The 132,287-nt window shown below is 36.6% G+C and overlaps 10 protein-coding genes across 25 annotated transcripts; 6 read left to right on the plus strand and 4 right to left on the minus strand.

The window, feature by feature from the left end:
• Window positions 1-7,284: 7,284 nt before the first annotated feature.
• On the plus strand, window positions 7,285-18,966 carry LOC110804320 (uncharacterized). Its single transcript, XM_022009892.2, has 3 exons — window positions 7,285-7,509; window positions 11,080-11,313; window positions 18,423-18,966. Exons 2-3 carry the CDS (start codon window positions 11,131-11,133, stop codon window positions 18,690-18,692), a joined length of 453 nt encoding a protein of 150 aa, XP_021865584.1. The 5' UTR covers window positions 7,285-7,509; window positions 11,080-11,130; the 3' UTR covers window positions 18,693-18,966.
• Window positions 18,967-20,627: 1,661 nt separating this feature from the next.
• On the plus strand, window positions 20,628-29,301 carry LOC110804327 (uncharacterized). 2 transcript variants are annotated; one of them, XM_022009902.2, is made up of 7 exons: window positions 20,628-21,036; window positions 22,698-23,606; window positions 24,086-24,171; window positions 24,902-25,042; window positions 25,197-26,458; window positions 27,538-27,721; window positions 28,307-29,301. In XM_022009902.2, the coding sequence occupies exons 1-5, from the start codon at window positions 20,704-20,706 to the stop codon at window positions 25,339-25,341; spliced, it is 1,614 nt and encodes a 537-aa protein (XP_021865594.1). In that variant the 5' UTR covers window positions 20,628-20,703; the 3' UTR covers window positions 25,342-26,458; window positions 27,538-27,721; window positions 28,307-29,301. The 2 variants fall into 2 exon arrangements, with proteins under 2 accessions (XP_021865594.1, XP_056696885.1); XM_056840907.1 differs by having other exon boundaries at window positions 20,897-21,036; window positions 22,466-23,606.
• LOC110804328 (protein CONSERVED IN THE GREEN LINEAGE AND DIATOMS 27, chloroplastic) lies at window positions 25,870-28,607 on the minus strand. Its single transcript, XM_022009903.2, has 7 exons — window positions 28,362-28,607; window positions 27,556-27,708; window positions 27,010-27,087; window positions 26,762-26,857; window positions 26,626-26,661; window positions 26,271-26,452; window positions 25,870-26,173 (listed from the first exon to the last, which is right to left on the minus strand). The coding sequence occupies exons 1-7, from the start codon at window positions 28,590-28,592 to the stop codon at window positions 26,014-26,016; spliced, it is 936 nt and encodes a 311-aa protein (XP_021865595.1). The 5' UTR covers window positions 28,593-28,607; the 3' UTR covers window positions 25,870-26,013.
• Window positions 29,302-29,904: 603 nt separating the features above from the next.
• Window positions 29,905-48,381, minus strand: LOC110804325 (protein DETOXIFICATION 18). Of its 6 annotated transcripts, XM_056840908.1 has the most exons (8): window positions 34,947-35,431; window positions 32,905-33,449; window positions 32,718-32,804; window positions 32,148-32,204; window positions 31,997-32,049; window positions 31,266-31,451; window positions 30,897-31,015; window positions 29,905-30,327 (listed from the first exon to the last, which is right to left on the minus strand). In XM_056840908.1, the coding sequence occupies exons 1-8, from the start codon at window positions 35,163-35,165 to the stop codon at window positions 30,199-30,201; spliced, it is 1,395 nt and encodes a 464-aa protein (XP_056696886.1). In that variant the 5' UTR covers window positions 35,166-35,431; the 3' UTR covers window positions 29,905-30,198. The 6 variants fall into 6 exon arrangements, 1 of the variants encoding a protein (XP_056696886.1); XR_008931231.1 differs by adding an exon at window positions 48,201-48,381 and having other exon boundaries at window positions 30,897-32,543; window positions 34,947-35,200; XR_002537699.2 differs by lacking the exon at window positions 31,997-32,049 and having other exon boundaries at window positions 30,897-31,391; window positions 32,148-32,543; window positions 34,947-35,430.
• A 10,469-nt stretch (window positions 48,382-58,850) lies between these two features.
• Window positions 58,851-64,685, plus strand: LOC110804316 (probable prolyl 4-hydroxylase 9). The gene is made up of 8 exons (XM_022009888.2): window positions 58,851-59,333; window positions 59,441-59,566; window positions 61,187-61,344; window positions 61,614-61,716; window positions 62,617-62,712; window positions 63,057-63,122; window positions 63,225-63,341; window positions 64,457-64,685. Exons 1-8 carry the CDS (start codon window positions 59,214-59,216, stop codon window positions 64,541-64,543), a joined length of 873 nt encoding a protein of 290 aa, XP_021865580.1. The 5' UTR covers window positions 58,851-59,213; the 3' UTR covers window positions 64,544-64,685.
• Window positions 64,619-71,702, minus strand: LOC110804315 (uncharacterized). The gene is made up of 9 exons (XM_022009887.2): window positions 71,290-71,702; window positions 71,043-71,187; window positions 69,245-69,413; window positions 68,728-68,986; window positions 67,177-67,265; window positions 66,804-66,986; window positions 66,623-66,708; window positions 66,326-66,410; window positions 64,619-65,201 (listed from the first exon to the last, which is right to left on the minus strand). Exons 1-9 carry the CDS (start codon window positions 71,495-71,497, stop codon window positions 65,067-65,069), a joined length of 1,359 nt encoding a protein of 452 aa, XP_021865579.2. The 5' UTR covers window positions 71,498-71,702; the 3' UTR covers window positions 64,619-65,066.
• A 4,402-nt stretch (window positions 71,703-76,104) lies between these two features.
• LOC110804307 (histone chaperone ASF1-like) lies at window positions 76,105-76,677 on the minus strand. The gene has a single exon (XM_022009880.1). The coding sequence runs from the start codon at window positions 76,675-76,677 to the stop codon at window positions 76,105-76,107; it is 573 nt and encodes a 190-aa protein (XP_021865572.1).
• Window positions 76,678-79,893: 3,216 nt separating this feature from the next.
• On the plus strand, window positions 79,894-83,550 carry LOC110804318 (uncharacterized). 10 transcript variants are annotated; one of them, XR_002537688.2, is made up of 9 exons: window positions 79,902-80,131; window positions 80,222-80,282; window positions 80,410-80,467; window positions 80,995-81,402; window positions 81,511-81,610; window positions 81,776-81,847; window positions 82,879-82,952; window positions 83,040-83,135; window positions 83,219-83,550. XR_002537688.2 is itself a non-coding variant. In XM_022009890.2 (6 exons), the coding sequence occupies exons 1-3, from the start codon at window positions 80,465-80,467 to the stop codon at window positions 81,607-81,609; spliced, it is 510 nt and encodes a 169-aa protein (XP_021865582.2). In that variant the 5' UTR covers window positions 79,894-80,464; the 3' UTR covers window position 81,610; window positions 81,776-81,847; window positions 83,040-83,135; window positions 83,219-83,550. The 10 variants fall into 10 exon arrangements, 1 of the variants encoding a protein (XP_021865582.2); XR_008931235.1 differs by having other exon boundaries at window positions 79,901-80,131; window positions 80,222-80,467; XR_008931236.1 differs by having other exon boundaries at window positions 79,903-80,282; window positions 80,401-80,467.
• A 30,183-nt stretch (window positions 83,551-113,733) lies between these two features.
• Window positions 113,734-116,298, plus strand: LOC110804323 (uncharacterized protein At2g23090). The gene is made up of 3 exons (XM_022009895.2): window positions 113,734-113,919; window positions 114,174-114,214; window positions 115,985-116,298. Exons 1-3 carry the CDS (start codon window positions 113,847-113,849, stop codon window positions 116,102-116,104), a joined length of 234 nt encoding a protein of 77 aa, XP_021865587.1. The 5' UTR covers window positions 113,734-113,846; the 3' UTR covers window positions 116,105-116,298.
• Window positions 116,299-121,225: 4,927 nt separating this feature from the next.
• LOC110804309 (cytosolic sulfotransferase 13-like) lies at window positions 121,226-123,480 on the plus strand. The gene is given in 3 exon segments (XM_022009881.2): window positions 121,226-121,712; window positions 122,757-122,927; window positions 122,929-123,480. Coding segments are annotated over 3 exon segments (1,140 nt in total). The 5' UTR covers window positions 121,226-121,233; the 3' UTR covers window positions 123,419-123,480.
• The last annotated feature ends 8,807 nt before the right edge of the window (window positions 123,481-132,287 follow it).

Consider the following 132,287-nt stretch of genomic DNA (forward strand, 5'->3'; position numbering starts at 1 on the left):
TTGATTAATGACGGGATTTCCTGTCGCGAATCCGTCATTAATGGAAAATCTCATTGTTAACTCGTCGTAAAAAACATTTGCGACGGTTGTTACCGTCTTTGTTTGGTTGTTATCCCCGTCGCAAAAAACTTTTGCGACGGAATTTTTGACCCGTTATAACTAGTTTGTCATTAAAGATGCAAATTCTTGTAATGCTAGTAGACTATACGAAGTAGAACTAGATTTTTGGTTAAGAGGTGGAAATATTTCCCCTAGGTTAAATTAATGATGAAAGTAGTTATGATTTATGAATAGATGGAGTATATAACTAATAATTCTCTACCTCCCTCAGAAGAACAATAAAAACCATGCTTCCACCACAACAACAACAACAACAACAACAAGAGTGTGATTATAAGTTGTGGGGTGAGCTAAAATCACAATCTAATATTAAATACTTAATTTCTTTATCTTATAACACCTGAACTTATCAAAATTTATTTGAACTTATTGAATTTGTCTGACCTGAAATGACATGATTGAAAATTATTAGGTCTAATTAGACATGGTTTCAAGAGAGTAAACTTAAAAAGCTACTCATTAGACGTGAATAAATTATACGAAAATGATAAAGGTCGCAACATGCGACCTTTAAGCCATGTCACAATAATGACATGGCATGTTTATGTGTCATGATTTAAATTGGAAATTAAAATATTTAACTTATATAACCTATTATACATGTTTCAAAAAAAGGTAGAAAAATCTTAATATTCTAATTTGTTTCCTTCTTTATATCGATTACCTTATTTACATATTTTCATAGTAAAAATATTGCATTCATAGTAAAAATATTCTGATGACGCATAGCCTATGTGGCGCCTATATGTACCAATTAAACTGCGACACGTAAGATTGCGACAATTAAATATTATCGCAACTTGCGACCTTTATCATCACCCTAAATTATAAATATCACAGGTACCGTGCTCCGTAATCCGTAGCGGCGTAGTATGAATATGCGTCAATTAATTGGATGGGAGATATTTGTTTGCGTTACAACAACATACGTAGTTAGGTCGACAAAGGATGAAACAATACATTACACATGATGTTGAGCTTTCGGTTGTCACTACTCATTAGTACTACTAAGATCATTAGAATCACTAATAATCTTCATTCTGGTTTGAACACAAAAACAAACCAAACAAAAACAATAATTATACTCCTATATGGGTGGTGATGTTTATTCGCAATTATGCAAAAAGTTGAAATCTCTTTGTCCATGAGTTTAAGTTCACGGGGAAAGTGGCATTTTACTATTTGTCTACCTAATCTCTATTACTCCCTATTTTATTTTATTTTATTTTATTATGGTGCAAATGAGTTCTGATTGATTTCTATTTACTTACGAAGTACTACCTCCGTTCCTTAAAATTATTTATATTTACTATTTGCACAAATTTTAATGCAATATTTAACTATTAATATATCCAATTTCGTATGTGAAAACATTATAAAAAGTTGTTATTCTGGAAATACGTATGTACTGAGACTTATCTAACAAGATTTTATACGATAACGTTTTCATGTATATAATAATGACAATTTACGGTCAAATTTTGCATACTTTGAACAAATATTTTAAGGCGGATTTTTTTTCAGGAAATGAGGTAGTATAAAAGCTAACTGTTGGGATTTTTGAGATCTACCCTAAATATTTAAAATGTCATTACTCTTTGTATAATCTTTTAAAATAGTTTTCATACTTATTTTTAAAATTTTGAAAGTGGATCATGTGCATTGTACAAGTATGCATTACTTTTATTGTTTCATTTACCAAATGCTAGTACTAAGTTCTCCCGTACTTTATGTCATAAGATTCATATTGACTATCCTAATCTACGTGTATTTGTCCTGTAGAAAAAACATATTGGAGGAAAGAAATTAGGAAAATTATATCAACACCAATATAAATACTTATAATCTTATTTCTCATTAGTATATAGGGTATTGCATTTCCTATCAAAAAAAAAAAAAAAAAATAGGGTATTGCATTTTCATTTACAAAATTTAATTAGAGGAACTTTGTATATTATGTTAATAGATGTACTCATCTACCAATATAAGATCAATACACTCATAATAACATAATGTCCAAGTGTCAAATAGCAACAAAATTCAGTAGCAAACAAAACTTGACTCATTTGATAAAACTTTGTTCTAGCCTAGATGTTTAAAGTATAGAGTTCTAATCTTACCAAGTTTCTGTGTGGTGCTTCTACTCACAAGAGTCTAACATGGTTCAAAAATTCTTGAGGGCTAAGATTTGATAAGAGTACATACTTCTCTTTAGGTTTAAGTCCCTTCAAAGTTGGAATTTGGTGAGAATTTAGTCAAGTATCATCCATGTGAACAAATTGAGTAATTCTGTCGAAGTTGGAATACAATATTATACACGAAATGCGTGTGAACATTTTTAGAACTCTATTTTTATTCCACATACCATAAATGTTTCAACACCGGCCTCTAAATATATTTTTTTAACAATCTACTATAGTATTTTTAGTATTTAAAAAGAAAAATCATAGATGATTGGATGACATGTGTCACCCCCATGGGCCCCATCTTTGATCTTTCACCAATACTTTTGTTTGTTTTTTTTTTAATTTTTTTTTTTTTACTATTTGTTATACGAATTATTTTACAACTTCAATCACATCTTCTACAATTTCACTTCGTTTTTCTCTTCAACACTCAATATTAATTCACCATTTAATTTATTTTTTTAACTTTTAATTATATATAAATCATATATTCCCACCAAAATCACAAGGGCTCAATAAAATTAGTAGTTTAAGTGACAACTAAACAACCACTATATAATTGTCCGTTTTTTGAACGGAAACGGAAGCTAGTTTAAATCTTAATAACAGTAGTATACATTTTTTATATGGATCTCAAACTTCATAAGAATTCTTTTAAACGGATTATAATAGAGATGAATATCATTCATATGTTTATAAGCTGGTTTGAGTTAAAATAGTGAAAAAGGTTTAGAGTAGAAAAAAAAATTAAACTATCACGAGAAGTAGTTTAGAAAGAGTTGAGAAAAATGAGAGGTCCAAAAATCAAGACGCGGTATTTCATAACTACAAATCCAAAAATTGATGTCTAGCTATCGCCGTACCCTTCCAATTCTGTATTCTTAGTTTAATTAGCACTCAGTAGTAGTAGACCTGGTTTCCCTTGTAGGTTAGGTGGGGCAAACAAGGTCAACACCATAACAAAATTACTCCGTAATACGTTAATCAACACAAGTCGGTGAAACTGGCAGGGAACTCACCTTGTGACTTGGGTGTTACAAGGTTGAGTCCATCAGCTACGTAATGTTTGAGAGTGGCTCTAGCGTAGGCGTAGGCTGACTAACCTAAAATAAGTTCATAAAAATACCACAAGACTACAGGTTACATGTATACACACTTTGCAGCTCTGTGGATTCAGAAGCTTGTTTGGGTCATTTTTAATTATTTTTTTTACATATTTTAACTTATTCCATGCAAAATAAATTCATAAAGTAAGTTGCGTAGTAATGAAACTAAATTCATACATACATGAATATAATTTATGTTATTGTGAAAATAAGTTCAGACAATTTCAAATATATAAGTTCACATAAAATAAGTTGAACCATACAAACCCGAAAAACTTGGCAATATTTATGCTAGTTTACGTACGCATATTGTTTTAGTGCCTGGAAAAACCATTTACCAAGCATAATATTTTACTAATTATCTAAACAAAAGCAATAAAAATATCATTTACCAAACAAGGCAATTATAATCTTGAAGTTCCAGAAATTGAAAGACATAGTAATTGCTTAATTGGTTACAACGGTAAAGAGAGGGTGGTTGGGGATTCCAAATTAAACTTTACAAATTGCAAGTTCACTCCAAAAAAATAACAAAAACAATTACATGTTCACTCTATTTATGGAAGGTTTTGAATCTTAGTTGAGGAGTTGAGAATGTTCTTAATCCATATGTGTAATTGTGTGGAGTATGACTGAATAACAATATGAAGAGCATTAATTTATCATGTACTTCATATATGAGTGTATGACAAACATGAATACCATTTGTTACGGGTATGAAATAATGGGCTTCGATTTGAATGTCATTTCGTTAGTGTGGAAGATATTGCTTGATTGATTATGTGGAGTCCAAACATCCTGCACAATGACAAAGTTATTAGCCTCGAGGGTGTTTCCGAGGAAAGCTCCTCCGATGCCTAATTAAGCACTTGGTTAGGATCTAGAGAGAGTTCTCTAGAATATTATAAATGTTAAGACAATAAATGGACGTGCCTTTATATATGCGCTTTGGCGGCATATATATAGTGTTTGTGTAACAAATGCAGCTAGGGCATTTATTACTAATGGGTCATGGCCGATTGAATAGGACATGTGGCCTTTGATGGGTGTTGGCTTTATATTGTGTTTAGCCTAGTGGGCTTTTGGGCAGCAGGCCCAATTGGTAGCCAATTGGGTACCCAAACAACATGCCCCCCAGATCCGTTTCATTTAAGGTTAAATGAAAGGGTATCCATATGCATCTTTGACGATTTTTGAAGTCCAAAAGTCGCGCCGCTTATTTCAGAATGCCTTTTCGAATTTGTGCATTTATGACAAGTGTCATTGTTGCTTCAACTTCCGCAGATTATATGGTGTAGAGATGGGGTGGAAGTTAGACGATTTTTAGGTTGATTTCCTATAAATACCCAGCCCAATTATTTCTTTAAAGCTTTATTTCACATCGCTTTCTTGAAATTCTCTCAAGCTCAAGTGAATTTTCTCTTCGAATTTCTTAGATCTTCGGTTTCTTGTTGAGAATTTTCTTCGGGAACTTGCATCATTCGGCTCGTCGGCGAATTCCACTTCTGAAAAAGGTGATTTTTATTCTTGTTTTCCTGTATTTTTCTCTTCTCCTCTATCGTCTGAACCCTAGATCTAGGATTTTCGGCCATGGCTAGAGATAGAGGCAAGAAAAGTTTGTTGTTGAAACTTTTAGTGAAAGTGATGAGGATGAGGTTCCTTTGGAGAGACCAAGGAAAGTCTCTCGAGATCGTGGTGCTTCTGTAGATAGATCTGAGGGTAGTGCTCGCACTGAGTCGGGCCAACAGGCAGGTGTCACAGGTCGCTTACCTATTCGCTCTTACTATCCTCGTTTTTTCGAGGAGGCAGATCCCAATGGGAGCTCGCGCCGTGCCTGCACGATATTTCTGGTAATGTCGGCCCGTCGGGCAAAGCTGTTGATGGGTCTTGGTTGGTAGACGCGGACACTGACCGGTATCATCGGTTGGACGAGAATCTGTATGGCATTCAGTACTTCCAAGGGTACTGGTGCGAGCTTCCACTTCAAGAGAATGCGAGGGTGACTCACCCTCGAGGGGTTTTATCGTTGTGTATACTCATCACTTCGTCTATGGACTCTGGTTTTCGCTGGATCCATTTTTATCTAGCGTGCTGGTGGAGTACAACATATCGCTGGCTCAGTTGACGCCTAAATCGATGCGTCATATCATCGATTTTCGCTGGGTGTGTGATTATTTGAATTTCCCGGTCCCTTTGGGAATTTTCAAGAGTTGCATGAGCTTCAGATGAATAAAAATGCTGGGCTCGGATGGTGGAACATCGTCAACAAGAGGGCTAGAAAAGGTGAACCCTCTTACACGACAATATATCCTTACCTCTCCTCTGATAAGGAGTGGAAGGGGCAGTAACTTCTTGTTCATGTTTCGACCCATCCGAAGCATCCTTACTTCTATCGGCCACCGAAGTGGTTTGTCACTATTGATAAGGGGATGTCAAGGATCGGATCTCCCAATCGCAACAAAACTGATTATACCGACCTTCTCAAGTGGTTCCGAGCAAGAACTGCAGGCCTTAGGCATTCCGAGCCGGAGTTCTGGCTCCAGAACATGTACTATATTTGTCAGGAGGTCATCCTTGCTGTTGACAGTCTCAGCAGGATTTATGACAAGGGTGAGATTTTCTTATGCTGAGATCGTGCTTCAGCCGAGGTGTTTGCCTCCTTTTCATTTTTCCTCGGATCTAACTTCTTTCGTCTCTTTTTCTGTGCAGAGACTGGGAAAACGACTATTGACGTCGAGGTGTTTGGCTACAAGGTCAAGACTAACGAGATTTTTTTTGTCGTACGCCGAATTATTTCTTTTGCAGCAGGAATCCGAAGTTAGAGCAGCACAAGCTTTCCAAGGACTCACTCGCTCGGATAGATGATGTGCGTGCTGACCCTTGAGATTTTGCTAACCCGGATGAGGCACTTCCTCTAAACTTCAATCCTCGCGAACTTGTGACAACGTCGGATCCAATAAGTAATCCTTTCGTAGATCCGAGCATAAACTTTCTCTTGTGTGTTTGAGTTGGAGACTAGAGTTCTGACTCTGTCTTTCCTTCAGGGTCCTGCGGTTTCTACTGTCCCACGCGATATTCTGTCTGCTTCGTCTCCTGCTATTTTGAATACCTCTGTCCCCGAGGTTCAGTTAATAGAGTTTTTTTCCCTTTCTTGCCTTGGTTCTTCTTTTTGAAGTTCTTTTCTTCCTCTGATTTTTTATATTGACATTGTCTTTTCTTTCCCCATTAGAAGGAAAAAAGGAAGAGAAAGAGGAAGTCTCCTGAGAAGAAGGGGTCCTCCTCGGAAGGAGAATCAAAGGAGGAAAACTTCGACGCCGAAGGAGAAGGTAAAACCCATTCTTGCGGTTTTAAACTTTATGAGGCAGAGGCCTGTTCTTTGTGAAGCTCGTGTTCAACATGTAGTTGTTGAGCATCCTGAGCTTGCCGAGACTGGTGAGCGTTACTTGGAGCAACAAATGAATCTGCAGATGCCTACATTTGGCCTCAGGCTAAAAGCGATAAGTTCGATGATGAAACAAAACATCCACTTGGCAAACGTATTCCTGATCAAGCAACGAACGTTCTAAGACTTACTGAAAAACCATGTTTCTATTTATAGTAACCAATGTTATTAGAATCGCGAACCGGATCGTAGGATCGATCCTACGATCCAGATTTTACAAAATGATCCGAGTCGTAGCTGAATCGTATATGCGTTAGGATCGTTAGTGGAATCGTTCGGGATCGTTTAAAAAAATCGGTAGGATCGTATAGAATCGCGATCTTACCAACGATTCTATACGATCCAGCTTTTAACCTTTGAAATGAAGCCCAAATTTGAGCAAAGCGTGTTTGAAGCCCAATAGAAAGCCAAAACCTGTTTGAAGCCCAATACAGAGCAAAAAAAAATACTACGCGATCTTTCTCTGTCACTGTACGATGCCCTAGAATCGTTTTCTCCACTTCTCCCCTCTTCTTTGCTCGAATTGAAGCTAACCATAGTCGTATGCAAAGATCAAATTGAAGCTCGAATCAAAGCATCCCCTCTCTTCTGTAAATGAATCAAAGTTCTCCTTTTTTTTAGGAACGAGTCCAACCAAATTTTCGACTAATACAAGGTAAATTTTTGCTTCTTGTTCTTCACCTCTTCAATTTGAGCAATTCAGATATTCTGTTAAAACTTTCGCAACATTCATTTGATTAATTGATTTGATTTTCGAAATTTTAATTTGATTTATGTATTATCGAAAATTTTAATTTATAAATGTCCCGCCCAAATCAATTTCATCGAACTTAATGTTGTTAACTAACTTGATTTGATGCGATTCATTCCTGATCAATTTGCGCGTAAGTGAGTTAGTGTGTGACTGTGAGTGAGTTAGACTGTGACTGTGACTGAGTTAGTGAGTGAGTAGTCTGCAATTTCAGTCAAGTCTTTTATTGCAATTACATGTTAGTTTAGTTATTGTAGTCTGTAGACTTGTGGTGCTGGCGTACTGCTCCCAATTCCCATATTATATGACCATGTTTTAGTTGGTTAGTTTAGTTATTGTGATTTGTGGTGCTCCTGTTTTAGTTGGAAAAAAGCTACAAATCCCATAATTGATCTTGTTTGGAATGTTTCATCTTCTAAAATTACGAAAACCAACTCTCATTGTTCATTCAAATGAAGACGAGAAGCTTGCCTTCCATTTTCCAACTTTTTTTTTTATTACAGTAGGTTGATTACAGGTACTAAAATATGGCAAGTTCTACCAGGAAAAGGAAAAATGCACCGGGAACTAAGTTAATTAATGAAAGTTGTAATGTCAATGTCACGGGAACGGGAACATCGGGGGCATTAAGAGATTTGCTGATGACAGAAATTTCGGCTATGATAAAAGTTTATTTGTGCTGTTGGTTATTTAGATTAATTAATAAAAGTTGTAATGCTTTAAAAAAATACTTTTCTTGTATTATTTGGAATTATAAAAATATAAACTTTAAAATGAACACTCGTAGAATTGCGTTAACCATGTATCACACTAATATCGATTTTTTTAATATTGCTTATCTCCATATAAATATTTTAAATCACAATTAAAATAATAAAATCTCCCTATAAATATTTTAAATCACAATTAGAATGCTAAAATCGATGGAGCAAGCTTAATGGACATTCGTATTTCTCCACCATGGATAAGTATTGGCTCGATGAGTGATGAACATTTGTTGAGATAAAATTGTATTCTCCTTGGTGATGCGGTGGATTTGGTTTTGATTTTAGCCAATATAATTTATTTCTTCATATAAGCAACCCACAAAGTGCAATGTCCAACTTTTCTTTCGTGGAACAAAGCATATATAATGGAGGTAGGGTACGTGCAATCTCTTCACCTTATTTTAAATGAACTTATCTAAACTTATTGGGCTTGGACTTGATTAAACTTACTATGACCTAATTGAAACTTATTGGATTTGATTAGAACTTATTTCACGAGAGTAAACTTGAGATGGGGCGTGTAACAAAATGTGTACGAGCAACACAATAAATTTTTTGTACGAACAACACAATAAAAATGAGATAGTATCTGATCATAACACATAAATTTTATGGTTCATAATTTTTTTTAATATCAAATTATGTCAATATCCTTAAAAGTTATTCGATATACATATTATAGAGCTTTATGTTTAAATTTTAAAGTTGTTACGTAGGTGAAACATTTTACGCGTAAGATGCATTTGTAGTGGGGTAATGAGACAAGTAACAAAATGGGTACAAGTAACACAATAAAAAAATGAGATAGTATAGGATGTTAGTTGATTTTTATACCTAATGTGAGATTATGGGAGACGGAGGTAAAGGAGAATTAAAAAATCTACCTATTTTTTTTTTTTTTTCTAAATTAATTTAACTTCGCACCTATAGTTAAAATTCTTATACCGTGCATCACACGGGTGTTCAAAGTGCAATACATCTATAAAAAATTAACCTTTGGGAGATATCCACTAGCCATGCTATAAGTTTGCAACACAAGTATATGAGCCTACCCGCCTATCAAGGCTTACTTCATTGAGCCTTGAATCTGGAATCTTGCAAAATCATTAGTTAAAGATCCGAGTATAATTAATTTTAGCTATGAGCTACAAGACATATCTTTATATGCTTAATGAATTTATTCTGATGATAATACGTACAGATCAAGAATCCGTATAAATCTATACTAACTGTCAATATGACCTGTTATTAATGGGGTTAGCTGCAAAATAGGTTGGACACTTGATAGGCCTAAAAATGAATTTCAGTCTGCTTCATCTTTCCCATTCAACTAAAGGACTTTAATATGCTCGTTAGACCAAATGCATTTGAACTTGTCAAATTAATACTGGACTGTGCTCAATTGCAATCCTGAACTGCTGGGCATCAAAATTCTTCAAATTGTGTCTCCTGTGTGTTAACTTAAGCTAATTGAAGCATTGGACCCAGATAACAAAGTTTCTATCACATTTTTGTTCTTGAGCTGCTGGATTTCTCTCTTTAGTATAACTTAATTTATCAATGGTGTATTGTTGTTAGTATAAAGTATGTGTAATTTTAGTACAGAAGTATATATTGTATGTATACTACCAAAATGTATACTTCGTATATAAAAATCCGTGCATCGGGCTTAAAACTAGTCCATTATAGATATATAGATGAATGACATGTTCCGAAGAAGAAAATAAATTTCCATAAAAAAAGAAGAAAATAAATAAAAAAGGAACATTAAACAATAGACACAAAAAGAAGAAAATAAAGAAACAAAATAGGCAGGAGAAATGTTACTGGGAAGGATTTGAACTCGCGACCAGGACCACACACTCGCATAGAAGACGCCGAAGCTCTAAAACCCCAAATGAAATTTCTGTCTCCTCATACCCACGACCACGCCGAAGCTACTTTTCATCTCCTCCCTCTTCTTTAAACCCTCCAGCAAAACCACCACCATTTCTGGTTGTATCACCACCTCCAGTCAGCAGCGCCTCTGCCATCGTGGATTTTCAATTCGGGGGATTTCCAAGTTCCAACTACCTCTCCTTCTCTGCCGCTTCTATTCTCGTTGTCGAAGACAGTGTATACTATCTCTTATACATTTTCTTTGCTTTTTTGTTTTTTTTTAATCGATTTTTGTGGATTTTCTATTGATTTTATTTGTATTTTTATAGATTAAAAATGGGTTTAGTCGCATGTGGGGATGATGGATTTTGCCTGATATGATGTCTCTGGCGATGAAATTGTTGTTAAATAATATTCTGTTGAGTATTTTGTTGGCCTTGTTCTGGTGGTGTTTTATGTTTAATTTGTCTGTACCCAGTTCATAACTGTAGTTGAAAATCATGTTATCCTTTCTTCAATTTGCTTTTGATTTGTTTTTTTTCAAAGAGGAAGTAGAGTAGAAAAGAGAAATAATTTAAGGGCATCAGGCAATTTATGAGTTTGATTGAATACAGATGTATCATTTTTTTTTTTAATTTGAATTCTTGAGTATGAGGAAATGTAGGCTGGTGGTGGTTTTGTTAATGAGAAGATAATTTGAATTCTTGAGTATGAGGAAATGATTCTATCACCTGATGCCTTAGACTTTGATAATTAACAAACTCCTCAATACTCAATACCATTTGTTTTGACCGCAATTGATTTGGATTTTTATTTTATACTTGTGCAGATTGCAAGCATTTCAGTAGTGACTGAGGATAATTACATCAAGTAATTAAAGATGCCACTCTATGACTGTGTGCTATTACTGAAACCCCACGTGAAGCAGGAATCCTTGATGGACTTGGTTGCTAGGGTGGGGAAACACGTTTATGCTCGAAATGGTGTGCTGACGGAGATAAAGTCTTTTGGAACTGTTCATCTGGGTTATGGTATTAAGAAGCTTGATGGAAGATACTTTCAGGTAATGACGTGGACTGTCTGTTTTATTTCTATTTGTATTTCAGTCTGAAACTCTTGACTATAATTTTACGTATCAGTTTGTCAAGTGATCACATTGCCTTATGCTTTTAATCATGTTTATATTATTTATCTGTTGCTAGAATAACTGCTTACTTGTCAGCTTTCAGCTTTCAGATCACTGATTTATTCATTTTATTGTTTACTTGTTGCCGTTTTGGGGCCTGGGGCTAATATATGAATTAGTTTGGGACAGTTGCTTTTCTCTTTTGAGTAGAAAATTTCTGTCATTACTCATTGAACTGAAGGCAAAATTTTCAGGAGTGAATGTCTACATGGAAGCCATTATGGCAAGAAACATTCATGCTGTTGTCCAGTTCTTGTTGGACTATAGGATTGACCCAGAATCATTTATATGGTTAGAATATCAAGGAAGCTTAAACCTGAAGGTGAAACTGTGAAAGTATCTTTCATGAATATTGCCTTAACTTTGCATACTATTCTGTGAGCTAACTTCTCACATGAAAGGTTAAGTATATAACGGCTATATGAGGATTCTTTGACTATATTAAAGGAGGGTATTTGTTAAAGAAAGAGAATAGGAGAAGCGATTAGAATCAAACTGGGAAGGTTAATTAAAAGAGGGGTGCACTTCACAACCTTATTGTTCTCCACTGAGTTCAGATCTCCAGGAGAAAAAGGAAACAAGATTGTCACTTTGCTACTGCATAGTGACATTGTTTCTTTAATCAAAGGAAGACAAGATGTGCATTCTTGTTAGGAAAAATTCTAGGCACTTAATTTGTATTTTGTTTAACCGCTTCTATCGCTTGTTTTTTAATCATCATGAACATTTTTTTCCTCGTTTTTGAAGTTTTTCGGGGGGAGGGGAAGTGATGTGGGTAGTGGAAGTTATTCCACAGAATATTGCCATTTTAGGAATATTCCTCATGAGTTAGATCAAGTGTATTTGGATAGCTTTTCAATAATCTGGGTTTATTACCTTGAAAGATACTGAAGACAAAACCATATGCTTAGCTGATTAATTTGATATTTTGTGTTGCCATTTTTCCTATAGCTTTTTAAAAAGTGCCTTAATTTACAGCTTTCCCTGTTTGACTTTGTTGGGAAGGTCTCTTTTATTCTTTTGGTTCTTGTGCTTGAATTTAAGGATAAGGAGATTGTGAACTTGTAGGCACTCGGCAGTTGTAGGTTTCAAGTTAAGGATAAGGAAATTGTTTTTCCTCCCTTTTGAGGTAGTAAGGGGGCGTTTGGTAGGGGGTCTTCATCAAAGGGAAAGGGAATCAACTAGTATGATTCCCTTTGTTGTTGTTTGTTAAGCATGTTTTGTCATTCCCTTTACCCTTTTTTCTGATTCACTTACCCCATAAATCCTCTACATTGAAACCCCACCCCCCCCCCCCCAGGTATTTCGATTCCCATTCCTTCCTCACCACCAAAATCGTTGACCACCATTGACCAACATTATAACACAACCACCACCATCTGAACCACCTTCACCGGCGACCCATCCACCTTACCCCACCCACTCACCTTCTCCCTCGCCGCACCGCCGCCTCTCCATCCACCTCACACCCACCCGATACTACCATGAAACCACCACGCAACCACCCCTCACCACGACGAAACCTCCACACAACCACCCCTCACCACCACGAAACCTCCACACAATCACCCCTCACCACCACGAAACCTCCACACAACCACCCCTCACCACCACGAAGGTTATCTGCATTTGACCCCTCCTTCACTCGTCCTACGTGGAAATGTGGGAGCCTCATTTGAGACACTGGGTAGTGATCATGGTTAAGGATTTAGGGTATATGTGTATACTGGACCTGAATGGGAAGACCTTTTGCAGTTTGTTTTCTTTGTCTCTAGAATTTACATAGGAACGTCGTTTGTTGTTGGTAGTTCATATACTTCCTTCACGAGCCATGAGTTACTGGTACTTTGGTAGGAATTGACTATTTGGTACGACAGTTCTTGATTGACAGATGAAGTTTCGGACAATACTGTGCTTGAATCCTACTTCCTCCGTTCTTATTTACATCTAAAGAATTTTTACGTCTTAAGAGACACTTAAATAAGAATCAAACTCTAAGCAATGAATATGTGACAAAGGTTTATTTTTAAACTTTCAAAGACTCAATTATAATATTTAGTACTAGTGATGAACAGATGTAATTGTTTAATTTTGTGGATAGGATGAATAGATCTCAAGTCTCGCAAGTTTAAGGATCTCTTTCTATTTGCAACCATTAACATCTACACAAGTCACAACAGGTGGTGATAAAGCTTAATTCAAGATTTCAAGCCAAAAGCTCTCAATTACATTATTCTAATCACATCTGTAGCTATTAATAGCCCTTAGGCTTATTTATAAGACCCTAAAATCTCCCGCTAGCTTTCTCATTAGGTAACATATTTATGCTAGATTCTTGCCCAAAAAAAAGCCAGAAAATTAATTATAGATCTTCTAAAAGCCAGTCAATGCATTCTATAGTTCTCGTATTTCAGATGTGACGAAGTTCACATAATGTTACCATATCTTCTCTCTTTCTTCAGCATCTCCATTAGCAAACACATTAATGTGATTCTTGATGCATAGCCAGCAATGTATAACATGCAAGTAACTGACAATTTGACTAAAGAAGAGAGAAATCTAGCAGCTCAAGAACAAACAAATGTGATAGAAACTTTGTTATCCAGGTTCAATGCTTCAATTAGCTTAATTTAACACACATGAGACACAGTTTGAAGAATTTTGATGCCCAGCAGTTCAGGATTGCAATTATGCACAGTCCAGTATTATTTTGACAAGTTCAAATGCATTTGGTCTAACGAGCATATGAAAGTCCTTTAGTTGAATGGGAAAGATGAAGCGGACTGAAATTCATTTTTAGGCCTATCAAGTGCTCAACCTACTTTGCAGCTAACCCCATTAATGACAGGTCATATTGACAGTTAGTATAGATTTATATGGATTCTTGATATGTACGTATTATCATCAGAATAAGTTCATTAAGCATATAAAGAAGTGTCTTGTAGCTCATAGATAAAATTAATTATGCTCAGATCTTTAATTAATGATTTTGCAAGATTCAAGGTTCAAGGCTCAATGAAGTAAGGCTTGATAGGCGGGTAGGTGTAATGAACTAAATAGTAAAGGTTATAATGGGTAGTGCAAGTAGTATTAGTGCTAGAAGACAAATTAGGTGGTTAGAGTGGAGAGACTATAAATAAGGGAACACTAGGTTTAGAAGGCAGGTTGAGAAATTGGTAAAGTTTAGGCTTTGGAGAGTGGTGACCTCAAGTCACTAAACCTAGAGATTGGTGGCCTCAAGTCACTACTTTTTATATCCCATTTTGTGTTCATCATCTTTCTAGCAAATTAATATAATTTCTAGTTTTCTACCAGTAATTTCTGCTTAAATTAGCCAGTTCATCTCATTTGGTATCAGAGCGGTACAGTTCTGGGCTGGATAACTGATCAGATTTTCGGAGGGAAAAAAAAAAAAAAACAAAAAAACAAAAAAAAAAAAAAAAACAAAAACAAAAAGAAGATGGAAGTTGCTGGAAAACAGTCAGCACAGTTGATGCGAAGGTGGATTCGAGATGAGTTTGCCTTCATCATACTCAAAAGAAACCAAGGGATTTCAGATTGTAAGGAGGAGGAGCGCATCCGGCAAGAGCTTCAAATTCATGTGTTTGGTGGAAGGGGTTCAGATGTCTGGATTATTCAAATGGAGGATTTTTCGATTTTTTTCAGTTGAATGAAGATGACAAGTTAAAGGCTGCCATTATTGGACTCGATGATGAAGCGTTGCGGTGGTTCGAAGGTGAACACAAGTTCCTGCCTTTCGATGGTTGGCAAGAACTGAAGGACCATGTATTGCGACGTTTTGGGTCATCACCACCACCATCGGCACAAAATTTCAAAGACCAAATGGAGGAGGTAAACAAGAGAAGTATGCAGAACCTTCAAAAAGAAATTTCCAGAATACTTGATGAAGCTTTTGTTCCAATTGAATTGGGGTTTAAGCAACTTCGAGAAACACTTAGAGAGGAAGTGAAACATGCGGCGGCGGTAGATCCGGAGGTGGTAGAAGCGAAAGAGACCGATCGTGAGGATTTAAAGAAAAATAAAGGAGAAAATGTGGTGAATGTGGTGGCTGACACCGGCAGAGATAAAGAATTAAGAGGGATAACTGGTGGCGCGTCCGTTGCTTTAATAGGTGAGCGAAGAAGAGGGTCGTTTGAGAGAGGAGGTGCTGGTGGCAGTGGGTCTGGTGGTGGGCCAGGCCTAGTCATGGGCGATATTGTTGATGCTACAACTAGTGGTTACAACAGGGACGGTCGAGGAGGTGTTGGTGGCGGAAAATCTGGTAGGAGGGCCGGTGACTTTGCAAGTGGGTTTACTGGTGGTGGTCGGGATGGTCTCCCTGGAAAATCTGGTGGAGAATCTGACGGACTTGTGAACGGTAGAGCTTCTGTTTTGCAAGCGGTGGATCTTGGGCGAGCAGATCCGGTGGTGGACCCAGATTTTTTTTTGGCAAGAATGACGACAATGATAAATGTTTACTCACCGGTGAGAATTCCGGTGGAGCACAGCGGCAATAGCGGTGGGACTTGCAAAAACAAATTTCCAGAAAAATTGTGTGGAAGAAACCTTGTTGGATTAATAATTGGCTGGGAGGGGAAGTCACTTGTAGAAGAGGGGGCCAGTAAGGGCAAATTGGTAAATGGACCAAAGTATAACATGACTGACAACACTAGGGAAATCTGGCTGCTAGTGCCACTTGCATCTAAGGGAAGGGAAGAGCTACAGGTTAACCTAATTAATTTTGGTGAAGAAATGAAGCTTAGTGGGCTTAGCCATTTAAAAGCCTTATTTTCTTTTATAGAAGAAAGCCAAACAGAGGGCTTTAGGCCCAATGTCCTTTCCCAAGCTCTGAGCCTCCATTACTCCAACCCTCAATTCACAACCCAAAGCAACTTACCCAACATCAATCCTGCCCAATTTGTGAGACTCGAATTACCCACCACACAACTCAATCATTCACCCAGCCCAATTTACAACAAACCCACCCAACCTTTTATTTGTAAACCAAATCTCTTTTCAGATTTGCCCAACCCAAAAGCTTACAATCAAATATCAAAATCATCTACCCGCATAATCATTCCCACTCTCACCTTAATTTCATCACATGACAGTTTTTTACCTCCCCATGACAACTTGATCAGTTTGCTTGCAACACTCAGCAAGGAAGAGCTTGAACGGCTATGGCAACACTACTATGAAGATAACATTGACCAGCTTTATAGGGGCCGAGAATCGAGTGCCGATTATTATCCACCTTGAGGACAAGGTGGAAGTTTAGGGGGTCGGTATTGTAATGAACTAAATAGTAAAGGTTATAATGGGTAGTGCAAGTAGTATTAGTGCTAGAAGACAAATTAGGTGGTTAGAGTAGAGAGACTATAAATAAGGGAACACTAGGTTTAGAAGGCAGGTTGAGAAATTGGTAAAGTTTAGGCTTTGGAGAGTGGTGACCTCAAGTCACTAAACCTAGAGATTGGTGGCCTCAAGTCACTACTTTTTATATCCCATTTTGTGTTCATCATCTTTCTAGCAAATTAATATAATTTCTAGTTTTCTACCGGTAATTTCTGCTCAAATTAGCCAGTTCATCTCAGTAGGTCATATACTTGTGTTGCAAACTTATAGCATGGCTAGTGGATATCTCCCAAAGGCTAATTTTTTATAAATGTATTGCACTTTGAACATAGCTAGTCTAGGTTTTGTTTGAGCAGTACCCTAGCGAATCCATTCCCCTATCTTCTTAAATTTACGTCTAACTGAGAAACTTAATCAAATTGATCTGTTTGTTAACTAATTTTGTACCATTGCTTTCTTTGGCTATTCAAAACCTTAAAGTGAATCATAATGTTTGAGTTTGTACATATCCTCCATCATAAGGCCAACTAAGGTTAGACTCGTTAAATTGTTAGAGGGCCTATCACTGAAGCTCATTAGGTCAACAAAAGTTTGAGGGCTGTTTCAAACAATGCTTGCTTTGTTTGACATAATTGTAAACCAGGATTGCTACGTTCAGTATCTTGGTAGTTGATATTTGAGTTTAATAAGTAAAATAGTTGTGTTAATTTCATGGAAGAAATGTATGAAGTCAAACTAGGTTGAGGTGAATAACCCGTCGAAGGTTTTAGAAGCTAGTATGGGGGTATGTATGGCTTGGTTAGATGAAGAACAAAGGGAGAGGGGTCAAGATAAGGATATTAGGTTCCTTCATTTTCAGGTTATAGACTTCTTATCTTATCGTCATGGTAGCATAAGTCCATTTGGATACTACAGTTCTTAGACCTTTTGATTTTACTAGGTTGGCCAGTAGTCGGACCTTGCATCCACTAATAGATAGCTGGCCAGTTGTACCTTCTGATTCAACTAGAGATTGGCTTTGTGAAGCTTTTGTGAAGAGAACGAAGGCAATATCTAGGAGACTAGAACTGGTCCTATTAATGATATTAAATGTGTGATAAATAAAAGTTGGGTAAACCATGATGGACATCCCTTGTGACGTGGGAGCAATGTTTGGGATGGGGTGAGGATATGCTAAACTCAGAAACACTCTCTTCCCACTGAGGTTGAAGCCTGGTATATCTTTGGGCGAAATTTTGTTGATGTTCTAGTTCTTTGTTTGGAAGATGGATTAAGTTCAATTAGCTAGGATTTCCCTTTTTCCGTCTTTTTGGTTAAGCTGGTGGATTTTTTTTTAATGTGATTTATTTGTGTGTTGCTCTTCTTTAGCAAGTGATTTGCTTTTCCTAGTTCAAATTATATCAACCCTGCTGTTTCATCAAAATTGAGGTATTTGTCTCTGGTATGTCTCTCCCAACTGTTTTTGACTGTATTTTCATGCGCTAATTTTCTGTCCACGATTGTTATGGAGCTTGGATATGTTTTCTTTGTGAAATCACACGATGTTCAGATTTTTACTAGCTGTGCTATATCAGGGAATATACAAAGACAATGCTTAATAGTTTTGCATGTAAAATTTTGTTTCATTGTAGGGAAAACTAATGCAGATGACCATGATGGCAACACCCAATATAAACAAGGAGCTTCATTACTTGAACAAAGAAGACCGACTATTACGATGGCTCATTGTGAAACATCGAAACACAAGGTTTGGGCTTGACAGCATGGATGATGAATATTTAAGAAGTGAACTAAAGAAATTCGATAAGCGTAGCATATACGGTTCAGATGAGGATAAGGATAAGGATGAAGACAATGATGATGACGAGTATGATGAGGAGGCTGACAAGCAAGATGGTTGAGGATCATTGGTTCCTGTGTGACTTGCTGTTACTGAAGCTCGTTCTTGCGTTTTTTGGCAGAATGCATATGCAACTCTCTACTGATGTTCCTTTGCGTTTCTTGCTTTTTTTGGCAGAATGCATTTGCTTATGTTTTAAACATTTGTACCTTTTTGACATAGAGAGTATGTATAGTGTACTTCACTTGTCCTGTAATAAATCGTATACCTGAATTATCTCCTTTCCTCAAAATTTTAGGATGTTGTGGGTTCTATTAAAAACCCTTTGAACTTAATTGCCGTGAACTGTTGAAACCTTCAATTATGTGAAGCCAGATGACCTGGAAGTAGACCTGGTAAAATTGACCCGATCCGAATGATCCGATTCATTACCCGATTTTGATCCTAAATGACGACCCAAAATCAACTCGAAACCCAAAATATCCGAGTCAAAACCGAAATTCAAATTTACCCGAATCAAAATATAAACAGATTCGAAATTGATTGAACCCGAAATGATCTGACACCCGAATCTACCTGAGCCGAATTAACCTGAATTGATTTTCAACAGAAACTGAAGTACACAAATCGAAAATAACTGTAAAATTTGAATTAATCGAAACCGAGATCCAAGATCAATCTGAACTGAAGAACAAGTCAAATTTATCAATAGTTAAAACTAAATAACACAAGTTTTTTAACTTTTTATTAGACTTGCTTGCAAATGTTAAAAATGTTAAGCTGTTAGCTATGCCATTGTTGCACATATTTTAAATTAGCTTGTTTGGCACATTAGTTTTGTTGAGGCAATTAACTTGAAAATATAGCATACACAATATCTGAAAACGTAAATAAAGGTACAGTAAAAATTAATAATTGATAAGCAGTCAACCATTGTAGCCGTAAATTGTGTATTTCGAAAAGATGACGTGGCATATAACAAGGTATAAGATGATTCTGTCCACCATTAGAGTTGCCAACAAACTATTTTTTTTCTGAAATCTTTTGGCTATAAGATGAATCTGTCCACCATCAGAAATATTACCGTTATTGTGTCCATATATAACAGTTTCATCTATTTTTCTATCTTCAAGGAGTGAAAAACAAGTTTTATTTTTTTAGATGATAAGATATATGTTTAGGTAAAAATTATTTTTTTGACTTTTATAGGTGGTAAAAATTATTTTTTCCCACAATTTAACACACAAATAATTTCAGTTTAAATATTCTAAGTTGAACAAATAATTTCAGTTTAAATATTTTAAGTTGAAATAAACTGAACCTAAAATAATTTCAGTAACTCCTAGTGTTAGTCAGAGAGAACTTCGTCGAATGGCCAAGTTTCGAGATCGTTTGGCAAAAAAATTGTGGGAGAGACAAACTTCTCAATGAACGTTGTCTTTGAGAACATTAATGTATTTCGTATTATCATTTGTTTGATATTGGACTTTAGATTTTTATTTTTACTTTTAAGCGTATATTTTGTTCAAACAGTATGGGATGAAGACCATTTAATTGATGCTATTATTATTATTATTATTATTATTATTATTATTATTATTATTAGTTTGATAATAATTTATTGCTATTATTATCACTGTTAGTATTTATATTGTTAATAAAAATATTGTTGTCTTATATATGTGTATTAATTAATAATAATAAAATAATAAAATGTAACAAAATAAATAAATAAATAAAAATAAAAAATATAATGTCTCGTTGGTATATATTCAAGAGTTGAAACTAGAGTCTAAAAAATGCATAAGTAGATGATAAGAGTACCACTTTTGGAAAAAGTTGAAACAAAAACTAAACAGTTTTAATAAAACAGAAAACCAAAACTGAAAACATAAAATGACACCGAACGGGCCCTTAAAGGCCAAAAAGCCCTCCAAAGTCCGAACCAAAAGGTCTAGACTTTTTTGGGCCAAAATGGGCCTAACTTATAAAATTGACTTAAAAAATAAATCTAACGATAACTGTTCACCGTTTTCTTCCCGCAAAATTTCCATCACCGGAAAACATAAGAAATGGCGTTCTTCACCGCGCAATTCAACCGCTTAAGTTTTCTCTCTCCTCCATTGGAATTGACCCCCAGAGAGAAGGCTAGATATGTCATGCTATTCACTTACCCGAGTCACACGAACCGGTGGCTCGGTATCAACGCTGAGTCGGCTCACACCGAGTTCTCCGGCGCCGAGAACGCATACGAGGTTCTCGGAGTTCCAGAGAATAGCTCGTTTGAGGAGATCAAGGATTCTTTTAGGAAGCTGGCTAAAGAAACGCACCCGGACCTCGTTTCTTCCTCTGATAGCGATGCAGCTGATTCGAAACGTTTCGTTCAAATTCTCGCTGCTTATGAGGTTCGTTCAAGAATTCTCACTCACATGTCAATGTAAAATTGTTCCTGTAAATTTATTTCCAGTTATTCTAACTGAATTGTTTTAAGTATGTTTGATTTTTTGTTAAATTTGATGCCCCGGAATCAATTTCCGATTGTTGTTCTTATAAGAATGCAAAAACGTTTAGTGAATTCAACAATCAAGGATGCACAGATTTAATTTGGTTTGCTACTTCGTTAACAATCCGGTTAGATGAAGTTGTATTGATATCAAGGAATCGAATCCAGGCTCCATGTTTGGTTAGATAAGAAAATGTACTGGTCGATATTGCTGATATTAGGGAATTCAAAAAAGGTACTTACTCTAGGGATTTTTTAAATGATAACTTGGTGATGGAGGTAAATATGATCTTTGTGGACGACCATAAGAGATAATTTATTGGTTCATGTAGCCAACATGGGATAAAGGCTTTGGATTGTTGTTGTTGGTGGTGGTATGGGAGAGAAAGAGGGCAATAGTTGAATGTACTTAAATGTTGAGGGAGAGTTCAAAGTGGTAGCTCCGAAGCGGGCCATTAAAATTCAAGATTACAACATCTATACATGCTAAGTTAAAATAATTCCATGTTTTGTGAAATATAGCCTTTAAATTTGTTTTTGGAGGAATATCAGCGAAGGTCTCTTTAGTGACTCTTCTATCTATTATCGGGCACCCTAAATAACTTCCTAGTTATGTAGAGTGATCCATGTCGAGAATGGTTTTAAATTCTTGAATTTGGTTATTTAATAGCCTTTATATTTGTGATCATATTGTTCAGTCAATCTTTTGGCATCTGTATAACTGTATTGTTTTGTAGTTCATTTGGGGTTCAATTGATATTGGGTGGTTAGTGTGAATATACACCAATTTTATTTCTTAAGATACGGGAAAGAGAAGGTAAAAAAAGTGTTTGAAGGAAGTGACTCAGATTTGATGGAGCTGAGTGCACGTTCATTTAGGATGATGTAAATGCATTCGTTGTATAACGGGTTTGGAGAATGTAAGGTCTTTTCTCTTAGTAGAAATTGAGGTGGGAGGGTTTGCCACAAGCATGACAAAAGGGAAAATAATCAGAAACATAATTAAGAAAAAAGAAGCAATATAGGGATGTATTTTTGCCCCAAGCATTGCCAGAGGTTACTAACTGTTTTGGCTCAAGAAGGTTTTTCCTTCAAGATGTTATGAAAATTTGCAATCTCCAAGCATCATTCAGTTAATTTGTAATTGTTTATTTTTGGAAATTCATAGGTTTTCTATTAAATTTCTTATATTTGTATGAGTGTCTTTTTTTTTTGGGAAAACATGGGTTGATTACTTGATTGTAGCCTCATTTCCTTCTCAATCACATTGCTACCATTTGTGAAGTATCCCCTGCATCCACTACTGCTGTATGACTGCTCTTCCTTAACAGACCACAATTCTTCTTGGGTAAGCCTTACACGTAAAGGTTTGAGCTTTGTCATCACATTTGGTAATTGCTTTAAGAAATACTAGCGCTCGCTACACCGTTTGCCGGCAATGCTGATTATAGTGCGTACGGCGTACCTATAAGGTTCCGTGGTTAAAATTTGGCAGATTCTGATCATTCAACTTGGGATATGTCGCATACGACTACACTGACTAGTATTTGGACGTGGTTGCAGATTCTGTCAGAGCCCACTAAGAGAGCCCTTTATGATCAGTATCTGCTGACCACAAGACACATTGCGCAGAAACATTCAAGAGAAGATTCGAGTTATCACATGTATGCCTCATATGTGACCACTACAAAGCAAATGGAGGTCGTCGAATGGTTAAAGTGGTATAGATATGCTGTGAAAGATATATTATCAGAGAGAAGTTTGCCGGCTGGTACGGGTTATTTTGATGTGCTTCAAAGAGAATTTTATTCAGCTATACATTCAGCATATTTTGGTCCTGAAATTCTATCTTTGGACCTTCTTCCTGACCGTTTTGAAGCTGAGGAGAGGTCTGTATGTGAAACACCTGAGGTGCTACACTTGGTTTCAGGGCGTGATCTTTTTGGAATTGTTCGCATTGCTGATGGTGTTCCTGAATTATCTGATGTTTCTTATAGAAAACTGACTACTTCATGTATTGATCTAGAGTTGTGTCAACCTTCTGAATATTTGGGCTGTCAAACAGATTTTGCCAACAAAGAAGCTACTGACGAATTGTCCCAAATCCATATGAAAGGAATCAAAAGTCATGATTTTGATGCATACAAGAACTTGGAGTTGCATGTGTGTGGGAGGTTAGTTGCTATGGCAACTAGAGTCCCTCCAAAAGACTCTTCTGGTGCAAAAGATTTTTCTTGCGAGGGTGACGAGGACAGTTCCCAAGATAAGATACATGTTTTTCTTAGTCCACACGAGGAACTAGTGCATGTCAACCGTTGTCAGTCGAATCGAAGCACCTTGCATGATTCAGTTTCAAAGGTCCTCTTGGGCACAATAACTGGGCTAGGGACTAATCCTGATGAGAGCTCCTGTTATGTATACAATAGTGGTGGTTTAAAAACTCATGCGATTCTCAAGCACAGGACACCACTGGTTTGTCTTACTATCTTCCCTTGCTTTTTCTTAATTGAGTTCCATTTTTACTTTTGTTTGCATCTATGTCGACTACGCATGTGACTTATATTAGTTATATATGATAGGAACTAAAGAAGATCTCTTTGCACCTGTAACGTGTACGCTTAAATTTAGTGGTTTATGACATGCGTCTCCATATTTTAAGCAGCAATTATTTCTGCTTCATCCCCATACATGTTAGATTGTACTTATTTTTGTTGAAGCTGTAAGTTAGTCATAAACTCATGCTTTCCGAAGTGAAGAGAGAGTATGAATTTTTGACAGAAGTTTTAATTTATGAAGTATAGTTACTTATTTTGAATTCATACCCTAAACTTTGTTACAAGTTTGTCTGCTCTTGATGTCTTCTGCTTACCGGATCCTTATATTGCTGAAGTATTGGTAATCTTGGCGTGCAAAAAGGAGTGAGATTTTATAACTTAAGGTATCTGTTTTAGGTGAAACACATGCACTGGTTTCAGTTGGGGGATGAAGTTTCTATTTGTGAGTGTAGATGCACCAGGGCCCGGTTGCCACCTAGCAAGTAAGTTTCTTCCTCTACAAGAAGGTCATGGATGCAGAAGAATTTGAACTTTGTGGTTGACTTTATTTCTTTAAGTATTTTCCCACTCCATGAACGGGGGTGTCAGTTCTTTATCAGTAACTGTCCCAGGTGTAAAATTTGACTTCATTATATTTACTTAAGTGGTTCTGTTGCGAGCACATAATAACTCCCACTGCATACCAAATATGTAGTCAGAATGGTAGTTCGTTTTAAAACTGGCATCAGGCACATTGTAATCCTTTTCACTTACTGAGAAGTTGGACATCCTGATTAAATTTATTTACAAGGAAATAGAAGACTTGCTAATATTCTAGTCCCCCTCTTTCCAAATACAAAAACAAGTAATGTTAGTTTCAAAATCATTCTGTGTATAAGGAAGCTACGATACTTAAGAAACCGAGAGAGCTAGATCAGATAACCAATTTTTTTTTTAAAAAAGTGTTCTTGTAATAAGTTTTTTTTTGGGAGCAGTGTGCTTGTAACTTGTATTAGCATGACTCTACATGGTGAAGTTTTTGGAGTAGTTACATATTCACATTTGACTCTTTAAAATGCGGGTACTGGTATAAAATTTCATGCTAGAACTATCAATTTATTTATCTTCCATCTCTCCAAGAGTGTAGGCTTCTTGATGACCTATGTAGTGAGCGCTGGTTTACTTTCAGTGATCGTATAGCTGTTGAAATCCTACTTGTCTCTTTCCTTTCAGGTTTTGGCTGTTCGAGCCACGCTGTAGCATGCATGATATTGGTGGTTGGTATGTGGAAACTTATGGCCGGGATAGGCAAAGAAAAAATGTTCCATCACAAAGATATTGGGATGGCTTTAACGCTCATCCAGAATTTGAAGAGTAAGTGAACTTCTGTGATCGTCTAACAACGATTTGATTTTTCAGGAACAGGATATGTAATCCATTTTTTTTGTTAAGTAGGTGTCTTGTACTGAGGCTTTATCTATCTCTATGTTTCACATTTCAATGTACCTTACCCTCCATCTGCCTGCAGGAGACTGCACCCTGCAGTTTATTTGCTTGCTCTTGCTTATAGGACTCTCGATTTAGAAAATGCAAGGCTAACTAAGCGAACTTTCTGGGATATTGCTGAAGGAAAATTATTCAAAATGTTACATTGGTGCAAGAAACTTGTTTAGGAGGTAGTAGCTATTAAGTTACTTGGCTGCAGTCTTTTTTCTCTACATCAAATATGTCCTTGGGTCCTCGTGATGTTCGGTGGCTCTTGAGGGGCTCGCTCATATTAAGTTTTTGGAGGTTGCTCTGTTCATGGCTCTAAGATCTTATCTGAAGATCAACAGTCGTACGACTGCTCCAGTGTTCCTAAATTGAAGAGATGCTTGAATTTAGTTTAGCTCTCCAGGCCCTCTGCTGGTTTCAGTAAGTGCTCCTTGGCAGGTGAGTATTTGCGCTTGTAGGTTTTTTGGTTATATTTTCTGTCTATCATGAATACCAAGCTACATAAAAGGCAGGACTTAGCTTGAATATGAGCAACTGGTTGTTTAAATGCTATCTAAGTGTTTTAAATGAGCAACTGGTCCTGTATGTAGGCGAATCAATCAAAATCAGTAATTATTTTTTAAAATGTCTGCTATCCCTTTAAAGCTGCATTATGCTCAGAGATACTCTTCTGTTCTTCCTTGTGTATTTTAGATACATAAGTCCTGTTTTGGGAGATGCTCTTTCATGCAGATACTTCATTCCACACACCCTTATAATCTGAGATACCGAAACGAAATGTAGTGTACAAATCCTATATAGACATGATCATTTATAATCTAAAATTAACAAAGACAGTGTAGTTCGACACTCTATCTTAGTAGATCCTCCCATTTGCAATATTGCCCACCTGCTAATGCTCGGTAATACCTATCTCTACAGTATACTGGCCTCCCATCAGCTGCCTCTGCGGCAGCTGCTGCCAGGTCGTCATCTTCCTTTACCTCCAGTGGCAAACTCAGCAACTCCTCTCTGTGGGATAAAATTCAAGTAAAAGGTAATTAGATTGACAGGGTGCCTATATAATTATGTTGTAGTCTTATAGAACTTCACGCTATTTTTTTTGTACCTTCTATTAAATTTTGAATTGACATTTGTGGTTGGAGCATTAAGAAATATATCTTTTCTAGTGAAAGTGGCCTGGAAATAATTCTGTACTGGTGCGGCAAAGATGATCAGCAAGACTCCAGATACAAGCAGCGTTCCAGTTCCAACCAGTGTTTGCTTCAACATTTTGATAACTGGTTTCACCTATAGGTATCACACAAATAATTTATTTCCTTGGCATGTTATTTGCTAAAGAGCTGATTTTTTTTTTGGTGTATTTATGCTTTTGGCTAGATGTTTTTGTATATCTCTTGCTCGTTTGCTTATTCATAATGCTGTCTTCAGCATGCAAATTTAGGATGGAACACATTTCTAACCTTGTAGGATCCCAGCAGCCTGTCACGAGCTAGAACCTGAAGTACAAAAAAAGTTTGTCACAAGCATGACTTACAACAAAAGACAGTTCTAGGGAAGTTTTTACAAGCCAAGTTGCAAAAGTGAAAGTTGTCTGACCTCTGGTGGCTTCACCCACATCTGTCCATCATACCATCCACTCTCTTCGTAGGGTATTACTGCTGATAAAAGCCTATCACCTACATAGCTCCATCCCTACAATGTGCCAAGCCCAGCATCAATTTGAAGATATAGGACTATGTACAAGTGCAAGATGAGTTGTGCTGCACTATATATGAATTGAATACATATTTGTTCAGAATGTAGTTATAGACACTAATCAATCCTGTAACATAATGAAGAAATACCAGATAGATCCTCAGGACAATGAGTGACACCAGAAATAGGGTTCCTGTTCCCGAAGCTAATAAAAATCTTAAAGGTTCCTGCAGCAGGGTACGGAGCAAATGAGAAATATCATACTAGCGCAGACGAGGAATTCAAATTGGCAGAAATCATTGTGCAGACTTATGAATTGGAGTTATATATACGCCTTTAGTTTCTTGAGTATGATTTAGACTGTTGCTACCCTTATCTGGGAATTAATGTTCGGATGTTCCAACTTCAAATTGATTTACACTCCTTTGGCAAGAGCACATATTTTGGTGCTCTACTTACAAAGGAAAGTACAGAATGAATATTGGGAGTGTGAAATCACTCCTCAATAATGCTCTATATATGTATCTTCAAGAATCAATAGATGCCAAGAAGCTTGTTTGTGTTGGCAAAAAATTACAGTAATTAAGTTCAAGCAGCATCATCATTTGGTTTTGATACTTGTATTCGTTAATCATGAGCTATTCAACTTTCTTTACTCATTTCTTTTTTTCTCATAGGATTGAGCTAGAGCATACCTTTGAAGGATTAAAGCTAGCAGCTGCAACTGGCATCCCTAGAATTGTAAAGGTTGTTAACCACAGACCTCCGAGCCGCTGGAAAAAGGAAGATGGACTCAACTCTGCCCATGAATACAAGGTTGCTTCCTTCAAAGATGAGTACTCATTGACCTGTATGACAAATGTAAGTTCACATGAGAAAACACAGTTGCATTACCCCTTATAAGTACATTTTGGCATTGCTTGAGCTTCCCACCTTCTCTTATTTATCAGTCAATAGCGTAAAGTGGAGAATTATTCTCAGGCATGACAATTTAATATTATTGGTTAGACCTCTGTTGCCCGGACTCTTCATTTTACCTCAAATACCCGTGTTGGATCCTCAATCCTCGGACAGGGTATGGGCACTTCGACACTTCATTTTGGACCAAAATCATGCAATTTTTTCACAAAGTAGCCGTGTCGGACACTTGGACACATACTCGTGAGTCGTGTCAGACATGGGTATCCGAGTCAGGGTAACATAGGGTTAAACTTACTGAGAACTTAAAAACGCAACTTCAGACTTCCATGGCATATTCCAGAGACCAGAACTGAAAATTGAGCTGTTAGACTTACTGGGATAATGAGTTAAAACATGAATCAATTATGTGTGCCCCTATTTACATTTCTCATACATGCAACATCTGAGTATTCGATTCCAGTGTTGACATCAGATAGTTTTGTTAACAAATTATGTGATAACTAATTAACCCTCTATGTATTTTAGGGATTGACGAGACTGGAAACACTCTCAAAACTACCATGCAAGTGTTCATACATACCGGGCGCTGCTCAAATGGAACCTCGATCTCCAGTCCCGGGTCCCAGCTCTGACTCGGTAACCCACCTTTCGCACCTTCATTTGGTTCCTTTCTTAGAGCTTTGACAGAATTATTTCGTAAGATTCTCCACTCTTTATGATTCTGATGAATTAGCCATGATCCATGTGTAATACCCAATTTAACCTGTCTGCATCCAGCAATTGGATTACAATATACATGGAGCCTCAGCATTCTTAAGAAGGCACAACTTCACAAAACCCGGTTTTGCTTCAATGCTTCATACAATTCTTTATTAAGAAAAACCAAGTTTTGGTATTATTTGGAGGGAAGGAAGAAAAGGAGTCTTTCAAGTTAATTGTTGAGATTAGATATGGAAGATTGGAAGATGCTATAAGCTCAAGACCGTGTATTATTTACGTGGAGGAGAACAATAGTACAATCAATATAAATGAGGTAAAGAAAAAAAAAAGATTTTTTTATGAATAATATGGACCCACAATTTTGCCTGGTCCTTGCAATTTGCAAATTGGAAGTCTATACTCTGCTGTCCTGCCAATTACAGGTAAATTATCCTAATTCTCTTGGGACGTTTGTGGTTTATATTAATATGAAGAGATTAAGAGAGTAAGCGTGCAGCGTGTCAATTGCTTGCTTACACGCTTCTTTTCGCGTCTTTCTCATTTCTTCCACACTCAAGCTTGAGTTGAAACTCTGTAGATGGTGGCTAATGGCCATGGTAGTTTGTAGAAAGTGTGATTTTTGTTTCTACTGTTTGGCCATTTATATGAATCTCCTGTTCTAAACTGAAGCTCTACCGTGTTTGGAGTTCAGATGTCTTTCCGTACTAAACTACTAATATAAGGGTTGAAATACATTAAGCTCGATTTTCCTGTGAATGTACATGTTTGATGGACAATGTATAAATATTACTTCCGTCGTTTCTTTTTGTTGTTTACGTTTTCCTTTTTGGGTGTTTCAAAATGTTCTTTATATTTCCTTTTACATTATCACATAAATGCTTTAATATTCTATCAAAATTTGTGTCAAATGATTATTTTAATCAATTAAATTCACTGGGTCATTTAATCTCTCACACTTTTCTATTGGGACATTAAATTTTTCTTATTTTTCAATATCAGAATTTTGATAAGAGTAAAAACATTTTAAATAAATGTAATTTTCCTTGTTTAAATAAAAAAAAATTGAGGAATCTCAATGCACATTAATGGGCTGTTAATAAATGTGTAAAAAACCAAACGTAAAGAACAATAAGAAACGGAGGGAGTATCTAGTTGGTGAGTGTTTAGTGTTTACTATCCTAGATTGTAGAGTTTGAGTATGACTAGTGTCTCCTATGGTGTTCTTTTTTTATTCGTTTGATATATTTTGCTCATTTTAAGAATTTGAAATGAACAAAACTAATACCCTTGGGTGCATGTAAAAAGTTTCACCCTTCTTGGCACTAACATTTGAATTTAGTTTGAAATTTTTTCGACCAACAGGGTGATGGAAGTATAAATATACATTGTAAAAAAAACAAAAAAAAAAGAAACAAAATCAAATTCGCCCATTTTTCCTCAACTACATGTCCTGCAAACTGAAGTTAAAAGCAATTCAATAGAGTGGAGCAAAATGATTATCCACCTTCAACAATTTTTTTTTTTTAGAAAGATACAACAAAGTTATGGTAGCTTTCTCTCAAGGCTGTACCCTAACTTAACCTTCAACAACTAACCTACCCTTACTGTCAGATGGTTACTAAGTTAAACTATCTTCTTTTTGTTTTTGCAATACGGAGTAACTGATTAGTAGTACACAACGTTCTTTGCTACTCTAATTAGACCGGAATTGAATTTTCGTTGCCATTGGGAGAGAGCTCAAGTGCTTTCCATTTATGCAGTCGGGTAATCAGAAAAAGCGAAGCAGATTGAACGACGAGGCCGCAGATTAAGCCGATCCAAAGACCCTGTACCACAGATTTGTGACAAACAATAAGAAAGGGAGAGGAAACATTAATACGAAGCCTCTTCAGTATGTACAGGAAAATGATAAACAAAAGTATTCCCTTGCGAATGTTAAGAGTAATACTCTTTCCGTATTTGTTTTTTTTTTTTTTTTTGTTAGTCTATTTTGAAATCTTTGCTTATTTGTCCAACATCTATCCTCAGTATACCTTTATAAACATTCAAATAGTCCACTTGTTTACTACCAAGTAAATCTTTTATCCCGTTAAAAAAAAAAGAGTAAATCTTTATCCATATTAAACCCCCTTGATTATTTCTCTCATACTCACGTGTGTTATATTCATGAGAGTGATGGATAACTCAGTTGGTTAGAGTTTCCATCCCGGTTCCAGGTGATTCTGTGATCGATTCTCATCCCCTTCCTTGTGATTCATTCGCACAAAAAAAAACGTGTGTTATATTCATGAGACAATTGTACTTATATTGGATTGTCTTAGATTTCAAAATGAACTAACATTCAAGAACGGATAGAGTAGTTGGAATAAGAAATGTAAAGATGTTTGAAAATTACCTTGGCATACAGATGAAGCTTAAAGGCAACCAAGTATGCAATGGGCATTCCAATGGCATAGAATGTCCCCAAATTTATGTACACAGCTAAGTGCTGCCAACCACATCCCCTGCATACCCCTGTTTCATGCCAAAAATAATAATAATTCAGCACAATAGAATTGGATGGATGAATACTGAATAGCGAAGCAAGTAACGAGGGTGAAAACAACGTTAGAATGTTTTTTTTTTCACGGTGCAAATGAACCACAAAGGCAATATAAATTACAAATGGTGGCTGGGGGATTCGAAATGAGACCTATTGTACATAGATCATCAGTTAAGACTAGGTCAAAAACCTCGTTGGTAAATGACATTAGAATGTGATAACCTGATAGTATGCCTTGAATCGAGTCCAAGAATATTGAACTGCAAAGTAGAGGAGTCATAGAAGCAAATGCTTTGATTATACTGGCATTTCTGCTGAAGAAGCCTGCCCAAATGTTATGTCCCAAACCTAAAGCAAGAAGAACAAGAGTGGATAGAAGAACCGACAACTTTAATGTTACGCCCATTGGCAATGGGTTGGGTTGGGTCGAAATCAGGTCGACCCATTTATAAACGGGTTGAGATTTTCCCAACCCAACCCGACCTGTTTAATTAAACGGGTTGAAATTTTCAACCCAACCCAACCCAATTATAAACGGGTTGACCTGAAGTTGAACCGTTTAATTTTTTTTTTTCACTTTTAAGTGTAAATTGACTTAACTATAGAGTCGCGAGGTGATATTTTTGTGGCATATCTCATAGAAAAAAGTAATACTTAAATATGTATTTGACATGTATCAAAATGTCAAATAATTATTCATTTTTGAAGGAAAAATGAGAAATAAAATATTTTAAATAAAATTCTACAGATTTATATTACATACTTGCTTGAACTTAAACGGGTTAGGCGGGTTGTTTTCGGGTTGAACATTTCAACCTAACCCAACCCATTTAATTAAACGGGTTGGGTTGGGTTGACCCATTTAATTAAACGGGTTGAAAATCTTGACCCAACCCTTTATTATTGGGTTGGGTTCGGGTTGGGTTGGTGGGTTGGGTCAATTTTTGCCAGCTCTAGTTTTGCTTGGTTCGGTTTCCCAGCTCCAAGCTCATTTGAAACTCTTGTACTATATCATGGAAAAGTTAACTCTTAATAGTAATAACTGTAATCAAATAACATTAGAAGCCCCAAAGAAAAAGTTGAGGAAATGAAGAAGAAAGAAACCTTGCTGCAGCACTCAACCCGTAAGTACACATGTAAGCAATTGATTCTGTATTAACACTGGTAAGAGGAAGATGTCAAATTAATATATTAATCAAATTTAACAAAAAAAATCTTGCCATACGTAAAGAAGGTTGTGTGCCGGCCCGACCAGAGGCCCGATCTGACAAGAACAAGGCACGAGCCGACACGGGCACAAAGTCGTGGGCCGAGCCTGGGGCTGCATTTTTTGGGAGAAGCACGATAAGACCCGACACGATAAAGCACAATAAAATTAGGCTTAGGCACACCGGACAGGCCAACATGATACAAATGGACTTGGTGTGTCGGCCCCAAGCCCGACACGAAGTCGTGGGCCGCGCCTGGGACCGATTTTTATTGGTAAAAGCACGATAAGACCTGGCATGACAAAGCACAATAAAGTTAGGCTTAGGCACGATGGCCGGCCCAGCCAGATACAAGCGGGCTTGGTGTGTCGTCCCGAAGTCTGAAGCCCGGCCCAACAGCCATCTTTAGTCATACGGGTACAATTAGGAAAAATAGAAGGGGAGAAAAAAGTATAGGTAATCCTACCAGATTGCAATGAGAGAAGTAGTTGTTTCAGGATTCGGCATGAGGCCAGCCAACAACACCAAGATTTCAAACGCAGAGTACTCAAGACTGAGAGAAAAAAAGAAAGAAATTTCCAAAAAATGAAATGAAACAGAACATCATCAAAGAGTTTAAAAACAAGTCAAAAAATAGAAGAAAACGTACTTACCAAACCATAGCAGCAGAAGGTAATGCCAATTTCAAGTTGGCAAAGACATGACAAAACGCTTCCTTCGATAACCCTTTCCAAGTATGCTCGAATTTCTTAGCGTAATTCACATATATAATCAAAATCATAACTGAAAACCAAAACGTTATAGAGGTAGCCAATGCTGCTCCCTTATAACCAAGGGTTGTGAAATGAACCAGCAAATAGCTAAGGCCACAATGCAAAAGCAACGGAACAAAAGACAACACAACTAAAGGAAAAACAACAGATTGTGTCTGTAGGAACCTTAAGATGTTCTGTAAGATGCCATACGCGAATATTCCTGGTATTAGAAATCTCATGTAGAGTGCTGCTTCTTTGGAAATATCAGGAGTTTGATGGAGTAAGTTTAAGATGGGTTCCGTAAACCACCATAGTACGGATATGATTATGGAGAAAAGGAGTGAGATTATACATGATGCTTGGAGGTAAATCCCTAGGATTTTGTACAAGTTTGCACCAAATCCTTGTCCACATAATGTCTCGAGTGCACCACTTAAGCCGAGCTGTAACCATAAAAGTTGGACAAAAATGAACATGTAAGAAAACAAACTAAAAAAAAAAAAAGGCTAGTTCTAGGGAAAAAAATTACATAGAGGAAACAAGAGAATATTGATGAAGATAGCTTCCTCTTTATGGATGTGTGGGTTGGGATTGTTTTGGCTCTAGAGTCTAGAGGGCTGAGATGTAATATATCTTCTGATGGTGCTTCCTTTGATCATCAATGATGTTTCTTTCCTGGAGCTTTTACATAGTGATACACTGATGCTTCTTATTTCATACATCAGACTTTGTTCTCTTTACCTTATTTTTATTACTTATTAGACAAGACCCGAAAAATCAGACCAGAACTGATCATGCTTGACCAGACCAGAAAAATAAAAATCACTCACAACAAACATTTAGATCAGACCAGACCAAACCAAACCAGATTAGAGTATTAAACCAAACCAGAAACTAGAAAAATCAGACAAGTCCATATCAAAAACTAAAAAAGTTAGACCAGATTAGGTGAAGAGAAAAAGTCCTTAAGATGCCTTTTACAACTTTTTTCCAGCTATATCTTTTGAGTGCATTCATGTGACCGACGAGGTTTCTTCTTTCTTAGATGTTTAGTTGACTAGTATTTGCTCTTTTTCTCAGAAGTTTGGCTACTTTCATCTCTGAATTTACTGCAATGAATTACGGAGTAGTTTCTTTTTCACAAGCAAGTTCAACAAATTATACATTTATGAGTACCGCCTAGTTGGACAAGGAGTATGCATTTCATTTTAGTGTTCATTATTTTGGGTAGGAAGCTTGAACATATCTAGCTAATTAGGTAATCAACATGCAGATATATCTGAAAACAGCAGAAATCCAGAAACATTGAAAAAGATCTTTCTGATTTCATTTGTATCATATTGTACACAACAGGTTCCTAGATAAGAATGTTGGTCAGTTTCCTGTTTTTTAGCCAACCATCTGAAGTAAGAAAACAAAGAGCGATTTCCTTCAATATTGCTTAAAGAACGTTAAATTTCCAAAATACGCTATTTTATACATATTTTCCACCATACCGTTCACGTCAGCATCAAAATCGGTCTAATTTTTTTTATTTTATCAATCGGTACTAAACCGCCAACTGAAATAGTGGTTGACCCAACTAAACCGCAATTTTATTTAGCCGCTTACGTAAAATGAACCGTCGTTTCATTTGGCGGTTCACTTCTTCCACTTCTCCAGACCCAATTCTGTTGAGATATGATGCATTCGAAACAGCCAACTCAAATGGCGGTTTTTCTTTAAAACAAAACCGCCATTTGAGTTGGCGGTTTTGTGTTGAACCGGGAAAAAAAAATTACTTTTCTTTTTTCCATGCTGACGTGAACGGTATGGTGTTAAATATGTTATCAAGTGGCGTATTATGGAAATTTAACGTTCTTTAAGCAATATTGAAAGAAATTGCTCGAAAACAAACTTTAAATAAAAATAAAAATAAAAAAGAGAAATAAAATGCTGACCATGAAAGAAAAACCAGTGACAGTAGCCCAAGAATTGGCAAGAGTAGAGCCAGCCAATTGTAGCTGACCGAGATGACCGGCAAACATAACTGAAACCACCGGAATTAGACTGTAAAACACATTAGTGAGTATCATTGGCAATGAGAATAATATCTGCTTTTTGGCTTCTTTTACATCCATCATCTTCTCCAACATTTTTCTTCCATTTTCTCCTCTCATTGTTAGCTTCTTTCTTCTGCTACACCGCTACCCAACTGTAACCAGGAGTTCAGAACCATTTATGGTTATTGCAATTCACAGCTCAAAAGTAAAAGAATTAAAACAAAACTCACGGTTTACATGAAGCACTTTCAATTGACATGTTATAACTTTTCGAAGAATTCAAACATATCCAAATTAATAGGATATTTTTGTGATAAATATGAAAAAAATCCAAATTAATAATACGAAATCATATTAACCAACAATTAAAAAGTCAAAAGTAAAACCAACACATAATCGGAATTCGCAAAAATGAGTGGAGATGGGAGAATATGTTTTCTTTTTCTTTATAAAAAAAATTACTCCCTCCGAACCTAAATGTTATTCCCGTTTGTCATTTTACGCGGTTATTAAGGAAAAAGAAACATTATAAGATTAACTATTATTAATATAGTTTTATGGGGAATTGTTGCTTTTTGATTCCATTTTCACAAGAAAACAAAATAGTTGAACCAATAGAATTTAAGGAATAAAAATGTCAACTCATTAATCCATTCAAACTTAAACCCACCAATGAGACTACAAGGTTTTTTATTGACAAACCAATAAAATTACAAAGTTAAAATTACAAGGAAGAGATTAAAATGGAAATAAAAGAAATGAGAAGATTATTTTGGGACACTAAAAAAGGAAACGAGAATAACATTTAGATTCGGAGGGAGTATTTGTTATGGGTTAGTTCCTATGTCTAGGCATTAGTAGACTGATTATACATAGATAGCTAGGATGGAAAAAGCTACATGTATAACTGGTGTACAAGATTCTCTTGTACATCATCATTAATTTGTTGACACATCATCAAACCCACTAAAAAATGAGAATGAAAGACAATAAATATGTCATTTCAATCAATAGAAAAGAATGGTGTATATAATACCTTGTACACCAGGTGTACATGTAGTATGATCCAATTAGGATTGCTTGTTCCCCAAACTCCTATGTTAATCGTGTTAGGTTATGATTCATATGACAGTTCATAAATCATGCGGAAAAACCATAAAGCCAGGAAACATATTATTTACACATAATCATTTAGCATAGTTTAGATGCATACTCTTTGTTGCGTGCCTTCCCTAGCTGCGCCCGAACCGAACAAGAACAAGTCTTTAGGACTCCAAGTGTCGTCCCTCCGTAGATAGTCCACAGCACGTCCGGATCCGCCTTAAGATTGACCAACTAGAATCGCCCTTAAGGTTCTAATATTTTCGGTTAGGTAGGCAAGAATATTGGCTGATTTTTCTGCTTAAAAATCTTAGTTTTGAATACTTAAAACTTGTGTATAAATAATGACCCCTAGGCCTTTATTTATAGAGTTATGGAAAAGGAATCGTAATCCTAGTAGGATACGAATTAATTGAAATTAGAATCCTACATGAATTCTATTTAATTAATTTATCCAATTAGGAATAGGAATTTAATCATACACTAACTCTTGTAGATTTAGGAATCACGCATGAGCACAAACTCACACACACACGGCAGCCACAAGGGCTGCCCATGCGCGTGCGAGCAGCAGCCCACGCAGCGCGGCCCACGCATCCGTGGCCTTGGCGCGCGCTGGGCCTGCCTTGCGGTAGGCCTGGGCGCTGCCTTGGCTGGGCTTGTGGCGCGCGTGCTTGCTGGGCGATGGCCCGGCTTCGTGCTGGGCCTTCGTCCGGCAGGCCTCGTCCGATGCTAATTCGTACGATACGCTTCCGATTAAATTTCCAGTTCCGGAATTTATTTCCGATACGAACAATATTTAATATTTCCGATTCCGGAATTAATTTCCGTTTCGAACAAATATTTAATATTTCCGTTTCCGGAATTATTTTCCGATTCCGGTAATATTTCCGATTCTGACAATATTTCCGTTTCCGGCAATATTTCCGATTCTGGTAATATTTCCATTTCCAATAATATTTTCCGATACGTACCATGTTTCCGTTTCCGGCAACATCTACGACTTGGATAATATTCATATTTCCGATACGATCCATATTTCCGTTTCCGGCAATATCATCGTTTCCGGAGTATTCATTTCTTGCCTGTGACGATCTTAGCTCCCACTGAAACCAAGATCCGTCGGTTCCGAATATTCATAGATGGAGTATTTAATGCCATTAAATACTTGATCCGTTTACGTACTATTTGTGTGACCCTACGGGTTCAGTCAAGAGTAAGCTGTGGATTAATATCATTAATTCCACTTGAACTGAAGCGGCCTCTAGCTAGGCATTCAGCTCACTTGATCTCACTGAATTATTAACTTGTTAATTAATACTGAACCGCTTTTATTAGACTTAACATAGAATGCATACTTGGACCAAGGACATTATTTCCTTCAGTCTCCCACTTGTCCTTAGGGACAAGTGTGCATTTCCTAATTCCTTTGTCGCTCGATGCTTGCTCTTGAACATAAGGTAAGAGTTGTCATCCTTATTATGTCCAGAGGTGTTCCTCGGTTTCAGAGTTCAACTGATCAAATAAACAGATAATCATAGCCTATGATTCATCCGAGCACGGCCATGCATTTCACAGTTTCTAGCTCTCCGAGTGGCCTTGTACAACTTTTAAGCATCTCATCCCGATTTATGGGAGGACAATCCCAATCTTGCGATCTTGAGATTAGACTTCGTTTGATAGGTGATTACCTGAGCGTTGCCTTTATAGCCTCCTTTTACGGTGCGACGGTTGGTCAACGTCAAAGCAACCAGTTCTCAAACAAGTAATCTCAAATCACTCAGGTATTGAGGATTTAGTGTCTAATAATTTAATGAAATTTACTTATGACAGACTTTCATCTCTTACAGTAAAGTTTCATAGGTCTTGTCCGATACTAGTCTTCCCAAAGTAAGTATCTATGCAAATGATTATGACATTGCCATGTCCACATAGTTCAAGAAACAGAACTACTAGTCATCTTGCATTCTAATCGTCTAACGTTTTCTATGCGTCCAATTTTACAGAAAACTCCGATTAGGGACCATTTTCAACCTTTGACATTCAAGTTCACTTGATAGACATTTCTTAGTCACAGGACTGGTCCTGACAGTCTATCTTGAATATATCGTCAAGTTGAAGGGACTCATCATTTAATAAACCACAAATTAAATGGAAAAATGAATTCCTTTCATTTATTGTGAATGATTAACCAATAATGTTTTACAAAGATTTAAACTCTAAAACTTTAAAACATTAAACAGAGACATCAAAGCCATTCTCCAATATGCTTGATTCCCATAGCTGCAGTGTGCGAGTTGTGCTTCGCCTGCGGCAGAGGTTTAGTTAATGGATCTGATATGTTGTCATCAGTTCCAATTTTGCTTATCTCGACTTCTTTTCTTTCAACGAACTCTCGTAGAAGGTGAAATCTACGAAGTACATGCTTGACTCTCTGGTGGTGTCTAGGCTCTTTTGCCTGTGCAATAGCTCCGTTATTATCACAATACAGGGCTATTGGTCCTTTAATGGAGGGGACTACACCAAGTTCTCCTATGAACTTCCTTAGCCATATAGCTTCCTTTGCTGCTTCATGTGCAGCAATGTACTCCGCTTCAGTTGTAGAATCCGCAATGGTGCTTTGCTTAGCACTTTTCCAGCTTACTGCTCCTCCGTTGAGGCAGAAGACAAACCCAGACTGTGATCTGAAATCATCTTTGTCGGTTTGGAAACTTGCGTCCGTATAGCCTTTAACAATTAATTCATCATCTCCACCATAGACCAGGAAGTCATCTTTGTGCCTTTTCAGGTACTTCAGAATATTCTTGGCAGCAGTCCAATGCGCCTCTCCTGGGTCTGACTGGTATCTGCTCGTAGCACTGAGTGCGTACGCAACATCCGGGCGTGTACATATCATAGCATACATTATTGAACCAATCAATGATGCATATGGAATCCCATTCATTCGTCTACGCTCATCAAGTGTTTTTGGGCACTGAGTCTTGCTTAGAGTCATTCCATGAGACATGGGTAGGTAGCCTCGCTTGGAGTCCGCCATCTTGAACCTATCAAGCACCTTATTGATATAAGTGCTTTGACTAAGTCCAATCATCTTTTTAGATCTATCTCTGTAAATCTTGATGCCCAATATGTACTGTGCTTCTCCTAGATCCTTCATCGAAAAACATTTCCCAAGCCAAATCTTGACAGAGTTCAACATAGGAATGTCATTTCCGATAAGCAATATGTCGTCGACATATAATACTAGGAAAGCAATTTTGCTCCCACTGACCTTCTTGTATACACAAGATTCGTCCGCGTTCTTGATGAAACCAAAGTCACTGACTGCTTCATCAAAACGTATATTCCAGCTCCTGGATGCCTGCTTCAATCCGTAGATTGACTTCTTTAGCTTGCATACCTTTTTAGCATTCTTTGGATCCTCAAAACCTTCAGGCTGTGTCATAAACATAGTTTCTGTTAAAACGCCGTTTAAGAAAGCAGTTTTGACATCCATCTGCCATATTTCGTAATCGTAATATGCAGCGATTGCTAACATTATTCGAATAGACTTTAGCATTGCAACTGGTGAAAAGGTTTCATCGTAATCCACACCGTGGACTTGCCTGTAACCTTTTGCAACCAATCTAGCTTTGAAAACTTCAAGTTTCCAATCCTTGTCCTTTTTCAGTTTGAAAACCCATTTGCTTCCAATGGCTTGGTAGCCATCTGGCAAATCGACCAAATCCCATACTTGGTTTTCAGACATGGAGTCTAATTCAGATTGCATGGCTTCTTGCCATTGCTTGGAGCTAGGGCTCGTCATAGCTTGCTTGTAAGTCGCAGGTTCATCACTTTCAAGTAATAGAACGTCATAGCTCTCGTTCGTCAAAATACCCAAGTACCTTTCCGGTTGAGATCTATATCTTTGCGATCTACGCGGGGTAACATTTCTAGATTGACCATGATTCTCACCAGATTCTTCTAAAGATCTCTGAGTTTCATCTTGAATGTCATCTTGAGCATTCTCTAGAGTTTGTTGTTCGACTCGAATTTCTTCGAGGTCTACTTTTCTCCCACTTGTCATTTTGGAAATGTGATCCTTCTCCAATAAGACACCATCTCGAGCAACAAACACTTTGTTCTCAGATGTATTGTAGAAGTAATACCCCTTTGTTTCCTTTGGATAGCCCACAAGGATACATTTGTCAGATTTTGGATGAAGTTTGTCTGAAATTAATCGTTTGACGTATACTTCACATCCCCAAATCTTAAGAAAAGACACATTTGGAGGCTTTCCAAACCATAATTCGTATGGAGTCTTTTCGACAGCTTTAGACGGAGCTCTATTTATAGTGAGTGCAGCTGTATTTAGTGCATGTCCCCAAAATTCTAATGGAAGTTCGGCCTGACCCATCATTGACCTGACCATGTCTAGCAAGGTTCTGTTCCTCCTTTCTGACACACCGTTCCATTGTGGTGTTCCAGGAGGAGTCAATTCTGATAGAATTCCACATTCTTTCAGATGGTCATCAAATTCATAGCTCAGATATTCACCGCCTCTATCAGACCGCAGTGCCTTGATCTTCTTGCCTAATTGATTCTCTACTTCACTCTGAAATTCCTTGAATTTGTCAAAGGATTCAGACTTATGCTTCATTAGGTAGACATAACCATACCTACTGAAGTCATCAGTGAAAGTGATAAAGTAGCTGAAACCACCTCTAGCATTTGTACTCATTGGTCCACATACATCTGTATGGATTAAACCCAATAGTTCATTTGCTCTTTCTCCAACTTTAGAGAAAGGTTGCTTTGTCATTTTGCCAAGTAAACATGATTCGCATTTACCATAATCCTCTAAGTCAAATGGTTCTAGAATTCCTTCCCTTTGAAGTCTTTCTAAGCGTTTCAAGTTTATATGGCCTAATCGACAATGCCACAGATAGGTGAGATCTGAATCATTCTTTTTGGCCTTTTTGGTATTTATGTTATATACTTGTTTGTCGTGATCTAATAAATAAAGTCCATTGACTAATCTAGCAGATCCATAAAACATCTCTTTAAAATAAAACGAACAACTATTGTCTTTTATTATAAAGGAAAATCCCTTAGCATCTAAGCAAGAAACTGAAATGATGTTTTTAGTAAGACTTGGAACATGGAAACATTCTTCCAGTTCCAAAACTAGCCCGGAGGGCAACGACAAATAGTAAGTTCCTACAGCTAATGCAGCAATCCGTGCTCCATTTCCCACTCGTAGGTCGACTTCACCCTTGCTTAACTTTCTACTTCTTCTTAGTCCCTGTGGATTGGAACATAAGTGTGAGCCACAACCTGTATCTAATACCCAAGAAGTTGAATTAGCAAGTATACAGTCTATAACGAAAATACCTGAAGATGGAACGACTGTTCCGTTCTTCTGATCTTCCTTTAGCTTCAAGCAGTCTCTCTTCCAATGCCCCTTCTTCTTGCAGTAGAAGCATTCGGATTCAGAAGTGGGTTGACTGACCTTCCTCTTTGCAGATTTGGCGCCAGTTTGCTTAGTTGGGCTGGCCTTGTTGCCACCTTTCTTAGCATTCCTCTTCTTTCCAGATTTCTTGAACTTGCCCCCACGCACCATAAGCACATCCTGCTTATCACTTTTGAGCGTCTTTTCAGCGGTCTTCAGCATACCGTGAAGCTCAGTGAGCGTTTTGTCCAGACTATTCATACTGTAGTTCAGTTTGAACTGATCATACCCGCTATGAAGAGAATGGAGGATGGTGTCTATAGCCATTTCCTGAGAAAATTGCTGATCCAGCCGACTCATATTCTCAATGAGTCCAATCATTTTGAGAACATGTGGACTTACGGGCTCGCCTTTCTTAAGCTTGGTCTCAAGAATTTGCCTATGAGTCTCGAATCTTTCGACTCGAGCCAGATCTTGGAACATGTTCTTCAACTCACTGATGATTGTGAAAGCATCTGAGTTGATGAACGTTTTCTGCAGATCCGCACTCATGGTGGCGAGCATTAGACATTTCACATCCTTGTTGGCATCAATCCAACGATTGAGGGCTGCCTGAGTGACCCCGTCGCCTGGAGCTTCGGGCATCGCCTCATCTAGGACATACTCCTTTTCTTCCTGCATAAGAACTATTTGCAAGTTCCTTTGCCAGTCAAGGAAGTTTTTCCCGTTCAACTTCTCCTTTTCGAGAATTGATCGAATGTTGAATGAATTGTTGTTTGCCATATTAATACTACAATTGAAAAGAATAAACAAATAAATAACCATTCACAGTTTCTCTTAATAAACTTAAATTCTAGCATACATGCATAATTCAATGTTTATTAAGCATTTTATTCAAGTTATGTGTTCCGGCAGGTGTGAATAAAATGATTCCAAGATCCTAAAATCATTGAAGAACTAAGCACAGTTTGTCGACTTAATCCTAGAACATCTTAGGTAAGCAAAAGCCTTTTGCTAATAGTCTAGAAACTATTCTTGGTTGATAGGTACGTCTAAGAACTTATTAGGTAAACCTATCGAATTTGCCACGACATAAAAGGACTCCTTACTTATATCGTTGAGTTTCACCAAAACTAACATGTACTCACAATTATTTGTGTACCTTGCCCCTTTAGGACCAATAAGTAACACCTCGCTGAGCGAAAACTATTACTAGATTGATGTAAAGGATATCCAAGCAAGTGTATATTTTGGCATGGCACCTTTTAACTCAATTTTTAAGTTTGGAACTTAAGGCTCTTACTATGTTGGTTAGATTTTAAGTGAACTAAAATCCTTAATCATGCAACATAATCAAGCTTTTGATCTCATGCATTTTAAGACATATTTAAAACAATAAATAACTTAAAACATGCATAAGATATTTGTGATCTAGTATGGCCCGACTTCATCTTGAAGCTTTGACTTCAAAGTCCGTCTTGAAAATCTCCGTGGGAGGCACCATTTTCTTCAAATAGGATAAGCTATAACTAATTACAACTATTTGATGGTTCGCAGACCATATTTGAATTGAAAAATAACTTTGGTACTTTAGACCAATTACATTCAAATTAATGGTACGCAGACCATATTTTCTATCCTATTTGGGCCATACTAGTCACTTCATAACCTGCAAAACAGTACATATACAATATATACCATTCACCCATTCATTATCATGAATGGCCCACATAGCTGGTTAGTAAAACACATTATGCATCACGTAAACATTTGCAGCAATTAATCAAGGGCACCAATAATCTACCAATTATTCAGTCCTTATTAATTCTAATCAAGTTGTTTTAACCTTAAGGATTTGTAGACCTAATCAAGAGTTTATGACTAAAAAGTGCTCCCACTTAAACCAATAAATTCATATGCTTTACCAATTTTAAACATAAAAATGTATTTCTAGTCCAACCGGAAACATACAAATTTAATTAAAATTTAAAGCTCATATCAATTTATAATTGAATCCAAAAATTTAATTTAATTTCAGTCGTATTTAAATTAATTCATGATTTTAATTTTAGTAAAATAATTAGAATAAATAATATTTATTATAATTATAATATTCAAAATTAAAATCCAAGAAAATAATTCAAATTATTAATTTTAAAATTAATTAAAATTACGTGAACTGAAATTTTCAAATTAAACATTCAAAACGATCTAATCGTAACGCAAACACCCTACGCGTTGCACGCCCATGGGCCGTACGCACACAGCCATTGCTGGCCATGTGCGCGCAGCCCATGCGATCGTCGCATAGCTGCTGCTTCCCTATCGCAAGCCTCCGCACGCATTGGTGCTCGCTGCGCGCGCCAGCGCTCATCGCACGCGAGCTATCGCTCGCAGTGCGCGCGCGCGACATCGCTCGCTGGGCGCGCGAGCCATCGCTCGCTGGGCGCGCGACATCGCTCGCTGGGCGCGCGACATCGCTCGCTGGGCGCGCGACATCGCTCGCTGTGCGCGCGAGCCATCGCTCGCTGGGGCGCGACATCGCTCGCTGGGCGCGCGACATCGCTCACTGTGCGCGCGAGTAATGCTGGGCGCAGCGCTCGTGGCACGCGAGCTTGCGCTCGCTGCGCGCGAGGCTGCGCGCTCTTGTGCGAGGCAGCGCGCGTTGTGGCGCAGCTCGCTTGCTGCCCACACGCGACTGCCTTGGCTCGCCCTTCGCCCATGCCCATTCGTTCATTGCTCGTGGCACACGACACAAGGCAGGGCTGCTGCCTTGTGCTCGTGCACTACGCCCTTGCTCATTGCATTCGTGCCGCACGGGCGACGAGCTCCCTTGCTCGTCGTCGCATGCCCGCATTATACAACACCCCTTAAGGGTAACACGAAGCGTCCATTGCTTCGTGCGTGCAAGTTTTATGAACGAATCGCATAAAAATTTAAAATTTATATTTAAAATTAATGACAAATTAATAAATAATATTAATTTCATAATTTTAGGGCGAAAAATCGAAAATTTATTATCCAATTGATTTCCGATTGTTATGGATTCAAGTCTAGGTCATAAAAATTTAAAATTTATCGTAAATTTACAATTTTTATGGTGGTTTTTAATCATAGGTTTCTAATTAAATTACAATTAATTATGAAAATCAAATTAATTCTAAATTATTCTAATTTTCAACAAATTAATCATAATTACAAATTAGATTGCATAATTAACAAGACTAGGCATTCAAACTTGTTAAACATATGCAGTAGGTCAATCAAAAATTCAAGATTTATCAACAAGAATCGCAAATATTTAATTTAACATCTTAAATTTACGAAATTTTGCATTCGAAAAACTAAAACCTTCGAAAAGTCATAGTTAGGCTTCGAATTTGAGAATTCTGGGTTCGGCAGAAAAAGACTATTTTTGTCAAAATTTTAGAATGCCTTTTACATGCGGAATTGACACAAAAATCACTCGATTTGGATGAGTAACGAAGAAACTGCCGAAAAACTGCGTACGTATAATTAAATAAACGCAATTTGCAATTAATTAACAATTACGAAAATTAATCACCCCTTTTAATTCTTGCAAATTTGTAATATTTAACCATGTTCATGCAATTTAGATTATGAAAATAATAAGGGGCTCGTGATACCACTGTTAGGTTATGATTCATATGACAATTCATAAATCATGCGGAAAAACCATAAAGCCAGGAAACATATTATTTATACATAATCATTTAGCATAGTTTAGATGCATACTCTTTGTTGCGTGCCTTCCCTAGCTGCGCCCGAACCGAACAAGAACAAGTCTTTAGGACTCCAAGTGTCGTCCCTCCGTAGATAGTCCACAGCACGTCCGGATCCGCCTTAAGATTGACCAACTAGAATCGCCCTTAAGGTTCTAATATTTTCGGTTAGGTAGGCAAGAATATTGGCTGATTTTTCTGCTTAAAAATCTTAGTTTTGAATACTTAAAACTTGTGTATAAATAATGACCCCTAGGCCTTTATTTATAGAGTTATGGAAAAGGAATCGTAATCCTAGTAGGATACGAATTAATTGAAATTAGAATCCTACATGAATTCTATTTAATTAATTTATCCAATTAGGAATAGGAATTTAATCATACACTAACTCTTGTAGATTTAGGAATCACGCATGAGCACAAACTCACACACACACGGCAGCCACAAGGGCTGCCCATGCGCGTGCGAGCAGCAGCCCACGCAGCGCGGCCCACGCATCCGTGGCCTTGGCGCGCGCTGGGCCTGCCTTGCGGTAGGCCTGGGCGCTGCCTTGGCTGGGCTTGTGGCGCGCGTGCTTGCTGGGCGATGGCCCGGCTTCGTGCTGGGCCTTCGTCCGGCAGGCCTCGTCCGATGCTAATTCGTACGATACGCTTCCGATTAAATTTCCAGTTCCGGAATTTATTTCCGATACGAACAATATTTAATATTTCCGATTCCGGAATTAATTTCCGTTTCGAACAAATATTTAATATTTCCGTTTCCGGAATTATTTTCCGATTCCGGTAATATTTCCGATTCTGACAATATTTCCGTTTCCGGCAATATTTCCGATTCTGGTAATATTTCCATTTCCAATAATATTTTCCGATACGTACCATGTTTCCGTTTCCGGCAACATCTACGACTTGGATAATATTCATATTTCCGATACGATCCATATTTCCGTTTCCGGCAATATCATCGTTTCCGGAGTATTCATTTCTTGCCTGTGACGATCTTAGCTCCCACTGAAACCAAGATCCGTCGGTTCCGAATATTCATAGATGGAGTATTTAATGCCATTAAATACTTGATCCGTTTACGTACTATTTGTGTGACCCTACGGGTTCAGTCAAGAGTAAGCTGTGGATTAATATCATTAATTCCACTTGAACTGAAGCGGCCTCTAGCTAGGCATTCAGCTCACTTGATCTCACTGAATTATTAACTTGTTAATTAATACTGAACCGCTTTTATTAGACTTAACATAGAATGCATACTTAGACCAAGGACATTATTTCCTTCAAATCGCTTACATTTAGCTTTTGTTATTTCATTCCAAACAAAAAATTGCACTTTATCATTGGTAGCCAAAAAATTAACTTATTATCATTGGTAGCCTCGGGCTTATATTATTATCAATGACGACATTAAATCTAACCATGGTTTACTAATGGTTATGCCATAGATAATTAGATATACTTTATACTGCATTAAAAAATACTTATCGTCAATTATAGGGCAATTATTTTTATCATTATGGTTATGACATTTTCTGCATGTGTCTCAATTAATTGGCAAGTGACATGGTATAGTTGCGTTATGTCAAACGCACACATTATCGTTCATTGCATCCTCATAAAAAAAATGGTGTTATCTATCTTTAAACTCATTACCTCAATACCTCTTACTCTAAAACAATTATAAAATAAAAAAATCGTACTTATAAATGTATAAACTTTAATACCCAAATTTATGTATTTAAATTATAATTTATGGTAACAAAAAATTACTTAATTTGTATTCATTTACTAATTGTATATATCAATTATCTTTTCTAGAAATATATTAAAATTAATAATAGGAAAAAATAATATTGCGCTTTCTTTTAGCTAATCAAAATGTATTTTGGCTTTGTAACGCAATATACAAATGTAACTTAAATTTTTTCTTATAATTCATAAATAAAGTAGTTACAAAAAATAAAAAATTACACAAATAATGCAAAATTATTCAAAAATCTCAATCCGGACGGTGGACATTCAACTTTTGCAAGGTTATAGAATTGATCAGGCGATGAGATGAGGGGATTGATTGGAAATCAACAAACTTAATAAATGCAATTTGGAAACGGACTGAATATAGGTTTATGGTTCATTGATTTTAGAGACATTGATCATTCATTCATAGTAAAACCATAAACCATAAAATAAAAAATAAAAAATGTACATTGTTTTTTACAAACTTAAAAAATGGACAAATGTTTTACAGTACCACCTAACCAAATAAAAGTTTTTTTTTACCACCTAAAATTAAAATAAAAATTATTTTTTACCACCTCGACGAAAACGTTATGCGGTTCCATTTCAACGATTAGTCGATTACATTTTTTATTTCCTTCTTCTACCCACGACTTTCATGTATATTAGCTACTAGTTTCCCTTACTTCCCGCTAATACATTAAGTAAGAGGTGGTAAAGGACAATTTTTATTTTATTTGTAGATGCTAAAAAACAATTTTTATTTTGATAACAAATTATTTTTTAGGCGGTAAAAACAACTTAACCTAAAAAAAATTATATATATATAAAAAAATATATAAAAAAAATAACTGAGTAAGTATTAGATTATACTTCGTAGAAAATACGGAGTATAAAAGAATTACCTTAAATATGTCCTCAAGTCAAGGCTATAGAATTGATCAGCCGATGAGATGAGATGAGGGGATTGAATGGAAATCAACAAACTTAATTAATAAATGCAATTTGGAAACTGATTGAATAATTGCATGTAATTTGTTTTCTGAAATGGGTCATCGGGAGTGCATGCAATTGCAAAAGAGAGTGAATGAATGAAACAGAGTTTCTAGTAAATGGAATATTTGAGTTTAAACCTTACAATATTTACGGAGTCGTAGATTGAGTAGCCGCAGGTGAGGTGGACACCGGAGAGAGCGAGAGGGGTGCGCCGTGCGCGATGAGTGACGGTATTAGGACTCTGTTGGGTACTTGGGTTGTTTATATCGGGCCTCGGGTCATATACGAAGAGGGCCAGAGCCCAGGGGTGTAAAGATTGATGTAAAGGCTTAATTGTGTATTTGTGTGTGCTTTACAGCAAGCAAATGTTACATGCAAAGATTCTTAGACTATCTTAAATACATATTTTCTCCGTTTAAGGAAGTATCGCACCATAGTTGACTTTTACTCCTCTAACTATTACTTCGACTCTTAATATCTCAAATCGTGTACAAGTAAAAGTTAGAAAAAAAAATTAAAAATGTATATCGATACGAATCTGACATGACCCCATATGACTAAAAAATATATATACCGATACGAATTACAAAAAATCGTCAAAGTCGTAGTGTGAATAGTGTAAAAAACAATGGTGCGATATTTTCGGAACGGTGGAATTATATAATTTTAATGCTTTTTAATGCTTCCTAGTTATCTCAACAAGAGGGGATATTCCGGATATATGATCTTGTAAGGTCCTTCCACTTGGCTTTACAAAAATTATAACGCTTTCAGCGACATGCAAATGTACGTGTAGTGCAAAAGGCTCAGATAGTTGTGTGCCGAGCTGGCTCACGTACATCTATACCTAGTCTATACCTAGGAACACCATAGATTATTAGAAGGCATGTGGCATCTCATTATTAGAAGCCATATGACATCTCTCCTTTCATCCATCATTTTGTTTTGTATTTTTTTTCAATTTCTCTTTATTGTTTCTATGATTTACAACTTTTAATGTCGCTTCCTCTCTGTTAAAATGTTAATCTAGAAAAATCTAAATCTAGAATGTACTATACAAATATCTAGTAGTAAAGTGTGTAGAAAAATCTAGATGTGTAATGAAAAATGAAGTATGATGTATCTAGAAATATCTTAGACATGTGATGTTTAATAGACAAGTGTAGAAAAATCTAGAAACTAGTATACACCAACTATAAATAGGTTGTATGTGCCTAAGTTGAGAGGTGGGCAAATCAAGTGAGCTCCACAAATATGAGGGGTAGAAACAAGTGTTCTATCAAAGAGATAAGTGAGAGACATGAGCTCTCGCAAATATTGTTGTACATCAATTTTTATCCATATAATCAATGATAAAAATACAATTTTGTTATATTATTCGGGTCCATCAAAACTTCCGCGTGCGTCCTCAAATTTCTATCATGGTATCAGAGCCGGAAAAGTGATTACGACAAACACTACAAGAAATGGTACTATTAACGACGGGAAATCCCGTCGCGAAAGGCCAATAATCGTTGATTAACGACGGGATTTCCTGTCGCGAACCCGTCATAAAAGGGGGTCGTCGTTAATAGAAATCCCGTCGTAAATTTGTCGTAAACCCGTCGTAAAAGACATTTGCGACGGTTATTCCCGTCATTGTTTGGTTGTTAGCCCCGTCGCAAAAGGCTTTTGCGACGGGATTTTTGACCCGTCGTAATTAGGTTGTCGTTAAAGATACAAATTCTTGTAGTAAAAATTGAAGACCGAAGACCCAAGATATGAAGGGTTACAAGATTTGAAGAAAATATGGGAGAGAAAAGAGGTAAGCTCTAAATCTAAAATTTCTTAAGGAAAATAACAAATATGGGAAAATGAAACTAGAAGAAGAAATTTATGGAGCAAAATGGAGAAAAATAAAGTTGATGATAAAAATGAGAAATGATGGAAAAAGCTGTAGAAGAAAATATATTTTGAAGAGAAATTATTTGAAGGATGCTAATGACAAAGGGCATTAGCAAGTAGGTTGGTGAAAAAAAAAATTCACAAAGAGAATTTTGGAGTTTGCTAATGACATGAGCATTAGCAGTGATGGGTGGTGACATGAGCACCACAACAAAAGAAAAAATTGGAGAAACAAATATTAATGGAGAAAATGTAGAATAAATATTTTGAAGAAAATTTTGAAATTTGCTAATGTAAAGAGCATTAGTGGGTTGATTGGTGACACGAGCACCAATAACAAAATAAAATTTGAGGAAAAATTTTAGGAGATAACTGGTGACATGTGCATCAGTGGGATAGTTGGTAACATGAATACCAACGAAAAGATCATCAAGATTAATAAAAGGTATCAAGCCGAGAAGATGGAGGTTGGTAACACGGGTGCCAACATTAATGAAATTCAAGTGTTTATGTCGATTGGTGGTTGGTGACAAGTGCATCAACGAGATTTTTGAAAGAGAAACATTTTGGAGTACAAGATTTTTCTAGATTAAGGGGGAGTGTTAAAATGTTAATCTAGAAAAATCTAAATCTAGAATGTACTGTACAAATATCTAGTAGTAAAGTGTGTAGAAAAATCTAGATGTGTAATGAAAAATGAAGTATGATGTATCTAGAAATATCTTAGACATGTGATGTTTAATAGACAAGTGTAGAAAAATCTAGAAACTAGTATACACCAACTATAAATAGGTTGTATGTGCCTAAGTTGAGAGGTGGGTTAATCAAGAGAGCTCCACAAATATGAGGGGTAGAAACAAGTGTTCTATCAAAGAGATAAGTGAGAGACATGAGCTCTCGCAAATATTGTTGTACATCAATTTTTATCCATATAATCAATGATGAAAATACAATTTTGTTATATTATTCGGGTCCATCAAAACTTCCGCGTGCGTCCTCAAATTTCTATCAGAAGGCATGTGGCATCTCATTATTAGAAGCCATATGACATCTCTCCTTTCATCCATCATTTTGTTTTGTTTTTTTTTCAATTTCTCTTTATTGTTTCTATGATTTACAACTTTTAATGCCGCTTCCACTCTATTTTCCTTATTCAAAATCAAGTTATTAATAGTCTAATATACTCATTAGTCTCTTCTACTACACCCCTTTAACATCCAATATTTATTCAACATACAATTTTTATATTTTTCCAACCTTCAAATTACACCTCTATTTAATTCATATATTACCAAAAATCAAAAGTACTCACTAATTAAAACTTCAAAAGACATCTGAACAACAACTATACAACCGCCCGTTCTATGAACGGGCTCAAAAGCTAGTTGGGTCTGAACAAGGCTGGCTCACTGGTTTATGATAAGCGAAAAATTTCAAGAATGGTACAGCTTAAGCCACGTGCCCGCCTTCGTATCTAAGCTTAATTTTACAATATTAACGTGTTTTGTTGTGTCGGGCTTTATCGTGCTTTTTTCAAAAAAAAAGTGTGGCACAAGTCCCACCCACGACCCACGACTTCAATGCTTATGTCAGGTCGTGCTTTTTTAGTGCCCGTTCCAGGCCGTACTTGCGTATTGGGTCGTGCCTTGTCTCTCTGTTAGACTCGGCCCATAGCCTTGTTTAAGCCCAACTTCTTATTACTACTTTACTAGCCCCGAAGTTCAAATATGCACAGGCACCATGAATCCTGGCCCTATTGTTAGTTTCGACGTTAAACATGTACGGTTGATTACAATTTGAGTCCAAAAATAAATTAAACACATTAACTCAGCAGTCACCGCCAAAGAAAAAATATGTATAAAAGATTTTTGAACTTCAAATGGTGATGCTCTAAGAGTATGTACATTGGGGCTCTTGGAGTGGCTCTCCAAGTAGCTCTTCAAGTAGCTCTCCAATAAGAACTATATCTTAGCCAACATTGGGGCTCTTGAGTGGTTCTTGAGGGGCTCTTGAGTAGCTCTTCATGGAGAGATACTTCAAGGTAGCTCTTGCCCAAGAGCCCTCTAAAAGTTGATTCTTGTTGAAAAGTGGGGAGTAACTTTGAAAAGTGGATAGTAACTTTGGTTAAAAAGACAAATAATTATGGACCACCAAATGGTAAAAAGATATTGGAGAGCTCACTTTAGGAACCAACCAATGTTTGGTTTAGGATTGAATTATTGAGTATGTCTTGTAGAGAGATAGTGGTAGAGAGAGATAATGGAGAGTCCTCCAAGAACTCTTTTGAAGAGCTGGTTCATGCTAATCAATCAAAAGTTTTGTTCTAGGACTCCCGCCAGATAGCTGCCCCTTTCTTTCTTTCAGAACCCCGTTGACGGAAGAAAAAGGAAAACAGGGCACAGAAAGCTTGCGAAGTAGACAGCTCAGCCCCCTAACCTTTTCTATTAGTAAAGGGGACTCTATCATGATCTTACGAATTGAAAGATCTAAAAATGGAAGAACGAGTTCTTTTGCTGGCCCCTCTCTCTAAAGGGGCGTAAGCACTTCACTCGCTAGGGAATGAAATTGATTCACTTGCTTGAGAATGGAAAACTGGAGCATTTTCTACATCGGTGGATGAAGAATCGCGAACATCCAAATTTCTGGTTAAGCATGATTTACCTTATCCTTATTGTTTATTAGATCGAATCAGATAAATTATATCAGATCAGACCATCAAACCACACCAGAAAAAACAAAACACTCACAGACATGGGCGAAGCCAGACTTGATAGTTGAGAGGGGCCGGAATAATTCCGAATAATTAAAAAAAACTTAATTAGTACTTATTTATACATTTTTTTTACTTCAACAAATTTAAGAAACGAAAGATAGATAGACTTCAACTTTTCAGAGTAAAATATAGAGTAAAATAACTTGTGCAAGTTCTGGAAAAAAAATTGTATTTTAAAGTTGAACTATTTTTTTCTTTTAATTTTGTACATATTTGAAATGAAATACTTCTTTCTTTCCTTAAATATTGCATCATGGTTGACTTTACTCATCTAACACGTTACTTTGACTCTTAATATCTCAAATTGTGTATAAGTAAAAATTATCAGAAATTGATATTTGAAAAATATATATCAATATGAATCTAACGTAACCTCATATAACTACAAATTCTTATGCATGAATCACAAAAATGGTCAAAGTCGTAGTGTGAATAGCGTAAAAAACAAATAATGCGATATTTACGGAGCGGAGGAAGTATCATATTTTGAAATATCAATATTAGATCACTAGTACTAACTTCACTACAAACTACAAGTGGGCTAGTATAATGATTTTCATTTTTAGTACTAGTATACGAGTATGTTTTAGCAAATGGGCTTTGGTAGAGGTGAGCAAAAAGTCAGGGTACCCTAAATAGGAATGGTAGGAACCTGCGGTTCCGATTCCGACTACAAATTTAGGAACCTGTTGCAACAGGTTCCGGTTTTCAATTTTTTGGAACGGGTATCCTGTTGGATACCCTGTACACACTAATTGTAACATGGAGTACCCAACATAAGGAACCGGGCTATATAAAAATGCTTCATATGCTCAAAATATAAAACAATCCAAGTTAATATTTGGAAAATATAAATATAGAATTTCAACTTAAGCCCAAACTATGAAACAATCAAAGCCCAAACCATAAAGTAGATAGTTTCCCAATAAAATATCAATAATTTATTTACATTTTAAAACTACATGATGCCCTGAATCGGAACCTGTTGCAACAGGTTCTGGTTCCGGTTCTCATTTTCAGGACCCTGTTGCAATTGGTTCCGGTTCCCATTTAAAGGAACTTGTTGCAACAAGTTACGGTTCCGATTCCTGAAATTTTAACATGGTACCTTATTCACCCCTAGGCTTTGGGATGTCAAACTTATACTAGAAAAATACTAATTTTAACTTATAGCCTTATATTTTTATAAGAGTAGTTGAGCTTTTGAGGGGGTCCATGGCCTACTTTGATCCCTTCATAGCATTGTCCTTGCTCACAGAAAAACATTCATACCAAACTAGATCGATCAGATCAGACAAGACAAAAAATTAGAAAACTCATTCGAAGTGAACAAGGTCTATCCCTTTAATACTTTTATTCAGTCGCCGGAATGATCAACTAAATTCCCCACTTTAAGTTGCCGTAAGTTGACTAAGAAGAAACTGAAAAATTGAACTTAACTTTGACTTTCCACCATATTAAATTCATGAAAGTCGGCTACACAAAATAATACAATTCATTAAAGTCGGATCATGCTTTCTTAATTTAACTTCGTAAACTAGTACTCCATAGTCCATACTACATACTTACGTAGTGCTGTCGATCTGTCATAGTATCATATTAGTATGTGCGGAGTTGCATATCTTTTTGCATTGGGTGGCCACATCGATCAAACGTTAATTAACTGTAAAGCCCTTAAGCTTTTATTGATTAGATGATAATGACATACTATTGGACATCTTATCAGTTTTTTTAATTATGACATGCAAGAATTTGTTTCTTTTTTGGAGTATTTTATAGGGTTTATTTTTATGTTTCGAGTGAGTTAGAAGTTTTTCCTCTGGCCTAAAGAAAGTACAAAGTAAATGAGTACTCAACGTTAAGTACTAGTATTGATGCTAGGCAATATCTTGACTAGAGATGGCAATGGATCTAGGCCCTATCCGAATCCGATAAAAGGATCTGGATATTCAAAATTTGGACCCCGTGGATTTGGATCCATTTCTGACGGATAGGATCTGAATCCCGTTTTTGATTCAGATCCGGTCCAAATCCTGCCCATGAATCTATTTTAATATAAAAATTTATTTTTGTTAAAAAATATGTATAAACTAATATGAATTTAATTTTTTTCATAATTTTGATGTTTTTTCTTTATTCCGTTAGAATATATTTTGCATCATAGGGTGAATGCATAATTTTATTTTATTTTTTGTAAAAAATAGCATAAAAATATATTTCTTTGAAGTTAAAAAAAATTACATGTGGATCCAGATCTTACCTGCCGATCCGTTGGATCCGACAGATATAGATTTGGATCCAAAATTTTTGGACCCGCGGATCTTGATCTAGCTCTGGATCAAAACGGATCTGGATCCATGCGTGGAATACAGATCTGGATCTGATCCAGATCCTACCCGTTGCTATTCCTAATATTGATCTAATAGAAATGGTTTCATCTTTCAACCAAAAGATTGAGGGTTCAATCTCCACAATAGGACACTTTGATGAAGAATTTCCTTTTCATCCTCCCCTTTTAAAGTGCCTAATTTGCTAACATCGGGTGATTGACTCATACGAGATTTGAATCTGATAGAGCATCTCTATAATACATCGTATGATTCGTATTGATTAAAGTGTTAATGGATGTGTCAACGCGAATCTCCTAATGGAGTAGTCGGTCGAATGTTGTGTTTTGTGAAAAATGAGTCACAGACTCACAGTGAGTGGCCCACATATTGGCAACATTAATTGTCAAATTAAACAAAATTAAACAAAATTAAGAAAATGGTTAAGGAGGCACATACGCTGGTATAAGCCCATGTAAGGTTGCCGGGGATGTGATGGGTGTATAAGACTAGTCTTTAAAGTGAACCAGCAAGATAGAGCATTACACGGCCTAGTCTTTTAAAGGGGCATCCTCTTGTCATGTACCTAGAAAATATAGAGTAATACTATAATAAACTTTTTTCTAACAAGAATTACTCGTAGTTGTTAGCTATAGAAATTAGAACGACTTAGTTGGATATTACGTATATATGAATTGAATTTGTCGCGCCGTAGCCGAACCACTGCTATAAAGACAATTCTGTGCTACCTCCGATGCAGTAGAACACATGCGGTTGATTAATTGGGCAGTTCCAACATTAGATCAAAACCACTATTGACCAAAGAGAATAACCCGACCCACAAACCCACCCCATGCCAGCCAAGTACCAAGGCCCACGGCCTGGCTCGTACGCACGTATTGTGTAAGTGTGTAACCATTAGACCTGGTTATTGGACAGGGTAGTCCAATGGATATAGGGTTAGGGTCAAGTTAATAGGGCTTTTATTGGGCAGGGCTCCTATTGGACAGGGCCTTTATTGGACAGGGTCATTATAGGGTCAAACTTATACTACAATTATTTTGAAAATTAAAATAGTAATGATACAAAAAATTACGTGTATAGTTTCGTATTTACTTGTACTTGCACATGGCTCTTTTGTTTTTCATTTTTCATTGCTCGTTTATTGACCCGGCCACTAATGACCCGCTATTGACCCGCGACCCGTTTTGACCCGCCCATTATCGACCCGCTAAAAATGACCCTTTCAATACCCGACCCTCTTTTGACCCGCACCGACCCTGACCCGCCCCGCCCGATAACCAGGTCTAGTAACCATCCATGTCACTCTCATTCTTTCTTAATCAAATGTTTCCCCAAGTCCCTAAATATACGGAGTAAATAAAAAATGAAGTTGGTGTTTTTCCTACGTGGGACTTTTCACATTCTTATTTTCCCACTCATTTTCTTTTGCGCTTTCACTAGGACTTCCAACAATAGTATAATAACAATGATGTCTTGGCTTAGTGATTAAGATTGAGGGTCTGTGTAAGAAAGACATATCATGTTCGAATCACACCTCCCCCATTAATATATGATATGTCTATTACCATTTAATTTTACGATAGAACTATGTTTAACTTATATATGAGCAGACTCGTCTCCGATAATTTTTACTGAAACAGAAACTGCATAGTTTAGAATAGATGCTCAAAAGTAAATAAAATAAAAAAACAGAGGGGTAAAAGGACTGCCCAGCTCCCACCACTGAATAGCTTCTTGGCTTGTTGCAGGGTGAGATAGTACATTACCACTCCATTATTTAAAAGGTTGATTATACGAGTAATAGCTATTTTAACTTATCCCTTAATTAAAGCAAATTATACCCAAATCATTTGTTTACTAAATTTGCTTTTCTAAAACATGGTCTTCAACACTTTATCAGCTTTATTACAAGATGACATAAATTTTTTTTGGCTAAGTTTTTTCAGGGTGTAGGTCAAGTTAAGCTTTTTTATGACTTGTTAACTATAGATTTAAGGACTACTACTTTTTTTTATGCTATTAATAATTCTATAATCCTGTCAAGCTTAAGAACTAATACTTTTATAATACATTAATACTTCATGAATTTCAACTACATTTGTTGTTCTAAAAACTTTAGATGACTCTACTTTACATGCTTTATAATTATTTTAAACAAGCTTACATTATTTTATACTAGTAAGAAGAAGGGACGTCTACTGAACCAGTACATATCACAGATTTAGCCAGCCCAGCTGCGTAACTTAACGTTCTACTCCTAAGAATTTCACAGTTGATGGGACTTGATCCTGTAATATTCAAGTTATAAGGTGAGTTTTCTACCAACTACACCAACTTACGTGGGTTTAAATAAGGTTACATGTGTGCTTGCTTTGTCAACAAAGAGAAATTGAGATATTCACATTAGTCGACATAGATAAACTTGGCCATGGCCCAGTGTACGTGACAGTGTAGGGACTGAGCCCACTGACTGATTGAGGACTGAGGTTTGGTTGGGATCAAAATAGGCATGGCCAAAAGGGGGTCAAATAATGGTTCGAAATAGACAATTGGATTAGCTAGTTCAAGTCACTATCAATTATTTATACTTCGTGTCTTTTACCCCAGTGAAATTTGACATAGGGAGTAGATGAGTTTATAGATTGTTTTCTTAATAATGAGACTATTATAACAAAAAATTAAGAATGTCCACATTAAAAAATTTAGTTATTTTACGGTCATTTTGTCCAAAAAGAATCGCCAAAAAAAAAGAAAAAAAGAATAAAGTGTCATACTTTTCAACACATAAACTGACTTTATTTCTGATATAGTATAAAACTAATCATTGTGGCTTCAATTACCAGCTTAACCTTTCGGTTGAGTTGGTCCTCTGACATCATCCACCCCTTCTTTTAAAGTGGAATATTTTGCGCTAGGTATGAGGAGGCCTATCACCTATGCTGCATCCACGCTTCAAGCTCAAAAGGGTTTTCGAGTAATTGACCACCAATATCTTTAACTACGTATTATAAAAACTTATAAAATATTAATATTTCGAAGATATAAATTAAGATAAGCCAAGAATATATTATATACTACTCCCTCCGTTTCAAAATGTTTGTTACGTATTCCTTTAATAGTGTTTCAAAATGTTTGTTACATAAAGAATCTTTCTATTTATAAATTTGTTACTATTATTATTTTTTGAGCCAACTTTTATTTCTAATTGGTCCAAATTTTCAACTCAATAAATCTCATGAAACCAAAAGTCACATTATGACAAGTTAGCAATTCATGTGATTTTTAATTATTGGTTCATTTTGATAATAAACAATTTTATTGGTTGTTTCAATGATTAGTGGATTGAGGTATATTTTTTTTAATAAAAGATGAAATCAAATTTGCACTATATTCAAAGAGAGTAATAAAAGTCAGAATTTGGAAAGATGGAATCAGATTTATGATGGAATCTAGAACATTTAAAATTATATAAAAAAAAGAATCTTAATTATACGTTAATAAACGTGCCAAAATCCAAACGTAACAAACATTTTGAAACGGAGGGAGTAACAATTTTTTTCATATACTTGAAATAAAATAGGGTCAAAATAAATCATGTGAATAATGCAAAAAGTCAAACTGTTTCGAGTATTTCGGGACGGAGGGAGTATCATAAGTGCACGAAGCGCTCAAAAACCTATAATAATTTTTATTTTATTTAAAATTAGGGAAAATAAATCCAAATAGTTTTGTAGTGCAAAGGCATCTATTTAGGAAAGAGAGAGACAAAAGTAGTACGGAAAATCTCCTTTTTCCCGGATAGATAGTAATTGACACACCGGCTTTACCTCGTGCTGGTCTTCCGGCACAAGACACTTGTAAACTGTAATAAATGAAATCCATCAATATTCCTAAATCTTCTTCTTAATTTAGATTAATTACTTACATTAATTAAGCAATTCTCTTTTCAAATCACACCAGTAGCTACCAATGTTGCCGCGTTCTTTGCCTCGGGTATTGTAATCCAATCACACACTCTCTCTTCAAATTTTTCCTTAAAACAAAAACCAAACAATTTCAATTTCAATTTCAATTTCCTCACTCAAGCTTACTTCTGGAAATAATTCGGGTCATTTTTGTGGATTAATCAATCAAACAATCTGATCAAATGAAAGTAAAAGGAAGAGGAAATTGGAGCTCCGGTAGTAATTTAGGGTTACCGGCTGTGTTTTTTCTCTGTTTCTTCTTCTTCATCGTCGGATTTTTCTCCTGTACTCTCATTTTTCAGGTATTTTTGTGCTTTGATCTTCGTTGTTTGTTGCTTTTTGTTTGTGTAATCGGAGGTTCATTTATGGTTTTTTTCTTGAAAAATTGCGGTGATGGAATTTGTGAAAGGTTTCATCGAGCGCTGGATTGAGACAGAGAATGCTTGAATCGACGGATGTTGAAGATACGGCTGGACTTGATCTTGTGCCTTCTGGAGAGTCCGGTGACGATTCTATTACTTCAATTCCTTTCCAGGTTTTTTTTGCCTCTCACATGTTTGATCAATCTTGAATTTCAATTGAAAATTGTTGACGACGGCGGAATTGTTGATTTTGTTTTCATTTTTTGAATTAGGAGATCAATAATTTAATGAGAGAGTATATTTTTATATTTGTTAAATAGAAAAGAAAAAAATAATAATTAAGAATTGATTGAAACAAATCTGAATTAAATTGTTTTCATTGATGTGAATCAACGTGTTAAATATAGTTTATACGGTAAGATTCGGCTTCAGAAATGTCAGAGGGTCTGAATTATATTCGACTTGTTTTTTTCCTGATACGGTGCTGCATGTATGAAAGGAAGCATCAAGCATTCAAGCAGTTTTCATGTGTGAGAATCACAAAGACTGATTGAAGATTCGATATGTAAGGAACTAATATTGATTAAGTTCTACAATAAGATTTTCTGTTTCTGCTGCTTTCGCCACTTAAATGGTAGCTCTTTTAAATTATAGGATGTTTTTTGTCCACTAGTCATCTTATGAATTCTTAGTTAGCTGGTAAGTGTGTTTGGAGATTGCGATGGTTAAATTTTGCATAATTGATTCTCGAAGGGATTGGTTTGTAGTTGTTGAATCCACAGAGTTATAGAAATTCCCTTATCAGTAAGCTGCTGTTGAATTTGACATAGCGTCAAGGTAGGTAATTGAAAGACCTAGTTAGGTGGCTAATTGAAGAGTTTCGAAATAGGTAACATCGTAACAACACTAAAGTTGTTGAAAGTCAGGAATAGCCATCGATTTGTGATTATTTCGCAAGGCTTTTGTGTTATGACAGTTCTGCATAGTACAGAGTATGTAACTAGATTTGCTTGTAGATTCCGTTAACTTGATGTGCTTTTAGATTCTAATGTTGACTTGAATGTCGAAACTTGTAGACCTAATCTATTTATTAGGTACTTAAATTACCCAATATGCCAAGGATCTTTTGCAATGTGGAACTTATATAGGCGATCCAAGGATACTAGGATGTAGGAGATTAAACAATACAAAGTTCAAGATTCATTATATGTTACATTGCATGACCTTTTTAGTAACTCCTCAGTCAGAAAGGAAATACAATTTTATTTTGGAGGAGAGACAAATAAATGTAGGAAAGTTTTAATATACACTTCCCTGAAAATTTTGAATGTGTGACACTGGAAAGTACATTTCTTTTAAGTCTGAATATACAGAATATTATGCAAGGGGTCTACAAGAAATTACACCCCTTAGTTTTTTTAATACGAGAAAAGTGACATTAATTTTTGAATAGTAGATAGAGATAAAGGGATTATACATTTTTAAAAAGCACCCTGTAGATTATTTCAGTACTTAATTGATTTAAATGGCCTTTAATTTTTCTTTTTTTGCCAACTATACTCTGGAATTTGGATAATCAAGTTCATTCCTTTTCTTGCATATTGTTTTGTCCGCTATCCTTGTGCTTCCTGCTTAGGGTTTCCGAATTGGCTGTGATCAAAATATTGACTTACCCTGCACTCTCTTAGATCTCTTACCCCATTTTCGGACATAAAACACAATAAGTTGAGTTTGGTAAATTAAATTGAGACCCTTAAACTTTGTGTTCTTTGTGACACGCCTTTCTTGTGCAGGTCTTGAGTTGGAGACCACGTGCACTATACTTTACCAACTTTGCTACTGCAGAGCAATGTGAAGGTATCATCAATATGGCAAAGGCACAACTCCGACCATCAAAGTTGGCTTTACGGAAGGGAGAAACAATGGAGAGTACTGAGGGAATAAGAACAAGGTTTGACACAGTGTTAGATACATGACATCGGACTGTAATATCTGATTGTAATACTTGCTCTATATTTTTTAGAAGGGAAAGAAAAATTTGAGTTCAGTTTGAGTTACATAATTGCATATACCTTCTAGATATAGTACTCCGTATGATACTACAATGTATATGTCTCCAGTGTCTGTTAACATTTATAGCTTTACGTTAGCTTTTTGTATATCGAATTGAATTAGTTTTGTCTAACTCAGAGTTTGTGCTGTCCTATGTTTTTCTACCAGTTCTGGCATGTTTATTAGTGCGGATGAAGACAAAACTGGAATATTGGATTTTATCGATGAGAAAATTTCAAGGGCCACCATGATTCCCAGGGAAAATGGGGAGGTAATCCTTGCATTCAATCCTGCACTTTCTACTTGCTAATTGTTTTTTAAGTTATTGCTCGAGTCGTAGCCTTTTTTAGTTTCCTATCATTGCCTTTCAAAATCTTGTTTCTCAACCTTGCATGAGGTTTTTATATGCGACTCTCTTGGGATGCTTTTTGTAAGTACCTCTTTTAAAGAAAGCTGCAAAAGGAAAACAATTGCGACTTGATAATGAACTCCTCTTCAAAATGCACATGTCAACAGAGTGGAAGGAATTAATGTTTCGTGTCTAATGGAAAAGCCTGTATTAAAAGACTACATGCTACCTTTTTTTTTGTTGCATCACCGTACCTTCAATGTGAGAAAGCAGTGTTAATATATATTTTTTGAAATCATTCTACAACTCTTACACATAACTTAACCCTAAAATGACTTGCTAGCAATAGCCAGGAGGTTGTGGTAGCATGAATGAGTTCTATAGGAGTGGTTTAAGCTTTCCAAATTTGCAGGATTCTTCAAACTCCGTCGTACTTCTTTCTGGGCTAGTACTCTACTGAGAGTTCCATTAATGCTGTATTCAACTCAAGTGAACACGAGTGTTGTTTGCATGTGTGACTGGTTTATGACTCAAAAATTATCTTGGCCATATCAGCAAGGAATAGAGGGAGGGAAGGGCTTTTATTTATTTATGGACTTATGGTACTTATGCCTGTGCATCTGTCTCTTTTCATTAACATTTTCAGTCATGTTTTCTTCAGCTTCTAGATAGTCTTTGCATGCAGTTGAATGCTGTTTTATTGAGGTAGTTCCTAGATAATCATTTATATAGCTTTCAGCTTCTAGATATTTCTGGTTGAATGCTGTTCCATTTAAGGTAAACTCTATTAATGTCTGATTCAACGATATCACCTTGTTTCAGGCATACAATGTCCTACGCTACGAGAATGGACAAAAGTATAATTCTCATTACGATGCATTCAATCCTTCTGAATACGGTCCGCAGAAAAGTCAAAGGGTATGGAGAAGACGATCAAGTAGATCATCTCAAGCAACAACTTAACTAGTATTTCTTCTACCATGTTTTCACGCATGCTCAACCATGTCTATATGTTTTAGTACGGACATGTATGATAACTCGTGTTTTATAATGTATGGTTTTCCCCTTTGCCCGACGTAAGGTGAAAATCAAGTTATTGCATGACTTGTCCATGTTGACTTGTTAGAAGCTCCAAAAGCAGGGTGGTTATCATGCTTTTCCTGTTGTTTTTTCTTGTTTCGAACTGCAATCCTACCAACCATATTACTTATATGCCAGTTCTTAGGAGTGAAGTATATGTATATAACGATGCGTTGGTGCAGGTTGCTTCTTTCTTGCTGTATTTATCCGATGTTGAAGAAGGTGGAGAAACCATGTTTCCTTATGAGGTAGGAGTAGTAGGATGAGGAATTAATAAATTTCTATATCCTTGCTTTTTTTTTCTACTAACTTGTATTTTGAGATGTCTCTTGTCTTTTCCTCTTCTGCAGAATGACAACTTAGATTACAATTATGATTTTAGAGACTGCACTGGTTTGAAAGTGAAACCACGCAGAGGAGATGGACTTCTTTTTTACTCGTTGTTCTTAAATGGAACAATTGATCCTGTAAGTTCGTTTCCATATTACTGGTTTTTTTAGTCATTTTACAATTAGATTTACCGGGTTTATTAAATGACAAGCATGTGTAACTAGTATTTTAGTTACCTGATTGCCAATAAACAAATCATCGGAACTGTAGGTAGATTTAGGTAACTTGCAAATATGAACCCTAAAAGTACCTTTTCCCTTTTTTCTACACCTTAGAACAGATCATCTATCAACTTCATTGTTCAGGACTTGATGCACGATTTGATTTAATTTCCCTGCTGTGACCCTTGACTTTCGGTAGTTAGTGTTGAATGGTAGATGCATGATGGACTTAACGGTTATCAAAAGGTCTTGCATGCACTATGTTTACAATAAATTTATTGTACATTGTGGTAACTTTTATCCAGTTGTTAACTTTCAACATGTTTTGAATAACTTTTGTATTATGATTTTTATTTTTATGAATAAACATTTAGGCTCTGTTTGGTAGGGTGTAAAACGTTTTCATAGAAAACTATATTCCCTTTTTCAATCATTTTACGTTGTTTGGTTTGACAAGGGATGAAAAACAATTTTACATAACTCCCTCAAAGGTGGAAAAACCTTTTTAATTTGAAAGGGAGGGAACCACTTTTCACCTTTCCTCCTTACCTCCCTCTCACTTCTTCCCCTCAATCTTTCACTGTTCTCTCATTTTCTTTTAGTTTGGAATTGTGTTTTCCCTTGGAAAATCATTTTGCACTGAAAATGTTTTACACCAAACCAAACGGAGCCTTAAAGAGTCACAAAATTGCTTCTATACATCATTAGAGATTTTGAAGGGATAATTTTTTATTAAAACGAACAATTTTGTCACTAAGAATTTACATTATTCCGGATAACTTTTAAACATTTTGACTTAACTTTCACTCCGATGTACAATAATAAATAAGAATTTGTTAACGGTTACTGGACGCCAAGGGAGCTTTCTTTATAGGGCTAGCATTCTAGGAACATCGCAAAAAGATAAGGAGCTGTTTACTTCCAATGACTGCCTCCCTCAACTTGACATACTGCATTTTAATTTTCATGTGTTCCTCCTATTTTTTGCATGAGTTGCAAACTTATATAACGTAATCTTTATTGGTTTACAGACATCATTACATGGAAGTTGCCCAGTCATCAAAGGGGAAAAATGGGTGGCAACAAAGTGGATCAGGGATTTTGAACAGCAAGATTAATACATCTGTAGATTAGTAGTTAGGAGGTAGACAATTTTTTGTCACACACAGGTATCAATTTTGAAAAGATTAGTGTAATTATAAACTTTTAAATAGATATATACTTGGATTAAATTATACAACAATGTGCTCTTTTTTTTTCTTTTCTTTTTGTAATCTACAACCATCTGGGTAAATGTCAAAACAGTGAGAAGCAAACAAATTCTCGAAAGTTCTAATGATAGTGCTCCAGTTACAGCAAAAAAGAAAAGGAAAAATAAGAAGTTGTGGTTCCTTATATCCAAGAATTCGTTGACCATTCCATGACTGGCTAGTATTTCCTCCTTCTAAATTACTTTCTTCAGCTGATGCAGCGGAATGCTTCATCTAGGATGCAAAATTGAATGATGTAATTTCTATCTCAAAACTTCATAGAGTAATTGAACTTCTTGCTGTTTGGGCTTTGTTTCGCTTAAAATCAGCACCAGGGTCTCGTAAAACCCAAACATCAGCATTAACCTCGGAAAATGCTATTATGCTAGGATCATTGTTTGTGCCAGCTCTGGTGAGGCTGTTTGCCCAAATGCTTCAACATGTACATGCAACCTGCTGCCAAGAATAAGCCCAGGGCAGCAAAGGAAAGTATAGTAGAATTATTGATATTCCTGTAATAGCCACCCTGCAATATAATTAAAGCCAAAGTCAATTTACCATACATGACAGCAACGCTTTGTCAATATGGATGTAGACTATGACTTCACACATTTAAAGAAAAGGATGCATATTTTCATATTCCCAGTCCCCAAACATTCCCTTTTGTTTTTAGCATGAACATCAGTACTCATTTGATCATTGATATATTTAATTACATTGAGAAAAATCTAACAAGACCCCCCTTGACATGACAGATGCTCGTGGAGGGGAGTTTTTTTTGCAAAAAGTATTAAGAGGATTTTCTTCCCTATTTTTTGGAATCAAAGGGATTTTTAAAATTCTACTGAATCTAGAAAAGAAAAGGTAATACAGACTCTTTAGAATTATACAAACTTCATAGCTCATAATTTCCATCACATGTTCAGGTATACGAAAGAGTAGAGGTACATCACATGTTCACGTATAGAAGTGAGTTCATAGTAACACAAACCACAAGGCGTCAAGGCCTGGAGGCACTTTGAGACCCTAAAGGCACAAACCTCGGAACACGGTTGCTATAATAAGTCTATACATCTCTTAGATTGTTAAGATGAATCAAGATTGTTCCAACTTAATGGGTTCTATAATAAAAAATAGCTCTACACTAAAGAAGAAGAAACTACTCATAGTTTGCAATGGCCCTGCTAAGCACACCCAACCACAAGCATCAAGTGAGTGCCCAATGTGAAAAGAACAAGGTTATCAACAGATGAAAGGTAATCAAGTAAACATCTTAGTCCTAATGAATGCTAAATTTCTAGAGTTGTGGTCATTACATGTAGGGGTGGCAATTCGGGTCAATGGGTCAAATTCAGGTTTGGTTTCAAGTCGATTTCGGGTTGTGTAAAAAATATCAGAAATTTTGTAAAACTTAATATTAAATATGATATATGTGTCAAATCAGGTCAATTTCAGGTCATTCGGGTTCGGTTCAGGTGGGGTTCGGGTTTCTCTCAGTAACTTCAGGTCGGGTTATCGGGTTGGGTCAGGGATTGCCGGCCCTAATTACATGTGAACTTAGTACGTCAAAGACCAAACACCACAACTAGCATGGTAGCACCATTGAAATTCAACTTGCCTAAGAGCCTGCAACTAGAATTTGGCACTTACCTGGATTAGAACACAAAGGATAGCAGCGTTTGCTGGAGCCAGAGACAAACTTATCATCCCTGCACGGAACTCATTTGGCACATACCTGTGGCAATATTAAACAAGAATGGTAAACCACTGTTCTTCAAAGTTAATGTGTAAACTAATCTAAGAGTAAACAAAAGACATTATTTATTGGAAGGAATAAGAGGAAAACAAAACCGGTACCATATTTTTCTTGAGATATTTCAAACCACTACCCTAAATGCTCTACGGTAGTAAAAGTATAAAAATAAACTGGTGGGAAAGAGAGAGTACATGGTCCTCAGACGGGCAAGAGTTGGCAATATTAGGCCTGCAACAGCCTGGAATACGCAGAAAAGTGCAACAAAAACTCCTATTTCCTGTTAAAAAGAAACCAGTGCATCGCAAGTTATCTTATAGCATCCTTCATAGAATAAAAAAAATACAAGATAGATCCACAGTTATAAACCTGTACCTGGTAATCATATGCAACAATAGACAGGATAATTCCAGCACCGATGAATTCATACAAAAGGCAGTCTTCAATACGAAGTGATAGTAATCCACTCAGGGTCCAAGGAAAAGCAGTGCTTCCGAGCATCCTTGCACCCAGTAAACATGGATACATCAACCCTAATTGCATTTCACGCCCATCAGCCTAAACCAAAAAGAAATGAGAATTTATACACTGTGTTGGACCCAAGTTGTCATTGAAAAGGTTTCTCATTAATAGAACACATTTCCTAGTCATACATTTGATACACTGTTAAAAAGAGCAGTGACTGAGTATCATACTTCACTTACTTCTTGAAAATATTATATAGTAAAAAGAGACAAAAAATTTGTACCACTATAGCTGGTGCCCATAGAATCCAGAATACAGCAATAGAGAAGTGAAGACAAGCTTGGGCACATCCTAATAGCCATACCCGTTTATCTGTACATCATTTATATTATAGCCAATCAACCATGATAATTTCATCAAAGGTAAAATTGTCTAGAAATTCAAGAATAACAACAGCCATCCTCCAAATGATAAAATACAGTTATGAGATTCCTATTGTGTTTTGGACCACTATGTCCCAGCCAAAATTAACAGAATGAATAGGCCAAGTTTTTTAACTTTAAAGCTGACAAACATTACGTCCAAGTCTATTCAAAATTCCAAAAGATATAACATGCAGTTCACTCTTATAGTGCAATTGTCGATACGGAATGATGATATACATTATACAAAACCATAATCGATTTGTTCACCTAATTGATATTCGTTAGATGTTGAACACTCAAAGCAAGGCTCTATCGCAACGAGATTGAAATTGAACAGCTTGTGGCTCTAAAGCACTAGCTACAAATGCTGAATTTGTTTCTGTCCAAAGACTCCAAACTGAAGGGGCATGGCTGAATTATAATTATGTGTCATAGCGTCCTATTCCTGTCAGAAAAGCAACTGATACACAGGAATACAATACACAATGATCCGCATTTCAAGTCTCATGGTAATTTTTTCACTTAAGTTGAGAACTGGCTGGACCTTGCCTTGTTCTAATATTAGCAAAACACAAAATTGAAAATCCCATTCTCCCAAAAGTCATAATTGTGCCTAGAGGTTACATTATACAGATGTCATAGTGATATCAACTTCATTTTTCTTTCAATCATATTGTTCTTATTTTCAGTTCTCTTCCTTTAGTGCCTCTAACATCTATCAAAATCCATGTCACCACCGTTCACTAAAACATCAAAATAACAAACGCATATACCAGTCTGGCTCTACTAGATGTTCAATCACAGACCACAGTATCAGTCAATAAGTTGTCTCGATATCTTTCTTTTTAACCAAAGGGACAGAACCTTGTTAAGTTGTTTAAGATCTCTACATTTTAATGATTTTCATGCTAAATGATGCGTAAAACATCAAAATAACAAAATGCATATACCAGTCTGGCTCTACTAGATGTTCAACCACAGACCACAGTACCAGTCAATAAGTTGTCTACTTGTCTCGATATCTATCTTTTTAGCCAAAGCAACAGAACCTTGTTAAGTTGTCTAAGATCTCTACATTTTAATGATTTTCATGCTAAATGATGCGTAAAGCGCAATTTAGACGGTGGACAAGGATGCACAATGAGCATTGTGCACCCAAAGAATACAAGTGTTTGTGTAAAAGAACATGACATTGTGATAAAAAGAACATAGGATAATTTATTTTTTTATAGCACCAAAAAGAAATACCTCATGCTCTTTTGTCAAAATGACATGTTCTTTTACATATTCACATGTGTTATGTTGGTATACTATGAGCATTATGAACTCTTCACTCTTGTCCATAATTACGAATTGTCTTAAAGTAGCCAGTTTTTGCTGCACAATCATCAAGAACATATCAATCTTACCTCCAAAAATAAATGCCAAAAAAGCTGCTCTATGCTCCTTAAGCCTTCCCCTAGCTGGAGATTCTGGCCATCCTCTGGTGGTGAAAGCAAGATTGACAGTTGCTAAGAGCACCATTATGACTGAAGGAGAAATTATACTCTTTTCTGAATCATGGCCTGATGCCCAGTTTGCAAGAACTTGGCTAACTATTAAAGATGTTGACTTAAAAAAACTCATCAACCAAAATGTATCATTCAATGCATCTTGCCTGTACCCTTGCTGCGTCAAAGATGTACAAGAATTACAAGTATTAAATATTAATCAAATTGAAAAGATAAGAGAGAAAGACAAAGTAGATGAATTATTATATTTTTACTGCACAACATGAGAAATCCGATAACAAAGAATCAAGGGAAATATTATGGAATGCTCTTAAAACTAGAGAGATGTGAAAATAAATTGTTGATGAGCAATAAACAGCAAGAAAATACAAGTGCTTAACCATGATTACACAAATGAATTACAACTGACACACACCTTATCATGTTCGACCACCGTCCAACTTTCGAAACTGAATGAAAATATGGAGCTGGCAAGAGACAAGCAGATGTTGGCTACCCAAATAGCAGGATGAGCTGCAAGCATTTTCCATACACCCATGATCAAATGTAGGATGGAAAATAGAAGACAAAATTTCTTGTGGCCTCTGCAACTCATACAAGCACCACCAAATATAAAAAAATTGTACTCAAAATAGATATTAAAGAGCAATAGCACCATCCTAAAGATTTTCCTATATCATGGTACTTTTGAATACTGCATTCATTTAAAAAGACTACTTTACACTCTGCAGTCTCTTAAAAGAAGTAATTAGCAATAACTAATCACACAAGATTATGCACAGATCTTGGAATCCGAATCACATGAAAAGTTCAATATGGTTGTCTTGTCTCAGACTTTCAGTAGCAGTAAGTAAGCTTCACATAATATTTCATACAGCTCAGGCATGAAGTTCTTTGTAAAGTTTCAATGCCTACTAAAGTGGGTTGAACCTAGCTCAAAACAAAACCAGAGACCAATTCCTCAAAATCAGGCATCCTTGCCTAGAATTTGATCAAACTTCTAAACTTTAGTTTAAAAATCACAAGTAATAGCCTCCAAGAAATTAATTTCAACATCACCTTTAAACAAGATAATTTCATTTCCCCTACTTCGTTAGATATAGATGATCTTGGCGATGGCCGATTTAGGTGCAATTCCAGGCAGTCATGTTAGAAAGAAAGCTGGATGTAAGGTCAAATTACAACAAAAATAATACTCACAGCTAAAAAAGTTAATTGAAATGTGAGAAAGGATGAGTCTGGTCCGGCATTACATGCTTTTCATTCCTCCATTCACATTCATTTTCCAACATCAGAAAAGCGCATTTGAAGAGATGGGGGAGGGAGTATCATTCCTCCATTCACATTCATTTTCCAACATCAAATAATTTGGCTCAACCTTCTTAGACAAAAGCTATGTTTGGTTAATTAGAACGACTCGATCCTCAACCTACAGTTTGATTAATTGCTGCTATTTCCACTTTTCAGACCTTCAGTTTAAATCTCCCCGGCTCAAAGGAAGCATGGCTTCACACACACCTCCCTTTTGTTATGCTTTAAGAATTTGATGATCTTGTTTCTCTTTCTCCCAATTTTCATTCGTTTAACTAAATTCTGTTTCCGACTTTCTGTTACCTAAATATCCAAACTAAACAGCCTCTAAATTACTCATTGCAATAAAATACTAGCATAATTGCTCTTATTACTGACTCAAGGTAAAAATATAAAAAAGCTTCATATTCTAGTACAGTACATGTTCAAATGATATTCACATTGATCACCGAATACTCGCCTCAAATCACCAAACAACGAATAGATATTCTAACTCAAAGCCTCAAACATGCTTACAATTTCTCCCGATTTTCATTCCGTTGAACTAAATGTTGTTTTCGTTAACTAAATATGCAAACTAAACAGCCTCTATTTAATTAATTGCAATAAATTTAATTAATTGCAATAAAATACTAGCATAATTGCTCTTATTACTGACTCAAGGGGAAAATATTAATAGCTCAAAAGTCTAGTACATGTTCAAATGATATTCACTTTGATCACAGAATACTCTAGCTCGGATCACTAAACAACAAATAGATATTCTAGACTTCTAGCTCAAAGCCTCAAACATGCTTACACTTTAAGTAAATGTAGGCAAAAAAAAAAAACAGTGCAGACAAGCTAAAATCAAACACCGATGACTATAAAAACAGGAATTATAGAGGGAGTGAAGAACTTACATAGCATCAGAAAAGATGCCTAAGAAAGTACCGAGAATTAGCGAAGCTAAACATCCAGTAGATAGCAATACTATCATCTGCTGCTTAGTGAGTCCATTATTTACCATTTCATACTCTCCGTAAACCCACCATAAACCTTCCAACACTGATCACGCAAATAATCAACAATTTAGCAATCAAAATCACAATTAGAGACTAAATTGATGAATAATCAAACATTAAAAGGAAGAAACTAGAAGGAATATACCTGAGGAGAGAGAGTAAAGGAAGAGGAATTTCCGCTGGAATTTGACGAAGGAAGAAGACGAAGAAACGACATTGGAGTCGGAAGAAGACGACGTCGTTCGATTGGAGAAGTGAGGAAGGAGAAAAATTGATAAGAAGGAAACGACGATAATGAATATGTAAACTGACGGATTTAGCTCCCATACTTCGCTCGCGATTACTACTCCCATTTTCGACAGTTTCTGAGAAAGTTGGAGAGAGAAAGGGGAGTGAAAATTTTGAGTTTATTCGTCCGCCATTGGAGTGGAGAAATGGAGAAGAGAGGGAAACAACAAATTAAGTTCAGTGAGCTTCTCTTAGATGAGATCTGAAGTGGAAAAGGTCTCAAAGAAAAGTCTAGGACGGAGAGTCGGGGACTGGTGTCGATTCGCACAAAAGGATCGGTTACTTTTGACTACTTTGAGTCGAGTTGATCGGTTCCTGTTGAAATGGGTTTATTTGATTACCGGTTCGGCTCGAGTCGGATTGGGTTGATTAAGAACATGTCATATCGGGTCGGTTTTTTTTTTTATTTGGAAAATAAATATACAACAAAAGTTAGGATAATTTTATCTCAAGATTGTATCCTAACTTATCTAAATATATAAAATAAGAAACTTCTGAGTCGAGTTCATCGGGTCGGGCTCATATTAGGTGACAAGTGTCACTTTTTTTGACTTGGACCGCGTAAAAAATTAGGCTTGTTTCCCATTGGAATATGACTCGTTAGCCGAGGATGTCAGTAATTCAATAATCACTAAAGCCTTGTCCCATGGATAAGTTAAGAGTCACCATCTACAATGGTGAGTTTATTTACAAAGAGAAGGGAGAGTGTTATGAGTAACTACAAAGTCATCATTGCTCATGCTTTTAATAATTGTATCAATCATTCATATACATTTTACACACATCTCAATGGCATTTCATGTCATCTTGCCACATGTCCCCACCATTAGATGACAAGTGATATGACATAGCCACATTGACATATAATATTTTCTTACAAAAAGTGCAAACATCAATACCCATGACCTCGTGTTCATAAGTTAGAACTTTAACCACTAATCCAATTCTACAACTTATAAAATGTAAGCAATTCAAAACATATAAGTTATGTTAATAAATACCCTGTATTAAAACTTTAATGCCTACCATAATTATACTTCATTTTAGCCCGTTTCTTTTTGCTATAGTCATGGACGAATTGACGAGGTCAATCTAAGATGGTATTCCCTGGTGCATGATGTTTGCAGATGATATTGTGTTGATTGATGAAACAAAAGAAGGAGTGGAAAGTAAGTTGGAGTTATGGAGACAAACGGTGGAATCTCGGGGTTTTAGGCTGAGTAGAAACAAGACGGAATATATGGAGTGTAAGTTTAGTGGAGTCCAAGTTAGAGAGACAGGGGAGATTACCTTAGATGGGAAAATTGTCCAAGGCTCTGAAATGTTCCGTTATTTAGGATCTATTATCCAAAAGGATGGAGAATTGGATTGCGATGTGGCCCATAGAATCAAAGCAGGTTGGTTGAAGTGGAAAGGTGCCACACGGGGTTCCTATGTGATTCAGGCATGCCCCAAAGATTGAAGGGAAAATTTTACCGCACGGCAATTCGACCGGCTTTGTTATACGGCACAGTATGCTGGGCAGTGAAACATTGTCACGTGCACAAGATGAATGTGGCGGAGATGCGCATGTTACGTTGGATGTGTGAGCATAAAAGAAAGGATCGTTTGAGGAATGAGATTATTAGGAAGAAAGTAGGGGTCGCACCGATTGAGTTTAAGATGATGGAAAATCGTTTAAGATAGTTTGGACATGTGAGCAGAAGACCAAGTGATGCCCCGGTTAGGAGGATAGAAGGGGGGCAAAGTGATAGAATTGCAAGGGGTAGGGGAAGACTTAAAAAACTTGGAGGAAGGTGATTGAGCACGATATGAGCTTTCTTGGGATTGAGGAAAATATGGCGTTGGATAGGACAAAGTGGAGGGAAAGAATATACATTGGTGACTTCAGTTGATTTATACAGATTTCATGTTTTTGTTTCTTTCTATTTTTTTTATTTTTTTTTTATTTTTTTTTTTAATTTTTTTTTAAAATTCTTTAATTTTTTTTAATTTACATGCTATTTTGAAATATACTTATTTTACTTATTCATTTATTTTAAACTTTACTTATTTTTATTATCACTTACAATATTTCTTCTATAATATATATACATTTTTCTCTTATCTTACTTTCATTAATTCCACTTTTTCTTCCTTGTTTTTTTGACGATCTCCTACGACGATTCATGTTAGCCGACCCCAAATCATGTTGGGACTAAGGCTTTGTTGTTGTTGTTGTTGTTACATTTTCATTTAGGTTCGTTTATGATTACGTTTTTTTAGCAGGCCAGTTCATGTAAGTTTACCTAGAGTAATAAAAAAAGAGTACGGAGTATTACACATAACAAAAGACTACTCCATTTTAAATTTATATTTAGTTTACTAAGATGTTTGACCAAATTTTATATTGAATCACCCTTACATACATAAATATAAAAATAAATGATGCATTTATATTTATCTCATATTATATGTAAGTATTTAATATCAAACTATTATAATTATTTTTATTTAACTCAAATTTTATCAAGATTAGTTCTCAAATTACATATAGTCGTTGGGACATCGTCCGGGGTAATAACTAGTTACGTCTTTAAATCCCCACTCCCCACAAGAAAAAAAAAAAAAAAGAAATAAAATATTTAAATCATTTCGTCCATAAGATCACGTAGTAACTACTAACTAGTAAGTGGTGCTCTACAGATCCGTAACAATTACTCTAGTTAGTAGTTACAAATGCACCTCATTTTTTTGTGTTCCTCCATTTAAGTATAAGGGGGAATTCTCAATTCTCAATTGATTGTAAATAACATGATTGATTTTTTTTTTTTTTTTTTGATATAAGCTCAAACATATATAATTGAATAACATGATTGAGACTATGATAAAAAGACACAAAAAAATGAAATTCATTTAGGTATTGCTTAGCAAGTACTCCCTCCGTTCCATAATGTTCCTCACTTTTCCATTGTCCGCGGTCTCCAATGAACTACTTTGACCGTTAATAATTTTAATTTCGTATTAGTAAAAATTATAAAAAATTGATATTTAGAAAATTATATTGAAACGAATCCAATGATATCCCACAAGTAAACATTTATACTCTTAATCATACTATTAATTACGGTCAAAGTTTTTAAACTTTGACCATATGAATAGTAAATATGAGGAACATTATGGAATAGTAAGCAAAAGGTAGTGATCCTCCAACAAACTGAATAGAAATAATTTCATGATTAAAATTACAAATAACTATAATCTGAATATAATCCATCCAAATGAATATAATAAAATCCATAATCAACTCGATCATCATAAAAGAGTTAAGTTGTAGCATGTGTCGCTATTGGAAAAACCTGAGTTAAGCTAATAAATGGGGTCTAACCTTTTGAACTTTTCACCGTTTAGGATCTATACCTTTTTTTTTTCACCGTTTGGGACCTCATTCCCCTTTTCCGACCAAATTTAACTAGAGTACATTAAAAGGTTAGGTCCTTGGGTTAAAAGGTTAAAGTAAATCAAAAGTTTGAGGACTAACCTTTTCGTTTTTTCTCCTTTTAGGACCTGAACTTTCTTTTTTCACCTTTTGAGACCTCATTCAAGTTTTCATGTAATTCCAATTCAATTATTAAAGTTTCTAATCATTAACATATAATAAGTTCAAATAGAAATGATATGTAACTTAATTCATAAATTTAGCCCATATATAAATTGATTTGGGTATCAAATAATCTAATGAAGAAAAAAGCAAATAATTATTTACAAGCTGATCATATTTTATATATTCGGTGATGGTGTCCAATGACAATAGAAGAATTAAGCAATTTATATAGTAGAGTACGATATTCATACAATTATACTCAAAGGTTTACGGGGATGGTGGAACTAAAAATACACTACGGAATTAAGTTTCAACTATTAAAGGTCTTATGAATGAGTAAATATTATCTATGATGTTTGGAGAAGAGTACTATATAGTTTTAATTGTATGATGGGGTTTGGGAAAGATGAATTATTATTATTATTATTGTTAAATATATTAATAACAATTATTACATAATAATTAATAAAAATAAAAATATTAATAACTATTATTATAATTATTAATTTGAGCGATAACTTTTTTTTTTTGCATTTCCTGATTCTTTTTATAGTAAATAACGTTGGTATACAAAAAATGGATATGAGGTCCCAAAAGGTGAAAAAAAATATTCGGGTCCTAAACGGTGAAAAAATTAAAAAGTTGGACCCTAACCTTTGTCTTAATTTATTGTTTGAGTGACAGTATGGTTAACGGTGAGTTAAACTATGGTTAACTGGCCGGAAAATGAACATGAGTCCCCAAAAAGTGAAAAAAAAAAAGTTGAGGTCCTAAAGGGTGAAAAAGCCAAAAGGTTGGACCCCAACCTTTAAGCTTAAGTCGGAAAAACATCCATTATAAATATGAGATAGTAGGAGTAATACTTTGTAAAATTAAACCTTAAATTTTTAGAGTGATAATAATTTCATGATCAAAAGTATAAACAACTATAATCTGAATATAATCCATCAAAATGAATACTTATAATAAAATCCACAATCAACCCGAGTATCATGAAAGAGTTAAATTGCAGCATGTGCCGCATTTGGGAAAACATCGATTATAAATATGAGACGCTTTGTAAAATTTAACATAGAATTTTATGATCTCTCATTTCTCAAAATTAACATCAACATTGTTCAACCCTGTTTTACTCCCAAGAAGCTCCTCAAAATCCTTTCTTCCTATTTCCTCCCAATCATCCATTATCCCAATTTCTTCCATTTCCTCCTCACTTTCAATCTCAATTTCACACAATTTTCTCTCTCCTCCATTTCCTTCTTCTTCTTCTGCTACAAATCCTGCATCTTTACATCCATCATCATCTTTATTATCATCATCATCATCATTATCATCATCTTCTTCATCAGCATTATCATTATAATCCTCTGTTTCACTCTCTTTACTATCAACAACCACAATATCCTGAAACTTACAATCTTCCTTAACTACCCCTAATACATTATACAATTCTACTGATGATTTACCTTCACTTGGGAATTCTTCAAGCTTGATCACCTCTCCTTTGAAGGGCGTATGTTGGAATTTGTCAATCTTTAGCGGTTCCTCTGTTAAGTTATCGGTGTCGGTGTTGTTGGGTTGCATTGACACGAGCTTGACGAAGAAAGATGTGACGATCAAGGAGAGAGAAACTGTAAGAATTATTTCAATCAAAAGTTCCATAGATTTAAGTAATGGAGCTCTTAAGAGATTTTGAATTGATTAAAAGTGTTTTGCAGATTTTTGTGTGATGATAAAAGGGTAGAAAAGAGAAGAACAGAGGAGCAGCAAAGTATATGCTTTACCTTTGTTTTTCTTTTTATTAAATTGATTTGATTTGATGTGATGGAGCAGGAACATCATCAAGATTACTATATTACTGTTAGTTAGTATTTTAATTAATTAATAATTATGACGTTTTAATTAAGTTTTTGGGGATGAAAAAATGTCGTGGAGGATGGAATTGTAGGGACAAGTGTTGAAAAATGGTTTATAAGGTGAAAGAGAAAGGGGAAGACAAGAAAATGAAATGGAAAGGGGCAGAGTAAGCAGCAGTTAAGGTATCGAGCATCAGTTGGTTGCATTTGATAATTACTTGACGGCATTGGCGGAATAAATCCTCTTTTTGGGATCACTAATTGTTTTTAAATTTTAGTGAATTGTTTTTCGATTAGCTTGGTAGGTAAAATCTCTCGGGTTATATGATTAATTGTATGGGGTGGGATCAAGGTCTCAATCACGGCTATCTTTTGGTGTACGACCTCCGTATTTTTGTAGGGGTTTTAACGTTATATGTTGATTGGTACAAGTATTAAGAAAATTTAAATGAATGTTAAATGAAGTATAATACTCTGTAGTATAAGTGAGTTAGTTGATAATAAAGAAATAGAAAAAGGCAAGTAGGGTGTAAAAGTCACTTAAAACTAATTGTTTATGACGGTAGTAAAAGTAAAAAAATAAAAATAAAAATAAAAAATTGGGCAATGGGTATAAAAGTTACAAAAAATGAACATATAATCCTAACAAAATACGCCCGCAAGTAGTAATTTTAACCCCTACAAAATTACGGAGGGAGTATCTAAAAGGATGTATCCTCTTGCCCATTATCAACTCACTATTGACCCTTGACCCGCCCAATAACGACCCCTTTTAAGGTGACCCTTTTATGACCCCACCACTTTAGACTCGTACCTAGTTTATTGCAACTCGTCCAATAGCCAGGTGTAGAATACAAAGGTACGCGCATAAGCAAGATCAAATATCGTTTTTGCTCCGAGTCTAAGCTAAGTTAGATAGTTCAAAACTGGTTTAATTAGCTTGATCCAAGGGCCTAGACTTTCACTTTCACCTATATCTCTATTATATAAGCCAAGAGCTGAGGTTAAATTGTAATCACAATTTTGGTGTCCCCTGTGTAAAAGACTAAAATACCCTCACCCTTAATTAAAACCCAGCCCTATTCCAAACCCTAAAATGTCGTGCCTCTTTCACCGCACACTCTCCTCCCCTCTCTTTCAAAACTTCATCGCCCCATCTCTTCTCTTATGATTCTACTCCGCCAAAACCTTCTCCCCACTTCATTCTCTCCTCCGCCTCTCGCCGTCGCCATCATCATCACCATCACCGTTTGATATTCTCTATGTTCGTCCGCCAAAGTCGTTGAAAACGCCGAAAACCGCGACGAAGGAGGTAAAAAGTGGCGTCTACGATGAGTCGCCGCCATTGTTAAGGTTCGTTGAAAAGACGACCTCCACATAAGGAACCTGCAATTCAAATTCACCCTCCTCCGGATCACTGTTTTCGTTCAGTCGCCGGCCACCGTATTCTCCGCCGCTTCCTTAGCGTAGCCATCGTATTCGCTTTTCTATTCCCGTCAGAAGTTCAGATCTTTAGGTAAAATCTTCCCTCATTTCCTTTATTATTTTCATGTAATTACAATATTTGTTGTAATATTCTTCAATTTGTTTATGTGAACTTCCACCATGATTAGGTGTAATTCTTCTAATTCTTCATTGTTGCAGTACAGTTTATTCATTTGATTCTGTTTCAGTTACACAATTTGTAGCTTTTGCTTTCTTTTTTTAAAATAGTAGTGTGAAATTGTTGAGAATTTGGGGGAATTTGTGTGAAAGTGTTAATCTTAACTGTAGAATTTTGTGATTTTTGATAGAAGTGAAAACCCTAATCCACTATGAAAGTACTCAAACATGAAGAGGGTCCGTTAATGGGGTTGTCAAAAGATCTGATCCTTGAAATCCTGTTCCGATCAACCCTAAAATCATTAGGAAGGCTCAATCGAAATTCAAAGTAATTATCTTTTTTTTTTATTTTTTTTTATTTATGGGTCTAATTTCAGTTTTAGGGTTTTAATTACAATTCCAATTTTAATTTTTTTATTTCAGTAATTGGAACCAGGGGAATAAAATATAAACGAGTTCTTATACTCCAATTGATTTAATTAATTTAATTCCTCTTCCTGCTAATTCTTGTGAAGACTGACTCCGCAAGTAGATTGACTCTTCTTTCTAGACTTTGAGCTAATTTTAATTTATTCTGAAACAACAACCACAAAGTTCAGTTTTAGGGTTTTTATTCTGATATCGAAATTTGTTGATTTCTGCTCATTTTCTTCATAAAGAGCTTCCTATTCGAATTGGGCGCAAGCTATTGAACTTGATAATGCGTTATTCAATTCGGGTGAGATTTCAACAATTTTTATTAAATTTTCATTATTTTTCAAATTGATTCTGGAGATTTTATTGATTTGATGTGTTTTTTTCTATTTTTGTTTGAATTTCTTAACAGGCTCTTCAATAATCATATGGTATGACATCTTACCTAATTTCAGTTTAAAATCTAGCACCCACTAGTTAGATCTTATTAAATATTCGTGTAATATTTCGTCATTCGATAGGATTTTGAAACCTGTAATGGCATTGAGGAAGTTGCTGCAATTATTAGAATCAATTAATAATTTTGTATTCTTAATGTTAGTATTTGCAAAAATTTGTTATGTTTATTGATTATAATTTCCTTTTTTCCAAATGGAAATTCTTATTTGATTGTTGATGATGTAATTTTGTTGTGGTTTTTCAGCATGATTTGGAGCATCCTTTAAAGACTAACAACCTCTTTCTTGGTGATGAATAAATATTTACTTGGTGATGAATATCTACCAACTGACATACTTGCAGAAACTACATTTCTGCATAACTGTTTTTGGAGTCACTACAACAAAATGAGTAATTAACAGCACCTAATTTACAGCATTTATGCAAAAATGCTGTTGTTATAATCAAATAACAGCACAATACTTTTTACCGCTATTAAAGTTGCTATTTAATATCATTTTAATTCTAGATTAATATAATACAACGTTTTTTATTATAGTGCTGTTGAAACATATGGAGTACCATACTCTACTACTCTTTACCCAAAGGAAAAAAAAGGACAATATAACCCACACAAAAAACCATTCCCAATTCGAACCCACGAATCCACGATGTATGCGGTTCATCAAATCTCATCTCCCCAAGAACGCTAAACTTAAATTTTCATTCCCAATTCGATCCCCCAATCGAAAATTTTAAGGGTTCCTTGCAATCCAAAATCGCCGAGTTTCCTTCAATCCAAAATCGTTGAGTTTCCTTTAATCCAAAATTTGTAGAGTTCATTTGCGGTTTCGCGGTTCTTCTTGTTAATTTGTGCTAAAATTTGCGTTTTACAGGTTTATCAATTAGGAATTTGCGATTTGAAAGTGTGAATTGCAGTTTAATTGCGATATACTGGTTTACTTTTGTTGAATTTGGTGTTTTTTCCCATAATTTATAAATTTTGATAAGTTTTTCCGATGATTTTAGCTGAAGATCTAACTTGATCTATTTTGATTTTTGTTTTTGTTTTAAGGGGATGCAGTCCAATAGAATTTTGAAGGAGCTCAAGGAGAAAGATCCTCCTACTTCTCGGACTGATGGTATAATACATTAAAAATCTTGTAAAATAGCGTTTTTATGCAAGCTGTGAATTTGATTTAAAAATTTAATATATACTTCATATTTGCCTGCTTTGCTGATAATTTTGGGATATAATTCCCAAACTTATGGTCTCTAGAGGTTTGGTTTACTAATTAGGGGCCTCGTCCTAGGTGTGCTCCACCTAAATTTCTAGTGAAGGTTGGATAGGTTGGTTTTGGTAATGTTATTAACCAGTGTATTATTGTCTGTAGATTTAACTATTTAAGCTACCGTGTAGACATTTCTTTTTTGAACTTTTTCCATGGGTCAAGAAGTAGTTTTCTAGCTGAATTTGGTTTTTTTTTCCTTATTATTGCAAGTCCTGAGTCCGTCAGGTCATATTGTCGCGCAGTCACGTTCAAACCTTAATTACAAGCTGATCTGATTAATCAATCAGTATGAAGTTTTGTTTTCTTTTGTTAGTATCGTGTGTAAAAGTATAATGCAAGTTATCCTGTATGAATGATGATGTTCTACTGACGTGCAGGAACATCCTGATGTTGATACTTTGAGAGCAACTGGCTGTCCAATCTATAAACAATTGTGCATAATATTCTCAGAATCTGGTAAAAGTCAAAACAGAAATGGATATGTTGAGAAGCAGGGAGGAGGGTTAGATCCTGTGAGTAACATTACAGAGGACTGCTCAACAGAATCAGAAGGAGTGGCTTGTGTGGGGAATGAGAAAGAGAAGTCTCCTCCATGTGTAGATAACCCTCAATCAGTCAACCGGAAGAGAGGAAGGAAGGGGCTTGAGGATTTGATGGCGGATGCTATTTCCGAGATGGCAGCTGCATCAAGAATGAGGGCAGAAATAATTCAGCAACGCAATCAGATATTTACCATATCCAAGTGTATAACTGCTTTGGATGAGTTGCAGGGCATTGATGAAAAGGTTTATTTTGATAAATATGATTATATGTTCAAGATTAACTATATATGCTTAAGAATCAATAGTGAGTTTTTGTGTTTGTTTTTGACATTGTGTGGTTGATCATTGTAGAGTTTAGACACATTGTATCAAGATGAAGGTGGTGGCGTTGGTGAGCGGTGGGAAAGACAGTTTTTATGCCATGATGCAATGCATCCATTACGGCCATGAGGTGCATTTCTGTTTCTTTCTGTCTTTTCATTGAACTTGCTTAATGGGCATCAGTAAGACCTCTTTGATTTCTGTATCTGATGATACCTGTCATGAGTATTCGAGGAGTTATGATGATCATATGGTTCATTTATTGGGTCTAAGTTTCTTTGATTTTCTTATATAGATTGTGGCCTTGGCTAATTTGATGCATGCGGATGATTCGATTGAGGAATTGGATAGCTTTATGTATCAAACTGTAAGTTTCCTCTTTGTTTTTTTGCTTAGATTTTCTTTTGTATTGTGACTTTAGGCATGGTAGGAGAACTGTTCTTCATTTTGACTATGAAAAATACGCATTGAGTTACTTTATTTCTTCTTCTGTTCCCTCTATTATAGTTTGTCTTCTCTTCTAATTTCATCATCTCCCCTTTCCGCACCTTATATCTGAATTCTTCCGTTTTCCTTGGATTGACTGGATTACTCTCCTTCCCTTTTCTGGTTAATTTGTGTGTGCGCGCTATGTGAATTGTGAATTGTGAGGCGCCCAAAGCCTTGGTAAAAATGTCAGCTAGTTGCTGAGTTGTACGCACATGAGTGGTTGTAATAATCCCTGATGTCAAGAGCTCACGAACAAAATGACAATCAAAATTAGGATCTTAAACCCCAGGCTGTGATACCATGATAAAATAAGGGAGAGTAGGAGAGAATTATATTTTGTGTGTATTTCGTTACTTCTGTATATGTGAGTACAAAGCTTTATATACTAGAGCTAAAATACATGATGACCTAGTGTATATAATAAGCAAACTAATTACAAAGCTTCAAGGTAAAAGCCCAAGCTACAACATAAGTTGTACGCCGCTATGATGGGCTTTTCCCATACACTGCACTCGTAGCTCCAATAGACCCAAAACAGTAAGATTGATGGCTGAAAAGAGGGAGTAAAGAAAGAAGAAGGATGATTAAGGAAGAACAAGTGAGATATGACTAATGCTATTCGAGTTGATTAATCACCAATTTCGAGATGAATGTTACTCTCCCAATTACAACTATCTGACTACTTTCCACAATTCTCAACATGCCTTCTCTCTCCCTAATCTTCTCTATTTATGGAACATCTTATCAGAATCTTCGCTGCATATATCTGGATTTTTCTTGTATCATGTAATTGAAATATTCCTCTTTTTACTACTAAATGATCCTTCTCATTTTGGGATGATGATTTTCTTCTGTTTCTTTAAGTTATGTCGTTTAAAAGTTAAGTTTTTTTTGGTTTTGTTTGCATAGCACTTTTTGGTTTTCGAACTGAAAAAGGATTGTTGAAGAAAATTAAAATGAGCACCAAGTGGATACAAATACAAGTATGTCCTATGATTTATGTTTATTGCAATTTTTATTTGTTTTTTTTAAAGTATTCAAAAGTAATTAATTGTATTTTGCTTGTGTAGTGTCCTCGGCAAAAGAATGTCATGGATTCTAGATATTATGACACGAGATACATGAAAGAGATTATCGACCATAAGCAAACTCGAATATTTGAAGATGTATGTATTTTTCTTTGTTCAATTAAGCCTAGACATTATTATATGCATTGTCACTAATTAATGTTAATTTTCTCATTTTGTAGTACTTTCATGATTGCAATGTTCCGAATTATGATCAAGGACAAATTGATGAAGTCAGAGCTCAATGGACGCGTCATGATCTTCTCGTGTGAATATTATGGTGGATTAATTATGTTTTTCGACTGGAATTTCACTAGAACGCTTTAATTTTAGTTTATTGGTTTGAAATTAAAAGAAGTATTATATGACAAGGATACTTCTTTCTGTTTTCTAGTGTGTTTTTATTCTACTGTGTATTTAGGCACATATGATTTTAAGTTATGCATGAGACATCGAGACGCTTATTTGATATGATAGAAATGAAGTTGGATCTTATATATATTCAATTTGATTACCCTGTGTAGGCTCTAAAATGTTTTTATATGTTATTACAGGTATTTAATAAATAAAAATTAAAATTAAAAAAGAGCCCGACAAAATAAAAAATTGCACTTAAATAACAGCGCTTTTTTGTTGCAAGCTATTAATTAATTTTAATTAAATTAATTATAAAATTTCCCGCCATACCGAAGCTTTAATAGCGCTCATATATTGAATGCTATTAAATGATATAATATTAATAGCGCTTTTTAAAAGCGCTGTCATTCTTTTAACAGCGGTGCTAATTAACAACGCTTTAAAAGCGATGTCTTTCATTCAAAAAAGCGCTATTAAAAGCTTATTTTGTTGTAGTGAGTATCGCAGACTTGAGGACTGTAATCCAAACACTTGGTAAAAGTTTTTTGACAGTTAACTTATGTTTAAGACCTACTTTTTTCCAACATGATTGTTGCTTGACTTGCTTAATAGTATCATATATACTCCACACAACTATTTGTGTAGTTTAGCATTAGTTTAGGATGAAGTTCTCACTGTATAGTAGCAGTTCTGTAGTTCTGTAGACGTAAGTGTTTTTATTCTTAAACACTAGGTATGACATGACAGTAAAATTTGCTTTAGTTTACTCATAATTACAACGAGTACCTACTTGGCTTTTTCAATGAGTTTGGAATAGACCAATTATGTCAAAATATTTCCAGATTAAGAAATATGTAGATTGACGATGTTTGCAACAATGGACCTGAATTAGTTGATGGTTGTCTTTATCTGTTTGGTTCTTGATTAAGAAATATGTAAATGAGTCTAATCAATGGACCTGATTAAGAAATATGTAAATTGTCTTTGTCTGTTTGGTTCCTTAGGACATGACCCAAATAAGACTCATTTTTGTAGTTGTCTCATTTTTGTGCTTCCTCGCAACATACAAACTGTGAATTAGAGTCAATTGTCCAGCAAAGTAGCAAATTAATTAAGACCCTTAATTAGCATATACAGTGTAATGTTGTAATCCAGGGTAATAATATTTCAGATTATTATTATTATGATTATTATTTGTTGCAGGACATAGCTAGCCGGGTACACTGACTTGGTGGCCGCGCTTGAATTGGGTTCAAGCGTTTGAGGGGTGGTGTTGCCCAATAATGCTCAGCTAGGTAATGTAGGTTTGAGGGGTGGTATTGTAGGATTAGGTGATCCAGGGATGAACAATTACAATTTGGTCTAAAATGGAGATCCACAAGGTGGTGCAGGAATGGGTATGGTTGGGTTGGGAGGAGGTGGGACAATTGGTGTTCCTGATGTATCTCCTGCAACTTTGTCATCTGATGGTCGTGGAAGGAGCAATGGGGATTCATCTTCAGTTTCACAAGTTCCATATATGTTTAATGGTGGTCTTAGAGGGAGAAAATGAATTCATGTTGTCGACAAAGTTGTTGAAAGGAGGTAGAGGAGAATGATAAAAAATAGAGAATCTGCTGCTGCGAGGTCCCTAGCATGAAAACAAGTTTTACTTATTGTCCTTCTTTTCTTCTTTTTCTTTAGTGTCATTGAACTCTGCTATGTTTTGCTCCCTTAGTTATGTTTTTGTTTATTTGTGGTGGTGTATCTTTAAGCTTCAAATGCAAGATATTCATGTTAAGGCTAATTGGTTAAACATTATACGAAGTAGTTTGCAAGCATATTGCAGTTATCATAGTTCAACTTTGTGTTATTATTCCTAGATTAAGAGAAGTTAATGGAATTTAAATTAAGTTACGAATAGATTTTCATTATCGTGCCATTGGGGCCTTCAAATTGATATCGTTTAACTTTAATTAATTTTGATTATTGTGTCATTGGGGCCTTCAAATTTTAATTAAGCAACGTTAATCATTCTAAATCCCGATTTTGATTATTTTCTACCTTTGGTAATAAAGTTCGTTATTTTACCAAAAAAGAAAAGAAAAGGGATGATGCATAATTTTTCTTTAGATGAATTTTGTGAACAAATTTTGTGGCATATTATTTTTGGTGATTAGTTGCAATAACACGACTTAAAGTTCTGATATAATTATCTCGCACGCATCGCGTGCATATAAGACTAGTACAATACGACTGTAACTAGCTGATTATAATCAATTTTAATATCCGATGAGGTTATGGTTGTAGCATCAGAGTTATATAATAATCAACCATTAATTATACCTTAATTATTTTAATTAATTAAAAATGTTTAAATTCAAAAAATTCAAAAAATTCAAAACTAATTAAATCAGAAAATCCGAAAATACCCCAAAAAACGCCTTGGGGATTTTTTGGATTTTCAGATATAATTAGTTTTGGATTTTTTTAATATTATTAATTAATTAAAACAATTAATGTAAGATTAACGGTTGATTATTATATAATTAGTGACCAATTGACCGGAATATGGTTTATGGTAGCAATTAACAACAATACCTAAACATATAGGTAGTAATTGACAACTTTTAACCAGTTATATAGTAATTCGCAAACTCACTAAAAATCTATATAGTAATTAGCAAATTTTCCCAAAGGAATCAGGGAAAAAAACTAATACTACTTATTCTCTAATTGGCCTTAGGCTAAAAAGTTAGTGGCTAGAAAAAAAGTTATAATTTATATATATATATATATGTATTTACAGATGGTCAAAATTAGTATATATACGAAATATAATGTTAAAACCAATATGATGCATATCTTAACATCTTAAAGCTTTGAACTTCATATACTATTCACCCAATAGTGATTTCCCTTACTTACCCCTATTTTATGCTTTGTTTTTTTCTTGTCTTATTCTTAACAATAGTCCATAGACCATCTTACCCTCTGGTCATTTACCACTTCGGCACTTTCACGTTTCTCCTTACTTCCCCTTCTACTCGATCCCCAATTCCACAGCTACCTCCCTCTAGCCTCCTACTTCTCTTCCACAACTTGCTCCTCCTTCACCTGGGTCTCATCTCCTTTTCGACAATTTCAATTCTCAATTTGTTCGACTTCATGACTTTCAGGTATTTTCTCCTTATCTCCCTCAATTTTTTTTAATTTTTAGAATTTTCCAGGGCTATGTATTGAAATTTTTGATTTTTTTGGGTGTTAGTATTTCGTATTAGGGTTTATCTCCTCCTCAACTCCCCTCTCACCTCACAAAAGGGCGTTCAAATGGGCTTTAACGGCCAACATCGTTAAAGCCTATCACCACCCATGACTTTGTTAGTCTGGTGATCTTTCCGGGTTTTAGAGATTGCTTAAAGAACGCCCTTCTCTTCTCAATGAACGTAATCCCGTATGTGTCTTCCTATTCTTCTCTTCTTTTTTGAAACTAGGAAATGGGGTTTGATTTTTGTTGAATTTGGGTAATGGGGTTTTGATTTTTTGTTGAAATTGGGAAATGGAGTTTTTTGGGTATTGGGTTTTTTTTTGTTTTATTTGATGATGTAAGCGTTGTCGGTGCTAAATTCTGATTCTTGACGTGATATCTGAAATGAGTTTTGGGTTTTTGTTGAATTTGTGGGAAATGGGGTTTTGGTTTATCGTCAAATTTTAGAATTGGCTTTTGATTTTTGTTAAAAACGTCTGCTATATGTGTTCTGGTTGTTTTCTTTGATGATGTGAACCATGCCGGTGCTAAATTATGATTCTTGGTGTGATTTCTGGGAATGGTTTATGGGTTATGTTCAATAAATTGGATCTGTATTGCAATTTATGTTCAATAAATTGGATCTGTATTGCAATTTATGTTGTTTTTTAAGCAAATCTGTAGCTGAAGTTGCAATATCCGTTATTTTGTGTTATTGTTTTATTGGCAGGTTGTGATTGTAGGTGGATATGCAAGTGGTTTGTAAAACTTAGCGTCGTTTCCTTAGTAAATAATTGAAGGCTTTGCTGATAAGTGGGCGCTCTTATATGAATTTTAGTTGCCATTATCTTGTCCAATATGTCCTTGTACTTTAGTGGATGTTTTGTTGCTTCCCTTTTCCCATGTACTTTATCATATATGCCTGATTAGATTTCGTGACAAAACCGGGGATTTAAGTGGTGGATTTAGCGAGGGGGGAAGGGGATGGTTAATCGACTGGGCTAAATTACCCTCATTTGGTAGCAGTTGCCGCTCACAAGCTGTCTTTTATAATAACCTAAGTACGGACGAGATTTTTGTTCATTTTAGTAAATGTATGAGCGGACTCGTTTGGGTTTATTTGGATGTAGGTCAGTTGGAATTTTGTTATTGATAGTTTTTTTGGATGTTTGTTAGGTCGTCCCATATGTTACTGATGAAATTCAATTGTGGATAGAAGCGCATACACCGGTAGATGGACAAGAGGGACCTCCTTGTGTATGTGTCATCGAATTTGATGGAACTCTAGGTTTGTCATCTGATATATGTAGTTTGTCATGGACTAGAATGTTACGCGTATAATTTCTCTAAATATTGTGCTTTTATAATGCAGGGGAGATTGAGTTGTCGTTTACTGAGGCTCTTGGATAGTTTTTGTATCGTGTTGGTAGGTCTTCGAGGAACTGTTGCGTGCTTGTATATTATCATTTTTCGTTGGAAATTACTGATAGTTCTCTTCTCAACAGGTCCTGGAAACTTCTGCCTTATTCATGCCAGTCTGGTACTCATGCCCAATGTTGTCGTGGGAGCAGGTAATTGGATCCAATACTGTCCGTTAGTTTTTTCCCCTATTTGTATGAGCTGAATGTTGAAGTCTGGGGATTTAGAGATGTTTCTGGTATTTAATTGATGAAAAACATATTCTTACTTTTAACAGAAGACAAAGGCAACTTAACCCAACACTGTGTTCGGGGACTGTGAGGCCTGAACTTGACATCAAATATTTTATTTTAGCTCGCCTTATCGTCGGAGTGTTGATTGGAAATTAATTAAACTATGTGTGAGTAAACTTGGTTAGTTGGTGAATGTTAGGAGTTAAGTCATGTGCATGAATATCTGGTCAGACTTGAACTACGATCCAATATTTATATTGTTTATTTTACAGTTACTGCAATCAATTTTGTATAATATTATGTGAATAAATGAGAAAACGTAATAATGAGAAGATAATATGATGAGAAAATGTGAATTATTGTACTCATTTAGATTTTATCATAAGCAAATGACACTGGCTAATTAAACTGAGTGTTTTGCTGCTTTCTTTCTTATTGTGTAGTAGTTGATTATCATGGCATTCAAGTCAAGGGTGTTTATTTGATAACTTATTTGTTATTGAAAGGGTAAAGATACATGGATTGGTTGTTGATAGTGAAGGAAATAATGCCCTTGGTCCAAGTATGCATTCTATGTTAAGTCTAATAAATGCGGTTCAGTATTAATTAACAAGTTAATAATTCAGTGAGATCAAGTGAGCTGAATGCCTAGCTAGAGGCCGCTTCAGTTCAAGTGGAATTAATGATATTAATCCACAGCTTACTCTTGACTGAACCCGTAGGGTCACACAAATAGTACGTAAACGGATCAAGTATTTAATGGCATTAAATACTCCATCTATGAATATTCGGAACCGACGGATCTTGGTTTCAGTGGGAGCTAAGATCGTCACAGGCAAGAAATGAATACTCCGGAAACGATGATATTGCCGGAAACGGAAATATGGATCGTATCGGAAATATGAATATTATCCAAGTCGTAGATGTTGCCGGAAACGGAAACATGGTACGTATCGGAAAATATTATTGGAAATGGAAATATTACCAGAATCGGAAATATTGCCGGAAACGGAAATATTGTCAGAATCGGAAATATTGCCGGAATCGGAAAATAATTCCGGAAACGGAAATATTAAATATTTGTTCGAAACGGAAATTAATTCCGGAATCGGAAATATTAAATATTGTTCGTATCGGAAATAGATTCCGGAAATGGAAATTTAATCGGAAGCGTATCGTACGAATTAGCATCGGACGAGGCCTGCCGGACGAAGGCCCAGCACGAAGCCAGGCCGTCGCCCAGCAAGCACGCACGCCACAAGCCCAGCGCGCGCCAAGGCCACGGATGCGTGGGCCTTGCTGCGTGGGCTGCAGCTCGCACGCATGGGCAGTCCTTGTGGCTGCCGTGTGTGTGTGAGTTTGTGCTCATGCGTGATTCCTGAATCAGCAAGAGTCAGTGTATGATTAAATGTCTATTCCTAATTGGATAAATTAATTAAATAGAATTCATGTAGGATTCTAATTCCAATTAATTCGCATCCTACTAGGATTACGATTCCTTTTCCATAACTCTATAAATAAAGGCCTAGGGGTCATAATTTATACACAAGTTTCAAAGTATTCAAAAGTGAGTTTTTTGAGAGAAAATTAAACACATCTTGCTCATAAAAGTGCCGAATTTTCTAGTACCTTAAGGGCGATTCTAGTTGGTCAATCTTAAGGCGGATCCGGACGTGCTGTGGACTATCTACGGAGGGACGACACTTGGAGTCCTAAAAGACTTGTTCTTGTTCGGTTCGGGCGCAGCTAGGGAGGGCACGCAACAAAGAGTATGCATCTAATTATGCTATATGATTATGTGTAAATAATATGATTCCTGGGTTAATGGTTGTTTCCGCATGATTTATGTAAATGTCATATGTATCATAACCTAACAGTGGTATCACGAGCCCCTTATTATTTTCATAATCTAAATTGCATGAACATGGTTAAATATTACAAATTTGCAAGAATTAAAAGGGGTGATTAATTTTCGTAATTGTTAATTAATTGCAAATTGCGTTTATTTAATTATATGTACGCAGTTTTTCGGCAGTTTCTTCATTAATCATCCGAATTGAGTGATTTTTGTGTCAATTCCGCATGTAAAAGGCATTCTAAAATTTTGACAAAATAGTATTTTTCTGCCGAACCCAGAATTCTCAAATTCGAAGCCTAACTATGACTTTTCGAAGGTTTTAGTTTTTCGAATGCAAAATTTCGTAAATTTAAGATGTTAAATTAAATATTTGCGATTCTTGTTGATAAATCTTGAATTTTTGATTGACCTACTGCATATGTTTAACAAGTTTGAATGCCTAGTCTTGTTAATTATGCAATCTAATTTGTAATTATGATTAATTTGTTGAAAATTAGAATAATTTAGAATTAATTTGATTTTCATAATTAATTGTAATTTAATTAGAAACCTATGATTAAAAACCACCATAAAAATTGTAAATTTACGATAAATTTTAAATTTTTATGACCTAGACTTGAATCCATATCAATCGGAAATCAATTGGATAATAAATTTTCGATTTTTTCGCCCTAAAATTATGAAATTAATAATATTTATTAATTTGTCATTAATTTTAAATATAAATTTTAAATTTTTATGCGATTCGTTCAAATAACTTGCACGCACGAAGCAATGGACGCTTCGTGTTACCCTTAAGGGGTGTTGTATAATGCGGGCATGCGACGACGAGCAAGGGAGCTCGTCGCCCGTGCGGCACGAATGCAATGAGCAAGGGCGTAGTGCACGAGCACAAGGCAGCAGCCCTGCCTTGTGTCGTGTGCCACGAGCAATGAACGAATGGGCATGGGCGAAGGGCGAGCCAAGGCAGTCGCGTGTGGGCAGCAAGCGAGCTGCGCCACAACGCGCGCTGCCTCGCACAAGTGCGCGCAGCCTCGCGCGCAGCGAGCGCAAGCTCGCGTGCCACGAGCGCTGCGCCCAGCACTGCTCGCGCGCGCAGCGCGCGATGTCGCTCGCCCAGCGAGCGATGTCGCGCACCAGCGAGCGATGGCTCGCGCGCGCAGCGCGCGATGTCGCTCGCCCAGCGAGCGATGTCGCGCCCCAGCGAGCGATGGCTCGCGCGCACAGCGAGCGAGCCAGCGCGCCCAGCGAGCGATCTCGCGCGCGCACTGCGAGCGATAGCTCGCGTGCGATGGGGCGCTGTGCGGAGGCTTGCGATGAGACAGCAACAGCTATGCGACGAGCGCATGGGCTGCGCGCACATGGCCAGCAATGGCTGTGTGCGTACGGCCCATGGGCGTGCAACGCGTAGGGTGTTTGCGTTACGATTAGATCGTTTTGAATGTTTAATTTGAAAATTTCAGTTCACGTAATTTTAATTAATTTTAAAATTAATAATTTGAATTAATTTCTTGGATTTTAATTTTGAATATTATAATTATAATAAATGGAATTTATTCTAATTATTTTACTAAAATTAAAATCATGAATTAATTTAAATACGACTGAAATTAAATTAAATTTTTGGATTCAATTGTAAATTTATATGAGCTTTAAATTTTAATTAAATTTGTATGTTTCCGGTTAGACTAGAAATACAATTTTATGTTTAAAATTAGTAAAGCATATGAATTTATTGGTTTGAGTGGGAGCGCTTTTTAGTCATAAACTCTTGATTAGGTCTACAAATCCTTAAGGTTAAAACAACTCGATTAGAATTAATAAGGACTGAATAATTGGTAGATTATTGGTGCCCTTGATTAATTGCTGCAAATGTTTACGTGATGCATAATGTGTTTTACTAACCAGCTATGTGGGCCATTCATGATAATGAATGGGTGAATGGTATATATTGTATATGTACTGTTTTGCAGGTTATGAAGTGACTAGTATGGCCCAAATAGGATAGAAAATATGGTCTGCGTACCATTAATTTGAATGTAATTGGTCTAAAGTACCAAAGTTATTTTTCAATTCAAATATGGTCTGCGAACCATCAAATAGTTGTAATTAGTTATAGCTTATCCTATTTGAAGAAAATGGTGCCTCCCACGAAGATTTTCAAGACGGACTTTGAAGTCAAAGCTTCAAGATGAAGTCGGGCCATACTAGATCACAAATATCTTATGCATGTTTTAAGTTATTTATTGCTTTAAATATGTCTTAAAATGCATGAGATCATAAGCTTGATTATGTTGCATGATTAAGGATTTTAGTTCACTTAAAATCTAACCAACATAGTAAGAGCCTTAAGTTCCAAACTTAAAAATTGAGTTAAAAGGTGCCATGCCAAAATATACACTTGCTTGGATATCCTTTACATCAATCTAGTAATAGTTTTCGCTCAGCGAGGTGTTACTTATTGGTCCTAAAGGGGCAAGGTACACAAATAATTGTGAGTACATGTTAGTTTTGGTGAAACTCAACGATATAAGTAAGGAGTCCTTTTATGTCGTGGCAAAATCGATAGGTTTACCTAATAAGTTCTTAGACGTACCTATCAACCAAGAGTAGTTTCTAGACTATTAGCAAAAGGCTTTTGCTTACCTAAAATGTTTTAGAATTGAGTCGACAAACTGTGCTTAATTCTTCAATGGTTTTAGGATCTTGGAATCATTTTATTCACACCTGCCGGAACACATAATTCGAATAAAATGCTAATGACTTTCTTAGATTGCATGATTGCTTTCATTTTCAAGTTATTACTCATGATAAATGTTTAGACTTTGCATGCTTCAATGAATGTTTTAATTATTGTTTATAATTAAATATCTTGCACTGCAATAAATCCTTTTAGAAAGGTAACAGTAAATTTCCTCGATTGGTAGTGAATCCAAGAACGATTCACGGAAATGAGAGAAAGTGAGCAATTTAAAATGTACGTTTCTTATAGCGACTTTTATGGTTGTTTTCGAATATCAAAATCGAATGGCAAACCAATTGGTGCTTGTGAATTCAAAATACACTGTAGTTTTGAGATCATAAAGCATTGAGTTTAATACGCTCAGCTTTACCAATGGTTAACAACCTAATATCGTTGTCCATTTAATTCTCGAATGAGTCTAGTCCCTAGACATTCGAATAGATCGATGCTTAGAGAACTTTAGAAGCTTCTGGTAAGATCATCTAGTTGAAACAAAATATTCAACATAAATTAAAATGGTAAAGAACCTTGTTGGTGACATTGGACATGTCTAACAAAGTATAAAAGTCAACACTAAAGAATTCAATTCTTAAGACTATAAGAAAGGGTACAAGAAATAGGAAAACGAGGAACAAATGAAAGGAATTTACGATTCCGTTTCTACCTATAAGTTTATGTTTAAAGAGAAGTGACCTAGCAATCAAACTTCCTTGGTATCATATACCGCTTGAGGTTCTTACTTCGGTAATAACTCAAACAATGGAAGCTAGGCTACACTAATGACCTACAAGTGGGAAATGAAGCATAGAAATGCTACATTAGTTGTAGGGTCATCTAGTTTGTTTTAAAGTCCTTTCAAAGGCTGGAACTAAATGGCTATTTTGTTCCATAATCAACATACCTAAATTTCTGCTTCAAACACAGAAAAACTCACATTCAAGAAAAACAAAAACAATGTTTGTTTGTTTATTTGAATGAAGTGGTCAATTACAGGTTGAGTCAATATGCTTGATTAAAACAAACAACTCTTTAAAGAACTTTACTAGGTTCAAATCAACCCCTTGATTTGAGTTCCACTAATCTTTGGCATTGTTGCTTAGACCATATCAACAAGTTAACATTCATAAGCTCTATTTTGATGGACTTTTGAAAGTTGGTTGATTTCTAGATCAACTTAAGACAAGCTAGTCTTACTTGTTGAAAGTAACAAAGAATATGAACTATTGTTAGAACGCCTAGACGATAGAGTTCAAAGCTAAAGAAAGGTTTTATGACTTTATTATTTCACATGGATTTGAGTGAATATAGGTTTATTTACTCAAATGAGATATAAGTTGAATCTGTTTGGCTAGTTCAAAGATTCAGAAGTATAAATCCCACTTGGTAAGAAATCATAAAGATCTAGGTTAGATCATGTTGATGATTACTTGAGACCAAATATGATCATCAATGATTGTGTGTTCACAATCTAGGTCCATAAGATATGGCATATCTACGTTGGAATGATCGAAGTCAATTAGTACTTGATTCGATCAATGATGAATCATAAAAACTTTTCCTATAATTTCTAAAACAAAATGCTCAACTACCACCAAACTAAACCAAATTCGTCAAAGCTATTGAAAAGTAATTTCAGAATATCTTTTCATAATATATCTAAGAGTTCTTAAACTCAGTGGGAGCTTAGTGTTTGTTATTCAACAAACTAAGGTCCAAGTATAGATATATGTTTCATTGTGATTTATTCAAATGAGACACAAGGGTATTGTTTCTACCACGAATTTTTGAGAACATAATGTTTGTTTGCTCGAAATAATGTCCTTTTGGAGATTCGTTTCCAAAATGACAAGTGGGAGAAAATAGACCTCGAAAGTTTTCGAGGCGAACAACAAACATAAACGGACATTCCGGAGGCTTTTCGAAGTGCTTCAGAAAATCCGAACTTATTCTTTAAGGACTTTAGAAGTGGCTTTAAAGAATAGATATCTCTTAGAAGACTTTACAAGTGCTTCAAGGAGAACAGAATATTCAAAGGACTTTCAAGTGGCTATTGATATTCTATTGTTTGATGTTCTATACCCAAGTAGGCATAGAATTCAAGTCACTGAAACTATGAGACTCTTCTATTAGATAGTGAAGAAACATAGAGATCAGGTCAATGAAACTATGAGATTCTTCTATTAAATAGTGAAGAAACCTACAACTTGCAGTCAAACTATTATCATGTAGATTAATTAGTTTGTGACTTGTAAGAAAGCTATGACGAAACCCAGATTCCCTAAAATGGTTAGAGGCCATATATAGACTCAAATGTTTTAAATGGTTAGAGGCCATAAAACATACTCAATGTTTTGATGACAAAATTGAAATTTTGTTGATTTGCAAGAATGGGTTCACACCTATTGGTTGCAAGTTTGTTTTAAGGATAAAAACCATCAAACATGGAATTGTGTTCACACACAAAGCTAGATTAGTTGCTAAAGGTTACAAGCAAATTCATGGTGTAAATTGTGTTGAAACCTCATGCATAATCGTAATACTCAAGTCTATAATTCAAGCAATGATTGCATATTGGTACATATAGCAATTGGATGACAAAACGTATTCCTCAATCAAATGTTGGAATAAACTATGTACATGGTATGTCATAGGATTTGTGGATCCAAATAAATGCTTGAAAAGGAAAGCTAGCTTATAAAATCTAAGTACAGATTTAAGCAAGCAATTGGGAATTGGAACTGTATTTTAAGTGAAGCTAATAAGCATTTTAGTTTCATAAAATATACATGATTCTTATAGATGTATAAGAAGTTTAGTGGGAGTACATAAAAAAAAAACTTATTTGGTCCTATGTGTATCACACACATATCTCTCTATTGTGAAATAACATTCAAATGCTAATGACTTAGATTTGAAATTATTCATCAATGATGGACCATGGCGAAACTTAGTACATACTGGGTATTAAGATCTATTTACAAAAATCTTATGATATTGTTTTGGATTAAGTAATGGCATTTACTAAATCAAACACGAAAGTCTCCATTGGAGATATTCGACCCATGTGAATAAATCTAAGTAAAGGATGTTTGAACTATGTATAAGCATTTACTAAGTTAAACATCAAAGAGTCTAAATGAGATTCTTAACCTATATTATATGTCAAAGAATTTAGCTGGATTCAGTATCTGCTGAAATTGAATAAGCTAAAGTTACATGAATAGAATTCAATTGGGAATTATTCTGCAAAAGAATTTATCATGTATGATATAATATGAGGATCGCCAAAAACGTATCGTATGACTTTAGCCATGACAAACATATACCAATCTCTATTGATCTAAGTGAAGATCAACTAGATTGAGATCAAGAATACTTATGGTACTTGAAAAGGTACATAGGAATAGTTCTTGATTCAAGGAAATAAAGATATGCTAAATATTGGTGCTACACGCATAAGCACTGGCAAAGGATCAAGCAAGACCCTTTGGAGTTAACCATTGACAAGGACGAGCTAAAGAGCATCGTGTTTCGAAATGGCAACATGGGTTGGAGACCATGAGTTGTTGCGTGGGAAATTAAAATAATAATTTCTATGTTCTCAGATATAGTTGGAGAGTCTTCCACATATCTATGAACTGCTTGGATAGGTAAATCCAAACAAAGCATCACTAGCAACCTATACAGTTGAAGTAAAAGTAATTATTGCCTAAGAAGCAATAAAACAGGGTTGTTTAAAGTTCTTCACTGAACTTGGGTAGATCACCTATCTGCTGGCTTGATGATTCTTCATTGAAAAATGCGTAGAACCACTCTTGAAGCAAGAAAAACGTCTGCTAACTTGATGGTTCTTCATTGCAAAATGAGTAAAACCACCATCGAAGTAAGAAAGACTAGATCACATAATAAACAAACTCGAAAAGATCTTATTATCATATCTCGAAGAACATTCGATGAAAAGGATATTAAAGATTGGCAAAGCATGATAACTAAACCTATGCAACAAGTGAGAAGCAACACTCACATTGTAGCACTGGAAATCAAGCATAGCTTTGAATTCCATGAACTGTTTTAGAAGATGGGTTTGAGGCCCATGCTTGTAAAACATTGGGGTTGAACATTTATCATATATGAAATGTATTTTCATATTCCATTTAATCTTGGTTTAGTATTAAATGATGAGTCCCTTCAAATTTGACGATATATTCAAGATAGACTGTCAGGACCAGTCCTGTGACTAAGAAATGTCTATCAAGTGAACTTGAATGTCAAAGGTTGAAAATGGTCCCTAATCGGAGTTTTCTATAAAATTGGACGCATAGAAAACGTTAGACGATTAGAATGCAAGATGACTAGTAGTTCTGTTTCTTGAACTATGTGGACATGGCAATGTCATAATCATTTGCATAGATACTTACTTTGGGAAGACTAGTATCGGACAAGACCTATGAAACTTTACTGTAAGAGATGAAAGTCTGTCATAAGTAAATTTCATTAAATTATTAGACACTAAATCCTCAATACCTGAGTGATTTGAGATTACTTGTTTGAGAACTGGTTGCTTTGACGTTGACCAACCGTCGCACCGTAAAAGGAGGCTATAAAGGCAACGCTCAGGTAATCACCTATCAAACGAAGTCTAATCTCAAGATCGCAAGATTGGGATTGTCCTCCCATAAATCGCGATGAGATGCTTAAAAGTTGTACAAGGCCACTCGGAGAGCTAGAAACTGTGAAATGCATGGCCGTGCTCGGATGAATCATAGGCTATGATTATCTGTTTATTTGATCAGTTGAACTCTGAAACCGAGGAACACCTCTGGACATAATAAGGATGACAACTCTTACCTTATGTTCAAGAGCAAGCATCGAGCGACAAAGGAATTAGGAAATGCACACTTGTCCCTAAGGACAAGTGGGAGACTGAAGGAAATAATGCCCTTGGTCCAAGTATGCATTCTATGTTAAGTCTAATAAATGCGGTTCAGTATTAATTAACAAGTTAATAATTCAGTGAGATCAAGTGAGCTGAATGCCTAGCTAGAGGCCGCTTCAGTTCAAGTGGAATTAATGATATTAATCCACAGCTTACTCTTGACTGAACCCGTAGGGTCACACAAATAGTACGTAAACGGATCAAGTATTTAATGGCATTAAATACTCCATCTATGAATATTCGGAACCGACGGATCTTGGTTTCAGTGGGAGCTAAGATCGTCACAGGCAAGAAATGAATACTCCGGAAACGATGATATTGCCGGAAACGGAAATATGGATCGTATCGGAAATATGAATATTATCCAAGTCGTAGATGTTGCCGGAAACGGAAACATGGTACGTATCGGAAAATATTATTGGAAATGGAAATATTACCAGAATCGGAAATATTGCCGGAAACGGAAATATTGTCAGAATCGGAAATATTGCCGGAATCGGAAAATAATTCCGGAAACGGAAATATTAAATATTTGTTCGAAACGGAAATTAATTCCGGAATCGGAAATATTAAATATTGTTCGTATCGGAAATAGATTCTGGAAATGGAAATTTAATCGGAAGCGTATCGTACGAATTAGCATCGGACGAGGCCTGCCGGACGAAGGCCCAGCACGAAGCCAGGCCGTCGCCCAGCAAGCACGCACGCCACAAGCCCAGCGCGCGCCAAGGCCACGGATGCGTGGGCCTTGCTGCGTGGGCTGCAGCTCGCACGCATGGGCAGTCCTTGTGGCTGCCGTGTGTGTGTGAGTTTGTGCTCATGCGTGATTCCTGAATCAGCAAGAGTCAGTGTATGATTAAATGTCTATTCCTAATTGGATAAATTAATTAAATAGAATTCATGTAGGATTCTAATTCCAATTAATTCGCATCCTACTAGGATTACGATTCCTTTTCCATAACTCTATAAATAAAGGCCTAGGGGTCATAATTTATACACAAGTTTCAAAGTATTCAAAAGTGAGTTTTTTGAGAGAAAATTAAACACATCTTGCTCATAAAAGTGCCGAATTTTCTAGTACCTTAAGGGCGATTCTAGTTGGTCAATCTTAAGGCGGATCCGGACGTGCTGTGGACTATCTACGGAGGGACGACACTTGGAGTCCTAAAAGACTTGTTCTTGTTCGGTTCGGGCGCAGCTAGGGAGGGCACGCAACAAAGAGTATGCATCTAATTATGCTATATGATTATGTGTAAATAATATGATTCCTGGGTTAATGGTTGTTTCCGCATGATTTATGTAAATGTCATATGTATCATAACCTAACAGATAGAGAATATTGTTGAGAAGTTAAACTGAGAAACTATGCGTAAATCGTAGTTACATTTTTACTCATATATTTTTCATAATTTCCTAAGAAAATCAATATCTCAACAGAAAAATAATAATGTATTTTCCACATATTTCCTTATATGCAAATCATACCAGTGAAAATCAAAGATTCACATATATTTCTATAGCTTTATTTTGCTACAGATTTCTATAGTTTTACAACTCCTAATATTGATTTTGATTTTAGAGAATTAGGTTTGGAGGTGTCGGCTTTTACGACGGCGGTAGAAGCAAATTTCTGTTGATTGATTTCTAGGTAAGAGCCTCCTTAGAGATACTGGTATTGTATTAGAGTTGTTAGTCTTTGTTACTTTCCATGATTGATTTTTTGTTCCATGTATCAAAGTTTGGATTACTGATCTTGATGGTTAGATTATATAAATCTGTCAGGAAAAATGACTCCAGTAATGAATAATACATTTGATATGATTTTCCACTATGTCAATATTTTATGAGTGCATATGAATTATAAGATGCACTCATAAAACATTGACATGTTTAATGAGCTCTGTTAGGGGGAAAAATACCCTCTTGGTGACATGGGCATACGTGGCAAGCATTGCTTACGTGGCTGCCAACAAGGCGCAAGGTGGCATTATTCGTACGGTATTCCCAACTGCTGGGCTCAAAACGGACGTTACAAACCCTTGATGAAGCCGGCCTTCATTACGTATTTATTATCTAATGATGAGCAATTATTCCATAAACGTTACATTCTTGTTGTAAATGCCTATAAAATGGCTTAGTCTTGTCTATTTTACATACATGATTTCCAAGCAATAAACCTACGATAATCTTATGCTATTACAACTTGCTCTCACCGTTTTCAATTATCTAGCTCGATCGATTGTTAGCACCTTCATTACGGCAAGTTAGTCTCTAAGTCGAATTTCCCCAAAACAATTTGGCGCCCACCGTGGGGCTGACAATCAAAAGCAGCTCGATAATACCATTCCACTCACCATGGCTGGAAATGCTAGCTCATCCGATGATATCACTCGTCGCTTCGAAGCCATGGAGCAGCGCATCAACATCCTCCAAAAGGAGAACGAAGCGTTGCACTCTCAAGTGAGGTCCACCGCCTCCATCGCCACCATATCCAGGTTCCAGTACCGACGAGACACCTCCGGGTTAAACCGCCGCTTGGATCTTGACGCCGCTCCAGATCACCCCCTACATGTACCTTTTCGCGAACCTGGGGGTCCCGTTCTCCAGCAGATCCGCGAATTCGATCCATTACCGAATCAACCCCGTTCTAACCCGAGTTGGCTTCCCCCGCCTCCAACTCAACCATCTTCTGCAGGTACATCGGCGACAGTCGTCACCGCGACGGCTGCTCGGGTAACCCCACCTCAGGTCGGCATGACGACATCCACCATGGTGACGGCTCCCGCCTCCGCTCCGGTGTCTCGTCCGCTGCCTCCCCCAACGGTGACCATGTCAATGCCCCTGCCTATCACGCTCCCGGCGCAAGGATCAACGCCAGCAATTCAAATGCCATGGGATCAACTCTTCTCTCAGCAAGTCGTCCAACCTGTTGTCAACCTGGTCACTTCGGCGCCAGGGGAACCTCCCCAGTTGATGACGATTCCTTTGTCGAGCCAGGCGCCGCAAGCAGCGTTTCCCAATGCCCTAATGCGACCTGACTCTTCTCGAAACTATTCTCCATACACTCCTCTTAACAGGTCAGTCGCTCCAGTTAGTCACGGTTTCGTAACTCCCTTCCCTTATGTTGCAGGTACCCACGCTACTTAAGGAACTCCCCCTTACATGCAACAAGTGGTACCGCAGTTCACTCCTCACCAACCTCATGGCGTACACCCGCAGAGTACCTATTATCAACATCTCCAAGCCAGCCTTCCCGAAACGTTTAGCCCCCTCGTCCCGGTGCTCAACAGCATCTGTGAGAACACCAATCACCAACTCCAACAAATCATGACCATGATAAACAAAATTCCCGGTGTACCAACACCAATCAAAGAAGCTAGCCTAGACAGTTATGCCGACTCCCCATACGCTGATCCCATTGATGCAATAGACATCCCGAAACGATTTAGCCCACCCAACATGCCCATGTACGACGGGACAACCGACCCAAGAGAACACATCTTGACCTACAAACAACGGATGATGACCATTCCAGTCCCCAAACACATGAGAGAAGCCAGCCTTTGCAAAGGGTTCGGTTCGACATTGGTTGGGCCCGCCTTGAAGTGGTTGACTAGCCTGCCAAATGGATGCATTACCTCTTTTGCTCACCTCGACAACATGTTCGACCAACAATTCGCTAGCAGCAGATGTCTAGAGAAGCAGACAAGCGACTTATACCGAGTAATCCAACGTCCTGACGAACCCATGAAGGATTATATAGCCCGGTTCATCAGGGAGAAGGTGACTGTCCCTGAATGTGATGTCCCGACAGCCATCGAAGCGTTCAGACAGGGATTATATGGCGAAACCGACCTCTGGAGGGATTTAATCAAGTACCCCTGCAAGACGTTCGAAGATGCTCAAGCCAAAGCAATGGCCCAACTTAGGTTGGAAGAAACTCTCCATTCTCGGAAAGGGGGCAATGACTACTCAAAGACGGTAAGACGGTTGCCCTACCCCAAGAGGAGAAACGACCGCCCTGCTCCTTATTCCCGACCTCAACATGTAGCAGTGGTGGAGGAAGACGACGACTCCGACTGGAAGAACAGCCCGGATCTGCCTCCAAAAATTAACGAATATTCTTTCTGTGTTGACACTGTAGGTCTGATGAACCACCTCTCGAAGATGGGGAAAGCAGTACAATGGCCGCCAAAGTCCAGCAAACCCGAGTCGAAGAAGGATCCCTCTAAATGGTGTGATTTCCATGCCGACATCGGTCACACAACTAACGATTGCGTTGCGTTGAGGAGAGAAGTAGCCTACCTGCTGAAAAATAGTTACCTCAAGGACGTCATGTCAGATAAGCTCGTGGCATTGTCAACAAAGACAATTCTAACTCTCCATCTCGACCTCCTCCACCTTCCCCTCATACTAAAACTGTGAATTTCATTGCTGGAGGTTCTGACATTTGTGGTTTAACTTATTCTGCAGCGAAGAGACACGCCCGAGAAAATGAGATAGACAGACCAGTCCGAGCTGTAGCCGCCAAATACCTAACCCCTATATCTTTTGATGAATCTGATGCAGGGGACATCTCGGACAAACATCATGACGGCTTGGTGATATCTATTCCTGTTGGAAACTGCATGATCAAACGAGTCCTTGTCGACAATGGCAGCTCAACTAACGTGATGATGCTCGACGCCCTCAAGGAGATGGGGCTCAACCCAGGCACAGACGTCGTCAAAAAATCCACCGTGCTAATAGGGTTCAGTGGCGAAGCAAAAACCACCTTCGGAGAAGTTACCCTACCCGTTTATGCACAAGGGATCAACTAACAGGTAAAGTTCTGCGTTATTGATTGCCCTTCATCTTACAACATTATTCTGGGCAGGCCCTGGATCCACGACATGAAGGCCATCCCTTCGACATATCACCAAACCATCAAGTTCCCGACTCGATGGGGGGTTCAAGAAATCAAAGGAGACCAGCAAGAGTCCAAAGAATGCTATAAGGCGGCCCTAAAGCCATCGGCCACAAATAAATCCTCATTATAGCAATTACAGTCCAATTCCGAACCAGCAAGCTACGAAGAACCCAAATCTGAGCAACTCGACGAGATCATCTTGGATCCTGCGAAACCAGAACAGGTCGTCTTTATTGGATGTGATGTACCCGAAGACATCAGGTCGGAGCTCGTTACATTTCTCAAAGCCAACGCGGATTGCTTCGCATGGTCACATGAAGATATGCCAGGCATCAGCCCAGACGTCATCACTCACAAACTCAGTGTCGACCCCCGACATAAGCCCGTCAAACAAAAGCGGCGGAAGTTCGCTCCAGAACGCAACCAAATTATCAACGAAGAAGTTCAGCAACTACTAGATACAGGAAAGATCAGGTAGGTGAAATATCCAGACTGGTTGGCCAATGTCGTCGTAGTCAGGAAGAAGAATGGGAAATGGCGAGTGTGCATAGATTTCACCGACATCAACAAAGCATGCCCTAAAGATTCTTTTCCCTTACCCCACATCGACGCCATGGTTGATGCTACTGCGGGACACGAGATGCTCACATTCATGGACGCGTTCAGCGGCTACAACCAGATTTTGATGCACCAAGAGAAAACCGCCTTCATCACGGAGCGGGGAACTTATTGTTACAAGGTCATGCCGTTCGGATTAAGGAACGCAGGCGCCACCTATCAGCGCCTAGTCAACAAAATGTTCAGAAAACAGTTGGGCGACACAATGGAAGTCTACATCGATGACATGCTTGTGAAATCCAAGAAAGCCTCGGATCACATCACGCATCTTCAGCAAGTCTTCGACGTGTTGCGAGAGTACAGCATGAAACTCAACCCCACCAAATGTTCGTTCGGAGTCTCTTCCGGAAAATTCCTAGGTTACATGGTTACTCAAAGAGGCATCGAAGCTAGTCCTGATCAGATCCGCGCAATCATCAACTTACAGTCACCTCAAAACCAGAAAGACGTACAAAAATTAGCAGGCAGAGTGGCTGCCCTCAACCGCTTCATCTCCAGGTCGTCCGACAAGTGCAAATTGTTCTACGACATCCTCAGGAAAAATGAGAAGTTCAGCTGGACTGACCGACACGAAGCCGCACTACAGAAACTCAAGCAATACCTGTCCAACCCCCCGTTACTGTCCAAACCAAAAAACAATGAAGTGCTACAAGTATACCTCTCAGTTACAGAGTCGACCATCAGTGCAGTGTTAGTACGGGAAGAAGACGGAAAGCAGCTACCTGTTTATTACGTCAGTAAGTCTTTACTTAGCGCCGAAACAAGGTACTCTCATCTCGAAAAACTTATCCTTGCTTTAGTCGTTGCTTCAGTTAAATTGCGTCCTTATTTCGAATGTCATCCTATCACTGTTAGAACTAACTATCCCATAAAGTCAATCATGAGGAAACCCGAGTTGTCTGGCAGGATGTCCAAATGGGCTATACAATTAGGTTGTTATGACATCCGGAACGAACCTCGCACAACCATCAAGTCGCAAGCCCTGGCTGATTTTGTGGCTGACTTCAGCCCGAGCCTCCAACACGAAGTCGATCACGAAGTCAACACACTGACCAACAATGGATCCTCGTCAACATGGACCCTACATATTGACGGCTCCTCCAATATACGGGGGACAGGCCTCGGCATCGTGCTAAAGTCGCCACAAGGGGACACCATAGTACAATCCGTCTGTTGCGAGTTCAAAGCTACCAACACCGAAGCAGAGTACGAAGCTTTGATCTTGGGGTTGTCGTTAGCACTCGACATGAATATCCGCCGACTTGAGGTACGTTGCGATTCTTTATTAATTATCAGCCAGATTAACGGTTCGTATGCAGCGAAGGACTCAAAGATGCAGGCCTACTTGGAAATAGCAAAAAGGCTCATGAACAAGTTCGACTCATGCACCTTACAACAAATACCAAGAGACCAAAACACCTAGGCTGACGCCTTAGCCAATCTTGGCTCAAACATCAAACCTAAACTCACCTCCATCCCCGTAGTCCACTTAATGTATCCAGCCATCACCAAAGATAACCTACCCATCGCTGAACAATCTCAACTTACCCAATGCCCTCATGGCGCGACCCTTACATACACTGGTTTAAACACAACACTACCCCACCTGGAGTCACCCACGAAAAAGCCTTCCGCATGAAAGCCTCCAGATTTATCCTAATCCATGGAGTATTGTTCAGAAAGTCGGTTGCAGGACCATACCTGAGATGCCTTGATCATGACGAGATTGAGTCGACATTGCGCAACATACATGATGGAGAATGTGGAAACCACGCCGGAGGAAGAAGCTTAGCTCACAAAACCCTTACCATGGGATATTTCTGGCCCACCATGAAGAAAGACGCAATCACCTTTGCTAAGAAGTGCGACTCCTGCCAGCGATTCGCGTCCATCTCTCATCAACCTTGTGAAGTACTTCATCCTATCTTGTCCCCTTGGCCCTTCACGAAATGGGGGATGGACATAGTAGGTCTCTTACCACAAGCGTCAGGACAACGCGTCTTCATGTTGGCAATGACCGATTACTTCTCCAAATGGATCGAAGCAGAAGCTTTCAAGCGAGTTCGAGATACTGAAGTCATTTCGTTCATCAAACGAAATATCCTTAGTCGGTTCGGTATCCCTTCCGAGATCGTCTGCGACAATGGTTCTCAGTTCATCAACAACAAAACCAAAGAATTCTGCGGTAGGTATAACATCACCTTGCACACCTCAACACCAAGATATCCTCAAGAAAATGGCCAAGCTGAGTCAAGTAACAAAATCATCATAAATAACCTCAAGAAGCGCCTCGATGACGCCAAAGGAAGATGGGCAGACGAGTTACCTATGATCCTTTGGGCCGACAGGACGACGCCAAAAACGGCGACCAACCACACTCCTTTCTCCTTGGTCTTCGGTTGCGAGGCAGTCATCCCTCCCGAAGTCGAACTCCCCACAGCAAGAAGCAGTTTCATGACACCAGGAATGAACGACTCAGTCTTGGCTTACGACATCGATACTGTTGACGAACTTAGGGAAGCAGCACTGGTCAGGATGGCCTTCTACCAGCAAGCCGTCGCGAACAGCTACAACAAGAACGTGAGGGTTCGAATATTTCAGCAGGGAGATTGGGTTCTGCGCAAGGTCTTCCCAAACAAAAAGGATCCTCAACACGGCAAATTGGCTCCGACATGGGAAGGTCCCTACCAGATCGTGAGACGAACGGGACATGGCGCGTACGAGTTGGTCGACAAAGACGGCACACCCATCCCAAAACGTTGGAATGCGACACACCTAAAACTGTACCATTTCTGAACACTCGAATAATTTTTGCTTTCTAGCTTTTCTAACACAACAGGTACTCTAGCATTCATCACCATTATGCCGATACCCCCGAGATAGAGTGGGCATGACGTATTACGAAGTCGAGAACATCTCGAACTATATACACTTATAAGTAACAAGAAGTTAAGTTCCTCTCCTCTATCTTTTTTCCTTTTTGTATGTTATCACCATTACTGACTTAGGCATCGGAGGGCCGTTGGCTCCACCAACGGCCAACCCTCACGCCATCGTCTTGTTTTGCAGACAACACCGTGGCGACATCATAAGTATACACTTAGGAGGAATAACGAACATAAAGACTCGACTCGACTTCGTCCCGTATTTCTCCTTGAATTCTTTCTTTCTTTTTTCTCCTTGTCGTAATTTCCTCTCATTTTTATGTTGTTCCATACTGACTTAAGCGTCGGAGGGCCGTTGGCTCCACCAACGGCCAATCATCACGCTCTGCTGAGTTGATAGTATGGTGCCCACATGGTGACGGATTCGACAAGGAGAAAACAGATGAAACAAAGTGTACAACACAGCATACAGGAAAACAAAAGTCTAAATTGTGCACGCATGTTTAGAAAAACGAAGTGAAAGGAAAACGATGTTCTTTTATTCAAAAATGCTTGTATACATTGCATATTACAAATATTACAAACTACAAAACATAATTTAGGCCATTACAAAAACGCCTGGTACACTACAATGTACACTACATACATAATGGAATACAGATCTACATTTTTCTACAGCATACATTTCTTGCAGGTTCCCCTTTGACAGGCTGGAGGCGTCACCAAAGTCGAACTCGAGGTATGTGCCCAACCTGCGAAACAAAACACCAAACCAAACAAATTTTTCCAAAAACAAAGCAAGCAACACAGAATTCGCAAACCACAAATATTTACATGACTTACCCCCTTGGACAAGCCCAAAACATTCAAAAGACTGCCGCCTTCAAGGCGAAACACAGCCACAAATATCTTTTCGACCTTCCCAAAGGCTGAACACACAAAACATTGTTTAAAAAAGGCATTGTTTAACTAACACAATATTCAAATTTTAAATTTTTTAAGGAGGGGGGACAGAACTACTCCTGATGGTCTGCTGGGCCTGCATTCTCCCCTTGTTCGCCATCGCCTGGTGCCGCCATCGTCTCGACATCGGGGCTGGTTGCAGTTGCACCCTCCTTGACGTCTTCTTCATCGCTAACGGCACCAGGGGGATATAGTCCTCGGGGAATGCAGTGTTGAACTGAGCAATGTCTTCGTCAGGAGTCCAGTTCACATGTTTTCCCGCCTTGAACTCCTCCATCATCTCGGCCTTCATTTTCCAAGTGTAGTAACCAGCACACTCGTAAATCCTCGCCTTGACTTTTGTAAGAGACGTCTTCAGCTCGTCGACCTCAGCAACTAGCGTCTCCTTCTCAGCGTTCAACTGTGCGACCTTAGCAGCCCCCTTCTCTTGACTCACTTGCAGCGCCTCAGCCCTTGCTGTCGCCTCCTTGGCCACACCACCAAGACGACCAGCCTCCTGCTTTGCCTTCTTCATGTCATTTTTCAGTTTTACTATTTGATCTTCTAACATGATGACATGATGACGTGTGGCTAGAGCAGATTGCAGGGCCTGTGCGAAAGCAAATCATTTAAGAGTTTTTAAGAGTGACGAGATGAGGATGGAAGAGGCGAAGAAAATAAAAAAGAAAGAGCAGACACATACCCTCCATGCATCCGAGACGCTCTCGACAGTTGCAGCTACTGGGGACAAAGATTCCTGGCGCTCTCGGCTTGACGACATCCAGAGGCGGTCGACTTCAGGCCAAAGCTGAACCCGTGGCGCATCTGCCGACCCGTAGTCGTCAGGGAACTCCACTGCAAGCTTCCTCTTCCGAGATGGAGGCGGCAGCTTTTTCTCAGCAGGCAGAAGCGAGCTGGTTTCCCCCGTCACCGTGGTGTCAGTTGAAGCCTTTGGCGGCCTCGGTGGTGACAACACAGTGATGGGTTTGGCTCGAGACACACTTCCCAGTGACTCCAGCCTCTTCCTCAGCAATGCATCCGCGGATGGGGCCTTGCCAGAGCGTGTCGACGGGCCAGTACCTGTTGATAGCATTTATTTGACGACTCAGTCTCGTCACAGCAGTTGTAAATTATATTTCGTATTGAAAAGGGCGACGAACCCAAACAAAATGTAAACTAACCCTAATCCATGTTTACCTGTTGATGTCGAAATGTTCGCAGGTTCAGAAACTTCTTCTTCTTGAGAAGGCTCTTTGCGTTCGAACTTGAGGCCGATGAAAGCTCTGTCCTTTAGAGGGACCCCCAACAGCACGACAGTCTTTTCTATGGCTTCGGCACCGACACCAACCGTGTCGAAAGATGCACCTACAAAAACACAAAAGTGAGACAAAGTCAAATCAACAAGCCCAAAAAGCACCAAAAGCAAACAAAATACCTCTAGCCATCCACTCCCCCGTCAAGAAGTCGGAGTCGGGCCCTAAACTAGCCAACTCCACAAAAAAGAACCGACCCATCCACCCGCGTTCGTTCGACTTGTCCGCACCAAGAAGAGCCTCCCTGTCGTCCTTGACATGCAGCAAGTACCTACCAGCCCCATAATTTTGGACCTTGTAGGTATACACAAGGTCCTCAACCCGGAACTCCATGTCCAGTTTGCCGGCCAAGTGGTCGACCAAGTGCATCACCCTCCAGACCTGTGGCATTAGTTGCGTCGGCGGCACAGCCAGTGCCCTTAGAACTCCTCGCACCAGTGGCGAGAAAGGATAAGTATACCCAATTCTGAAGGGATACTCATAGAAGCACACCCAGCCGTCCGATACCCAATCGGCCCGTTCGTCGGGCTGCGGCAAACGAATCACCGCCGACGGAGGAAAACCACACTCCTCCCTGAGCGCCTCCACATCCTGCTTCCCCCAAGTGGTCGGTCGAGCATTCTTTCTGTCCAGAATGTGGGTAGGGCTGAAAATCGGCCCCTCAACCAGATCGCACTCCACCACCACTCTCTTGTTCTTCGCACGGGTGGATTTTGTCCCCATTCGTTGCGACATAGAAGGAATCAAAGAAAGAAAGAAGAAGAGAAGAAGATGGAAGCCGAGCAGTTACCTGAAAAAGGGAGAGAGAAGGAGCGCCGGTCGTTTTTTCTGGGAAAGAGAAGAGAGAGATTGCAGAAGTGATTGCGGATGGTTGTAAGCGCGGTCCTATTTATTGGCGCAGATGGACGGTTGGCGTCTCCAAGGCAAAAGTCATCATGATCCTAACGCCGTCAGTGTTGGGGAGGTTAAGAGGCGGTTTCCGTTTTTTCCTTCCGTGAAACCCATTTCTCCTTTTTTGAACTTCCCGGAATAAATTCAAAATGGGTTTGGGGACAATTGTTTGGGGGAAAAATACCCTCTTGGTGACATGGGCATACGTGGCAAGCATTGCTTACGTGGCTGCCAACAAGGCGCAAGGTGGCATTATTCGAACGGTATTCCCAACTGCTGGGCTCAAAACGGACGTTACAAACCCTTGATGAAGCCGACCTTCATTACGTATTTATTATCTAATTATGAGCAATTATTCCATAAACGTTACATTCTTGTTGTAAATGCCTATAAAATGGCTTAGTCTTGTCTATTTTACATACATGATTTCCAAGCAATAAACCTACGATTATCTTATACTATTACAACTTGCTCTCACCGTTTTCAATTATCTAGCTCGATCGATTGTTAGCACCTTCATCAAGGCAAGTTCGTCTCTAAGTCGAATTTGCCCAAAACAAGCTCCCTTACTCTTTTCTTCTTGCAGATCATGAAACTCTTTGCATAATATTCTTGTATCCAGAGAAATCTTGGTAAAGACTAGATTAGCGTGCCCCCACACTTTTCATTGCCTTGCCTATGATGACATCCTACGCTCTTGGTTTGGTGGCAGCGATGGAAAATTCGAGAAACTGGATATTACACCAAGTTGCATCACCCTAGGTTTAATGTAATATGGACTCGAAATACATAGATAATGAATAGAAAACACAAATTAGTTTATCTACCAAATATATCATCAATTTATTTAAAATTGTGAATTAATTTATATTTTTTGATTTACGATTCACCGGCTCTTGCCTCTTTGGCTTGGTTAAGGGAACCCACCGGAGCCGTAGCGAAAGCGAGCCGAAGTGACCAGGCTCGGGCAACTGTTTACCAAAAACACAGGTCTCCGATCTAGCATGTACAGAATGAAAACTTCATTCTAGATTTTACGAGAATTTTTAATCCAAAAAAAGATTCAAAAGTCGTTGTTAATGGATTGGGTTAGCCATACACTTTACATGTTTCTAGCGATTCACATGGCTGTTACAATTTTTACTGCCCAATAGCCAATTTGGTCCGCTCAACGGACCTTTTTTTTATTCAAAGCCCTTTTTAGCTTTTCCTTGTGTGGATCCTATTTCAATGGGAACTTGATGAGTCGATCCGCCTACACGTCTTGCTTTTTTTTTTTTTTTTTTTTTTAATTCTTCTTCTTTATAATTAGAAATATCCAATTCTGGGGTGATAGAAAATTGGTCTATTTCCGAAGCTTCCTTCGTAACTCCCGGAACTTCTTCGTAGTGGCTCCCTTCCCATTGATAAGAAAAAGGGTGAACGGTGATTGGTCCAGGTAAAGCTCCTAGACGGCGTATTTTTTTGAAACGAGGCCAAAGCGGTACGTGAGTTGGGTTCAGAACGTCGTGAGACAGTTCGGCGAATTTTTGAACATTCTTCGAAACATCGAATCTGCAAGAATTAGCTCCTTAGGATTGGTAGAATTGGTAGATTCTTATACATATTCCGTGGGCTCGGACTACGGCTGTGGTGTGCGATGGATCCAGAAAAAGGGGGGTTCCAGTTATAATTCAGAAACGAATACTCGTCTTTCTGCTAAACAAGTCGAAATTGTAATGAGTCTTGATTCTCCTCGTCAAAGACTTAGTCGTTATTGGAGCAGATAGCAACAACTATTTCATCAGACAGCGGGTAGGAGAAATGGAGGTTTGGGCTCTAGAAGGATTTGTGCTTTTCTTGCGTATTCTTGATAAACCAGCGTTTGTTTGAATTGAAATTGAGATACTGATGCAAGTTCTTCTTTTCTGAATTAGAGAGCCGCCGACTCCAACTACTATCCATGTTCTTTAGCAAGGAACAAGAAGACATCAATGCTTCATGTTCCTAGGTATTGTTGTTTGTCTTTGTTCCTTTTGTAGGATTCAAGTAATTTTGGTTGACAGGCGCATCTAATGTATAATATCTACAATTATTATCTAAGTAATTTGGTTGACAGGAGCATGTAATGTATAATATCTACGATTATTATCCAATCATTAGCAAGAATGTGGGTTAACGGCTATGAATATGTCTTTTGCTAGCAGCTTTTGTTATGATTTTTTGCGTTCAGAAACTTGTTATTGTAATATGGGGTAGTAACTGTAGGTATTGTAGATTTTTTTAAGAACATGAAGGAATTTGAAATCTCATGTTCCTATGAAGTACCAATACACCTTTTTGGCTTATTATCGTGCCTCTGAATTTTCATTAGCACCTACATAGTAAGCGTATTGGTTTCGTATTGTCGATCTATTACATGAAAATTGAATTTTAGCATAACTTTTCTACAAGTTACCATATTTCTTGCATTTACCATAATTTTGTAAATGCTCATCTATTTATGTAACATTTTTACGAAACAAGTTTATATATCTTGGGGGATCGTGCGCGCTAGCACACGGTCTAACAACTAGTATTGTGAAATGACATAATTATGTCTTAATTTATCCATGACTCTATGAGTTGTCATATTGGTTCATTTAAAATCTTATTTTCCGAAGCTCCTGATTTTTGAGGGAAACTTCAGCCCATTCTTTTCAGTAGCCCAGTGGAACAAAGGCCTGCTACATCCTCTATGGGCTAAGCACCCAAGAGGAAAGATGTCGGTGGGACAACGATGCCCTATTTTTCACGCTTTCGAAAAATACTCGTTTATTTTGATGGTTGCATGTACTACACTTCGCATGCACTCCGCAAGTGTAATGTTAATTTAAGAAGATGGAAAATTAAAATTGGTCGAAATACAATTGACATAAATATTTAGTCCTATTGTTTTTGTCTATTCACAATCTTAATATGGCCTTAGAAGTATATCAATTATTCACAAAAGGCACATCCTAAACAATCAACCAAACAACAGTACCCTCCAAAAATAATTCACCAAATAACAGAGTAATCAACCAATAATGGACAACAATTAATAATCGCATGCAAAGAATAAAATGGAAACAACAAACACGAAATATATGTCGAAAATTCCTTGGATGTGACTGTAAAAACCATGAGACTTGTGAGGAGTCCACTCTTTTTATCTTCTCTTATAAAATTAAGGAAAAAAGAATTCAAACCAGTCATACAAAGATTCACAAACCACCAATACAAACATACATAAGCGATCCACAATTAGATGAGCAAAAGTGAAGAATATCACAAAAACACAAGAGTTTATAAGAGATTACAAACAAACGAAGTTCTAAACGACAATACGACCCTTCAGAGTAAGGCCTTATGTTCCTCAACAAGCTGACCAAGTTTCACCAAAATCGGGGAATCCACAACTTTGTGAATGTTGTCCCTGAAAATCCATACAGCAATTGCACTTCTCTCAAATCCTCGGCCTCCCTCTTTTGTTTTTGCTTTTTGTGTATTTTCTAATTGCTTAGCTTCTTCCCTACTTCTCTCCTAGGACATAAGTTTGCTCATACACTCCCTTCCAAGAGAAGTCAACCCATTTAGTCTCAAGCGCACTTAACACAAGACCCATTTTTTGGGCTCACAAAACACAAGTTAAAAGACCGACTTGTAACAATTGGTCAAGACATCCACAACATCTTTCACTCAACCAGCTCTTAACAAATCATTTTTGTTGCATTGAACAAATGATAAAGTACGAAAGGGAGTATATATATTCGGATTTACTCCCTCCGTCCCTTTTTATTTGCCCCATTTGATGTTTTAGTCCGACCTCAAAAGGTTGTCCTATTACCATAAAAATTCACGAGACCACAACTTTACACTCACATAAAATATCTTTGGTCACATTACTTTTATTTCTTCTCAATTTCACTCAAATAATTCATAGTAAAGTAATTTTAGTGCATGTGACAAACAATTAGGATTTAGGACGGAAGAAGTGTTATCTTACGAGACCCTATAATCCCTTATAGATTCAATAATTCAAATCATTCCATCATGAATTTGCCATATATTTTTATCTTTTGGTACAAATTAGTCAATGGGATCATACTAATTACAAATATAAAAATGAAAAATTTAGCATGAGACATATCATATACTTTATCATACACAGCCACAAATCCTCAACCTATTATCAATTTGCCATATAGCATTACCTAGATCATAAAAGTGTTAGGTGTTAGATACGAAGTAGAACGGTGGGAAGTGGACGACGCGTATATAGGCTTATTGGTTTATGGAATTGCAAATTTCAACTTGGTAGGGCCGCACTAAATTACTCCTTTTTGCCCACCTTATTTTCCCCACTTCTTCTTTTTTCTTTTTAAGAATTTGCGGAGAGCTATATTTCCTGACCCTCCCCCCCTTCTTCCTTCACAAAATTATCGGAAATTAGGGTTTGCAGCTCTGATCAACTGAAACCATGGGGGGAGGTAATGCCCAGAAATCTAAGACTGCTCGCGAGAGAAACTTGGAGAAGAACAAGGCTTCCAAAGGTTGTTTCTCTTTCTTTGTCTGTTTGTAATTTTGTCAATCTCTTCAGAAATTCATAAATATCTTCCTGAATAATTGTTGCTTCGTGAATTGAGAGTAGGTCTTTTGTTAAACGGTTAGACTAATTTACTGTTTAGGTTCAACAATCGTGTTCTTTTCTTTAATTTACAAGAATTTTCCAAGAATTTATTTATTTTGTGATCAAGTTGAGGTTTGATGAAATTATTGATGAATGGTTTGGTTTGATCTGGTGCAGGAAGCCAATTAGATGCGAATAAGAAAGCTATGAGTATCCAGGTATTCATACCCTCTCTGTAGTCTAGACTCTATACCTAATCTGTCTGTGTTGGGAGTTGGGACGTTGCTTGATTATCAAGCTGATTAATTATTAGATGCTGAAATTGTGTAATTGAACATCTGTAATCGTGTACAAATGCTTTGATTCTGAATTCCAACTGCTAGCAATGCTGAAATTGTGTAATTGAACATCTGTAATCGTGTAAAAATGCTTAACTTGTGACATTTAATTACTAGCAATGCTGAAATTATGCAATTGAACATCTGTAATCGTGTACAAATGCTTAAATTGTGAAATCCAACTGCTAGCAATGTGAAATTGTGTAACTGAACTGCCTTAGCCTTCAACAAATCGGATAATGCTTTCAACTTAAAAGGATAGCTGTTTTGTTTACTCTTTTGGGAGCTTTTACATGATCTATCGTTAGTTGAACTTGATATGTGTTTCTGAGAATGCCTAATATCATACGAATCATGCAGAGAGTACTACTTGAAAAACTAGTTATTTTCGTCTTTTGTTTTTTGTCTGGAAAATTATTTGTTTGTGCCTTTTTAAATTTTAACTTGTTCAACTATGATAATTTGCACGAGACAATGAACGATGGGTCGAGGCCGACTGATTGAAACTTAATTAGAATGGCAACTTTTTCATGGACTTTCAAAGTTTCTAATAAAAATGTTTTAGGAACATATGTAAAAGCATGATGTTGTATTCGTAGTGCTTACCACTTACGGCAGATAAGCTGTAGTTGGTTCCACGGAAGAACAACCAAACACCTTTCAAGTTCCCGTTAACCTCCAATTCTAGATTAAGGAAATACCTTAGAACTGATAATTCTTGTTAGAGGAGCTCCTAAGCTAGAGGTGATCCTACTGATCTCCTTTATGAAATTCATCATCATATTTGAGATGGAACATTTTACCTGCTGTTTAAGATAAGGTGAAAAAGAATGCATTCTGTAAAAATGCTATGCCCATTTGATGTGAATTATCGTAATATATGCTAATGTGCAAACAGGACTATAGATTTAGATATGAAAAAGTGTGTTTGTAATTGCTAACCTTCCATGCTTTCAAAGAACATTCTCGGATTGCAATATTCATGGGTGATAATGAATTCGATTTAGCTTGTTATAAACAATTTGGTTAGGCTATTTGTCTTCTTCATTTGATGTATTTTCTTTACCTACATATCTGCAATTTTCCCAATTTTCTTGTAGTGTTATAATACTGTAATACTGATCTGGGTACAACCTTTTTTTTTTTGCGTTGAGGACTTGAAGTTATTTTTGAGAACTCTAGCATCTGCTAGCCATATTTCCTTGGCTTTTCTGTATACTACTCTTTGTTCCAACTTTCAAGTCCTTCACTATGTTGCTCTTTTCCCCAACTATCGCAGTGCCAATAATGGATATTAATTCATTGTAGTATATTGGATTTCAATTCCCTGGTACTTTTGAGCTCACATATCCTTTTGATTGAAGATGCTGCGGCATATGCAGTCATGCTGCTCGTGTATTGTGGCAAATTGGCAATTGAAAATTTAACTTTATCTGTTGTTTCATGACCTTTAAAGGAATTTGAAATGTATAGTTCATATTTCTTATTTATTCTAATTAAATAATATAAATTATGATCTATTCGTTACATCATTGAGCTCAAGAGGACTCTAGTGCTGGATTTTTCTTTGAAGCACTTTACCTCTACTTGCACTGAAATGACCTGACCTGACCATATTCGCTGGTTTTAACATTTGAATGATGGATGCAGTGCAAGGTATGTATGCAGACATTCATATGCACCACGTCAGAGGTAAAATGCCGAGAGCACGCTGAAGCAAAGCATCCAAAGAGTGCCGTTGATGTTTGTTTTCCACACCTTAAGAAATGACCTGACCCGTTCTGTTCTTTACCGTGCCAAGGTTGTGTAATGTGTACAATAATTGAAGTTGGGAAGTGGGTTTATCTTTATTATGCCGAAGTCGTGTAATTTTATCAAATCGTAGCGTTTGAAAACTCTCATGAGTACATTTGTCTTCGAGTGACTGGATTGCTTAATGTGAAACTAAGTGGCTTTGTGCTTAATATGTCAATTCAATTGAATGTTGTGTGAATGAATTATTCTTGAAATTGGTATAGGCCTAGCCTCAAATTGCTGAAGCACTCAGACACCTCTAGAACATGTTGAATGGACACTGCCATAGTGATGCTTCCATTGGATAATGTCTACGGCTGTGTTCTTTTGGACTTTTTGTTTGTTTGTTTCTGTTTGATAATTTATACGACCGTGTTCTTTTGGACTTATTCATATTTTCAGTTCAATTCAGGTCCAATAAGTTCAGTTCAGTTTAGGTCCAATAAGTTTAGTTTAGTTCAGTTCAATTCAGTATAGAGATTTTTAGTCCAAAAAAATAGGGCCTACATCATGATCTTAGAGTTGGAGATGAATGATTATAAACTAATGAATAGCTTTCGTGCTGATTTATTGTCCCTGGAAGCTAGAAGCTTTATAACCCTTCCAAGTATATCAATTCAGTATTTGGGGTTTGTGTTTGGTATAGCCCATCTGATTTGACAATAGCATTCTTCAGTAATTTGGTGGTTGTCTACATAGACACACAGGCAATCGTCTGAATTCCATTGTTTAAGAAAAGGAAATGGCACATTTCACCGGATTGGTAAACAAAAAGTGACCATTCATGGCAATTTGGTAAATAAAATGACTCTGGCGACAAGTGGGTAATAACAAATACATCCGGGGAAAATTGAGCAATAAAAGAATGTAATCGGTTACAATTGGCCCGATTGGGCCAGAATATTAGAAAGATTGAAAATGTGATTTCACTAAAGGCATTGTATTATTTTGACAATTGGCCCGACTGGGCCAGAATATTAGAAAGACTTCGTTTTACACCGTATAAAGATTGATAATGTGATTTCACTAAAGACATTGGTGTCTTTGATTTATTTTGACTAATACTTATATTGATATGATGAGTGAATCAACTCTTTACAATTGAAAATTTTCTTTGAAGCTAGCCTACGAGCTATTTCGATTTAATGGTGGAGCCGTGGAGGATAGACCTCCATAACTTTGTATAACTTTGTTGTATGTAGTTAGTTTTTGGGAAATTCTCAATGGTAACCCTATAATATTGTTCATTATCAATGGTAGCCAAAAAAAACAACTTAATATCATTGATAACCCTGTATTAGTGTTTATTATCAACAATGACATTTAGTGTTAAATTCTTTAGTTTAGCTAACCATGGTTCAATAAAAAGTAAATAAAATTACTCAAACATCCCTAAAATCACTTTTATTTCAAGATACTTGTAAACTTAAGAGCTTAATCTGTAATTATTATGGAAAACTTTAGTCTATCTTCTTCAAGCTCAAGATGCTCAACAATGGCGATGGCTTCTTCTCCATCTCCTCCACCTTGGTTTTCTCTCCTCAATTCACTCTCCCCCCTATAATAAACAATCTTTTTTCTCATAAACCACTTTCTCTAATACACTAAACACCACTGCTGCTCCTTTCAAAAAAAAAAAAAAAAAAGTAACACCACTGCTGCAACGTAACTTCCGCCATTCAGCATTGCATTAAAAATGTGTGCCACCATACCGCCATCATACCGGCAAAGGTACCGCTGTCTCCGAAATAGAAGTCTAAAAACACTAATTGTGGAAGCTAATTGCCCCCTTGCCATTGTAGTTGGACATGTGAGGTCTCTACATCATCTCTGTAATTCATGGTCAAATTGACCGTGAAACTCCAAACCTCAATTACTCCGTATTCATGGTCGAACTGAATCATTAAATCTAGTAAACCTCAATCCTAGTTCTAAGTACAACGAATCTGTACAATTTGACAAGGATTTTGAGGTCAAAATCATTGGATTTTGGAGATGTTCTAATAATGAATTTTTTTTGGGAAATTTAATTTCTGTAAAAGTTATTGCTAATTGTTACGGAGTACATTTTTATAAACTGCTAACCATGGTTAAATGTTTAACAAACGTATGAACATAAATCATTAATAATGTCATGATTTAGAAAAATCAAGAATAAAAGGCTACCAAAGATAATAAGTAACTTATTTTGCTACCATTGAGAAAGTGCAATAGTATAGGGTTACCCTGAGAGTTTCCCTTAATTTTTTATAATTCCATCTTAACCCTTGCTTTGCGTCAAAAAAAAAAAGAAAAGACAATTAAAAAGTAGAAAAATGTATAAGAGATTTACCTCATTTCTTGGCGGTCTTGTGTTCATTAGCTTTAAAAAAACAAAAGCTCTAAAATAAACGTTGATAAAAATGTTTACAATTGAATGTATGATGTGGCCTGTTTCTGATGTATAGGAATACCTATATTTACGAGTAGGAACTCTAAAGTATCAGAATACTTAACACGCGTTAAACACGCTTTTAAGCTCCTAAACATTATTCCGTAATCATTGTGCCGTGATTATTTATTGAAATGAAAATGAAATGAAAATTAATCACTACTAGTTGATAGATTATAATTCAAGGATTACCGAGATCGGAAATCATTATGAAGATGTGAAAGTTGCATGTCATGCACTCATGCATGGTGTGGTCACATGCATGCCGGAAATTAGGCCACGATGCGGCATTGACGGGCTAGAAAACTCACCAAGCCGTAGTAATTTTGGAGTAAAACAAAAGTGTCATCCCACTTCTTATTAATTTTTGATTTTCTTATACTACTCTTATTAAAATTGGTGGCAATTTGCATTTTCCTAAAAGCAATACGTACGGAGCACTCCCCTCCGATATGTTAAAAAAAAAACGGATTTTTCATGAAATACCCCCGAGTTTTAAGGAAATTCACCAAATGTCCTCAAGTTTCAATAATACATAAAAATGCCCCTAAAACAAAACTTAATGCTCCAAATACCCTTAATGACGTCATCAACCCTTAATCCACTTAATTAACACCTAATTAACTTACTAATCCCTAATTAACCCATTTTTTCTTTTTATTTTCTCTCTCCCCCTCCTTTCTTCCCCGACCTTTATCTCCAGGACTACTTCTTTCCTCCCTCCTCTTAGATCCCCGATTGACCACCGCCACCAACATTTCCGGCGCCATCACTGTCCAAAATCTGGCACCGCCAACCCAGTTATCCCTGTATTCGGTCTCCAATCTCAAAGCCAAAATTATGACCTTAGATAATATCAATTAAATTCTGTGGTTTTGGCTCAAATAATCGATGAGGAAAACAAAATCTGGGCAGGAAATTGTTCCCCCAAATAACCAACAAATCAACCAAAAAGAACTCAATTTCTCCATTTTAAAATTTGAAATAGCATCACAACTCTTAAGAAGAAAAATGAAAAGGAAAATTGAAATCTCATATGGAAATAAACTAATTAAACCAATTGAAACGGAAAATTGCATAAAACTTCATATAATTCATATATTCGATTCAGATTTGCAATTACATCATACAGTAATTTAAATCTTCTTCAACCTACAATCAGATCTAAACATGAACCCTATAACCAAAACCTAACCACCAAAACCCAAAACCGTAAAGAGTACGGCCCTGCCTCGTGAGAGCATACACAACATCCATGACAATGACTATCATCCGGCGAGCGTGCTCAGTGTAGGTGACAACATCCCTAATCACATTCTCCAAAAATATTGATCAGGTTGTGATTCTCTTGACACCTCCACGAAGAACAAGACGACGAATGGCATGCTTAGTGATGCCCTGGTTATTTGAGGCTTTGGCTTTGGAGATAGAACACAAGGATTAGTGGGTTGACGGTGCCGAGTTTTGGGAGGTGATGGCCAGAAACATTGGTGGTGGTGGTTTTGGGCGGTGATGGCCGGAATCGGGGATCTAGGAGGAGGGAGGAAAGAAGCAGTCAAGGAGATAAATTCTAGGGAAGAAGGAAGGTGGAGAGAATAAAGAGGAAAAAGTGGGTTAATAAGGGTTGGTAAGTTAATTAGGTGTTAATTAAGTGGATTAAGGGTTGATGACGTCATTAAGGGTATTTGAAGTATTAAGTTTTGTTTTAGGGGTATTTTTATGTATTATTGAAACTTGAGGACATTTGGTGAATTTCCTTAAAAGTAGGGGGTATTTCATGAAAAATCCGAAAAAAAAAACTAAAGACGTTCAAGTTTTAATATACTACTTTCGTCTCTTTTTGTTATTTACGTTTTGTATTTAGCGTGTTTTAACGACATAATTAATGTGCAATGAGATTCCTCTATTTTTTTATTTAAACAAGGCAAATTACATTAATTTATAATTTTTCACTTTTATCAAAATTTTGGTATTGGGAAAATGAGAAAAAATTAATGTCCTAGTGAAAAAGTGTGAGAGATTAAATGACCCAATAAATAGATTATGTCCGTGAACGCAACTATGCACATATATTATAAAAATCTTATTTGACCAATTTTTTATAAATTAAATATTTAATCCAAATATCCCATAAACCTAATGAATAATTAATAAATCTTGAATTGAACATGCCCATTTCATTATTTAATATGTAATTTCTGTACTACTACGTACTACCTCCGTTTCAAAATGATATTTACAGTTACTATTTGCACGGACTCCAATGCAATATTTAACTAATAATATATCCAATTTCGTATGTGAAAAAATTATAAAAATTTGATATTCTGAAAATACATCCCGAGACCAATCTAACAAGATCTTACATGTGACGTTTTGATGTATATAATGGTGAGAATTTACGGTCAAAGTTTTTATACTTTGGACACATTTTCCAAAGCGTAAAGAACTTTCTGAAACGGAGGTAGTATTACATAATACATATTTTATATGCAAATTAATTTAACCAAAATATTCCATATGTTTAATATGATAATTTGACCAAAACATTGAGTAAATATATTTTCCATTGTTATTATATCAATTCGACTAAAATAATTTCAAAATTACTTTTAGTGATATATAATGCTAGCATTTAGGCCTATCAAAATAACTTTTCCATTTGATCATTTCAATGACAGACTCAGAACACACAAACACAAAAACTGATCAAGATCAATTGGAAAATGAAATCAAAGAGCTAAAACTCTCCCTCCCAAAAACAACATGGTTTGAACATTCACAACTTCTTTATCATCATGGTTTTTGGTGCCCAGATTTCTTATTAGAGGGCGTTGTCACTTTCCAAAACCACTTTCAACCTCAAGATAGTGATATCATTTTAGCCACCTCTCCCAAAACTGGCACTACATGGTTAAAATCTCTCCTTTTTTCCATAATAAATCGTACAAAATTATCCAGCGATATTTCTCAACACCCTCTTCAAACCAAAAATCCTCATGAGCTTGTTCTCTACTTAGAGTTCCATAAGCCGGACTTGGCGGGTGATGTACCTAGCGCCAGACCCGTCTTCAAGGGAGTGCAAACAGTCCTACCGCACATGGCCCCTTACTTTATTAGGGCCCCATCACCAAGAAAGCCCACTCTACACAGGTATTAGGTTTTTTTCCCTTTTACTGAGTTTTTTTTTTGGATCGAATATAGAGTATACTAGATTAGGTCCCGTGCATGCACAAATATTATAAAATTATTTTTTGACAATTTTATAAAATAAGTAATAAAGAATTGTTCGAAAATAAAGTACGGAGTATGGAGTACAATTTTGTTGACAGATTTCAAAAGATTAATAAAGTTTTAGTCAAATATACTGAATCTTTTCCATAAAAAGTTATTGAAACAAATAAATTAATAAAAAAAAAGAAAAAAGTTTTGGCGGAATTTTTTTTCACCAGGAAGTAACACGTGTCATTCTTGATGTCTGTTTAGTATAATGTAACTAGTTTTTAGGCCCGGGCGATGCCCCAGGTTACTGCATTAGTAACATTTATATTATTATTACTTCGTATTTAAAAATATTATTAATCAGTTCCTTAATTTTTATTACATTTATTAGTATATTTTTTTACAATGATGGCATGCAATGTGTTATAGTTGATGGTAAACACTTCAGTGTTTTCACGTGAGGTCGCGGGTTCGAGTCTTATACATGCTACATTTTTAAATATATGAAGATTACGTGAAATGAAATAATCACAAGCAGAGTGCCACGTGGCACATAAACTTCTTTGAAAACGCCTTTTAATATATAGTATAGATAGATATGAAGTATTTGTCATGGACCATATATTCATACACAAATTCTTATTTACAAGTGGAATAAATTATTGTACACCGGAGTAAAAGTTCACTTAAAATGCTTAAAATTAAATTACCTTTATATATGTAAAAGTTATCTATTTTTTAGTGATAAACTTTTCATTTTAATAAAAATTATTTCTTCAATAACACTAAATGTATAAAATTAATCATTTAACACTTTAAAATGTTTATCTATCAACTTATTTTTATAATATAAAAGTTAATCAAAATTAAAAGCTACAAAAAATTAGGTTAAAGTAAATCGGTGTACAATAAATTTATTATACACCTTGTACGCGCAATTTTTTTTGATATTCATATAGTTTGGAATTTTTACAGTACCTCAGAAAATTGTAAGACGGCCCTGCCCGGCGTCGTACCACGGCTCTTCGCTACACACTTGCCATATCTCTCATTGCCAGACTCAATGAAAACCTCGAAATCTCGAATTGTTTACATTTCTCGAAACCCTTTGGATACTTTCATTTCACTTTGGCATTTCTACCTGCAGTTTGAAGAATTAATATAAAAGCATTGAGCCAAATATGGAATTGATGGAGGAATGCTTAGGAAAGTTTTGCAAAGGGGAATCTTCATTTGGTCCTTATGATGATCACTTGTTAGGTTATTGGAATGAGAGCAAGAAAAACCCACAAAAGGTGTTGTTCATAGAATATGAAGGATTGAAGAAGGAATCAAAAGCGCATTTGAAAAAGTTGGCTGAGTTTGTTGGTTGTCCGTTTTCGGAGGAAGAGGAGAAAGGAAATGTTGTTATAGATGAGATTTTAAAGCTTTGTAGTTTTGAAAGTTTGAAGGAAATGGAGGTTAATAAGAGTGGCAAACATACTCCCTTAATTGAGAATAAGTCTTACTTTAGGAAAGGGGAAGTTGGAGATTGGACTAATTATTTGACTCCTTTAATGGCTAAACAATTTGATCAAATGCTAGGAAAATTTGAAAATGTTGGTTTTTCTTTTGCATACTATCAAATCAAATTGTAATTTGAATTGAAGCTCCAAATTAACAGTGTGTTTGTGAATAATTTTATGAGGAAAATTGTGTAAAATTGTGGAAATATGAGAATTTCTTAAGTTTAGCTTGTTTGGTAATTTAAATGGAAAAGTGAGGAAAATGAAATGTGTGGAAATCTGTGGAAATCAACTAGTTATATTTTGCCTGTTTTATTTTCCACACTTTTCCCCTCAAAAGGGATGGAAAAACTGTGGAAATCTGAGGAAAACAAGATCATCGCGTCTCCTGTGAGACCAGTCACACCATCAACTTGATGGTGTGACGAGCGCGAAACCAATAGCGTACCTCCTCTAAAACTATAAAAAAAGGTAACAGATCTAAACTATAGAAGTAACATACCTAAACTAAAAAAGTACCTCCTCTAAAATTATATATAAAAAAAAGTAACATGTCTAAACTATAGAAGTAACATACCTAAACTAAAAATGTACCTCCCCTAAAACTATTCCGTATAAAAAAAAGTAACATGTCTAAACTATAAAAGTAACATACATAAACTAAAAAAGTACCTCATCTAAAATTATATAAAAAAGTAACATGTCTAAACTATAGAAGTAACATACCTAAACTAAAAAAAAATACCTCCTCTAAAATTATTAAAAAAAAGTAACATGTCTAAACTATAGAAGTAACATACCTAAACTAAGAAGGTATCTCCCCTAAAACTACTCCGTATAAAAAAAGTAACATGTATAAACTATAGAAGTAACATATCTAAACTAAAAAAAGTACTTCCTCTAAAATTATATATATAAAAAAAAAAGTAACATGTCTAAACTATAGAAGTAACATATCTAAACTAAGAAGGTATCTCCCCTAAAACTACTCCGTATAAAAAAAAGTAACATATATAAACTATAGAAGTAACATACCTAAACTAAAAAAAGTACCTCCTCTAAAATTATAAAAAAAGTAACATGTCTAAACTATAGAAATAACATACCTAAATTCGCAAGTGTGAACTGGTCTCACAATCAGTTGATGGTGAGGACAGTCTCATATAAGAATTTGGGAAACAAGATTAAAGAAGTGAAATATATGAGATATTTCAATTTTTCCAGTTTTCCATAATAATTAGCCAAATAAATTAAAATTTGTGATTTCTACATATTTCTTCAGATTTGCTTTTCTACAGATTTCCATAATTTTACTTTTCCTCACATTTTCAAGTTCACTTGATTCCCAAACACAGTGTAAGAGTAGTTCCTGCTGGCTAGGTTTTCCTTTTGTCATGTTCTACTTCTTTCTTTAATTATAGCATAATTATAATAATGATCATCTGTTCGATCATGCTTCTCTGTTGTGTTATTAATTATTTGTGTTAGAATTCAATTCATCCTATTAGTCCTAGCTAAAAAGATGAGTAATAGTCCATAAATTAAGACAGGTTACAAAGTTGGTGTTCCTCTCTAAGCTTATGTTAAAAAAAAAAGAGGAAAGAAGAAGAAATTTGGTAAGTGTGTCGTAGTAATAGTTGGCATGTTGCACTCTAGGATATGATGTATGAACAATTGTGTAATCTTAGCTTTCTTCGATTCGAACCGGTAGGTTTACTAATGTACATTAATATAATCAATTAATTGGAAGAAGTGACACATAAGTAATCGGTACATAAATTGTGGGACAGAAGATTCAACTCAATTAAGGGAGAAAAGTCAAAAGGGATAGACATAGAGGAATTGACATGAATTTCCTTTGGTATCACTTGGTTCAATGTGTTTTAGTAGTGAATCTAAAACCTTTTTTCTCACTAGTTGTTGGACCATCTAGCACACGGTCCCCCAAGATATAATAATCCGTTACATAAAAAGATTTGCGTAAATATAGGTGCGGAAATCTGTATTGAAAATGTAATTATATCGTAAAAATACAGATATTGTGTGATAATGTGAGATATTGCAATGTATTTATGTCTACCTCTGACAATTGGAATGGGGGTGTTTGATTACACACCACTTTCACAATGGGCAATCTGCTAGAACCATAAGTTTGGATGTAAGATCACATGAAATATCATATCCTATACACTTTAAAAAGCAAGGAGTTGCCTTACTATTCACACAATAGCGATTAGGCTGTTTTGCCCCCACTTTCCTCCATTTTTTTTTTGGCATTTTCCTTATCTACAGTGCACGGACAACTTTGTCCTTATGTTTCTTTTTCCTTTTTTTTCGTTCTTTTGCGCCTTCTTTGCTTTCTCTGGGATCTTCTTCCCCCTTCCATTTTCAACAAACCCTAGCTCTTTTAAGCCTTGAGTATTGATAGCTTAGATCTTAATCAAGGGTTTGAACTTTTGGGAAGAACACACTTTGGAGGCACAGAGAGAATTAGAGTTCTCTAGGATGCCTAGGGTTGAGTGTATGACTAGTTGGGTTGGAAAACAACAAGTGGAATAGGTTATCAAAATAACCTAGGCAACATATTGTGTCGACCGACCAAAGGCTTGAAGCCTTAGCCGACCAACACTGCAGCCCGCGAGCACAAGCCCAGCGCCGGGCCTTGGGTCGCGCCCAAGCCAGTGACTGGCACTGCTGCTGCTGCTTGTCCATTTGGCTCGCGCGCGCATAGCGCAGTTATGGGCTAGCTGTCGCTATTTCGTTGCGCGCTCACTCGCCCATGGGCCTTGAGTGCTTTGCGCACTCGGCTCGTGGGCTTGTGCTCGTATACGATCCGATTGCCTTTTAGGCCAATGCTTATCATATAGTGCCTTACGATCCAACATCGTACGATATGATTATTTGTTTCGCGTAGCTTACGAACATACGTTATACGATTACGATCCAACGTCTTATCGTATATTTATATATGTTTTCCGAACTAATTTCCCGAAAAGCCAAAATTCATTTAATCCGGCGATCTGTTTTATGTCATTGGTGTGACCTTGTAGGTTCAGTCAAGAGTAAGTTGTAAGCCTAATAAGGATTAGAACTCACTGATCAGAAACATTGCTCCAATCAGTTGTTCCGATATTATACTCCAAATCAAGGACAAATCCTCTAAGACATGCCTTCTTGCTAGCTTGTTTTTAGGTGTGTACAAAGAAGAAATTAATCTTGATTCTAGTGTCAAATATTTTGGGATCTTATAGCAGAGTTTGGTATGTGCGGATTTGTATGATACGCACTTTAATTGACCAGACTGCATGTAATTGCCAGTTTTGTGTATTACAATACTAGATTTTAGCCCGTGCGGTGCACGGATTCTATTAAATTGTTATGTATATACCAATTTTATATACTTCGTATTAGATTAAATTAGTTTTTGATTTTGTATTATATTTCATTTTAGATTTAAAAAAACAATAATTTATGAGAGTGTTTGTTTTTGTGAGGGGGTCGAAAAAGCACGAGGCTAATGCGTGACCTCGTCCCTCGTGGGTGTGACGTTTCTTTTTGTCAAATCAAGTGTAATTGGATTTCCTGTGAATTTACACCAATTGACTAGTAATATAGGAGTCGCCATTCAGTTTTTAACGACAATGAGAAAAACTGACAAAACCCGGTTATCGTGACATAAAGGGAGTGCAATTATGTTTGACCACGACGGCCATAGGTTCCCTTGTGATCCCTGGTGTGGGGATCTCTCAACATACACCCGCAAGGTAGAGATTGAGGGTTCGGGGGACTGTAACTACCGAGAGGAGTACTCGCTCTTCGATAACTCTAGAGGCAGGATATCCTTACTAGCTCAGCATAAATAATTGAAGGGACATACGTTAACTATTAAACTAATCTGAGTTGATTTTAACAATATGCAACACATAATACTAGATCGATCGCGATTATCTGATTTAGATTGTTTTAAGGGACCTAGCATGATAGTTCAATTTCCCAAAATATTATCTTTATTAGGCGTGATAGAACAATCAGATTTAATAGTTTAACAATTTATAAAAGGGCGAGGAAAGCAATTAAATCATGTGGAGGGACACATTACGACGCACCCTGGAGAGGTGCGTCACGGTTCTCAGAAAACTAACCACTTTGGCTTTGCTATTTCTCCTTTTATTTAACGAATCTCAAGTTTCCAGGCTTAATTCTTTAGCTACAAGGGACATGATACGTTATGTTCGATTTTTGGATCGATTGCGATAGAACGCGGGATCAATTTCGCAGCGTGAGGCTTAGGCTTAAGTGTTGGAGTCAATACTCAGAATATGAATTGTGTGTTCTCTTCACGTCGAATTTGAGGCTATATTTATAGAAAAGAGTTCGTGGAAAGATAGAATTGTAGAGCTCTAATCCAAGAAGAATTAGGAGAGAACATGTACCAAGGTATTTTCAGCGCCCAGGGCTGGGCGCCGAAGATTTCGGCGCCCAGAGCCAGGCGTTGAAAATAGGGTCTGGGCCGTATTTCCTTGTCAGATTTGGACTCGTGGAATACAGAGTCTTTGAGACTTATCCGAGTCTTTTAGCGCGTATTAACTTTATGACGGAATGCGTCTAGGCCCGTTACGAACTCTAGGCTCGTTAGGATTTTAATTAATACGTAACTCTTATTTTCGAATCATATTAGGAATAGGATTCCTCTTGCAATTTCTATCTCATTTAGGATTTATGTTGGAGTGCAACACCTAATTCTGACAGGTTTCTATCTTTTATGACTTGCCACTTTTAACAACTACCCATTACGACAGTTACTATTTTTAGCAGGTTTCCATAAATAGCAGGTTTCTATAAATAGCAGGTTTCGGGTGAAATGGAAAGAGTGATTGAGATTCGTTATCTTATAGGAGATGCGTTGCCAAGTGGAGATTTTATGTTCTCATCATCGAACATTCCCTTTCGGGAATGGGGACAAAAGTAGGTGTCTACAGTTTTTGGATGAAATTGTATATGCATAATATTATTAATTAATTAATTAATTAAAATATCTACATGGCGTTTAATTATTTATCTACGTGGCACTCGACTTTTTTAATTCAAAATTAATTTTCGAAATCTTATTTTTCATTGGCCGAAACCATTAGATTCCCTACATGGCGCTCTAATATTGCATAATGAATTTTATTTATTTTATTTTAGATTAGTGTGTGATTTTGAATGAATTTTATTTTAGATTTTTTTTAATTATTATAGTGTTTGATTTTAGATGGAGTTGTATATATTAGTAATTAATTAATTAAAATATATACGTGGCACCTATTTAATTATCTACATGACAATCGATTTTTTTTAATTCAAAAATAAATTAGAAATCTTAATTTTCATTGGCCGAAACCATTAGTAATCCTAGGTGGCGGTCTAATATTTCAGCAAATATGCCTATATATATATATATATATATATATATATATATATATATATATATATATATATATATATATATATATATTAGATTGTGCTAAAGCGAGTGATAATTAATTTTTGTTCACATTTCCTTCACTTTATGTTTATTTCTTAATTCTGATTATTGAGGATAACACAGTTATCTTATATGATAGAATATCGTATGTAGTAAAGTTATGTTATAACTGAGCTATATGATATAAGATAGAAGTTTATATGAATTAGGGAACATATGAATAGTAGGAAATCTAGTTTGTATTATAAATAGAGGCGTATGCCCACAAATTATACACAACACAATATTATATTTTCCCCTCCATATTATATTTTATCATGGTATCAAGAGCAGGTTAGATCTTGGAATCGATTTACAAAAATTTCCCCTGTCGGTAGGTTAAAAACTTAAACTCACCGGCGGGATTCATATACTATATCCAAAATAATAGATTTATTATCTGATTATTATACTTCCGCTGTGATTTTTACGTTTCTTTTTATTTTATTCTCTTGATAATTCACCGTTCTCCGAGTGTCATAAGATATGGACGGTTCTCCATATGTCGTAAGATATGGACGATTTTTCATGTGTCGTAAGTCATGGACGGTTCTCCTTCTGCCGTGAGAGAGGTTTTTCATATTGGCATTTTTTTTCCTTGTACGAAACGACATGACTCCTTGAAACGACAGTAACGACAGGAATCCTTGACACGACAAGGCAGACATATGATATTTTTTCTTGTACGAAACGACAAACGATAGTAACGACAGGACTCCTTGACACGACAAGACATGCATATAAATTTTTTTCTCTTGTACGAAACGACATGACTCCTTGAAACGACAGGACTCCTTGACACGACAAGACAGGCATATAACATATTTTTCTTGTACGAAACGACAGGACTCCTTGAAACGACAGTAACGACAGGACTCCTTGACACGACAAGACAAGCATATAACATCTTTTTCCTTATACGAAACGACATGACTCCTTGAAACGATAGTACCGACAGGACTCGTTGACACGACAAGACAGACATATGACATAGTTTTTCCTTGTATGAAACGACAGGACTCCTTGAAACGATAGTAACGACAAGACTCATTGACACGACAGGACAAGCATAAATATGACATATTTTTTTATTTCTCCAATCGCTACGTTCGTGAAACTGCCGTTCCGATTGCGGGAGAGTATTGAGGATAACCCAGTTATCCTATATGATAGAATATCGTATGTAGTAGATTTATGTTATAACTGAGCTATATGATATAAGATAGAAGTTTATATGAAATTAGGAAACCTATGAATAGTAGGAAATCTAGTTTGCATTATAAATAGAGGCGTATGCCCACAAATTATACACAACACAATATTATATTTTTCCCTCCATATTATATTTTATCACTGATCGAATTTGGAACGTCGAGATCCTTATTGATCAAGATCTTGTTTAAGGAAAAATCAGAAGCTTCCGCAGAAGAAAGTATCAAAAGTGAGGTTTCTTACATTTCTTCGAGTTAACACTATCTTTAGCTGTTTTGAGTATTTCATTTGGTTTTAGTTTTCAAATTGAGGGTCTTGTTTAGTGAGAAGTGTTTAAGTCCCCAAAGGGGCCGTGGTTTTTTCCTCTCTATTGGGCCTAGAGAGTTTTCCACGCTAAATTGTGCTTGCTCTATTTTGCTGTTTCTGTTCCTTATCGCATATGATTTCATAAAACTGCAAAAATCAATTCACCCCCCCCTCTTGTGGAACTCCACGAAACTAACAATTGGTATCAGAGCCAGAACCCTTTACTGCAGGTAACTCTGACGGGAAAAACGATTCTCGAACAATGAATACTACGGAGAAACTAGAAGAGGGGTACTCTACCCAAAGACCACCCATGTTTAGTGGAAAGTACTACTCCTACTGGAGGAATAGAATGGAAATTTTCATCAAGGCTGAAAATTACCAAGTCTGGAGAGTCATTGAAATAGGAGACTTCCAACTGTTCCTAAACCTATAACAGAATTTGACAAAGCAGACTACGAGAAACTTGAGCTTAATGCCATGGCTGTAAAGATCCTTCACTGTGGGCTTGGTCCAAACGAGCATAATCGAGTAATGGGTTGCAAAAATGCAAAACAAATTTGGGATCTGCTCCAAGTTACCCATGAAGGAACAAACGAAGTCAAAAGATAAAAAATTGATCTCCTGATGCACCAATATGAATTATTCTCAATGAAGACTTCTGAATCAATTCAAGACATGATAACTCGATTCACAAATATCATCAATGAACTGAATTCTCTGGGAAAAATCATAACTCCTGAGGAACAAGTGAGAAAGGTACTAAGAAGTCTTCCTCAGGATCCTTGGATGGCCAAGGTTACTGCCCTACAGGAAACTAAGGACTTTACTAAGTTCAACCTGGAACAACTGGCTGGATCTCTCTTAACCCATGAGCTACAACTAAATGCTAGAACCTCTGAGAACCCAAGAAACAAAGCACTGGCTCTAAAAACTGAAAACGATGAAAACTGAGAGGAAGATGAGGAAACTGCTCTATTTGCTAGAAGGTTCAGAAGGATGTTTAGGAACTACAAAGAGGGAGATCATCGAGGCAAACCAAATAGGAAATTCTCCAAACTGACAATGGATGTCACAAATGTGGGAACTTGGAACACCGTATTAGGGACTGCCCACTATGGGAACAAGAAAAAGGAAAAGGAAAAGAAACTCCCAAAGAAAGATACCGTGACAACAGAAACTCCTTTTCAAAGACTGATGTAAGGAAAGCTATGATTGCTGCATGGGGTGACTCGTCCTCAGATGAAGAACAGGAGCAACCAAATGAGGAAATTGCTCACCTGTGTCTTGTAGCTGATCATGAAGAAGATGGTTCAGATTCTGAGACAGACAAATTCCAGGCAAGTGTTTTTCAAATTAAAAGCAAACTTGATTCTATGTCTAAACTAGAAATATTTGACTTACTGTCTTGTCTCACATGCGATTATGAGGATCTTTTAAAAGAAAAACTAGAATCTGAAAAAGAACATAAGTCCACCATTAAAAAACTCACTGAAGATTTAGAATGGTCAAAAATCACCAACCTAGATATTGACAACCGTTTATTCAACCTGTTTGATCAGAACCTTCAAATAAAAGAAACCTATGAGGCTTTGCGGAACGAGAATTCCTGGCTAAAACAAGAACTGGTTGATCTAGAAATTTCCAAGACTAAAACCCTCTATAAAAAGGAACTAGAAAAAATTCAACTAGACTTAGTCAAAGTCCACCAAGAAAAAAACTACCTAGAGGGAGAATTGGCTAAAAAGACCAGACAGAGAATAGAAGGAACACCAAAATGGATAGAGGAAGCTAGAACCAAACGCACCGAAGGGTTAGGCTTCAACCACAAAAAACATCACCATAGAAAAACCAGAGTAGATATCTACAGTGATATTGTTTGCACCTTTTGTGGCTTAATTGGTCATTATAGAGTCACATGTCCTAAAAATCAAAGGGGCTTGGAAAAGAATATGGATCTCGTCAAAACTAAATGGG

Source organism: Spinacia oleracea, chromosome 3 (assembly GCF_020520425.1).
Source record: "Spinacia oleracea cultivar Varoflay chromosome 3, BTI_SOV_V1, whole genome shotgun sequence".
Classification (NCBI taxonomy): domain Eukaryota; kingdom Viridiplantae; phylum Streptophyta; class Magnoliopsida; order Caryophyllales; family Amaranthaceae; genus Spinacia; species Spinacia oleracea.

Excerpts from the sequence above, each read along its gene's own strand:
- LOC110804320 (XM_022009892.2), top strand. The coding sequence starts at position 11,131 with ATGCCACTCTATGACTGTGTGCTATTACTGAAACCCCACGTGAAGCAG. Across the intron at positions 11,314-18,422 it reads TTGATGGAAGATACTTTCAG|GGAAAACTAATGCAGATGAC; the intron begins GTAATGACGTGG and ends GTTTCATTGTAG.
- LOC110804327 (XM_022009902.2), top strand. The coding sequence starts at position 20,704 with ATGGCGTTCTTCACCGCGCAATTCAACCGCTTAAGTTTTCTCTCTCCT. Across the intron at positions 23,607-24,085 it reads TCAAGCACAGGACACCACTG|GTGAAACACATGCACTGGTT; the intron begins GTTTGTCTTACT and ends TATCTGTTTTAG. Across the intron at positions 24,172-24,901 it reads GCCCGGTTGCCACCTAGCAA|GTTTTGGCTGTTCGAGCCAC; the intron begins GTAAGTTTCTTC and ends CTTTCCTTTCAG.
- LOC110804328 (XM_022009903.2), bottom strand. The coding sequence starts at position 28,592 with ATGCTGAGGCTCCATGTATATTGTAATCCAATTGCTGGATGCAGACAG. Across the intron at positions 27,709-28,361 it reads TTCCATTTGAGCAGCGCCCG|GTCAATGAGTACTCATCTTT; the intron begins GTATGTATGAAC and ends TTTGTCATACAG. Across the intron at positions 27,088-27,555 it reads CTAGCTTTAATCCTTCAAAG|GAACCTTTAAGATTTTTATT; the intron begins GTATGCTCTAGC and ends ACCCTGCTGCAG.
- LOC110804325 (XM_056840908.1), bottom strand. The coding sequence starts at position 35,165 with ATGAGAGGAGAAAATGGAAGAAAAATGTTGGAGAAGATGATGGATGTA. Across the intron at positions 32,805-32,904 it reads CCTTCTGCTGCTATGGTTTG|TCTTGAGTACTCTGCGTTTG; the intron begins GTAAGTACGTTT and ends TTTTTCTCTCAG. Across the intron at positions 31,452-31,996 it reads ACCGAACCAAGCAAAACTAG|CAATGGGCGTAACATTAAAG; the intron begins AGCTGGCAAAAA and ends CCAACCCATTGC.
- LOC110804316 (XM_022009888.2), top strand. The coding sequence starts at position 59,214 with ATGAAAGTAAAAGGAAGAGGAAATTGGAGCTCCGGTAGTAATTTAGGG. Across the intron at positions 59,334-59,440 it reads CCTGTACTCTCATTTTTCAG|GTTTCATCGAGCGCTGGATT; the intron begins GTATTTTTGTGC and ends AATTTGTGAAAG. Across the intron at positions 59,567-61,186 it reads TTACTTCAATTCCTTTCCAG|GTCTTGAGTTGGAGACCACG; the intron begins GTTTTTTTTGCC and ends TTTCTTGTGCAG.
- LOC110804315 (XM_022009887.2), bottom strand. The coding sequence starts at position 71,497 with ATGGGAGTAGTAATCGCGAGCGAAGTATGGGAGCTAAATCCGTCAGTT. Across the intron at positions 71,188-71,289 it reads CCTTTACTCTCTCTCCTCAG|TGTTGGAAGGTTTATGGTGG; the intron begins GTATATTCCTTC and ends TTGCGTGATCAG. Across the intron at positions 69,414-71,042 it reads GGCATCTTTTCTGATGCTAT|AGGCCACAAGAAATTTTGTC; the intron begins GTAAGTTCTTCA and ends TATGAGTTGCAG.
- LOC110804307 (XM_022009880.1), bottom strand. The coding sequence starts at position 76,677 with ATGGAACTTTTGATTGAAATAATTCTTACAGTTTCTCTCTCCTTGATC.
- LOC110804318 (XM_022009890.2), top strand. Across the intron at positions 81,403-81,510 it reads TGCAGGGCATTGATGAAAAG|AGTTTAGACACATTGTATCA; the intron begins GTTTATTTTGAT and ends TGATCATTGTAG.
- LOC110804323 (XM_022009895.2), top strand. The coding sequence starts at position 113,847 with ATGGGGGGAGGTAATGCCCAGAAATCTAAGACTGCTCGCGAGAGAAAC. Across the intron at positions 113,920-114,173 it reads GAAGAACAAGGCTTCCAAAG|GAAGCCAATTAGATGCGAAT; the intron begins GTTGTTTCTCTT and ends GATCTGGTGCAG. Across the intron at positions 114,215-115,984 it reads AGAAAGCTATGAGTATCCAG|TGCAAGGTATGTATGCAGAC; the intron begins GTATTCATACCC and ends TGATGGATGCAG.